The sequence below is a fragment of the Abramis brama genome (assembly GCF_963993115.1).
Source record: "Abramis brama genome assembly, chromosome: 20".
In the NCBI taxonomy this organism is placed as follows: Eukaryota; Metazoa; Chordata; class Actinopteri; order Cypriniformes; family Leuciscidae; genus Abramis; species Abramis brama.
This window is the reverse complement of record NC_139982.1, coordinates 18,924,437-19,056,060: the sequence shown is the minus strand read 5'-3', so window position 1 is coordinate 19,056,060 and position 131,624 is coordinate 18,924,437. Positions and strand designations below refer to the sequence as shown.

General features: G+C 37.7%; 5 protein-coding genes and 1 long non-coding RNA gene across 14 annotated transcripts; 4 read left to right on the top strand and 2 right to left on the bottom strand.

The window, feature by feature from the left end:
• Positions 1–330: 330 nt before the first annotated feature.
• On the top strand, positions 331–16,289 carry hyal6 (hyaluronoglucosaminidase 6). 2 transcript variants are annotated; one of them, XM_084095523.1, is made up of 6 exons: positions 475–512; positions 3,033–3,067; positions 7,160–7,354; positions 7,437–8,201; positions 10,812–10,901; positions 12,027–16,289. In XM_084095523.1, exons 3-6 carry the CDS (start codon positions 7,202–7,204, stop codon positions 12,477–12,479), a joined length of 1,461 nt encoding a protein of 486 aa, XP_083951649.1. In that variant the 5' UTR covers positions 475–512; positions 3,033–3,067; positions 7,160–7,201; the 3' UTR covers positions 12,480–16,289. The 2 variants fall into 2 exon arrangements, with proteins under 2 accessions (XP_083951648.1, XP_083951649.1); XM_084095522.1 differs by lacking the exon at positions 3,033–3,067 and having other exon boundaries at positions 331–512.
• Positions 16,290–23,478: 7,189 nt separating this feature from the next.
• Positions 23,479–33,916, top strand: hyal4 (hyaluronidase 4). 3 transcript variants are annotated; one of them, XM_084095152.1, is made up of 5 exons: positions 23,481–23,692; positions 28,107–28,159; positions 29,114–30,105; positions 30,491–30,580; positions 31,048–33,916. In XM_084095152.1, the coding sequence occupies exons 3-5, from the start codon at positions 29,152–29,154 to the stop codon at positions 31,516–31,518; spliced, it is 1,515 nt and encodes a 504-aa protein (XP_083951278.1). In that variant the 5' UTR covers positions 23,481–23,692; positions 28,107–28,159; positions 29,114–29,151; the 3' UTR covers positions 31,519–33,916. The 3 variants fall into 3 exon arrangements, with proteins under 3 accessions (XP_083951277.1, XP_083951278.1, XP_083951279.1); XM_084095153.1 differs by having other exon boundaries at positions 23,592–23,692; positions 28,107–28,235; XM_084095151.1 differs by lacking the exon at positions 28,107–28,159 and having other exon boundaries at positions 23,479–23,692.
• Positions 33,917–34,443: 527 nt separating this feature from the next.
• spam1 (sperm adhesion molecule 1) lies at positions 34,444–40,005 on the top strand. 4 transcript variants are annotated; one of them, XM_084095154.1, is made up of 5 exons: positions 34,458–34,569; positions 35,886–35,930; positions 36,872–37,792; positions 38,325–38,414; positions 39,538–40,005. In XM_084095154.1, exons 1-5 carry the CDS (start codon positions 34,567–34,569, stop codon positions 39,841–39,843), a joined length of 1,365 nt encoding a protein of 454 aa, XP_083951280.1. In that variant the 5' UTR covers positions 34,458–34,566; the 3' UTR covers positions 39,844–40,005. The 4 variants fall into 4 exon arrangements, with proteins under 4 accessions (XP_083951281.1, XP_083951283.1, XP_083951280.1 ...); XM_084095155.1 differs by lacking the exon at positions 35,886–35,930 and having other exon boundaries at positions 34,444–34,569; XM_084095156.1 differs by lacking the exon at positions 38,325–38,414 and having other exon boundaries at positions 34,550–34,569.
• A 14,317-nt stretch (positions 40,006–54,322) lies between these two features.
• On the bottom strand, positions 54,323–59,438 carry gpr37a (G protein-coupled receptor 37a). The gene is made up of 2 exons (XM_084094530.1): positions 58,243–59,438; positions 54,323–55,809 (listed from the first exon to the last, which is right to left on the bottom strand). Exons 1-2 carry the CDS (start codon positions 59,080–59,082, stop codon positions 54,985–54,987), a joined length of 1,665 nt encoding a protein of 554 aa, XP_083950656.1. The 5' UTR covers positions 59,083–59,438; the 3' UTR covers positions 54,323–54,984.
• A 530-nt stretch (positions 59,439–59,968) lies between these two features.
• pot1 (protection of telomeres 1 homolog) lies at positions 59,969–109,143 on the bottom strand. Of its 3 annotated transcripts, XM_084094527.1 has the most exons (22): positions 109,080–109,143; positions 107,203–107,256; positions 92,925–93,046; positions 91,637–91,715; positions 91,107–91,204; positions 83,282–83,389; positions 83,117–83,161; positions 82,476–82,581; positions 81,247–81,377; positions 80,362–80,655; positions 80,115–80,270; positions 66,003–66,172; positions 65,579–65,670; positions 65,463–65,486; positions 65,255–65,287; positions 64,712–64,868; positions 62,597–62,787; positions 62,382–62,517; positions 62,149–62,231; positions 60,679–60,773; positions 60,312–60,417; positions 59,969–60,218 (listed from the first exon to the last, which is right to left on the bottom strand). In XM_084094527.1, the coding sequence occupies exons 3-22, from the start codon at positions 93,042–93,044 to the stop codon at positions 60,112–60,114; spliced, it is 2,331 nt and encodes a 776-aa protein (XP_083950653.1). In that variant the 5' UTR covers positions 93,045–93,046; positions 107,203–107,256; positions 109,080–109,143; the 3' UTR covers positions 59,969–60,111. The 3 variants fall into 3 exon arrangements, with proteins under 3 accessions (XP_083950653.1, XP_083950654.1, XP_083950655.1); XM_084094528.1 differs by lacking the exon at positions 107,203–107,256 and having other exon boundaries at positions 109,080–109,135; XM_084094529.1 differs by lacking the exon at positions 65,463–65,486 and having other exon boundaries at positions 109,080–109,133.
• On the top strand, positions 88,098–89,422 carry LOC311070589. The gene is made up of 4 exons (XR_014603693.1): positions 88,098–88,178; positions 88,659–88,715; positions 89,236–89,315; positions 89,406–89,422. It is a non-coding gene; the product is annotated as an uncharacterized lncRNA (long non-coding RNA).
• Positions 109,144–131,624: the final 22,481 nt, after the last annotated feature.

Genomic DNA, 131,624 nt, shown 5'->3' with positions numbered 1-131,624 from the left:
ATGGTTACACTACATTTTAGAGTTGCTTGGTTGAAATGTTTCTTGAAAAATGTTTTTCAAAACTACATGAAAGCAACATCTAACAACTTGACGCATTTCAAAACCCTCCTCATCTTTTATTGACACTGACCTATTTTATCAGGCCTTCAAGTCTCAAAGCAACAAAAGCAAAGGCATTTTATTATAATCAGGCAACAAATCTTCAGTCCTGGATTGTCACGGACTGCTTTGGCATGTTGGCCATCACTAATTGCTGTTGATTTCATTTGGGAGCTTGATGAGGAGGAGCCAAATCAATTAACAAAGCAAGAGAGCGTCAATGCTGGTGCCATTCACTTACACAACAAACCGCACAGCAAATCCAGATAAACTGTGATATCTCTGAGCACATATAGCACAACAAAACAAAGCGCCTCAGCTGGATATTCAGTACAAAGACGAGATAATTACACCGGATGTGCTGAGCGGTGCAGGAACTGAGGAAGTTCTGTCTTTAAAAACAGGCTCGAGAGGTTAGTGCAAAGTATTTATCCGAATCAAAAAGTCTTTATCATGTCTTCAATGAAGTTTTCAAAGCTTAAAGGGATAGTTCACCCAAAAATAAAAATTCTGTTATCATTTACTCACCCTCAAGTTGTTCCAAACCTGAATTTCTGTTGATGGGCCCCATTGACTTCCATAGTTTTTTTGTCAAGTCAATGGGACCCACGTACTGTTTGGTTACCCATATTCTTCAAAATATCTTCTTTTGTGTTCAGTAGAGGAAAGAAATTCATACAGGTTTAGAACAACATGAGGGTGAGTAAATGATGATAGATTTTTCATTTTTGGGTGAACTATCCCTAGTATTCAAAGCCACATAACAGAAAATGTAGCGGATATCAAGACAAGTTTTATATAAGCTGAAACTTTCAGACCCTTTGCACCAAAGTCATGGAGATGGAGATTATCTCCAACTGACCATATTCAAAATGGCAGATAATTATTATTAATTCAGATGAAAAGTAGTTATTTTTACTAATTCTGCCATATTTGGTGCATTTTTATACAACAATGTTCATGAATATGCATGGTCCCTATCAAATAAACCAATAAATAAATAAATTGTAAAACCCTAAAATCACTCTAAATTAATTAAATAAATCATTTTAAATGCTACAAGTTAATTTAGGCATCACAGCATTGTAAATTACAGTAAAAATGGATATGCATTTTGAGATTTGGTAAAGATTACATTCAACAGTGGTATTAAATGTAAGTGTTTTTAAAGTTTAACTCGAAGTGAGCGTTATAGATGACGGCAAAACTGTGGAAACGAGTATACAATTACATTTTTTAAAAATCTCAAATTTTGATGATATACATGGGTATAAAGCAAGTAATTATCTAAGTAATTAATTACTGTAATTTTATTCCTTTTTCCTTGAAAAAGTAATGTAAGGGATTACTCTTGATGTAATTACAGTTACTTCTGATGTAATTGCATTAAACACTTTATAAACTAAAGAACAATTCTTTATAAAAACAATAATGGATTTAACATCAAAATGTAACGTCTAATGCTAAAATGTATGTTTTTAATACAATCTCCCTTTAAATACTTTGGTCAGTTCAAGAATAATTTATGCGATTTTATATTTATTTGAAAAAATTAAAAGAGCCGTTTCATGTCTATCCTTGTATTGTTTAACTGGTCGAGATTGATATGGGATTTAGAAAGTAATGCAATACTTTTTTAGAGAGAGTAATTACTACAGTAATCTAATTACTCTGTTGAAGATGTAATTAGTTACTAGTAAATAATTACTTTCTTAGAGTAACTTAACCAACACTGTATGCACATACAATGCACATATAGGATGTTACGTATATATATCAACAAATGAATCACTGCGAAAGGAATTGATCTGCCGTGTGTTACCAATGAAATACATTTTTTTGTTGTGGACTAAATGACTATTAAAATCTGTTACATGGAAACGGAGCAGAAATACATGTTCAAGGCAAGTGAAAAGAGCTTTCTGGTGGTAAAGTGTGTGTGTAGACTAGAGCAAGTTCCTCCTAATTAGGACTGGACTCTGGAGGCTTTCAATAGCAGCTTCCCTCAGCAACACCAGTGCATTCATTGTTGTGAGGACAACCTGCTTCATGGGAACCATCCGACTGTACAGCGACAGCACATAAACAAACACCCACTGGCATAGTATGTCCAGACCAAGCACATAAAGTGCTGTGAATATCTGTGGGACACTGCGGGTCATTCAGACATGAGCCATGGGAACATATTTACAACACAAAGACACAAACACATTACAAAAAAGTCTTGAAATACCTTGAGGAGAAAATTTACCTTTTTTCCTCAATAAAACTGTATTTTGCATTATTTTGTTATTATTAATACCAGGCTAGGGATGTTCCTTATAAAATGTGACCTATTGTTAACTATACTCTGCTTTACTCGCCAATTCTTACCATTTTCTTTTTGGTGCTTGTGGATGTTAATGTCCCGACCTTCAAGCCCTTTTCCTTAAGGTATACGGGACCAACAGCAGTTATAAACACATTTTTTTCCACATACGGACTCCAGCAGGCAAAAGACTCATACTGACTCATTTCTTTTTCCTTGCTGAGGCAAAGCGAGGCAGCTGTACGTTCTTACCCCCATGTAACGTATCCCACATCAGCCATGAGCCATATGCAAATTGTATTTATTAGCACATTACCACATACACTTCTGTTTAAACAGGCTGTAAATATCCAAATCATAGGCCACATGGGCCAATGTTTTGTAGGTAGAGCACTATGACTTTTCATCATTGAATTTCATGCAAAAGCTTGTGTTTAGAGGAATGCTAGGGTTTGTTACTGTCAAGACTGTTTGGTCGCAAACTTTACGAGAATAATCTTGGCGAATCTCTATGAAAATGACAATCTTTTCCCAATTATCAGATGCAGCATGATGTTTCCGTGCTTAAAGGCTTTGCACAGGCCTGGTTTTACATTTATTTTTTGCTCTGTCTCCATTTTTCCAGATTACTTTTCAAGTTTGGGAACACAAGTTTTGGAGGTATGCAACACGAGCCCTTCTGATTACAGCTGACCACTGTATTTTTTCCAGCTGCATGCTGGTTACAATATGAAGTTAATGTTTTGGTTTGATCATAGAGTATAAAAGAGAAGAGTTTTTGCAAGCCATGTTCCTATTGAAGAGGGTTACTATGGAAGCCTGTGTCCGCATCAGAGTAAAAAAAGAAAAATAGGCTGTTGTGAGAAGAAAGAAATACACTTTGTGCCACATATAAAGCCACAAGAGATATAAAGTCACAATTACGAGAAATAAAGTAGTGATTTTGAGATGTAGTCACTTGAGTTAATTCAAATTTTAGATAAAATTGTTTTTAGAAAAACAATTATGAGAAGCAAATTCAGAATTTTGAGACATGAAGCTACATTGCGAGATATAAAGTTTGGAGGTATAATATCACAGTTTGGAGGTATTGCAATTGCGAGACATAGTAGCGATTGAGAGATGTAGTCATTATGAGATAAGACAAATTTTAAGATAAAATTCTGAATTTGTTTTTCATAATTATGACTAAATCTCACATTGTGAATGACATGAGGCTACATTGTGAGATATAAAGACAGTTTGGAGGTATAACATTGCAAATGTGAGAATGTGTGATTGAGACTTGTCATTATGAGATAAGTACAATTTTGAGATATAAACTCAACTAGTGTGATTAAAAAGTCAATTATGTGAAAGTCGGAATTGTTAGATATTAAGCTACATTGCGAGACAAAGTGATAGTTTTGAGGTATAAAATTGCAACTGGGAGAAATAAAGCAGCATTTGAGAGATTAAGTCATTATGAGATAAGTCAAATTTTAAGATAAAATTCTGAATTTGTTTTTCATAATTATGACTCTCTCACATTGTGAATTTAAGACATGAAGCTACATTGTGAGATATAAAGAAAGTTTGCCGTTATAAGACTGCAATTGTGAGAAATAGTAGCGATAGAGAGATATAATCATTATGAGATAAGTCACATTTTGAGATACAAAGTCACAATTATGAGAAACACATTAAGAATTGAGATATAAAGCTACATTGGGAGACATAAAGACAGTTTTGAGATATAAAATTGCAATTTGGAGAAATAAAGTAACCACTGAGCGATGTAGTCATAATAAGATAAGTCAAACTTTGAGATATAGCCACAAATATGAGAAACATTCAAATAAACATTCATATAAAAAGTCACAGTTTGGAGGTATAAGATTGCAATTGCGAGACATAGTAGCGATTGAGAGATGTAGTCATTATGAGATAAGACAAATTTTAAGATAAAATTCTGAATTTGTTTTTCATAATTATGACTAAATCTCACATCGTGAATGACATGAGGCTACATTGTGAGATAAAAAGTCAGTTTGGAGGTATAAGATTGCAAATGTGAGAATGTGTGATTGAGACTTGTCATTATGAGATAAGTACAATTTTGAGATATAAACTCAACTAGTGTGATTAAAAAGTCAATTATGTGAAAGTCGCAATTGTGAGATATTAAGCTACATTGCGAGACAAAGGGATAGTTTTGAGGTATAAAATTGCAACTGGGAGAAATAAAGCAGCAATTGAGAGATTAAGTCATTATGAGATAAGTCAAATTTTAAGATAAAATTCTGAATTTGTTTTTCATAATTATGACTCTCTCACATTGTGAATTTAAGACATGAAGCTACATTGTGAGATATAAAGACAGTTTGCCATTATAAGACTGCAATTGTGAGAAATAGTAGCGATAGAGAGATATAATCATTATGAGATAAGTCAAATTTTGAGATACAAAGTCACAATTATGAGAAACACATTAAGAATTGAGATATAAAGCTACATTAGGAGACATAAAGACAGTGTTGAGGTATAAAATTGCAATTTGGAGAAATAAAGTAACCATTGAGCGATGTAGTCATAATGAGATAAGTCAAATTTTGAGATATAGCCACTAGAGATGCACGGTTGGCGGTTCAACCGCCCGCCACCCGCCTGAATTGAATTAAAATATTATTTTTCGTCACGTCATCCGCCCGATCCGCGGTTTATCCGCGGAGTCCGCGGCTGTAACCACCAACCGTGCATCTCTAGTGGCTATATCTCAAAATTTGACTTATCTCATTATGACTACATCGCTCAATGGTTACTTGAAAATTGGTCAAAACCGTTGGTGCGGATGGATGGCGGACGGATGATGAGTTTTGTGATGCGGTTGCGGATGAAATAATAGCCCATCCGCGCATCTCTAATAGCCACAATTATGAGAAAAATTCAAATAAACATTCATATAAAAAGTCACAGTTAGGAGATATAAGATTGCAATTGTGAAAAATAAAGTCACAGTTGTGAAATATAATTTGCAATTTCAGTGTTTTTTTTTAATCTTCTATAGGTTTTAGGACATGGATAAAAGCATAACTGATTAAAAAAAATCTTGCATAAAGGATAAATCTTAAACATTATTGTTTTACATTTTTCAGAACCCTATAAACTTTATTTCCAGATTTAAGTGAATAAAAGAAAAAAGTTCAGTGCAAAACATGATGTGTACCTCCTTAGTCATCTGGATTCAATCAGTCCATTTTGTAAAGAGAGAAATAAAAAAGCAGTTGGTTCTCATGTCCCTCGAGCACTGTCTGTCTGAGGAAAAAGCCAGTGCCAGTATGTCTCAGACGGGTTTTTTGGGGGGTCTTTTTTGTGGTTGGGCACTGTAGATGGTTGTGGTTTATGAAAAGACTTGGTGACTTCACCACACTGTTGCTCTTGGGTTAGGTCGACAAGTTTCACTGCCATCTCACTGGAAGAGGAAATGCAGATCTTCCCCATGTCCCGTAAGCTACATCATCCCTTTTATTTTATCTGACAGACTCCCACAAACCCACGAGAAGGAGATGCTATCCATTCAAAATATCTGAAGAGAAAAGCCCTTCAGATGGTGAATTGACATAATTGTTTTCTTTGTCCTAATTTTCTCTATGAACTAAACGTGTCAGCCTTAATTCAAGAGAATTATTTGAAAAATAAACAGGCAGAGCGGGCACGTTCAGGGCTGATTTCATTAACAAGCGCCCCTTTGGGTACACAATCACACTTGTAACCATGAGAGGAATTTGACAGAGATTAGCAAGGAATTTTAATGTAATGCACATGTCATTTTCAAATCGAGAGAGGAGGAAAAGCAAGATAAAATTGAAGCATTCCAAAAATCCAGTAAATTATCGAAATATTGCTATAAAAACTTTACGACATGTAACTTAACATGCTATCCAACCCAAAACAGCAAAATAGATTGCAAATATTCAAGGGTCTATTTAAGAGTCTATAGAAGCCCTGTAATTCTATTGTCATCAGTTGTTTAGTGGTTGGGTAAAACTACTCCTCTGGACAGCACGCCAAATACACATAATCTTTACTCTGTTTAATATGATGTAAGTGTGAACTCGTGAAATCTACTATGTGTGTATATGCGAAGAAACAGACAACTTTTTGCATTTGAGATGACTGTCTAAAAGTGTCCCAATATATCATAATTTTGCATGGAAGAATGGCCAAAAATATGAATGAGGTGTAAAAGACTGTAAAATAATATGTTAAGAAACACCTGTTTATTTTTTAACTCATATTTTTTTCCATCACCATGTCCCTTTTGACAAACTTTAAGCCATGTAAAATGACTAAAACTGAAAAAAAAGAAAGAAAGCTAAATAGAAAGTAAATATATATATATATATATATATATATATATATATATATATATATATATATATATATATATATAAATGACAGCAATATAAAAAAAATAAAAATAAAAGCCAATTCTAATGATATTAATAAATACTATAATAATATACAGCATACTTAAATAAACACTGCTGCTAGATTACGGTTACATAATCAAGTCCTGTATGCATGAATTACTTGAGTTAATTGGATGCAGTACAGAGAATCATTGTGCAGTGGAATCTAGAGCGCCACTGCTCGCTGACCCTCGCTTGTCTGTCACTCAAACATGTCTTTGATTATCCTTGCCAAATTACCCTTATGATGTAATCATTTCTTCAACATAGATGTGATTTTTCATATTTTATTTCTCTTCAGGTTGTGGCATGTGTGTTGATTGATCTATGAGGGTATTTGGGGATGGCGCTGATTGGCTTTCTGGCGATGGCAGTGTGTGGGTCGCTGGTTGCTTGGGCCGATCAGTTGAAGCAGGCCCGAACGCCTTTGTTACACCATCGTCCGTTTGTGGTGGTGTGGAACGCACCCACCGAATCCTGTCGTCTTCGATTCAAGGTTGAACATGTGTCAATGATCTAGCAAATGCTCTGTGTGGTCCAAATGATGGGAATAACATCTTGTCTGTTTCTTTTTCAAGGTGGATTTGGACCTTAGTGTCTTCGACATCATTGCAAACCACAACGAGACTTTGAGCGGCCCCAACGTAACAATCTTTTACCACAGTCACCTGGGTTACTACCCTTACTACACCAGTTCTGAGATTCCCATCAATGGAGGTCTTCCTCAGAACCAAAGCCTGAGCAAACACCTCAGCAAAGCTCGAGCTGACATCGACAAGCTCATTCCCTTCAAGGACTTTCACGGGCTTGGTGTCATCGACTGGGAAAACTGGCGTCCGCAGTGGGTGCGCAACTGGGGCTCGAAGGACATCTACCGAAACAAATCCAAGGAACTTATAAGGAAGCTGCATCCTGGTTGGCCACAAAGTAAGGTGGAGAATGAAGCAAAGGAACTCTTTGAGAGGGCCGGACAAGTATTCATGAACTCGACGCTCTTGCTGGCCGAGAGTCGACGACCGCATGGTCTTTGGGGGTATTACCTCTTCCCTGACTGTTACAACTATGGTTATAAGCAGCATCCGTTGCGTTACACAGGAGAGTGTCCTAATATAGAGCATGTACGCAACGACCACCTGATGTGGCTGTGGAAGGAGAGTACGGCCCTCTATCCTTCCATCTATCTCGACTATGAGCTCAAGTCTTCGGCCAACACGGTCAAATTTGTGCACTACCGTGTCAAGGAGGCCATGCGGATCGCCTCGATTGCCAGGAATGACTATACGCTGCCTGTTTTCGTCTACTCCAGACCTTTCTACGCCTACACATTTGTTGTCCTATCAGAGGTGAGTGGAATATTAGGTAAAAAGTTAATAATTAAGTCCGAATCGTGGCATAGCAGTTAGAAAATGTGCTCTGATATGCTGAAATGTGATGCTTATGCTGGAAAAACTAATTTAAGGCCATTTCTATGCCTATAAATATATCTATTTTTTTTAAAGATGTAAAATAAAACAAAGATATTAACTCTTTCCCCGCCATTTATGGAATTTTCCATCATTTCTGAGACAACACTTCCCCGGTATAGACGGACATTTTAGGGGCGCTATTACACGTCTTCTGAAAGAGAAAAATATTCTTTGTTGTTGTTTTAAAGCAGAGGGTCTGTTCTTTTTTTGATATAAAGTACACTGCATATTCAGATATTCATACAACAAAATATTCTGGCGGCCATGAAACTTTAGTGAAAATGATTAAAAAAAATGCTGGTGCTGGCTGGAAACTTTTTTCAAAAATACTGGCAGGGAAAGAGTCAAAAATAAAGTTTGTAATATCTACACTACTACTGTCCACAAACAGAATAGCAAAGTAATTCAAACAGGATTCTTTAAACACTCCCCTTATTTGTCATTGGTCGGTTAAACAGATAGCCCCGCCTCCCCCACATGTCATTGGTTAAACCAGTGTTGCTATGCTGGTCAGGATTCTCAAACAAACAGCAATGTTTTGAAAACACCACAGAGCCACAATGTTTATAGCCTAGTTTTTAGGTAAATCAACTTACGAATGACTAAAGGCCGATTCAAAACCAAGGACGATAGTGAAGTCCACACCACAACCACACCGATAACATCACAGAAGAATTATATAATTCTGAAATTACTTTCAGAACGATTTTTTTCCAGCTGATGAATGATAAAAACCTTGTTGCCAGCCAATCAGAATCCATCCAACTCAAGCTTGAGCATTTAAACTGGCAGATGACTACAGATAGCACTAATAATAAACACAGCATTATTGTCTGCTGGTGTGAATATATTAAAGGGGTGGTATAATGCCCTTTTCACAAGATGTAAAATAAGTCTTTGATGTCCCCAGAGTGTGTATGTGAGGTTTTAGCTCAAAATACCCCACAGATATTTTTATATAGCATGTTAAAATTGTCACTTTTTGAGGGGAGCTTCAAGAGCTTGCACTCACGCAGACATGCACTGAAAATTTCAAAAACTTTTAGCCTTTTATGTTTAAACCGGATTCAGACGATAATGGAGAGACTCAAGAAGAAGTGACAACATGTAGAATGCAACAGGACATTTCTGAATGGTTAGTTGATGAATTTATGTAGCTTATAATGTGTAGTTATCTTCTAGTCATTGATTAGCATATTCTGTCTTGATAATTTATAAATTGCGTTCCCAGGGCGGGGTTTATGTAAATTTTAGGGTTGGTGATGTCACTAACCCAAGAGGAATGTTGTGTAGTCCCAACCAGCCGTTTCTTGTAGTCCTTAAAAAGCGATTTCTGTAAAAGCAAATATCTCCCTTTGCTTTGAACTTTGAGCATTGTAACTTTGCAGATGTTGTTTATGCTCAAACAGCAACATTACACTAGCCATAACCAAACTTTATGTGATTGGCTTACGGGTAACCAATGATTTTAAACCTCCGACAAGCGCCCCCCCGCGAGAAAGAAAACGCTTTTCAATTATGATATGCCAGACTCTGTCTACGAAGCAAAGCGAAGTAGCAGAGTTTGGTATTACCAGGCTAACATTACACACTAACTAAAGTTAAAAAAGTGAAATCATAATCAACCACCCCTTTAATGTGGTTGAGGAGATTCCCCCTTCCATATGTAAAGCGCTTTGAGTACCTAGAAAAGCACTATATAAATGTAACGAATTATTATTATTGTTATTATTATTATTATTATAGTTATCGTTAGTTCTTGGTGTGAACAGGCATTTAAACTCTAGAGTCTGTCTTAAGTTTTTTTACATCTTAAGTATATATATTTTTAAGGATTTTAATAATATTACAGCACTGAATTGTGTTTGCGCACTGAATACTTTACGCATTTTCCAGCCGTCTAAAGGGACCTGTCAAACACACATTGTTTTAATCACTCGTCAAATACTTGAGTGACAGACCCACTCCCTAAATCACCCTCCTCCCTGGCACCTTAAACGCCAGAGATATGCTTAAACACTCATCTGTCACCTCATTATGAGAGGAATGTTCCAAATCAAACTCTGCAGTAGGTCTGCAGGCGTGTTTTCAGTTTGATGGGACCACCCGCCTTTCTAGACAGTGAGGTACATCAAGGTAATGTACTTATTATGACTAGTTTAGGTTACAACCGATAGCTTCCATATGTTCATTGTGATACAGGCTCCAGACCATACATTACACGTACAGGTCTACTGTATTGTTTTACTTACCACCAAGCAAAAATCAAATGTGCGATTACACACCTCTCCTCGGTAAGCCACATGATTTAAGGTATCATTCATGTCTGAGTTACAAACCCTATATGAGCAATGGTAATAGGGATGTTTGTGTTATTCAATAGTAACAAATTTATTTTCCAGGCCTATTACTAAAAAATATATGATATGATCTGTTGCTTTTCTGGTTTGAATTGCATTAACATAAATAAATATTTATCTTGAACAGAGTGACCTGGTCCACACTATAGGAGAGAGTGCAGCACTGGGGGCCGCTGGGGTGGTCCTGTGGGGGTCATCTGAATATGCAAGATCTCAGGTACGCATTATACACACTATCGCTCTAAAGTTTGACTGAACGGTAGTGTACATCAGATACAGACCACGTTAACAAAATGAATCCAACAATAAATCTTCTTGACTGGATTGGATGCATTTTTAGGTGAAATGGCTAATATTAGAATCCATAACCAACAGCATTCAGAACCACACGGGGATCAGCTTGAGCTGATGGCATTAAAATATTTAATATGTTTGAAGCTCAGGGAACAATCTGTCCGCAGTTTCTCTTAAAGGGACACCTCGAAGATGATAAAGCAAAATAGAAGACAAAATAAAGCAATGTTAGTGTCATCATAGCTTCTGTATCTGGTGATTTATACAGTATCACACATGTGCTCCTGAAGGACACATGCTCGTTTTGTGAGTGCGTCCCATATCCTGTTTACAAAAAGCACAAGGAAGAGTATACATTGAAGCTGGTGGAAAGAGTTAACAAACCGTTAATGTGTTTTTCTGTTGTGTGACATCATGGTAATTTTGTTTATTTATCTTGCATGTGAATGAACTTAAACATTTTAATTGACTTGGGGGAAATTTCCGACGAGTAGTATCATGTACAGTGATTGGTAGTATTTAACAGAAACACTTTTTTAAAAGAACATTCTTCTTCTCATATTTTTACAATTTCAAATAATTGTTTTCTATTAGAATATATTTTAAAATGTAATTTATTCCTGTGATGCAAAGCTGAATTTTCAGCATCATTACAGCATCTTCAGTGTCACATGATCCTTCAGAAATCATTCTAATATGCTGATTTTATATATATATATATATATATATACATACACATATATACATATATACAATCAGCTAATACTAAACTAAAACCAAAATGAAAATCAATAAAAACTGTATAAACATTTTTAAAAAAGAAACTAATACAATTTTTAAAACAATTACTAAACTGAAAATGGAAAATATTAAAATAAAAACTATATTATTCATGAAAGCAAGTTTTTCATCTAATATTTATATTTTATTTCAGCCTTATTTTAATTCATTAAAATGATTTTTACTTCAAAATAACATCACTGATATTGACCAATATTACTTTAAAAAAAATGCCCTAATATCTTTAATATGTGTTTGTCTTGGCCAGAGAAACTGCATGACAGTCAAGAAATACATTGACGGTCCTCTGGGTCACTATGTGATCAACGTGACCTCAGCCGCTAAACTGTGCAGCAAAGCCTTGTGCAAGAAGAACGGCAAATGCGTCCGCAAGAGCCTGGACTCTGGGGCTTACCTGCACCTCAACCCTCGCTTCTTCAACATCCGCCTCAACCAAGGCATCCGTGGGCCGCGTTTCCACGTCAGCGGCCACCTCAACAACCACGATATCCTGGACATGAAGCAAAAGTTCACCTGTCAGTGTTACCAGGGCTGGACGGGCATCTACTGTGAGATGCCCCAGATAGCACAGCCTCTCCCACCCCACCCGAGAGACAGTATCCTGGGAGAACTACTGCTGGTCCTGTCCCTTCATTTCTCCTGTCTGTCTATCATCATGTTATTGGGTCTGTGTCTCATTATTAAGTGTCTGATACTGTAAAGCACAGTGTAGATGGTACTTTAGACTGTGTCTGTTAAAGCTGCAGTCCGTAACTTTTTTGGGTAAAAAAATTATCCAAAATAAATGTTTGAGCAAGTACATAACCAGCCAGTGTTCAAAACTATTTGTTTGAATTCCAGTGGTACTGGTGGATTTCCGCGGGAAATTCGAGCATGTCTTTGCGTCATTACGTCACATCTGTACACATAAAGAAGAGTCTCGGCTAGTAGCCTATATTGCGTGTGAGGATGTTGGAGGTGGAGATTTATAGCCTTTTCTCACAGCACTTGATAGAATTAAACTTGTCAATTTGATGGCGGATCCAGAAAGGTTCAAACGACAATCACCAGTGACAACTGGAGATTCACCCGTTGTAAAATGCAAAACACTTCGGAGTGGCTACAGAAAAAAAGAGACTGCAACCGGCCCATGCGAAAACAAGGATAATATCAGAAGGGCATTAAATGTAGTCACGCAATGCTGATGTTGTTAACATTTACAATTTGAAAACAAAGTATAATTTGCACGGTTTGACGTGATATGATAAGCAATCGTTAGATTTGATCAGCGCGATTTATAGCAATGCTTTTTTTTCCCTTAGTTAGAACAAAAGTGGATGTTACTTGTTCAGATTACATTTTCCGGTGAAAATTCTTATGTTGGTCATACTTCCAAAAAGTAGAATCTGTGATTGCGAATGACAGGATCCACACTGGCGTACATTCTCCTCAAAACATTGGATTCATCCGCGCTGTGCTGTGCCGACGCACAACCCACGTAAAGTTGATAATTCCGCGAATAACTGCAATTGCAGATTTCTAACAGAGGTGGCGACAAAGAAGAAAAACTACAGACTGCAGCTTTAAAGAAAAAGGAAATAAATGAAATTTAGAGTAGGTGAAGCTGAAGCTATATCTAGCTGCAAGGTTTTGAGTCAAAAGTTTTTCACCACAATAACAGACCGGCGTGCAATTCATTCAAGAACATCATGCAAATTTACTGCAACAATGGCGCCACAAACTTCACATACTATTGAAAATCCATGCAGCATTTCATTGATCCAGATAAGCACTCATTGTCACGGTTGTAAACAAGAAGGCTTTCATCTTCCATGAGGGGGTTTGACTTTGTTTTCAGGCGGACCGTTAAAGAACGTGACACACACGTCTCCTGGAAATCCTGGAGAATACAACCAATCAGATGACGACTTCAAACTCCCGAAGTTTTTCCCGTTTTGTGTGCCATATTCATCAGACGTTCAGCCAATGGTCTATGGGCTTGATATCTGAGGCTAATACTACACAAAAACTGATACTTAAAGGATCGATCTGATCAGACATTCACGAACAAAGGCCTTTTGTAAATCAAATATTTTTAGTGATTCAAAAGCACAAAATAGCGAGAGTAGTTTGATTGAACAAGTCACTCTTTTGAACTGGTTCTTCTTAGAGAATCAAAAATATTTTCACATACTATCCATCCTAAATTGTTTTCGAAATTAGAATTAGTGCGTCCCAAATCATTGTATGTTGATTGTTGAAATGAGTATTCCCACCCGGAAGGTCTACTTTTCCTGGTTAGAATCCAAAGTGCAGATCCGTGCACACTCTAATGGCTAATATTGCCCACAACCCATTGTGCGTTGGATGAGGATTCGATTAGATTAGAATGAGGATTGTAGTTCGATTAGAACTACAAACACAAGTAGAAAGTGTAAAAAACTACAAACATGGTGGATGTGCGAGACAACGGTTAAGTAGATAAAGGGGTTTGAGTGATTAATAATAGTTTCTAACCTGACAAAAAGCCGTTATCCACATATTTCATCTGCATTGTGAAGATATGTTTGGTCATTAACTTTTGAAAACATGAGGAGAGTAACTACTTACAAGAGCATTATGAAATAGGTTCAAATGAACTAGAATCTAATCAAATCACATTTAAATCAGAATCTAATTAAATTGGGATTTTTTTTTATCAATGCCCAGCTTATTCAAACACTCCCATACAGACCATACACATTGTCCATAGTTTGGGTCATGAAGAAATTGACAAATGACTCTTGAGTCAAATCTTTTAAAGAATAATTTAATTATCAATAAATATGCTCAATAATTATCAGTGAATATGCTCAAATTAACAGGAATCTAATCAAATAAAATTTAAATCAGAATCTGAATTCAGTATCAGTACTCAGCCTATTGAAAACCCCATTAAACGTCTTACGTATCACACACTAAATATGCATTCAGATAAGAGTATTTTTTTGTAACTGTTCAATGACTTTCAATAATAAACCACCTTGAGAATTTTCACTGGAGTAAAAATAGTTTGATAAGTAGCCCCAATCTCCTCTACAAGTGTATATACAGTACAGGTACAGAAGTGACAAGTTTTACTCTATATTTACATCCATCATAAGTAATGAAGATAGTATGTCCTGCACTCATCTTGTCATCTGAGTGTTCATAGTCTCATTTCTAATCTTCAGTGTTCAGTATAATAAGCACAAATGCATCATAATTCATTCAAAAGGACACCAAATGCTCTTTCCCCACCAAAACCGAGGTGAATATTCTCAACTATTTACCCAGAAATTAGACATAACAGCATGGTGTAATAAGACAAAGTTGGTTGACCAACATGTCTCAGTGTAGACTGAGGCTCCGTAGATTGTGATTCAGCTTGGCAGCCAAAAACTGTCAATAAATTACCAAGCCTGGGAAAACAGCAACTCCTGATTATTTTAAGCTAAATTACATCTTCTTTTGCAGCAACCATCATCTGTTAAGGGATTTGAGGTTCAGTTGTTGGAGATAAAAACCTTTTGTCCATTTTTTGGCCAAGACATTACATAAAAACTGGTTTTTGCAAACAATAAGTGGTGCATTGTTGATTTGGTCATGGGTAAAATGAGTCACAAAAATGGGAAGAGAAGGTTTTGTGCTATGCACACAAGCTAAACATTCAGTAAAGATATGTTTTTTTTTTTTTTTTTGCCCAAGCTTGTCTGTTATTGATGGAACTTGGCATGTTAATTTAATCTTATCTCAATATTTACCGGGAAAAAAAAACATGCTCCCACTCAAAGACTAGAAAACACTCTCTGCATCTCACATCAAACATATGGTTGGATTTTCATATTTATATGCATTCATGTTATTTGTTGAACCTGGATCGCTGTTCATGTAAGAAGCAGGAATGTGAGGAAAGGTTTTCGGCTACCAAAGTCATGCATAACTGAGACACACCTCACAGCTGTTGGTCCGAGCCCAGGATACACTCGCAAACACAGACCTGGAACCTGATCTAGAGATGGAGGAATTCCTGAAGTTTTGGGTGGGACAGACAAATCCAACACAAGCACCTCCAGACCCCTTGCCGGGAAGTTAAGAGGAAAAAAGTCCAGTATATATTGGAGAGTGGGGTCATTCGGTGCATTTCCAAAGTTTTTTGCTCTATGTGGACCACATCAAAGCAGTACAGTATGTGTGTTTAGGTGGGTGGGTGGGTATTTGTGTCCTTTGCAATAAAGAGCAGTACCGTATGAAGTACAGAAGTACATTTCTAAATACAACATCAACAAGAATTAATGTGGTTAAACTAATGGACCAATGAATCATACGTTTGTACCTTAGATTCTACAATTTCCCTCTGTGATTTATGTACGCTGAACCATTCATTAAGAAGTTTTCCTTGATTTCCAGGCTTATTGTCAAAGGGACAGTTCACCCAAAAATCACCCTCAAGTTGTTCCAAACCTGTACGAGTTTCTTTATTCTGTTGAACACAAAAGAAAATATTTTAAAGAATGTCGGTAACCAGACAGTTGACAACAGCTATTTACTTGCATAGTATTTTTTTTCCTACTATGGAAGTCAATGGCTACCGTCAACTGTGAGGTTACACACATTCTTTAAAATATATATATTTTTTGTATTCAATATAGGAAAGAAACTCATACAGGTTTGGAACAACTTGCAGGTAAGAAAATTATGACAAAATTTTCATTTTTGGGTGAACTATCCCTTTAAGCTCAGCATTTCTTAAGCACACAAATGCAGAGGCTTTTTGAAATCAATCCCGCATTTTTGTGGTGCAGAATTTGACATGGAAAAATGAATAACATTTTAGCAAAATCATATGTTTGTTTTTAAAGTTTGTACAATGAAACTGCAATGTAACACATAAAAGGAACAAACACTACCATATTAATACAAACAACCATATTATTTTTGGACACTGACCACATACTGCCATGTTTTTTGTTATGTTTTTTTTGGACATGGATTAAAAAAAGAAAAAAAGTGGGTTGGATTGATACCAGGTTCTGGGATGCTAATGTCCAGAAAACATGTTTTAGATATACTATGATACTTATCTTGGTATTTTTGAAAATATCTTGCAGTACACTACTATGTAAATACCATGGTTGAAATATTTGTATGCACATAAACGACTGATCGTTTAATTCCTCACTGTCTTCATGTCAGGAGTGAGTCTAAAGTCCAGTTATTGTCAGGAGCTCTTTAGCTCAGAACTGAAGAGAAAGGAAGGTCTCACTGGTGATGTCGTCTTTCCCTTCCATAATTTCTCCACAAACTACCAGTTTACATTACCCCACTCTCTCACCACTAATAACAGGTTATGGGTTGCTAAAATGTGCCACACGTCCATTTATCTTACCCACTGACAGGTATTACATTAAATATTGGTTGCCACTGCCACTGTATATGTCTTAGTTTAGAGTAAAAATGGGTCAATGTTAATTTAATGACTCTAAATGTATTTTTTTCTGTAGTATTTTGAAACAGCCACCCAGATTAGATAGATAGATAGATAGATAGATAGATAGATAGATAGATAGATAGATAGATAGATAGATAGATAGATAGATAGATAGATAGATAGATAGATAGATAGATCGTCCGATCAACTGCCGAATACAGAACAAACAGTCCGGCACAGGCCTGATATGTACAATGTTGATGTTTCAGTGTGTCAATCCACGACTAACAAGTGCCACAGACTGGTAGAAAATCTTTTAAAATGTGCAGCATCTGTTAAAATACTACTTTGCTACAAGTCAAAGGTTCATTTGTTATGACCTATGGTTAAAAATACGAGCTCAGTCATTGTCTGGACATGTTCCTCAGAATGGAGTGTGAATAGCTTTGACATTGTTCTTCTAGAGCTAACTATAGGAGGCCATTAAAATGCTCTATTAATGGGCCGCAGTGGAGAATTACCTGCTATGCCAAATGTTCCTCTCCTCACAGATCACATTCTCTTGTGCATCGACCAACACCTTCTATCAAACATCTTGTATCACCTCATTCACTTGCCACGACCCCCGTTGCTTCTGCTGCTGGTAAGTCTCTGACTGACCCACTGCTTGTTTGTTTTTCTATGGGACTTAAAGCTGAAGTGTGTAATTTTTGTATGTCAAAATAATATATCCCAGCTTAATATTCCATTATTCCATTTGTTTCTGCAGCCCAACATGGCAACACTGGCTCAACCAATATTGTGAGCTTGGGGCGGGGCTATCTGTTTGTTCAACCAATGGCAGATGAGGAGTTTTCGGGAAACCTGTTTGAAAACAGTTTTTGAAATTTTGTTTGGTCGCACTAGTGGTGGAGAAATTATACGCTTCAGCTTTAGCAATTCTGAAAAATGTAATCAAAATCACTCAAGCTGACATGCGGAAAGTTGTTTAAAAAGCCAAATGCTGCTGAGGCTGCACTTTCAGATGACTCATGTGTAAATTGTAAAACCAAAATGAAAAGTCACAGCAATAAACATATTTTGGTATTCTGTTTTTAAAGATTAATTTTAAATTAGCATTACAGTACACTCTCAGAATTTGTTTTACAAAAAGCTGTAACTGGGGCATCTTTTCAAAAGATGTCGTAGAGTTACCCTTAAAATTGTCTTATGTAAAGACCCCATTAGCAGCACCTGCAAAGATATTAAATATTTGTGCTATCTATATAAAATAATTTGTACAAATTTTCCAGTAATCATCAAGTGCATTCGAAGGACATCCCCATAAATGATTCATAACTTGTACTCAAAACCTGGTTTACATTAATGCTGTTTTTGAAGTACAAGAAGCAAATATTTCCATACAATTCTGCTATAATTCATTTGTGCCAAAATCTACTCGGGTGAGGAACATTGAGAACATTGGAAGAATCTTTATTTTCACTGCGGAGGTTCAGATCACATGCCAGCCTGCTTGCCCTTAAAACGGGCAGTTCAAACAACACTTCATACTCAGCAAGACATGCCCCATCTGAACAAGCAAACCAAACACTAGATTCACGATACAACAAACTTTAAAGTGCTGCTAAATCAACAGTAGTGTCGCATTTCCTAAGCTGAGGTTTAATAAAACAGACCTCCCAGTTTGTATGATGAAAAGTGGTTTTGTACCAAAGGAAATGTGGAGTTCAATGTCCACAAAAATCACACTCCAATCATCATATAAATCCAATCATAACATAAATATATGACAACATGGAGGTTATTGGTGCAAAACTAAAGCTTTTTCCGCTTAATTTTTTGGGGCTTCCTTTATATAACTGGACAGTTTTGACAAAGGAGAAAGAACTTGAGTGGGATTAAAACATGATGCAGTTCAGGTTCGAACCCGCAATCTCTTGAACGTGCACAATCCACTATGTCACATCTCCAACTAAAACCATTGCCTATTTTTTTCACATAAGCCCATACACACTTCCACTGCTAGCATAAGCGTGACTCTTGAAGAGCGTGGGGTGTGTCACACACACTCACACAGTCATTGCTAATTGTTGCTATAGTTGACCAGGAGACAGGAAGTCTGTAATTTACTAACTGTCTGAATAAACCTCTTCGAAAGGCTTGAAAAAAAAAAAAAACCCTCATCTTCATTACACAGTCCATTTGTTAGCATGTTTCACAGCCCAATCTTGAATGCTATATAACCAAAATGACTAAAACACCACTGTTGTCACTGTGTCACCCCTTCTGCAATGTAACAAGTCAATGTCAGTTTCACTGCCCTGATATTATGTTCTCTCACTGTAATCTTCTAAGGATTATACTCTGAAATTTAAACCATTCAGCTATTCCCAGAGGAACATTTTACTGCTTAAAGTTAAAGTTTGCACTTTCAGAGCTCAGGTCATGAACTTGTTTAAATGGGCTTTAAAGTCAGCATGAAATGAAAATTCTATCCGTCTATATTTTTCTTTCAATTTGTTTTAGTATAAATCTCTCAACCCAATCGTCAATCGCCTCTGGTAACATATGCCAGACTTCTCCAATCCTTTCGCCCACTTAAAACCCGCACCTTTCTTACAATTGATTACAAGCTTGCATTCAGATCTGCCTCCAACCAACCAATCAACAACCACTGGATAGAACCAAGACCCCACATACATTTAGTTTGTTTCACTCGGATGTACGTCTCAATTCGGATAAGAAAACTAATGCTACTTCTGTTTGATTTTGTTTGGACAAAGACAATAATACATATTTTTAATGTTATGCAAGCACTAGTCTGAAATTGCATCTTAGATAATAGACTTTTAGTGTACTTCTGATGAAACGAGACACACAGTTTTTCATGTTTATTACGGTAAAGCTACTTGATTTTGTGCAATCTATTGTGTAAAATGATATATAAATAGACGTGACATGACTTTACTATAGTGCCGAGAGCTCATGCAAACATATCCACGTTGCTATGATGATCAGATATAATACAAAATATGTAACTTTATGGTACTAATATGCACCCTTTAGGGGTAAAAAGTTCATAATCATACTCCCTCAGTGACAGCTTTTATACCTTTTTTTTGTGTAGGAGAAACACATGAGATATTAAGACCTAATTTGCGAGTTTTCTTTCTTATTTGGATAGAGAAAGTGTGTGAGGGAGAGTCTTGAAGCGTATGTTCCTGAATGGTACAATGCCAGAAAAACGGCTCCCTGACCACTTGGCCTGGCACGTCGCCCTGAGGTCTGGAATCTGATGACTGTGCTCAACTAGACCTCACTGGTTTCTCCACAGTTCTGCCGATCCCACTCATTTAGCATCGATATTAATGCTGCTTTTCAGTTCTCATTCAGAATCTACAAAATCATAATTTGATCTTTTATTTTATTAGCTAGACATCTAGATCCAAATCAGGCCCATCAGGTTAATCCAATAGCTACATGTATTAAATCAACGTTAACACACCTCACAGGGTTTACCATATAAAGAGGTTAATAAATTAAAACCAGAACAGAACAAGAAGAAGGGAATGTGTACATGCAGAAAGTTTCACCTTAGAGTTTCAGTTAGGCCGGATAGTTGTGAAAAAAGTTGCAGCATGGACTTGTGCAGTTACAATGGAGTTTTTTGTTGTTGTTGTTTTTGCTTGGTCGAGCTACACTTCATATGACTCTTCACCAGTCCAACTATACTTGACAAAATGGGTAATTGAACATTTGAAGCATTAAATACATCGCACATCGCCATGCACACATCAGTGAGGCCAAAGGGATTAACATGTAAACCTGTCGAACAATGCCGTGCTACAATTGCATTACATTCTGTGGGTGTGTTAGTCCAATTTCACAAAAACAGACCGGTAACTAAATCAGTTGAACTTAACCAACCTTCCACTTGTACACTAGGAATAGATCTGCTTTTTTTCTGAAGGCACAATAGGTCAGGGAAGTTTCAAGCAATGATCCACAGTGCTGGCCCAACAGGACCTTCTCAGTCCCTCAACTGTGGGAATGTGGTTTTCTATTGAAGCACGCCAACCTTTTCAGCCGTCCACCACCTCATCTCCCGCCGCTGAATAAACTCCTCTTGAATAAATTAATTTCCACTTTGACTGCACTATGAGGGGGCTAGAGAGCAGCCAGAAGTCAGAACCAGGCATCCGGAAACCAGTGGATCTATAGTAGCTTTTCTTGATGTGTTGGTGGTCCTGGTTAGTTATGATGACATTTTATTTCCCTGAATAAGTAGGTTTTCCCACATGAAGACCAGGTCAAACCATTTTGTGCTGCCGTTTTCCGTCCAATCTAATGATAAAATAAAACAACTTCAAAGATCTAGAGCTCTTGTTAATTGGGTTAATGCTTCTCTTAAAATGCCAGATAATCATTTGGCCTTTTTATAACAAGGTAAGGTTCCTACAGTTTTCAAAACGTCATATGATGCGACTCGAATGTAATGACTGGCTCATGTGTTTCTAGATCCTTTTCTTTACCTTATACATCAATGACCCAATTGTTGACTGCTTGTTGTGGTTTTTGCTTGGTATCTTTTTCATGAAGCCATATACAACTAAAGAACCATGCACAAGCAGAACAACAGCACAAGGCCTTTAGTTTGAAAATTGTGTCCACCAAGACAACATGCCTCCACTACCCCTACGCACTGACCTAGACCCTATCATTATACTGAACGCCTTACACAGCAGATGACTTGGTGACTGTTGGCTGTCAACAAGCTCTATTCAGCTAACTTCCTCATGCTTAGATAATGACATAACATTGCTACAAGATCTAGCAAGTTTCTATCAAGTATCATGTTTCCAAATGCCAACAGTGTCAAAAATGAAATGATTAATAAGTTATGACAACATGTTTTTACATTGCTTTAACAAGATTATTTTGTGTCAGTTTAAAGTAATTTAAGTTGAAATGGCTTAAACATCCAAGTTGACTGTACCTAAAAATGTAAGGCAGCAACTTTTTTATATATATTGTTTTACAATGAACTGAATAGTCACATTTATTTAAGAAGGACAAGTACTATTGCATTCAGACATTGTGCAATGGTTTCGGTGAGAATTGAGACTTTGTTTGAGGAAGAGAATCAGCATTCCTTGTGTTTATCTCCGTTTCAACCCCGGCATCTTAAGGAACCCCATAAAATAAAGAGACAGCTGCACCACAGGACTCATGCACTGTCTTTAAATTAGAGTTGGAGGGAGTGTTTTTTATGAAAAATGTGCTAACAAAGTTTGGTGACTATAACACTATTCACATGGTAATTTAGCACGGTTTGCCATAGGAATGCAACTAATGCTTCCAGAGATCCCACCATGGACATTTGCAATTAGATTATTTGGAAACAAAAAACAAACCAAAAAATATTCTAACCAAAACTGGGGTCATGTGTGTGTTTTGGCATGGAAAAATGTAACTGTGCAAACATAAATACATAATTCTTGTCAAAATCACAAAACAATACTGTACATAATACAATAATGTTGCTGGAAAACAGTCAAAATATATTATTATAGAATATATATATATATATATATATATATATATATATATATACACAAACACACACACACTCTGTTTAGCAAATGTATTTGCCAAAGATGCACCATTATTAAAATTCAGGCTGATATTAAAATTCTAATATAAGATTTAAGACACTAATCCCAGTCATGTTATATGCTAAAATGTGAATTTAGGCATCACAATTTTGCACATTTAATTTAGCACGTTAATAAATTATTAGTGTTTTTTATATGAACTTAAATTGAGCAGATGACGACAAAGAATCTGAATATAAACATAGGAGAATTGAGCATACACAATTTTGAATCTAAATGCATTTTTTTTTTTTTTCTCTTTTGCTTGTTTTAGGTCTCGTTTAGACAGTGACTGTCAAAAGACAGCCACAAAAGACAGTGACTAAGAGACAAAAACAAGACTGCCACATGGGACAGTAAATCGAGCAGGAAAAACGCTCCCGGAGCTTCAACAAGGCTTGATTGTGTCTGTAGTGTATTAAAACCTCTTGTGAACTCACAGCCAGGTGATTGGAGGATGCTAAACTCGGCTAATGCTGAGTGATGTGGATGAGCGTAAGACTGTCTGGAGGATCAAATGTGCACACACTCACATTCACACACATGTACTTTCACATGCACACTCAGTCAATGGGATTTAGACTGGAGTCCTCCCTCCCTCCTTCTCTACTCTAATCGCAGTGTTGTGGTTTTCTCGCTGTGGCTCTGTGGTTGTTTTCTCCTCCCTCTCAGGAAACTCTGTCTCTCTCTCTTCGCTGTGTATATAAGTAAGATGTGGGTAGGCTTTTCAGCAGACAGAGAAAAACTATGCTAGTGTATTGTAGATGTAGAGAGGTGTGTGTAGTGTATCATCAGCCGTATGTGACAGAGGCAGCGGCGTGGGATCTACAGGTGAGTGACTTCTAATTACTGACTCAATTTATTATACACACATTTAACATTACCCTGTTGACATCAGCATGCTCTCTAAATAAAGCGCATGACGAAAGTAGGCACATTCCATCTTCTTATAGCGTTTCTAAAATTGTTGTCTGTGTTGTTCTCAGTCAGCTATACTCTATAATTCATTGTGTTTTCATTTCTGCACATACTTTGTATCCAGAGTTCAGTAAATGTTTTTGAATGACTGTAGTCACATGATTTGTGTTAACCTGTGAAGCAATATGAATTTTTTGTAAAGTGTCTTGGCAACATACCAAAGCTGTCAAAGAGCAATGTTTGCCCTTTTCACATAGTCACCTAGAGGCAAAGATGTTTACACGTGGTTTCAAAGAACTTTAAATAGGGACGCACAATAAATGGGTGATATTAGAGATTTTTTACATTTATCTGTATTGAATTTTTAATTGTGCATGCTCATTTTCTGTGTTTAGATTACCTTCGCCGTCATCTAATGCTCACTTAAATGTAAATAATTAAAAACTAACAATTTAATGATATTATTAAATGTAATCGTCAGCAAATCTCAAAATTAATATCCATTTTGCGTACTGTATGTTAGAATGTTGTGATGCATAAATTCACTCGTAGAAAACAATATAAACCATACACGTTTTAATATAGCACAAATACATTTAAAACCCCCAGTGGTGAAAATCCAGTTTTTAATGTTGTTTATATCTGTCTATGTGGTGTTTTTAATATGCTTTAAGACAAACCATGTGCAAATTCATAAGTCGACGCCATTTCTGAGTATTTTCTCCTTAAAACTGCAGTGAACCAAAGACGTTCTCAAAAACGCGGTTTGAAATCGCTGGCGTTTCTGACCTCATAAACTACCTTGTAATCAATCACGTCAACTAGTGGATCTCTAAGATTGTGTGAGTGAGTGGAGGCGGGGCTAATTTGCATATTCATAGAACCGTGTATACTAAATTAGGCAAGAGTGTAGAGTTACATTCAAGATTTTCAAGGAAAAATCGTTTTAACGTAATTTTGGTGATCAAAGATGAGTTTTAAGGGCTAAAATTATTGACTACAGGGGGACTTTAATATAAAAATTTTATATAAAAAAAAGTTGCAAAAATTCCAACATCCATCTGAAAATAATTATCAGCCAGAATTTTAATATCGATGCAACCTAAATATATCACTGTAAATATATATTTGAGAGTGTTGTGACATTTTTTTTTATGTAAAAGTGACAGGGCAAGACCTCTCCGCAAAGGAAATCAAGTGAAAGAAAACCTAATTAGCCCATTCCAAATATATGTGTTCCTCAAAGGGCTTAATTTAAAGTTTACTGTCAGGAAATGTGCCGTGGCACCACTGAGGTCTTTGAACAGTGGCTCTGTAAATATTTTGAAGTGAGTTAATCAGAGGGAAGGGTTTACAGATGAGATTACGTACTTCCGGATGAAGAGTTTCTCTTGGGCGACGGCTAGTGATGCTGGAGAAACTGACAGCCTCTATCATCAAAGTTTCCCAGGAACCCATGATCATTGTGAAGACATCTTGTGGTATAAGGTGAAATTGAAAACATTGTGTCAGTATACCATTTCACCGTCAACTTTACTTAAAAGTAGCTTATTGTGTCAGCGGTGCCCAAAATAGGATTCTTTGATCTTCAAGAGATCACTCATCCTTAAACAATCCACCTCAAAGCAAAACACGTCCTCAGATTAACCTGACGTATTACTCTGTTTGGGTTCCACCGTGATTAAAATTCCCTTTTTAAGGTTTTATTTACCATTCGAGCATCAAATGCAGCAATAAATAACCCAATTAAGCCTCTTAACTGTGTTCTTGGTGTGTGATATTTGGATTCCAATGACTTTGCAGATATTTTCCATTTGATCTTGCCTCAATGACACAAAGCTACGGATGTCACAGAACATCAACTCATTTAATTTGAGGCAATCAAACGATTAAATGGGAAGACTCATCGTCCTCAGAGCCACAGATATTACACCACACATCTTCTGAGGAGCCCAGAGGTTTCTTTATGGCGATTCAAGAAACCTCTGTCTCCTGTTGTAAATCTAGCTTGGTCATATTTATGTTTCCAATTTGGATCAAATTCACATTTGGATGGGACCGAATGAAGTCGCATCGAAATCCTAGCATCAGGTCGACTCCATGCCTTTTGTGGCTTCTCTGAAGCCGTCGCCTGAAAGGTTTCTGTAAAAACCACTCTCACTAAGCCACATGTATCTTAATTACTGCCAGAGAGGGCTGAGGGTTTGAGGAAGCTTGAAGATAAATAAATCTATCTGAAATACAGGCACAATCACTTCAATTCTCCATACCCCAGTGTTTTCATTGATGGCTAACCGTAAAGCTCCATGGAAAGTTTTATTCATTCCCGCCACTTGAATCTTCACGCATACTTCATCGCATAATCATATGTGAAAAACCTTTGTCACAAGCCTGTTTTGGATTACAGTATTTTAAGTAAAGCCTTTAATAAGTCATCAATGTGTGAAGGTATTCCATGTGCAAATACCATGAAGATCATCTGTGAAGCTCAGTGCAAGCAGAGGTCTTATTATGCAGGAAGTGGTTTAATTCTTCCCCCTCATGGCATGGGCCCGCCGCCAGTCCTAGGGGAAAAAGGAGCTACAGCACTCTCAGTCAGGCTCTTTCCACTCAATAACAACCACCACGGGGCTCCACAATTTGCCTTTATCCGCAACATTCCATGCCATACCCCATTTTTCAACCTCTGATTTAGCACATGACTGCCATTAATAACCTTTCAATGCATGCGTTACTGCCGTAAGTTACTAGTGATTGGTTCCATGCCTTGCTCAGAGAAATCAGAGACTCCTGATTATCTGGTACCAAATAACATAATGTAACATCTTTAAACAAACTTGGAGACTGTTAACCATAATTTATTTTATTTTATACTATCCACACTGTAATAACGAAAGCCAGATGAGAGGTTTCGGATACTGTACTTTACATTAAGTGGTCCTACATTTTTTTTTTTACACTTGAGGTACTCTTTGAAATAAATAAATGTCATTGTTTGATATGCCAAAATATCAAATTGTGTGGCATTTGTTGTAGACAACTCAAGCACATTTTAAAATGGCTTTTGTGTTTTAAATTTTATAGAGCAATTTACATACTGTTAAAAAATTATCACACAAAAGCAACTGGGCACTTGTGCCTCTTAAACATTAGTGGAACAAGTTCATAATTAATGTGATGAACTAAACCTGGTTACTCTGCTAGATCCTGGTCTTAGACTGGTTCAGATCCAGGAATACTACTGTATATTACACTGGGTACCTACTTTCAGGCGTTATGTCATTTCTTGTGGTGTTCCTCAAGGCTCAATTTTGGGTCCTCTATTATTTAACATATACATGCTTTCTTTAGCTGGTGTAATTAATCAATATAATATTTCATTTCACCAGTATGAAATGACACACAAATCTATCTTTCACTTGCACCAGATGCCCACAATTCAATTTCCACCCTACTAGACTGCTTAGTGAGCATAACACAGTGGATGTCACAGAACTGTCTACAGCTAAACAAAGATAAGACAGAGGTACTTGTTTTCGGTTATTATTATGATGCACAGAGAACATCTATTGCTCCATATCTTGACTCTCTATCACTAAAAGCCTGTAATAAGGTCAATATCTTAGGAATCATGTTTAACAGTGACCTTAGTTTTAAAAAAAACTTATCAGCAATGTTACTAAAACAGCATATTATCACCTCAGAAACATCACCAAAGTATGTGATATTCGCTCCCCTGCTGACACTGAGAAACTTGTTCATGCATTTGCTACATCTAGACTTGACTACTGCATTAGCGTTTTTGCTGGGTTACCAAATAGAGCACTATTAAACACATACAAGGACACTCAGATCATTTCACTGGTTGCCTGTATCAATCAGAATTGAATTCAAGATCCTATTATAAGTTTTAAAATGTTTTAAATTGATGGTTCTAATATACCTTTCTAATTTGTTGAATAAATATACTAGAGCAAGATCGCTCCAAACATCCAATAGTAACTTATACCAAAAGCACAGTTAAAAATTGGCAATACAGCCTTCAGTCATTTCGGTCTAGATACCTAATTAGATTAACTAGATTAATTTGAGGGTATCTGACTTCACACATACATATACATATATACAGTATATATATATATATATATATTAAAATCCACATTGACACAGGCTGGTTAAAAGTCATTGCATGGCACAAAAAAGTAAAGTTAGTTGTTAGAAAAGTTTTATAGTTTTTTTTTCAGATGCCACTTGGTTTCACATTTGTTTACATCTAATGCCATGAAATTCATACCTTTTTCTTTTTCTTTAATGCTCTATCATGCAGACAGGGCATCTGGCGAGGGCAGCTATGATTATGGCTATGTGGGCGCCACACTGGTGAGAGTATGTGGCTGGATTTGGCCATTACCCTTGTGGTTAACTGCTGGTTTGACTGATGACTGCAACCCCCAAAGTAACATTTGACTCATATTCAAACCAAGCTGAAGCACAAAATGTTATGTTTACGCTTGACCTCTCCCTACTTTGCCCATTTAACTTGGCTCAAGACTTAGGGCATCAGATCCATCTTAAACATGAACACCTTAGCCATTTTAGCCATAATCTACTGTGTCAGTAGCAAACCCAGTGCTTTATTTCTTGACTGTCTATACACAGTCATTCAGTAGCAAAATCTTCACAATTTTCAGCTACTGAATTTTAGCCATATTTTACTTTACAATCAGTCATAATTGCTTTTTCCTTGCCAAAAAAATATATTCAAAGTTTGCACCATTGAATTTAGATGCATTCTAATGCTAATTTTAAGTTTTAAACTAAGAGAGCATTTAAAACATGAACATGAAATCAAAACTGACGTACTTCCTTAATACTCTTATTGCAAATGATTCATCAGTGCATGTTATTCTTAAGAAAAACAATCATCTCTGTAATCTTTACTCAAAATGTAAGAACTTGCTCTGCCTCTAAAATGACTTGTCCAATAAAATCATCCCAGAAGCACAGTCTAATGTTAACCAAAAAGCTATTTAGGAATTGTTTTAGAAATCTCGCATTCAGGTTTGGATCAGTTCTGGTATGCAACACCCAATTTTCATGATGTAAACCATTTCAAATAGATCAAATCTGGTTGTGAATGCCATTTCATATTGATAGTAGGTCATGACACAAGCAACGACAAGTTCAAAGTTTCAATTCCTGCTTGACCTGATAAATTGAATGCAATGAAAGTGGCCTTGCATAAAAGCATATGCTAAATGTAAATGTAGCAGTTATGGTGTAAAAATGGCATAACTCTGTTAGCTTACCACAGACTTTTTTTGTCCCCCACAGGATGATTGACAGTTGCCTGTGCTGAGTCACGTAGCAGAATGCCCGGTGTGCCCTGCGGGGCCTTGCAACACCACACTGTGCCCGTAGCCTGTGCCATCATCTGTTCCTGGCTGTTGATCCTGGTCCATTCTGCCTTTTGCCAGAAACCTGCAAAGCTGCCTCTGGTGGGCCGCAAGCCTTTCCTGGCAGCCTGGAATGCTCCGCTGGATATGTGTACATTGAAGTACAATATCAATGTCAGCCTTGATATTTTCCACATCAGCGGCAGTCCACGAGCCGTCCACACGGGCCAGAATGTCACCATCTTTTATGCCAACCGCCTGGGTTACTACCCTTTCTACAATGAGCAAGGGGTTCCCATCAACGGAGGCCTACCTCAGAACAACAGTCTTGAAGCACATTTTCACAAAGCCCGAAAAGACATAGCGCACTTCATCCCTTCGGAAGACTTCCATGGACTGGCCGTGATCGACTGGGAGTTCTGGAGGCCACAGTGGAATCGTAACTGGCACAAGAAAGACATTTACCGACAGCAATCCCGCGAGCTGATCAAACAGGCCTACCTTAATGTGACCGACGAACAGGTGGAGGAACTGGCACGCTTGCGCTTCGAGAAGAGCGCCATGGAGTTCATGCAGGGCACGCTACAGCTCGCTACACAAACTCGTCCGCATGGTCTTTGGGGTTTGTATCTCTACCCTGACTGTCACAATTACAATGTACATGCACACAACTACAGCGGCACATGCCCCCTACAAGAGACCCTCCGTAATGACGAGCTGTTTTGGCTGTGGAACAGCAGCACTGCCCTTTTCCCAGCCCTCGCTATACGCAAGAGCCACACAGACAGCATTCGCAACCTGCACTTCTCGCAGAACAGGGTACTGGAGTCACTGCGACTGGCCTCCCTTACCTCATTGCCCTATGAACTGCCTACATACGTATACACACGCCTGGGGTATCGAGACGAGGCCATGGCTTTTCTGACTCAGGTAAGTGCATGTGTTCAATGAGAAATGTAAAATGTACTTTGGGAATCATAGCCAAGTTCTTGGGTATACCCAAGGGAATCATACATAAGTTCTTAATACAATTTTACCTTACAGTAAACATCCCATTTTGCTAGTCTCTATACTCACAAACCATTATGGAGTCTGAAATCAAGAGCTCCCTCTTGTGGTCCAACAGAATAAATAGAGAATATTAAAAAGGATGTTTGAACGCTGGGTTTGACTATCACACCTATCTCAATGACAAAATTTAAACGTATTATAATAATTTCAGTAAAACTATTTATGTTTTAAGAAACTGTGGCAGTGAACTAACATTCTAATGATGTTATGTACATATACACACCAACTTATTTTCATTTTACAGAATGACTTGATACATACGATAGGAGAAAGCGCTGCTTTGGGAGCTGCAGGATTTGTCATTTGGGGGGATCTTAACCTCACTTCCTCAAGGGTAAGATTTTTAACAGTTTCATATACCTATATCTTCAAAGATTTGTTAACATCAGAAGATTCTTACACATTGGTCAAGACTGCTGTTTATCAGTTACAAATCTGCTTCAAGAAGTCAATTCCTTACAGAATTTACCATTTTGATTATGCTTTGTATTAAAGACTGCAATTATGAGATTAATTACAATTATGTTTATTCTATTTATTGAACTGTTTTCATGCCTCTCTTTAAGTTTAATTTGTCAAATTTGGGGGTCCGTGGCATCAAAAAGTTTGAAAATGCCTGCACTAAATATTTTCTGCCACACTTTTACGCATGCGTGCAATACAATATGGCATTCACATTGATTTCCTGTTCAATAGAGAATGCATTAATACACCTATATACTTGCCAGCTAACTTTACACCAAGTTCCCTGCAGTTTAATGCCACAGTTTTAACTTCCTGAAAATTCCTTTGTCCCCTCAGCACAACTGTTCCAAAGTGAAGGCATTTCTGAACTACAGACTGGGTCAGTACATTACTAACGTAACCCGGGCAGCAGAAGTCTGTAGCGACTTCCTGTGTCAGTCCAACGGTCGCTGTGTCCGTCGAGACCCACAGGCACCACACTACCTGCACCTGAGCCGCGGCAGCTATCGGATCCTGTCCAACCGGAACGGCACCTTCACCGTGACCGGATGGCACTCTCAGCACGAGCTCCAGCTGCTCGCCGACAGGTTCCAATGTCACTGTTATCAGGGGTACGAGGGAGACCGCTGCGATAACATAGAGCCCGAGGAGACCGAAGAGGACAACATGATAAAAGAGGACGTGGACGAGGAGAATAAGAACGAACCAGAGGAGGTCCACAAAGACATAAGGGATACTGCTGTGCCTTTACAAAATGCCTTCATCCTCACTGCTCTACTCCTTTTGTTGAACTTTAGTTTTATTTAGAGGTGAAGTGTGTAATTTGTGCACCACCAGCATCATTAGGAGGTGGAACAATAATCATGTTTAAATGTTTCCCCAAACACTCCCCCTGTGTGTGATTGGTCAATCAAACAGATAGCCCCGCCCCAAACTCACACACCATTGGTTAAGTCAGTTACTGTTTGAACAATTTTGAACTTGAACCAATATGAATTTTTGATGGGCAATGACAATTTCTTAAGCCCCTTTCACACAGAGATTCTAGAAAATACACTGATAATGTGACCCGGGATAATTTGATTTTGGTTGATTCACACTGCCAGTGGTTTTCTGGAATCTGTGCGTGCGTTCACACAAATCCCGTAAAGACACGTAACGTTCAGGTTCCTGACGTGTTAACATTGTTTCGTCCTTCCTTTGTTCCTTGACAAACAAACTTTCCTCTTTGTTAATGTGCAACGTGAAGTCGTGAACATTGATCTGCATTTAAAACGGGCGGTCAAAGAGTCGCAAGATAACTACATCATTGCAACGACACATGCGCCATCCCCACGACACACCCCTTACGACATTGGAACTGCCTTTTGTTCACACAAGATGCGTTCCGGGACTGATCCCAGCAATGTTACTAGGTCCCCATCCCGGAATCGATCCCGGGACGTGTTTGCGTTCACACAAAAAGGCACTCTAGCAATTCTATGGCAATTTTCTGGGATCAACGCTCTGTGTGAAAGGGGCTATAGAGAGCAGAATGGCTACTAAATTATATATATCATCAGTGATAAAGATACTAAATAACATGTTACATAATATTTACAAAATTAGAAATTAATAATTTGAAAAAAATCAATATGAAAAAAAAATTGACTATAAAAATGTGACATTTTTATATTAGAAAAAAAACGTTATATATAAAAGACACTTCACCTTTAAGAAAAAGTGGTCAAAGCGTCACTTGTTGGCACATCATGACTTAGGTTTTAATATTTGTGATTTTGAATTATTGAAAAATGTTAATTGTTACAATGGTGCTGTGTGATAATGTAGATAAGATGCAAGCCTTGTTTGCACAAACTTCAGGCTGAATAGATTCTAATTACTGTTCTGGATGAATGCTCAATGATTATGTTAATTTGTCAATGTTTTCTAACAGGAAAGGTCAAATCTATGCTGTTTTTACAAAGCACTGACACCAAGATGCTTCCCGTGACGTATATTAGCAAGCTTATCTCGCACTTCAAAGTCAGGGAACGCTGGGTATTCAAATATTACTTAAAATTAGGTAAGATCCACACATGATATACGTGTCATGCTTTATAATCTAAACTGGCCAAATAGTATATATGTCAAAATAGCTACATACCAAATCGTTCAACATAATATAATTACAGACTATATTACTGACTTGTGCTAATGGAGAAAAATAATCCTTAGCCTATTGGATACAGTCATAAAATATTATGTGCCTCAATTTATAATATCCATATGTATAAAAAGGAAAAATGGATAGAATACACAAAATCATGTTCAGATGTTACTGTTCTCATCAAATACAGTACAAACGCAACACATGACTGATGTCATTACCATTATACGAAAATTAATCATTATATCATTCGTCATATTTTAAGCTTTTAACAATATTGCACAATAGAATAAATCATTGCACTCGTCAGATTAATGATGAGAAAACTCAGTGGACACAACCAGAATTGAAGCTAGTTAAATTTCATTACAAAAAAGTAAAAAATCTCTCATGTTATTATTATTTTTTTGTCCCTCAAATTCCTGAAATGTGTGTTTAACCAAAGATTATAAAGATGTATGCGTTTACACATGTAAGTTTGCATTTGATAAACTACAGAATGCTGTGGTGGGTGAAAACACATTATGATTGTATGTTAAACTGTGCTTGTCTTTTTTTGTTCTTGTCTAAATGAAGCCAGAATGATTGATACTGAAAACAAAGAAAGGTATATACCTCAGAACTTTTCAGTATTTTGAATACTTTCGATTAGCAGAATCTGCAAATTTTTAGAAACCGTTTTAGATGTCTACAGATTGTATTACATGTCCAGTTTCAGGTTGAAGGATAATTGGACCGTGTTTAATCCCTATTGTCTGACCCATTTTGATTCAAGATATACGTTTTTCTCAAATACTGCATTTTGTAGCATGTAGACAGTAGTTAATATGGGACAATTATTATCAGAGCCTTCAATATCTGTCAAAGTGTCTTTTTTTTACCTCAGTGCTAAACTTTGCCAGTGTCCAAATATATTTCCATAGAGCTCTTTTTTCATCTCAAAGTCTTATATGCAATGTGTAATTTTTTTTACATTAAGCAATACAATTAACCAAATACTCGAAGACAAATGTTGCTTGACTCTTGATGCACTGCAAATAAACGATTGTAACCTGGTCTTGATTTTCATTGTCAACATTTTCTTTGAATGCACAGGAATTGCGACTAAGTTAACTGTACATTAATTTACAAACAAAATCTGCTTACATTTTCATGCCTTCATCAAATACACTGTGTAAACATTCAAAGTGCAGGGTGGAGAATGCATGTGACTTAAATAGTAGAGCCTCCCTCTTTGAGTCATTGTCAGGATTTTTAACCAACTTCTGTTGAGCTTCAACTGCCAGACAGACAGAAGAATAAAGATCCAACACGAAGTTTAATGATAAATATCCAAAAGGCAAGCAAAAAGGCAGGGCAACACACTTAAAGGGGTCATATAATGCCATTTTTGTACAAGCTAATATGATTCTTTAGGGTCTAAATTAAAAGTTTGTAATATACTTTAATTAAAAATTCTCATTAGTATTGTAAGAAAACACTCATTTTACCTGGTCAAAAACAGCTCTGTTTTCAGCACGCCATTTAAGTGCATGTGTCTTTAAATGATAATGAGCTTTGCTCACCCCGCCCTTCTGTTCTGTGGGCATTTTGCCTTGACAACAGTTGAGGTAACGTTATATTTTGAAGAATGGCAGTGGGAGTCTTTGAGGACACTGTGCAACCGTATCAATTTGAACTGGAGTTGGAAAACAGGACGTTTCTGAATGGTTGGTTAACATAATGTCACTTTGATCTATCTTTGTATGTACTGGCAGGGTAGAGTAGTGAGATACGAATGCTATGTGTTTACTGATGTATAACTTAGTTCATTGACAGATTGATGTTACATGCTAATGGTCATGAAAAACTTTTTTTCGGTAAATGTAGGCTTTTCAGTGATGCGTAACGTTATCTATGCAGTGTTAGGTACAACTGTCAGGGCTGAAGCACTAAAATTTTACTGATCTGTTTAAAAAATAACCAGTCTGTGAGACTATGACAGTCATTAGGCACATAAACAACACATACTCAGACAGGAGCTAATACCTTTTTCAGTGTTCTCGTTTATAAAGCAGTCTGGTGAAATGATTCGCGCAAACATAAAAGCATTGCTGTTGATCGTGGGGAATATTCCCTTCGAAAACAAAACTCAGCCACTGCGTCTTCAGCGGTTCGGATTTAGGAACATCAAAATGACTGCTCTGTTCCTTATTACACCCAAGAACAGAACACCACAATCGCTTAGACGCCATTCAGCTCATAGACAGTGCTCCAGCGTATCAACAATGACTGCGCCGGTCCGCGGACTATGATTGACAGCTCGCTCACGAGCGAGGGCGGGTCTGTGTTGAAACGCTGCTGTCAATCAACAATTGTGGGAGGGGCGTCCGACCGTGTGACGTCACACGGTCGAACGGCTTGATTTGAGAGAGGGGAAAACATATAATTAGATTTAAAAAAACCACTGGATGGATTTTTATCATTTTATGATGGTTGTGTACAGGCACTGCCAACACACATTTCAGTACAATCAACTTGTAAAAGTGCATGTACCATTATATGACCCCTTTAAGGTAATGGTGATCGGACAGAGAATGAATATGAGGGACCAACTTATATAACAAGCACAAATGAGGATGATCAATAGAACACAGCTGACACATATTAACTAATAATGAGGAGCGGGAAAACTAAGTAAAAGTCCATGATAATGAAACTAACTGAGCATAATGTGACAGCGGCATACATTTTCCTGCAAAACCATTAATTTTGCCATTGATAGCAAGCTGTCCATGGCGGGCCCTGAGGCAGCAAAGCAGCCCCAAAGACCCCTCCACCATACTGTACATTACAGTTGGGATGAGGTTGTGATGTGCTTCAAAAATCCAGATAAATAAAAAAAATGTATCACCCAGAGTCTCAAAGCGATTTCCATTTTTTGTAGCCCAAGAACATATTGAACGTTTACACTAATCCTTTTCCAGTTACATATATGCATAGTCTTGTGTTTTTTTAAACATTGACCCCGGTTAATATTTAACAGGAACCTGAACAAGCTACATTTTCTCCTTGCTACCCATTTCACTCGGTAAGACACCCATTATTTCTAAATCTCAAACAAAACCACCATTTAAAAACATGCATTTTATTTTAATAATAAAGGCATCTCCTGGAATTTTAAAAATGCACCCAGTTTGCCATGTTGTTCTAGCAAAGATAGTTTGGTAAAATTAATTTGTAGCACCTTATTTTCCAGTCCTGTTTTGCATGTGCATACTATCTACTTATTGTAGTACTGACACTAAATAGGTAATAACTAGGTACTAACCCTGAACCTACCCCTAAACCTAACCTTAACAAACCTTACATTACTCAGTATTTTCGTCAGTAAGTACACTGTAAGTACATTGAAAGTGCACGTACTGTAAAATACAGTACGACCATGAATTTATTTCTGCAACATTATATTTCCAGTATTGTGCCAAAACAATCTTATAAGCTACTGAGAGATTCTATAATTGGAGATGCATTTTGCTTTTCAAAAAGTTAAGGAAAAAACTGTTCACTAACTTAAATTCTTTCCAGTATCTTATTGAAAGTTTCTTCCATTGTCTACTTTTAACGAAAAACTGATTTTTTTATAGCATTGTTTGTTAACTCTGTTACTGTCAATTCTGTTACATACTGTCAAAATTGTTACTCTACCTTGGTAGAGTAACTTTTTAGCCAAAAACTCCACTTGCTAGCATAAATGCTAAGAGCACATGGCACTAATGAAATCATGATTAAAAGACTTTTAAACAACTTACTGTGTGATCAGTGATAAATTCTGTTTTCCCTTTGAGTAACGAGTAACAAATAATTAAAATAATTTAAAAATATAACCATTTGAAAAAAGCAGAAAAAAATAATGATTTTGGACACCAAATGTACCTGCAATTCTAGAATCACCCTACCACAGCACAAACTTTTCACTCATTTCAAAACATCATTAAAACTGACATTTTTGTTCTCAATCAATGTACACAGATGGAAGACCAAAGGAAGCAATGGTTACCATTCTACACTATTCTCTTCATGACATTCGGGCATCTTAACACATCGTCTCCTCTACCAACAGCAGCGCCTCTCTTTCATAAGTCTTTTGTGCTGTTATGGAATGCTCCTATTTCCAAATGCCAACAAATGAAGATCCCTCTAGATTTATCGATGTTCCAGGTGGTCACCACACCTTCCAGGGTACGCAATCAATCCCTGACGCTGTTCTACAAAAATCGACTTGGGCTTTACCCCTATGTAGACCTCCACTCCTTGAAGGAGAATAACGGTGGCATCCCGCAAAGGGGCAACCTGTCTGCTAGTTTGGAGAAAGCTAAGGAAGAGTTTACCCAATACATTCCGGACTCAACTGCTGGTCTCGCTGTCATGGATTGGGAAGAGTGGCTTCCATTGTTTGACCAGAATTTGGATGTCAGGGAGATATATAAAGAACTGTCCATCAACTACACCCTGGAGCAGAACGCTTCTCTCGACCTGCAACAAGCAAGCAGCGAAGCCAAGCGACAATTCCAGAAGGAAGCCAGATGTTTCATGGAGGAAACTCTGAAGATAGGAATCTATCATCGACCTTGGTACCTGTGGGGCTACTACTTGTACCCAGACTGCTATAACTATGACTTTGAAGAGTCAAACTATACAGGTACTTGTTCAGAGAAGACAAAACAGTTGAACAATGAGCTGCTGTGGCTGTGGGAGGTTAGCACTGCCCTTTACCCCTCAGCATACCTGCCGGTCTCCGTGAGTGGAAGCAGGAGTGCTGCACTGTTCGTTCGTCACCAGGTGCAAGAGGCAATGAGAGTGGCAGCCCTGCCAAAACACCACCACACTGCACCGGTCTACGTCTACCTACGGCCTCTCTTAAGAGACCAAAAGGAGCTTTACATGAATGAGGTACAGTATCGAGACTACTGGTTATTATAGGCCAGGGGTGGCCAAACGCGGTCCTGGAGGACCATAAGGAAATAATTCCTTATTTTCTTTGTTACTTTCACTTAACTTAGTTAAGTAGAGTTTACTTAATTCCATATGTGAAATTTACTTAAAAAATATATGTGCAAAACTTGCCAAAGAAAAATTAAGTAAATTTGGTGGCAGATGAGTTTTAATCAGGGTTGGAGAATCAGAGCTAAACTCTGCAGGACAGTGACCCTCCAGGACTGAAGTTGCCCATCCCTTGTCTAGGACAAGGGTGTCAAAACCTATTCCTGGAGGGCCAATGGCTTGCAGAGTTTAGTTCCAAATTACTCCAACGCTCCTGCTTAGAAGTTTCTTGTAAGCCTGAAGACCTTGATTGTGGTTCAGGTGTGCATAATTGGGGTTGCAGCAAAACTCTGCAGGATAGTAACTCTCAGGAGTAGAATGGGACACCCTTATCTAGGCCACATTGGTTACTTGCAGTAATAGGCTGTCTGTTTCTCTCTAGTTTGACTTGATCAGCAGTATTGGTGAGAGTGCAGCTCTGGGGGCTTCTGGGGCTGTGCTGTGGGGGGCTAGTGCTGATTACAACGACAAGGTAATTTTTCTCTAAAATGGACAGTTCACCCAAAAATGGTTGTTCTATGTCGGGGGTGTCCAAACTCAGTCCTGGAGGTCCACTGTCCTGCAGAGTTTAGCTCCAACTTGCCTCAACACACCTGCCAGGAAGTTTCTAGTATGCCTAGTAAGACTTTGATTAGCTGGTTCAGGTGTGTTTAATTGGAGCAAAACTCTGCAAGAAAGTGGGAAATCCCTCCAAGAGCAGAATTGGGCATCCCTATTCTATGTTGTTCCAAAGCCATATTATTTTCTTTCTTCAGTAATACAAAATATGATGTTCTGTGGAATATTCTTGCTGCCGATGCTGTTGAGCTCAAAAATGCTCTCGCATCGCAATCATGTTTAGGCCTACATCTATTTTTTAAATAAGGCAAATCAAGATGCTCAATGGCAGGTCTGACAACGATGACAATTGGTAGGGGTGTAACAGTACACAAAAATTATGGTTTTGTACATACCTCGGTTTATGCAAAATATTCGAGCAAAATGTATACTTTATTTAGACTTATTGTTCTCCCATTCTATTGTGTCTGTTTGACACGTTTGTGTGCATTGGCCATTGTTCAGTGAAGTCTGTGAAGTTAAATGGAGCAGACTTTCTTTAAACTCTATGCATAGGAGTTAACTGAAGGACTTAATACAAAACAGGTCTAAAAGTTGAGGACTCTGATTGTGTATTTTTAATCGGAGCTGACTCTGAATCATCCGCTATCGCATTTCAATATAAATGGTATTGTCCCACCCAACATCTCAATTGGAAATATATTGATATACCTTACAAAGTCGATATACTGCCCAGCCCTAACGATTGGTCACAAAATCCATGATGTTTCCATGTTTCCATGAAATCCATGATCCATTGATGTTTTTTTTACTTGAAACGTGACATAAGTTGTCGAAGCACATAAATCTATTGTATGGATTCAGAAGACTTGGAATATGTAAGTTTTATGGACCACTTTTTATGGTACTATAATGTCATTTCTAGAGCAATGATCCACGGTAGAAAGAAAATAGTAAGTTTGTGGAACAACATGAGCATGAATAATTTTTAACATTGTGTGAAATTTCATATTTTTAACGCTTCTTATTCCTTTCAGACCTCTTGTGAAGCCTTGTCTACATACCTGTCTGACACTTTAAACCCCTATATCGCCAATGTCACCTCTGCAGCCCATTTATGCAGCAAGAGTCTCTGTCAAGGCAATGGACGTTGTGTCCGCAAAAACTACAACTCGGACGATTACCTCCACCTTAGTTCAGAAAGCCACCAAATCCGTAGGAAAGATGGGAAATATGTGGTCACAGGTAGCCCTTCCCCAAGTGATCTCACTTACTGGGAAAATAAATTTACCTGTCAGTGCTATGAAAACAGAAAGTGCACAGCTACGATACCTTCTTTCTAACAGAAAATGTTTTAGAATAAGCAGACAAATTTAGTGTATTTGAAAAGTTACTTTATAATTTGGCAGATAAGACATGAGCATACAGTATGCCAGAAGCTGTCTTTACTAAAAAGTAACTGAATATAACATGCAATAAATACATTTGCTCTTGCAAGTAAAAAATGCTCTGTTCTTGTAGGATATCAGTTGCAGCTACATTAACATTTTTAATAATTTGCTTTGAGACGACAGAAACTCAAGAAGATCTGACTTCAACATGACTGCTACAATGTAACGTGACCAAATTATGCAACAATTTAACAGATATATGAACAGTTGTAGACTTCATAGTGTCTGGATGTCTGGATAATAACAACATGTTAATTTTTTTTTTTTTTTTACCACTAATGATATTTCCAGAGCACATGAATTTGTCATTCTGCAGTCTATTAAAATTGTCTAATGATGTCACAAAATGTCAAACCATCACGATTTTAAACAACTTTTGATAACACTGTATATACACACACATGCGAGTTGTGTCATTACAATGCAACGGTCAATCATCATCGTCAAGTTACTTTACATCTAAAAATTATAGCACATCTGAAATGACAAACCTGCAACTTTTTCAAACTGCCCTGTTTCTTCTCATCACTTGTCATGTCAGACACCAGGCAGACTTTTCCTGGTGTCACAGTAATGTCCCAAGCTTCTTCTGAACGTTGCAGACCTCACATAAATATGTTCCACACATGTACAGTAAGCCATGTATTTCTCACAACATTGAGAGACAAAGAAAACCTCCTAAGCTAGTCTAGTCTACTACTTCATCCCCTTAGGAAGTGTTTTACCCAAGAGGTTGCCGATTTCTGTAACAACCACTAGGCGTCGCTGTCTCGACATTGAATAGACACTTATTTTTAAACTAGGCCTACGTATATCTGTAGAATACGAACCCAATGGGCAAATATTTAATCTCCAAGAGCAAAGGTGGCTTTACACAGTTGGTAAAACTATTAATTTGAAAGAAAATATTGGACTTCTAAGTACATTCTACAACTTGCATAATCAATGTAGGCTAAGTCCTTAGCATCTGGCATCCTTGTGGCTGTCTTTTTTTCTCAATTTAATTCAACATAACATACAATACATACATTGGAATTATTGACATTATAATCTTTCCGATCACCCAACATGTCAATATAGTGTCAATATCCTAATCAATATATTTATGTATTTTTAAATCACAGCGTATATTAGGCTACTGAACTATAACCAATATAAACATTGGTAATGTAAATATAATACCAATATAAACACCAGCAGCTTGATGACGTACTTAAGTGATACTGAAAAACCTGATTGGCTTTTGTCCTCTTTGATAATGATTGCTTATTGATGTTAATGAGGCAAATCTCTTTTTAAATTTCAATTTCATTTCAATTGACCTGAATTCACCCTAATACTTAATATTTTATAAATATTGAATAGCCTAGCATGCATAGGCTACATAAACTCATGTTTAGGCTATTGCTATGTGTTACTTATCCCTGACTGTAGATGGCAGTGTGGTTACGTCACAGCTAGTCCATTCCTAATATTCACATTAATACTGATCTTAGTGAATCTAAATTTTTATTTTGAATCTGAGGTTCCCAAAAGTTACTAAATTGTATTCCTATTTTACAGAACACATCTCTAATGGCAGACCACCACCAGTTGTTTGTTTCCAATTCACTCAACAAATCTCGAAGAAGATTTAGAAATACCCCCACCCCAAAAAATGCATCTGTAAAGTGTGTGCCATATAGTAAGACCAGACGTATGTTTTGAGTTGAAAATGCAACATCAACATGATCAACAAAAGAGCCTGCAGTGACCGCCTGTGACAGGCATAGTGTTCTGCCTCTGAAGGGGGGGTCCGCGCTTCTACAGGGTGACATGACGCAAATGTCCCAGGACAGACAAAAGACAGCTTTTACTATTGAGTATCCAAACAGAGACTGGCTGCAACAGTGACTCTATAAAATGAAGGAAAACATGCAGCTAAAAGGCACGGGTGAGAAAATGAAAGTCAGCTGTTGGGAAATGTGTGGGCACACATTAACATGAAAATTATAACCTACAAATATCGATTGTAATGCAATAAATGCGTGCAAAACACATTTACAAAAATAACACAATGTCAATAAATTTTTCGTATGATAGGCTACTTTTTATGGAAGCTTGTTTCTGCCAAAAAATAAAATAAAATAAAAAGGTAGTCTAATTGCAATTTTTTTTATCTTACAATTCAGAAGTTTTTTTCTCAGAATTGCTAGCCAAAACTCACATCTCACCATTATGTCTCAATTCTGAGGGGAATATTGTAGGATATAAACGTGCAATTCCGACTTTATTTGCATTCACATGATTGTGGATTTCACAGAAGGTTGCCTGCAAATATGTCGATGCCTCGGGTCAAAATGCGGGCTGTCATTGCTCTAACAAGGATTTGCAGTGTTTATGACTCCCCTTTACGTCGACCTACTGACATAGATTCTGAACCATGCCTTTGAGGCCATCTGTCAGACTCACTCTAGTTATAACCTCCCCAAAACACATGCGAATTCCCAAAAGACTATGTGCATCTTACAACATTAAAGGGATAGCCTAGTTCACCTAAAAATGAAAATTCTGTAATCCTACTCACCCTCATGTCGTTCCAAACCTGTATGATTTCTTCCGTGAAACACAAAAAGATAATTTTACAGAAAATACTGGTCATTTAGGCTGCAGTAGCCTATCGTAAAAGTAAGTCTTCTGATGTCATAGTTTTGTGTGAGGAACAGACCAAAACTCATTAATCAATGTTTTCCTGGCACGCCCATGAGTGAAAAATGTCCGATTCGTTGTCGAATGTCGATGTCGAATCAATCTTTTGAACGAAATCTTTTCCTTGAATCGGTTCACAAATGGTCTGAATACGTGTGTCCAAAAATCGTTTCATTCTCTATATATTCGGATGCTTTATATTCACTTGTGAATCTGATTTATCTGTTTCTGGAGTTCAACTAAGTGATCCGGTTTGTTAAAGAAATAGTTTGCCAAAAAAATAAATACAAATACTGTCATCAATTACTCACCCCCAAGTCTTTTCAAACCCATACGTTTTTTTTAGGGCTGTGAAAAGATTAATCGCGATTAATCGCATCCAAAATAAAAGTTTGTGTCTACATGATATATGTGTGTGTACTGTGTATAATTATTTTGTATATATAAATACACACTTGCATGTATATATTTAAGAAATATTTGTTATTTATATATAAAATATTTAAAGTTATATATAATATAAATTATATATAAATATATACAGTATATACATGCAAATATTTCTTAAATATATACATGCATATGTGTGTGTATTTATATATACAAAATAATTATACACAGTACACACACATATATCATGTAGACACAAACTTTTATTTTGGATGCGATTAATCGCGATTAATCTTTTCACAGCCCTAGTTTTTTTGTTTATCTTTGAAACACAGATTAATATATTTGAAATGAAATCTGAGAGATTTCTGTCCCTCCACAGAAAGTCTTTCCACGAGAACAAACCTCATTGGCTCTCGCACATCAAGCAAGCATGCCTGAGCTTCCATTTACCAAATTTGATTGCTGATTAATATTTATATGTAAATAAAAGCCTGTGATGACATGAAGGTGAGTAACTGATGACAGAATTACAATTTTTTGGGTGAACTAACCTTTCAACATCAAGGAAAAGATGAGTTCTTTATGTTTTTCGCACAAATATATCGTATGACTTAACTCTAACGAGAAGAGTTAATCAGTTGTGTGGAGTACATAAAGAATAAATGGTATATTTATGGTAATAAATGGTAATTGTATAAATGGCTTTTGCACTAATCTTGAATATTTTCATGTGAATTATTTATACGGCAATTGTAGAAATAATAGACATACTACATCAAAGGTGACTTACCCCCAAGCACCCTAAGGGTGTCCTTGATCTACGTGGACCAAAACATGGTAGCAAATGAAGAGACATGAAAATTTATTTCCAGAAAAAAATATTTACCTCTTTCTAATTTATGAAAAGGGTCAGCGTTATGAGGTATGGGGGTATTTATTAAAGGAATAAAGTACTGGTCTGTGATGGCCTGAAATGATTTTTGTAAAATTAATTTTACTCTATGCTCTAACATACAAATGAATGATGACACATGGTCAGTGTTTTGCCCTTGAGTTATATGATTCATAATGCCTGTTAAACAAATGTCTGAGGACTTCAGTGGACTAAAACACCTCAGACTAATCACACAAGGGGAACGTTGACCTACTTTTAGGACGTTCCAGTTTGATGTTCTCTCAGTTCCATTTGAAAAGTACACATTTGATTTTCTTTCTCAGATGTCTTTATATGTCGTGGTTAGTTGTTTCTTCTCTTAAAGGGATAGTTCACCAAAAAATGAAAATTGTCATCATTTATTCACCCTCAAAATGTTCCAAACATATAGGAGTTTCTTTCTTCTGCTGAACACAAAATAATATATTTTGAAGAATGTTGGTAACCAGACAGTTGACGGTAGCCATTGACTTCCATAGTATTTTTTTTTTCTACTATGGAAGTCAGCTGTGTGGTTACCAACATTCTTTAAATATCTTCTTTTGTGTCAGCAGAAGAAAGAAACTCATACAGGGTTGGAACAACATGAAGGTGAGTAAATGATGACAAAAGTTTTTTTTTTTTGGGGGGGGTGAACAAGTTGTTCCAAACCTTTACAAATTTCTTTGTTCTGCTGAACACAAAATATATTTTGAAGAATATGTGTAAAGAGACAGCTGACGGTAGCCACTGACTTCCATATAGAAATAATACTATGAGAGTCAATGGGGTCCATCAACTGTCTGGTTACTGACATTCTTCAAAATATCTTCTTTTGTGTCCAGCAGAAGAAAGAAACTAATACAGGTTTGGAACAACTTGAGGGCGAGTAAATGATGACAGAATTTTCATTAATGGGTGAAGTATGTTGTGCGCACAATATAATATATAGTTGTAACGTTTCTGGGCTTTAGAGAGCGCACAACGAAGGATATATGCAGAAAAACAAAGTATTTAATAGTAAACTCGGGAGTAACATACATGTTCACACCAACAATAACCGACCAGGGATAGAACATGGCCACGTTGTACTAATTTGTTCCCTTGTTTTGATTCAAGTAAAACATGGCCACGATTTAGTAAAACGAGGGAATTAATGATTATATTGTGAGCACAATTCATGCATGTCATGTGCGGGGCTCCGTATCATTTAGTGTTTCTTTTACCAGAACACTGTAGTCAAACGGTATTGAAGATAAATATTATTTGATAAGGATGACAGTCATGTCATTACTCTTTTGATTTATAGCATATAGGTCAGCCACATGGAGCATCTGAGGACTAATAGCTTGTCAGCATTCCCATAGATCAACTCATTCAGCTCTATGTAAAGGGTTCTGATCATGGGCTGAACCCTTTTATTTACAGTCTATGGGTGAACAAGAGGCTCGCCAGCACCAATCAGTGACTATTGTCAAGTCAAGTCACCTTCATTTATATAGCGCTTTTAACAATATAGATTGTTTCAAAGCAGCTTTACAGTGATAATAGGAAATTAAAGTAACAGAGATTGTTTTGGCTTTACAGCAGCTCTAGAATAAAGTTACTGTCCAGCTAAAGTTAGTTTTGATTGACTCACTTCTGTTGCAAAGATCATTAATTATTAACTTGGGGTCGCTTACACAACACCATTCTAACAGAAAACCCTTAAGTGCTCTGGCCTGCTCATTCGCACAACAACAGTGGCTCGAGAACGCGAACCTTAAAAATAGGTTCCAAGGTGCAAGCGTTGAATTTAACCAAAAAAACTTCAAAAACACGAATCTGTGAAAACGCTGATGGCGTGCACATGCGTATTAAGTGTTTAGTCTAAAGGTATGCGCGTCTGAATATGTGCGCAAGCGTGTAGTCTTTCTTTACAAATTGACCTCAACAAATTACTTGTCTGGCCTTAAAAAATCATAATACAGATTTTTTTGTCTCTTCCGCGTATCCATGTGAACTGGAATCATTTTGACAACGTTTTATCTGTACAGAGGTAAAGGGAAGGGAAGGAGGCCTTCACAGGGGAGAGACTATTTAACACTTCAGGACTGCATTGTCGTCGTGTCCAGGCGCAGGTCCTTCATCAGATCTGGATACGGCCTGGATCCTGCGGTAAACCTTGGGATAAACAGAGAGACTATTATTAGCGTAGACACCATTCTTCTTATGATGTAATGAGTACATCAGGATTTATGGGAAGTGTTCCCGGTTCCGGCTGACCTAATCTATGCAGCCTAACACTGAATTATAGAAGTCTATAATGTGTTATGTGTATGCTAGGTCAAAGAGATGTGTTTTTAGTCTAGCTTTGAACTGACAGAGTGTGTCTGCTTCCCGGACAATGTTAGGAAGACTGTTACAAAGGTTTAGTGCTAAATAGGAAAAGGATCTACCGCCAGCAGTCGATTTTGATATTCTAGGTATTATCAACTGGCCACAATTTTGAGATCGCAATAGACGTGAAGGACTATAATGCGTTAAGAGCTCGCTCAAGTACTGGGGAGCTAAACCATTTAGTGCTTTGTAAGTAATCAGCAATATTTTAAAATTTATACGATGTTTAATAGGGAGCCAATGCAGTGTTGATAGAACCGGGCTAATATGGTCACACTTCCTGGTTCTGGTAAGAACTCGAGCTGCTGCGTTTTGGAACAACTGTAGTTTGTTTATTAAGCGTGCAGGGCAACCACCCATTATATCATTACAATAATCTAGCCTTGAGGTCATGAACGCGTGAACTAATTGTTCCGCATTTGACATTGAAAGCATATGTTGTAATTTAGATATATTTGGTGCTGAAGAATGGAAGAATGCTGTTTTACAGATGCTAGAAACATGACTTTCAAATTAAAGATTGGTATCAAAGAGCACACCCAGGTTCCTAACCGACGACGAAGACTTGACAGCATCAAGTGTTCGACAGTATTCTAGGTTATTACGTGTGGGAGGTTTTTTTGTCCAATAATTAGAATCTCTTTTTTTTTCTTAATTAAGTAGTAGAAAATTACTCGTCATCCAGTTTTTTATATCAGCTATGCATTCCGTTAATTTTGTGAATTGGTAAGTTTCGTCAGGGCATGAAGAAATATAGAGCTGAGTATCATCAGCATAACAGTGAAAACTAATATGCCATGCTTCCCAATGATATCTCCTAAGGGTAGCATGTACAGAGTGAACAGCAACGGTCCTAGTACTGAGCCTAGTACTGTACTAGTACCTAGTACTGACTATTGGATTGAACCCTGACACCACCTATGTGTCATTACACCACAAAAGTCACCCCAACCTGCAACCTTTCAAACATCAGGCAAAATGGTAATACTTAATTTCGATGGTCCACTTTAGACATTCTGCTGACTATAACCTGTGGACTAACTCTCATTAGTAGACTGTCTGCTTAATATCTGCTAATACCTTATTTTAATGGTCCCCCAAATGACATTCTACTGACTATAAGTAACTTTGAAACTACATGTCAACTTATTCTACTAACCCAAACCCTAACTTAATAGTCTACTAATACTCTAATGAGAGTTAGTTGACGTAGTTGCAAAGTTACTTATTAGAATGTCTAAAGTGGACATAACCAGCATATGTTAATGAATAAGTTCAAATGAATGTTCATTAAGGACATCTTGCTCATCTATACACATACACATAATTGAACTCCCATCATGCATAAGGAGAGATTTGCTCGGGGATCAAGAAGTCTCATTAACACAGGCCTGGCACGTTCAACATACTCAATTCACTTGTCAGCTACGGGGCCAGAAGTAATGCATCGCCGTTCCTGTGCACAGATGGGCAATATCCAACATCACCCTCTCTCCACTTTCTTCTCTTCTTTCCCTCTTTTTCATCCTCCTGTGACTTTCTGCTGATGGAGTGAGAAACAGCTGTCTTTCCTCCATCTACTACCACACAGGTCAGAGAAAGTGGAATCACAGTTTGACTTAGTGTATTAAAGAGCATGAGGTGATAAAATGGCATTCTATATTGCACAATTTTGGGGTTATTTATAAATGTGCTAGAACTCATTTATAGAACAAAATATAATTTTGGATATTTACATTTATTCATTTAGCTGCCTTTTTTTTCCAAAGCGACTTACAATTGCTATATATGTCAGAGGTCGCACGCCTCTGGAGCAACTAGGGGTTAAGTGTCTTGCTCAGGGACACATTGGTGTCTCACAGTGGATTCAAACCCGGGTCTCTCACACCAAAGGCATGTGTCTTTATCCATTGCGCCACAACCACCCCTTTGTGCCCAACATATAGCTTTATTTGAAAAATAGACATAATTTTGAGTTACACAAAATTCTCAGGGGAAAATTTTAATTTTATGGCGACCTTTCCTTCCTTGCATTCTGGGAAAGAAGTGACAAGACAACCACATCAAATTGACAAGACTATTATATGCAGGATTGCCTTTGAATTCTTTCCATGACAGCTCTCTCTGGAAACCCCTCAGCACAAGTTGCCCGGTCTTTCGCGCAAAGCATGTGAGGTCTGCTATGGAAAAAGGTGACCTTCTGGCATTCTCAAGCTTTTCATCCACTGAATTGTGCAGAGACACTTCTGATTGTATCAATTTGATGGATTTTGACAGCAGAGCAGCCATGATGTTTTTAAAGTAGAGTTTTGCATCAAAAAGGAACAAAAAAAAAAAAAAAAAAACCTTAAAGCAAGCAAAACTAAGTAGGATATTTGCAAAATTTAGATGGATTCACCTTAGTAGATAAGGTGGCTATAATTTTGGATATCAATGCATGTCACTTAATAGTTCACTGGCCCTTCGAATACTTAAAATGAATTGTAACACCTCGGTGTCCCTTGCGGTCCTTTTGTTTGTGACCACTGAGTCGCAGGCCAGTAATGCCCTTTTGGCTTTCTCCCACATGCCATAAAACATCCACACAGGGCAGTGATTGTTTCCTTTCGACCCCGAATGCCACAGTGACGCAAACAGTTTCCTTTGTCCAAATGAAAACTCTACAAATTTCATTTTTTGTCTATTTAGCTAAAAGGTCCATGTCAGAATGTGTTATGATATGCCGAGACAAAGAGTTTTAGCTCCTCGGTGAGACACACATACTGTACAAGAAAAGAAAGTGAATCAAAATGAAGAATCACTTCATGAAAAAGACTTTCTGTATTTGCAAATGTAGATAAAAACAGAACTGAGCTGCCTTAACCTTACATGTGAATACTAAAGAACTGAGATGGTTGAAAAAGGATGTTTTCTCTATTTCAGAGAGAGAAGGAGGGAGGAAGACAATGCAGAGATTGTTTATATACACCCAGGAAAGCATTATTATGCCAGTGGATGTAGATGCACATTTGACCCTCCTCCAAACAAATACAACTGGGTCCAAACATCTGGGACAACTAGAGGAATGTGTTGGATTTTACTCATTTTTCAGCTGTATCAATTTCCTTTAAAAGCACTGACTGTTTTTTTCTGGTTCATGAAATGCTTGTTTATGCACACACACAGCATTAGCATAAATGCTACATAGCTAAACGCCTCAAGAACAATATTTTTGTCTGGTGGTTGTTTTTAACTGTGACTCAGAATGCTGATTAACATCTATTCAGGGTGCATGTTCAGTCTTGTGGACCACTAATATGCTTCGGCACATTTTCTATTTAATCTGACATTCTATTTAAAGTGAACTGGATTTTTCAGATAAGACCATAATACAGGTCTAAAAGCCTTCAGTTATGTGGAGCTGAGGTTGAACTGCAAGCGTAAAGAGAGCAAAGAATCTTTATTTTCAGAGGTGGACAGTAACAAAGTACATTTACTTGAGTACTGTACTTAAGTACACTTTTTGAGTATCTGTACTTTACTTGAGTATTATCTTTTCTGGAAACTTTTTACTTTAACTTCACTACATTTGAAAGACAAATATCGTACTTTTTACTCCACTACATTTCTGTCAAGGTCCTTGAGTAGAAAGTAGTAACGGCAGTCAGGGGATGATTTTGGTTTGGAAATGAAAGTCGGGTTGACGTCAAAACCCGACGTCAGATTTACGTCAGAACCCGACGTCGGATTTTGGTTAGAAATGAAAGTCGGGTTGACGTCAAAGCCAAAAAACTAAGCCAAGGGCACTATTTGAGGAAACAGCCATTTGGATGTTATTGAGTGCACTTATTGTCATATTCAATCCCACTACTGGAACTGTGTTCTAGAAATAAATGTGATATTGATATAAGTGCAGGCATAGATTCAGAGGCATAAGGTACTGTAAGTAATACATTCAACAATGCAACAATAATAAAACAATGCATTGAAATTTACTTTTTACTTTTGATACTCAAGTACTTTTAAAAACGAGTACTTCTGTACTTTTACTTAAGTAAAAATAGGTCTTTACAACTTTTACTTGTAACGGAGTAATATTTGACCAGTAGTATCTGTACTTTCACTCAAGTAAGGAAGTTGTGTACTTTGTCCACCTCTGTTTATTTTTAAGCACTGAGGCGAAATAAAAGATGAAATTAGAATACTTTCTAAATTAATTACCTAATTTTGTCAGCGCCGATGGCATTCTGTTTAGCGCCGCTGCACTTCGGGCGACCCGATGTCGAGTCCTGGCGTTGTGCCAAATTATTACCCCAATAGTTTTGGTAGGTTTAGGATTAGTTGTGGGGGAGGGGTTAGGCAATCAGGTACTTCAACGAGGGGGGAATTAATTTGGGTGGCAGTCGAAATTTGGCACAACACCGGCAGAGGTGGGAAAGGTTCATTGAGTGAGAACAACAGAACATGAATTTAGCAATTCTCCTGAAAGTAGGTGTTTACAGGGCAATAAAATATTCTATTAGCATCTTATTAGCCTTCCCTTTAAACTCACATGAACATGGTCTTAGAAAATGCTTCATAAAATGCATAATTTTAGAGATATCGTCCTCAGATTTAAAATGAAGCATGTTGTTATACCACATACAAACAAAACTTTTATACATTTAAAAATATATTCTTAATATATTTTATTTTATTTTTATGTGAGCTTATATATCTCCAAGAGTCTGAGTAATTCTGAGTCTTGAACTGTAAACTCTCAAGTGTTGGCTTTCAACATATATGTTGTGTCTATTCAGAATGACTTATGAGCAGCAACCTTTTTTATTTTGGGTATGTCATTTATGCCCCACTTGCCAAAATGGGGGTGTCTAATAAGGGGTTAAATATTGATACAAATATATATTTTCTTGCATCACACTGTTTTTGCTGTAGTTCTTGAATGAATTAAAATGGGGTAAATCAAGTAATAGCATGGTAAAAACATGGTAACATTCAAAACTTTTGTGCATTCACTCATTAATGAGAAATTACTGATTAGATACAATATGGTTTTAGTTTAAAATAATAATAATTATGACTGTTTTATAAGCTTAATACAAAAGGTATAGTTTAGGGGGTTAAAAATAAAGGTTCCAGAAGAAGGTTCTCGCTGCAATGCCTTAGAAGAACCATCGTTGGTTCCCAAAAAAAACGTTTTTCCTAGTTTGCAAAAGAACATTTTAATAATCTATAAGAACTTTTTCCACTATAAAGAACCTTTTGTGTAATAAAAGAGGTTTCCATGGATGTTAAAGGTTCTTCATTTGACCATCAATGCCAATAAAGAACCTTTATTTTTAAGAGTGCAGTGGTCACAGGCTTTAGTACCACTCTGTATAAATTCTAAATTATATATGCAAATAGCAATTACAAAGTAATAGCCCATAAATCCCTATAAATATTAATAGTACTTTAATTAAAGCATTTGTTACTGGGAAAATGACTTTGCCAAGTCGAGATAAAAGGAATTTAATAATTAATGAGACACTCATTATGTAATGAGCAGAGGTCATTTCCCGTACATTGTCATGTGGTGCACAATTCCACAATCCCACAGGTTTGAGAACCCTTTTTTTTTTTTTTCAAGGATAATCTTCCAGTTTAGAGCAGGGAATAAAATGTAAAAATCTGTTCATTTTAATTTGCTCATTCTCAAAATGACATTAAAATGGCTGAGCATATTAAAGTAATGTAGAGTGTCAAACAAAATTGCTGTGATTTCTCTGAGTACCAAATCAAAGGTTTGGGATAATGCTGATGACGGGGCAACAGGAGGGAATGTGGGCGCTTCCGTTGTGTGAACATCAGAACAGCTCAATTATGCTTTTCAAAAGGGACCTTTAAACAAACTTGAAGGTTCTCCTACAACAAACAGCAATTTGGCAATGCCAACAATCCCATAATTCCCCTTCACAAGGCCGCCGAGGAGGGGGACTGCAAATAGTACATACAGTGTGTGTGTGACAAAAGACGAGAGCCGCTCACACACAGGGAAGAGTTCACAGGGAACTCATTAACGCATTCAAGCGTTCATCACAGGCGGTGACCTAGAAATAAGGGACAATTCCACAAAAGGAAAAACAAGACAATAAAGCCCTTCTTTTCCGTGAACGCCATCCACTCAATCAGATGGATCCAATTAGAAAAGACGCAAAAAAGCAGACAGTCTTTATAAGTATGGGTACCATTGTGTCCTATACACCTAAAACTGTTCCCATCAGCGTAAACAAGATAGTGTGCATAACCAGACAAGGCAAAATGAACAAATGCTATAGTAAACCTTGGTTATAGTATAAGAAATTATGACATATAAGATGCCCTAATAAGAAGCGATAAGAGTTAGTAAGAACAAACAAAAATCAGACAATAAAATAAATTTAGTCCTTGCAGGACCCAACAACGTAGTGGCATGAAGCACTCATCGTTCATGAAATATTAATATGACATGCCGTTCAAAAGAATGACTGTTTGTTGGTGCCTATGAATAATTTATTTGGCCAAAGTGTGGGTCTGAATGATGCAATCTATTTAAATATGCATGAGAATGTCATCACTGAACACGAGTGCCTTCAAATAAAATACGAGCTTCTTTATGATAGAAACAGATATTGATTAGATAAGTCAAGCTAGGGACAATTGAAAACTATACAGAAAAGATGGAGACAGTGCTGCCAATTACAATATTTTTGTATTGTTCCAAACCTGTATGACTTTCTTTCTTCTGTGCGATACAAAATATTGAAAAACGTTGTTTCAAATGTTTTTGTCCATACTTTAAAATCAATGGGGTTCAAAAAAGGTCACAGTAGAAAGTGTCATACTGTAGATTTGGATGACATGAGGGTAAATGTCTAAATGATGACAGAACTACACTACCGTTAAAAAGTTTGGGGTTGGTACGTTTGTTTAAATGTTTATACTGTAAAAGAGGTCTCATGCTCACCAAGGTTACATTTATTTGATCAAAATACTGTAAAAACGGTTCTATTGTGGAACATTGCCACTTATAATAATTTTTTTTTCTTTCTATTTTAAGTTCATTTATTACTGTGACGGCAAAGAGCATCACATAGTCCTCAAGAAATCATTCTAATATCATGATTTGCTACTCAAGAAACATTTATTATTATTATCAATGTTGAAAACAGTTGTGCTGCTTAATATTTTGATTCATTTTTTTTTCAGGATTCTTGATGAATAGAAAGTTCAAATAAACAGCATTTATTTGATATAGAAATCTTTTCTAACAACGTAAAATTCTTTACTGTTAATTTAATGCATCCTTGCTGAATAAAAGTATAAATTTTAAATCTTGAATTCTTTCTGACCCCAAGAGATTTTGAACTGTAGTGTATTCTTTTAAGATATCATATCATCAGGGTCTTGATGTGAATGCCGTTCCAAACAGTATAAAACACCTTCTAGGATACTCTGTGTTGGACAAACTTTTAATTGCATGTATCTGAATTCAAGCTATACCTCAACCAAGGTGTTGTATCTCTTGTGTAGCAAGTAGACAGCAAGGCAGCGCACTATGTTTTGGAGATGATCTTAAATGTGTAGTAAAAGAGATGAGATTGTTCCTCAAGCAGTGCAAAAGTCCAATTTTCCCTTTGATACTAAATGGCCAATAAACAACCAGACCACAATAACGAAACTCCAGCTGTCTTGTTAAGCCAAACAGGCTTCATACATCTTTCCCTACACTCCCAATCCAGTCCGCACTTCTATCCGTGAGGTCATGGAATCCGCTGCAGCATGAATGCCTAATGCTGAACTGGCCATTGCCTTAAACAAAAGCCTCTGTGTACTAGAGTACTGTATGGCATTGATGACCCAGAGGCCTGTGAACCAACACCATCAAGAATGAACCAGCCATTGGAGAAGAATTGATTGGTAAAGGATATACTGATCGGTTAGATCACATAATCTGAATAAATAGAAAACACCATGTCCAGTTTCAGTATAACACTCAAGTTTTACCTGTAAGACATTTCAATGTTTTTTTTAATTATTATTCAAAAGTGACATGTCTTGGCTAAAACAACAGCGTCTTCAGTGCTTTTCAGTGGCTGAAGTGCATCACAAGTATTTCTGCTAGCAAATACAGAGTGAATTTAATACTTACATAGCAAGGGAGCTAGGCTTAACGTTAAATCGATTCACAAGAATCGCCAATTTCCACAACACCAAAACATACTATGAACAGCCATTTTCTATATATTACCTTCCGTACAGTAAGTCTCAGAGATACTTTGAACAAAAATACAAATACACCAAATAAAAAAAAAAAAAAAAAAGATACTGGGGTAAGAAAATTGTGCAAATATAACAAATGCATGTGAGTTAATCCATAATCCTTCTAGACTTCCAAGAAACTACATATGGTACTCATGTCTTCTGTAAACATCAATAGGCAGTTGCATCTCTAAGACAATGTGTAATAAACATGTGGATGGTCTTTGTCCCTATTTTCACAAGTTAAAATATCCAGTTTGTGGGCGTCTCTCCCAAAACAAAGCATAGTAAAATCAGAAACTGCACAAAACTGTGCACCCTGTGAAAACAACATCTCTGGACTGGTTTATTCCGTATGTCTAAGCCCTTGGTAATGTGCACCCCTTAGGTAAGGTACAACCTTAGCAGTGAGTTCCCGCTATTGGGAAGGTTGATGGATCCCTGCGGCCTACAGTGCTGTAGGGGGAAAGCTCCAGCTCGGTGGTGCCGTCCTGATCGTTGTCGTCACTGTTGGGCTCGGAGGACTTCGGTGGGCCGCACTCCTCAAAGCAGCAGCAGCAGCAGTCCAGAAAGGCTTTGCTGAAGGGCCGACACAGAGCCAGAAGCAGCACCGGTGTAACCGCGGACTTACAGAACAGCATCATCTGACTCACCAGATGCAGGATATCCAGCGTGCGACGCGGCACACCTGTAGCCATGTACACCGATACGATGTTGCTGATGTTCTCCGGAATGATGCAAAATCCGTATAGGATAGCCAGAGCAACAACAATGCAGTTCATTTGGCTCTCCAATTGGATCTGCTTGCGGTTGCCTCGGACGCTGGCGCGTTCGGCCTTGCGGATCTTGCGTGCGGTCACCACTGAGCTGATGATGGTGAAGAGAGTGGGAAGGCAGAAGTAGCAGCCGAAGTACCACCAGAGACGAGCGCTGTTGTAGGTGAGTCCGAGGACGTAAAGCGTGTCCGGGAGAGCCGTGGAGATTCGGACCACGCAGTGTTCGCAAGGCGTCACTTCCGGAGGCTCACGGTCCTCTCTCACCAGCTGCCGGATTAGAAGCTCGGGCAGGGCGAGGAGAAGAGCGCCGATCCAAATCACCATTAGCTTGGCTGCAGTAGAGGTGCAGTTCTCGATCATCTCGTAGTACATCTGGACGTTGCTCGCGGCACGGAAACGGTCAATGCACAAAGCACAAAGAGTGAAGGTAGTTACTCCTAAAGACGCCACCTGCAAGGTAAAGGGGATGTGTGGTCATTACTAATAAACTTTTAAAAAACCCTTCCACTGACAAACCTGGAAACAGCGTTGGGATCCTAAAGGAACATTGCGGGTGAAATTAAAGCTAAGCCTAATTGACAGCATTTATAGCATAAAGGTCGACTTTTTTTTTTTTTTTTACAGCAGCAAAAATCTGGGTTACATTGAGGCACTTGCAATGGAAGTGAATGAGGCTAATTTGTAAGCATTAAAATACTCACCGTTTCAATAGTATAGCCTCAAGACGTAAATAATTTGAGTCGACGTAACACCTTAAGCTACTGTAAAAAGGATAAGAACTTCACAGTTCATAGAATACAGAAGTTTTGACATAAGTGCTTTAGATTTCTGCTTTTAAAATGTTCAAAAATAGTCACTTTTCACTTAAATTGTAAGTGCCTTATCACGTAACCTTGAATTTCTGATTCATTTATTTATTTCAGGAAAAAGGAGGAATGAGTCTGAAAGCATTTGTGGCATAATTTTGACCATAACAAATAAAATAGATTGAGCGCAACTTGAATTGAACTTCTGAGTCTGTGGAACAATAAGGAAATTCAATCCCACAGCTTTTCCATTTAGGGCCATAGACTTCATTGTTAGGTTGAAACATTGTGATCAAGTTAGCGGGTTGATCTGAATCAAGGGTGTAGGCATTTGCGCTCTGTAGTGTGTCAGGAGATTAAAGCCAGAACCATGACACCACTCAGGTCAATTCCTCAGAAAACACATGATACAATCTGAACGCTGCCTCAGGGCAATACCACTATCTCTTTGTGTCAGCAGAGGAGACACTCCCCCTTACTCAAGTAGACAAAACACAAGAAAGATGTCTGTCCTGACCTACACTGTAACATTTCCATTGAATTTCTGACTAGACACTTTCACACAGCCTTCTCGTTAATTTAACAGCATATTTCATTTAGATAATTTTTCAAGCATAATCTAAATTAAAATGCTAACAAATCAGCTCTGGAAATTTGTTACTGAAGAATGTTGCAAGAACACTTTAATCTGCATGTTATGAGATAACAATAGCCATAAGATTATTGGTTTGATCATGTACAATACGCAGATAGGGCGCTTTGATGCAAGAAGTCTTCGGAATTACAAAGTTAAGCAGCGGACGAAATTGCAAAAAAAAAATAAAAAAATCAAAAATTGTTATTATCTTGTGTTGTGGAATTGGACAGACGCTGAATGGTGTAGCTTTTTACGCAAATATGTAAATTAAAGCGGTGCTATGCAGTTTTGGCAATTTCTTCGCTGTTTTCTCGCGGGTTTCTCTATAGAGCTCCCCCTAGCTTCAGAATAGATATTTGACAACACTGTCATCAAAACTCGATGGCGACTCTCCCCCCTCCCATCTTCTCCCTCTGGTGATGTACATTTGTTTTCAAAGAAGCCGGCGAACACATGTCCACTGAGGTATGTATGATACACAGAAGGCTAGCATATAAATGTTTAGATAGTGTATATGTGCAGTGCCGTAAAGCAATACATTACATCACGAGACCTGGTATCACAAGATACTTCTTTACGCCCAAAGTTGCAAGGGTGGTTTTTCCGCTCACAGGCGCTAGGGGGGGTTCGTGAAGACCACCATTCAACCCCCCAAAAAAGTCATATATAACCATTCCAATGACCCCAAAGCTGTTTTTTAGTTAAGGTAAATTAAGCTAAAAAAACCCTGCATAGTTCCCCTTTAATAACGCAAATGAAAGTATTTTGCAATTTCATCGTTGCCACAAAAAGTGCTAGCTGTTAATGGCGTTTCACTTTCATGTCAGTAAATTCTCTTGGCTGAGAAACAGAAGCAAAAATCTTGCTAAGCAAGTTTAAGTCAATATACAGTAACTTACTTACCCGACTCAGTGACCTAAATAAGGTACGGTTTAGTAGCGCAGACATTTTAAGGAAACTAACACCTTCCTTGAGCACTAAGCAATTAATAAATACGTACAAAATGATGAAAGCATTTACATGTGAATCCCATGTGAATTTACAAGAAAGGATAAACCAGCAATTAAACCAGTTTCAGGTGTAAAAGTAGCTAACTGTACGTCATGAGTCTAGCCCACCCTTAATCTTATTGCTCACCTTATATCAGAGAGGATCTAGGACTAGACACTTGACACACATAAAAAACATATGTTAAACAGATGCAATGGAAAAATACATAGAATGTGTGATGTGATCAGGTAGCCTATAGCCCTCATTAACTTATCCAAACAGACCATCTTATTTTACTGATTCTTTTTAGAAGTCTTGCCCCATGTAGCTACCATAAACATATTTTTCAAATATTAACCAATTTGACACATTATAACAGAAATAACTGCATTTCAATCACCCATTGAAAGTGACCAACCACAGTTCTCTTAAATCCAATATGGAGTTTACCTCAATGTATGGAATGATTTTACAGGAGAATTCCCCAAGGAGCCAATCCTTAGTGAGTTCGTGGAATATAACAAGTGGCAAGCAGAAAAAGAGGATGACAAAATCCCACAGGGCGAGGTTGGCCAGCAAGGAGTTTGAAATGCTTCTCATGTAGTAATTGTGGCACACTATGCACATGATTGCTATATTCCCAACAATCCCCACAGTGAAAATGACGATGGAGATGCACATGACAGCATATGCACCATACGATTCACCTGTCACGGGGAAAAACGGATTCTTCACCCCTGGGGTTTTTGATCGTGTGTTAAAGGGAATGAACGGAGTGAAGACTTCCTCAAAGTCTTCCACAGGTGAGGTGCCCCATTCAGGAATAGACGAGACATCAGTAGGGAAGTCTGAAGGCTGGATCTGTGCTGCGGGCTTCGGCAGTGACTCCACGCGCTCAAGTTCATTCTCCGGAGACTCGATGCCTTCATTTCCCGCCGTCGCTCTTTCTCGTCGACGATGAATTCCACTTGTTATTTCCCTCAGAAATGATTTTGTGTTGCTATATTTGTCCATTACATAAGTTTTTTCGTACTTCTGTCTGGAAGATGCACTCACCATTAAATGTTGTGTAGTATCGGCCGATGAAATCACATCTGTAGTTTCCTTACCCGTTTCATAACTGATTTTATTTAACGTCACACGACGTCGGTCATGGCTGTTTGTGTTAATTTTACGCACTTTATAGGAAACTATTTTTGACTTTAAATCAGTCGTTTTGTTGCTACTCGCGAGTACTGAGAGTTCACAACTAATGAGCAAACAAAATACAGTTAAAAATTGCATTTCCATTGCGTTTTCCAGTAAATAGTATATCCCTTGAAAATATCCAAACCTGATAAATCCAGTATTTTAAGGCGTACTTGTAGAATTAACATTAAGCTTCGTCCCACTCGCTGGTCTCTCGTTTAGATGAACATCGCTAGTTTCCATTTTTTTAAATCAATAGTTTTGTAACAGCAGGTCAAACAGGTGTTCAGCCAAACAAAACAAAGCTAGTTGAAGCCCTTGAACCGCAGAGATATTTCCAAGCGTTTCGTACAAGAGGGAAAATAGACGTCAAGGAACGAGCATCCAGCATCTCGATAAAGTGAAAGTCCTTGAGAGCAGTTTATGATCTCCTGATGGATCTCTGAATATGAAGCTCTGCCAGGGAGGCGCCGCTTTCAGATACAACACAGTGAACGCGCCACCTAGTGGACTGAGACAGAACGACATTTTGTTTCCAGCATCAACCACATGCTGTCAATGCTCATCAGTTTCACTCCAGATGGCTTGTTAAATAAAGCCACACACAGGTCCAAGCAGAATAAGTAGTTATGCATTCTAAATAGAAATATACTTTATTTTATAGATACATTAATTGATTGTGTTTGACCATAAAACATATTTACATTTCTTAAAGTGATAGTTCACCCAAAAATGAACATTTTGTCATCATTTACTGACTCTTAAGTTGTTCCAAACATGTATGAGTTTCTTTCTTCTGTTGCACACAAAATAAGATATTTTGAAGATTGTCGGTAACCAGACGGTTGACGGCACCCATAATATTATTTTCCAACTATGGAAGTCAATGGGTGCCGTCAACTGTGTGGTTACCGACATTCTTCAAAATATCTTATATTGTGTTCAACTGAAGAAAGAAACTCATACAGGTTTGGAACAACTTGAGGGTGAATAAGTAATGACAAAATTGTCATTAATGGGTGACCTATTCCTTTAACACAAAACATTTCTAGTAACTCATTTTTTCTTGTTCTTTGCAAGTGGCCATCTATGATATTCACTTTGAATCAAACTGTCTGTAACTTAACTTCTTTATTCCTCTCTGATTTCTGAGTTAGTGATCTGGTAGCAAACTTTATTTCGGTCATTGTCCTTTACATTGTAGACAGAGAGGCAAAGATCCAGCCATGGACGTTCTTCTGCAAAGAAAATACAGAAAAAAAAGACATTATCTAACTCTAAATACTGAAGGAATGTAAAGAAAAAAAAATTGTTAGGAATGAAATCTTTACCCAAACTGCTTTGTGGTGGCTGAACTGTGTCCATGATGGTCTGAATCTTGTCCTGCAAATCCTGACTGCCTGAAGCATCGACAGCAGAAACATGGAAGAACTTCTCCTGCAAAGAATAAGACAGAGAGACAACCACTAAAGCCCATTTCAAAAGAGAAAATAGCGCCCTCTGCTGATCAGGTAATGTACAGCATTTGTACCCTTTTGAGAGGCTACTTGGCAAGATTTCAGAAACTAAATGTTCACTTAAAATGTTTTGTAAAAAAATGTTTTGGTGTGTTTTACAACTAAAAATGAAGTCATTCTATACTAAGGACAAATGTGCACTTTTTCCAGATATTGAATGAAATGGCATTGATATACTCACAGCGTTCTCCCACAGCAGAGCCTCTAATGTGTCCGTCCCGTCGTCCAGTTCAAACTGGATTAACAATCCGTACTGCATCATCTGAACTCCCAGAGCTGTGTGACAGAAACACAGATGAACTACCGAAATATACATGTGGCGGAAGTGTCCAAATTCTCTTTAGGACAACAGTGTAATTCAGAATTACACAACAGAATAATTTTCAATATTCAAATTAAATATAACTCATCTTTATTAAGTAACACAGGTCCTATACCCAAGACTATATTTTGCCTCTTTACTACATTTGGTTTCTATTATTTAATTACTTGTGTCCAATTTTGTCTTAACATTTTACAAGTGTTAAAACATTTTTGTATAATGTGCTTTAAATACGCCACAGCTTCTCCAGCATCCTAAAGAGGACTGATTATATTTAGATGATATTTCCCTCTTTTCATTAGGGTTGCGCCATTCAGAACTGAACTGAGAATGTAATTTTAAATGTTTGAATTTGAATTGAGGTTGCAAACATGAAACTAAATTTTAATTTTAATTTTAATATGAAGGCAAAGGTAGGTAATTTTTTTTACATATTATAAAGTCTATTTAAAAAATGTGATTAAATAATACACAACATTTTTCTATATGAATGAGTCATTAAGAAATGTTAGAATTAAGAAAAGAAACTGACATTATAAATCAGTGTTTCATGTGGCACCTATAGAAATTTGTTCTTAGTTTATATACATTTTCTTATACTTGGTAAATTAGCAATTTATTTTATTATATAACCGTTAAACATTTTGATGTCAATTTGAATTTTGAAACTATGGTGCATATTTAGTGTTTTTATGGCTGTATTAATTATTTTGACAGTACAGAAGTTACAGAAGTAAATGTTTAATCATAAAAATATTCTATACAGTCAAACCAAAAATTATTCAGACACCAGATATCATTTTTTATATTTTTTTACTAGTTGGTGTAGTATAGTTTATTTATGTAAGTGACGATAGCAAAATAAAAAACTGTGACATATCATAACCAAAAATTCTTCATACAGTGGACTACCAGTAAAAGTTTGTAGACACTTTGACCTGACCATGTTCTGCTGAAGTGTTTTTTTCTTTAATAGCTAATGCAACCTTTTTACACCAGACTGAATAAAATTAAGCATTGCTTGGTAATTGGTTGACCTAAATTGGTATTATCTAATTGTGTTCTTAAATTTAACAGCTGACAGCTTCAACCTAATTCATTTGTGAGAGAGTCTAACAGAAGGATGGCCAAAACCAGTGAAATAACAACTGATCTGATAACTGAGTTCTTGTCATATTTTATTACCATTTTCTAAACTATAGCGAATAACCTGATATAATGTGAGAAATGTTGAAGGTGTCTGAATACATTTTGGTTTGAATGTAGGTAATAAATAGGCATAATCAGTCCAAAATGATGATCCAGTTATTAATTTTTTTGAGGAAGTACCTTCAGCAACCGCCTGTCCATCATAGGTCTCCACTCCAGTAAACACATGGTTTTCAAACGTGTTCAGAGAGCACCGCTTACACCTGAGACACGCACACAAATACCCAATTAACTAAACACAGACGTGATCGTATCGTTCCCTGGGGTTTGTTAAGCAGTGTTTACATGATAAGATATGTACACACTGAATACCAGGGGAGTTTAAAATGAAGTATGTAGGCCTGTCTTCTTACCCATAATATCTTTTGTCTCCAGAGAACAGGAAGGGAGCTGTGAGATCCATCAGGGCCATCCTGCCGTTCTCTGATCTCACGGGAACCAGGTTTTTGTAATCGCGTGATAACACACAGATCTCATCCAGCGTCGTTCCTGTAGATACAAAGCTATATTTTTAAACTAATGTCACAAATATATATTAAAAAAAGCTTTTCTATGTAGTTGGACGCACCCTCAACGAATATCAGCTGCATGTGAGTGCTTTGCCCCACCATGTCTCTGGATATGTGCATTGAGATGGTTCTGCCGGCTTCTCTAGAGCTCGCTGATGAAGTGGCGGCCCACTGCTCATCGCAAGGCTGGTTCTCTCTCGCAGACTCCCGGAAGACTTTAGCAACAGCGCCGTCATCGGGGACGTCTTTCCTGTCACATATAAACAAACAAAATGTACACTACCATTTTCAAAAGTTTGGGGATGGTAAGATTTTGAATGTTTTTGAAAGTCTCCTATGCTCACTAAAGCTGCATTTATTTGATTAAAAATACAGTAATATTGTGAAATATTATTACAGTTTAAAATAACTGTTTTCTATTTTAATATATTTTAAAATCTAATTTATTCCTGTGATGACTTTTGCAGTTTTGTTCTGCTTAATAGCCACCAGGTGGCAAACAAGACAGAACAAAAAGGTTCAAGAAATACAGATAAAGATAAAGATGCCAATGAACCAGTACAAATCACACTAATTTAATTTTATTCAAATGTTTATTTTGTGATATTTACATGAGTAAATTCTGTACACTGTTATAAAACACAGCAATGTTTTGATCAAAAAAGATATTCACCAGGCAATGTTGTTCAGATTGAAATGCTGTTTAAAGGGAATACTGAATGGTCTACTCTGCTCTGATTGGTCAGATGGTCTAGTCTGTTGTGATTGGTCTACTCTCCTCTGATTGGTCAGATGGCCCAGTCTGTTGATATTAGCCTACTCTGCTCTGATTGGTCAGAGGGCCCAGTCTGTTGTGATTGGTCTACTGTGCTCTGATTGGTCAGAGGGCCCAGTCTGTTGTGATTGGTCTACTCTGCTCTGATTGGTCAGATGGCCCAGTCTGTTGTGATTGGTCTACTCTGCTCTGATTGGTCAGATGGCCCAGTCTGTTGTAATTGGTCTACTCTGGTCTGATTGGTCAGATGGCCCAGTCTGTTGTGATTGGTCTACTCTGCTCTGATTGGTCAGAGGGCCCAGTCTGTTGTGATTGGTCTACTCTGCTCTGATTGGTCAGAGGGCCCAGTCTGTTGTGATTGGTCTACTCTGCTCTGATTGGTCAGATGGCCCAGTCTGTTGTGATTGGTCTACTCTGCTCTGATTGGTCAGATGGCCCAGTCTGTTGTAATTGGTCTACTCTGCTCTGATTGGTCAGATGGCCCAGTCTGTTGTGATTGGTCTACTCTGCTGATTGGTCAGATGGCCCAGTCTGTTGTGATTGGTCTACTCTGCTCTGATTGGTCAGATGGCCCAGTCTGTTGTGATTGGTCTACTCTGCTCTGATTGGTCAGATGGCCCAGTCTGTTGTAATTGGTCTACTGATTACAGCGCGAGTCTGAAAAGAAATCAAAGTGGACTTACTTTGGCAGTGCAGAAAACAGCGTCTTCTCGACATGTTGACAACATGAATCAAACTCTTCCAGTCTCAGCTACAACTACAGTGTTTGAGGGTCAAAGCAGACGTTGTTCACGAGCTGCCAGTGAAGACCATAGTTGGCCATTATGTAAATTTACAAACCTAAATAGGTTCAAGCTCGAAGTAAGACTGAAATTACTGACAAATCATTTCAGGCAGTTCAGAATCGGTTCTTTCTTTTGGGAGGAAATAACTCCATTTATAACTTTGCAGACCATTTACATTCACAAACAGCTACATTACCTTTCTTGCGGTTTGTAATACTCGAAAAAGCACAATAGGGGCACTTTAAACAACTACAATTAAGTATATATTCAACCTTCTCAGTATTCTTTTCATGGATGCGAGTTAGGAGCAAGTTGCAGTGAGTGTCAAGTCAAGTCAAGTCAAGTGTATTTATATAGCGCTTTTCACAATACAGATTGCATCAAAGCAGCTTCACAGCATTAAACCAAAATAACACAACAAAGTTGTTTCTAGTGTAAATTTATTGATTGATAAAATTAAATTAATATCCCCAAAATATCCCCAACTGAGCAAGCCAAAGGCAACAGTGGCAAGGAACCGAAAACTCCATCAAGTGACCTAATGGTGTCCTGAAACTCCATCAGGTGACCCAATGGAGAAAAAAAACCTTGGGAGAACCCAGTGTCAGACTCACATTGTTTTACACTTGGAGCAGAAGAGCTTCAGGCACTGGTATAACTGCTGGGGATGGTACTTCTTCACCCGGGCTCGGACATGACATGGCAGCGGCGGTGTGGAGTGTTTCACCCGGGCCAGTGTGAGCTGCTGCGTGTTGTGCTCACATGTCCGCACTGAACAATCACATGTTCAAATATTAGTAATTATAATAGAAACAGTTTGTCAGAGCTGTGGCTTAGTGGTTAGAGTCACCATTAAATGGAAGATGCAATAGTCATTTATTCTCTATTGTTATGTATATTTGAGTGAAAAGGCTTGTCAAAAAAAGAAAAATAGTAGGGCGGGACTCGATTTTGTCCATCGGGAATAGTATAAAAGTATAAAAATCATTGTGTGCACGGATAAATCATTCATAATAAATATTGACATGTGATGCGACATATCGAGCTGTGGTGAAGGTGATGTACAGTAGGTTTGAATCTGGCTCTTAACATTTATCCTAATATTAATTCAACGTTGTGGGTTAATATGAGCAGGACGTGACTGTTTTTTTTTTTACCTGTATAAGAAAGTCCTGTATCTGCTTCTCCATCTGAAAAGAAAACAAAACACATTTAAACATTAACATTTTATTTATTATTTTGATATGATTTGATATATATATATATTATTTATAATCATTTTTTTCATCTGTGGTGGATAAAAAGCTTTGAGAAGTCACATATTAGAGTCATATATAAACCTAGTAGTATATAATATATCTATACCTGGTTCTTCATCATTTGGCAAGACTAGAAGGAAACATAAGCATATACAAATGAAGGCCAGCTGAGCATGACATAAAACTGGATATAAATTGGAAAGCAAAAGAGGCACCACCAACCTACAGCCTCTGGTGGTGTGTACCAAATCTCCAGTAACGTGCCATCATTCACTTCATCATACTCATCCAGATCGACATGATTCTCTAGCACACTGAATATTGATCAGTAGAGAGAGAGAAGAAAAGAAAGAGACAGACGTTATTTTATAATGGAAAAGATTTTGACTTAGTCAGCCTAATTTATTTTGCCATCAAAATACTCATGACTTCAGCAATTTCTTATTTATCCAGACTGTGTGTGTATACAGTATATATACATACAGAAGTACAAAATAACATTATGAGTCAAAATAAGGAATATTTAAGATGCTGCACCATTTTTACATCACTAATGAAATTTGTTATGCTGGTAATATATTTCTTGTAATGGAAAAATGATTTAAAAATATACAAAACAGGCATTTTCAGTGGTCTTCAGACTCGCCTCTTGAGGGACTGTAGATCAGGGCTCTCTGCAGGGAGGCTGCGTAAACCTCGTCCATACGTCGTCCCCCCGTGCAGGTGGAAACTGAGATGTTCAGCTTGATCCGGCTGCTGGTCCGGAGCTCGCTGAAGGAGTGAACGGAGATTGTAGAACCGCAGGAACGTGCCAGGCTGAACGCAAACAGAAGAATGTTTTCATTACAACATCAGATTCCTTAATTCTAAAGGCTGATGAATATGGAATTTCTTCAAGTACGAGCCGCTCTTTTCAGGTCCTGCCACAATATCTTTACAGGATTCAAGTCGAGACTTTGATTACACCACTCTTAAATTTTCAGCCATTGAGACAAAGAAAACGGCTTTGCAACCTTTTCCGAACTGCTATACCTCAACTTTACCCTCAGCTGTTTTGGAAAATGTCTTAAATGCAACATTTTGTACCTATATAAGTTTTAAAGAGGCCACTTCTCTCTCTATATAAAGCCTGTTTGTGTTCATTCTCCTAAAACTAATCACCAACCAAAAATGTTGCTGTTTCCTTCGTTTCAAGCCTAAGGGGCCAATTCATTTCACTTGGGTTTCTGTTAAATAAATTAAATAATGACTTCAAAACTATGCTTTGTTTTCTCAGGTTAAAACTACTAACTAACTAGCTAACGGTCCAAAGTTTGTAATAATTTGGATTATTTTGTTATCCATTAAGTCCATTATGCTCACAAAGGCTACATTTATTGGATAAAAAATACAGTAAAAACAGTACTATTGTGAAATATTATCACAATTGAAACTGTTGAACTGAAATTGTTGAAAACTGTTGAAATTGAAAATTGAACAAACAATTTTCTACTTATACTTTAAATTTACTCCAGTCTTCAGTGTCACATGATCCTTCAGAAATCATTCTGCTGATTTGCTGCTCAAGAAACAATTTTTTCAGGATTTTTTGATGAATAGAAAGTCTAAAAGTACAGCATTTATTTGAAATATCAATTTTTCTAAGATTATAAATGTTTTTACTGTCACTTGAGCAATTTAAAAATTCTTGCTGAATAAAACTATTAATTTCTTTAGAAACATTTATTTGAAATAAAAATGTTATTACACCTTTTGACCTGCATTATAAATATATAACTTAAAAATAAAAAAAAAAAAAAAAAAATTCTTCCTATATTTTTACCTTTTTTAAAAATCTCTATTCTAGTAGATAAATAAATAAATGTAATTATCAGTCCAGCAGGGGGAGCTACGGCACTAGAGTTGAGCAACAGAGTCTCAACATTACAGTAAGATGGAAAGAAAAGATATGTTGGTCCCCTGAGATCACTATGAGCAACATGAAGACAGAGAGAGACCGAGAATCACTTAATGAACTCTTGTGCAACAAGATTGTCTTCATATTATGGACTTTAGACAAGAAGTGGATATGATATCAAAACACCTCTAAACAAAATGGTGTCAGATTATAATCAGGTTCTGGGAGCCCTCCTATAGCTGTACAATTCTGACGTCATATATGGGGTTTCTGGCGAAAGCCATCTCTTTGTTTACCCAATTTTACCTCCAAGTCTTTGTTTGTACAGAGATTTGAAGTAAGCCATAGTGCTGGCATTCACAAGAACTGGTTGGATGCAATACAGCCCCTAGGCAGTGCTTCTAAACAGCCTAAAAAGGCATTATGACAGAGCCAACCAAAATAATTGAATAAACTGAATGGTGGCATCAATTATTCGGCATCAATATTTGATTGAAACAGACTTATTCCATAAACGGAACAAAGTAAGGTAACCATATCCAAGAGTGCAAATTTGATTCAGCTCATTACCATCTTGATAAGCTGACAACTGAAAACTGGGGTGTGAGATTGGAGCTAAAAAGAGAACTTGGAGTGTGGCTTGATAAAGTTGGCCTTGAAGAAACATGGCTGGATCTATTGAGAGAAGCAAATGTTTTTCATCATATCCAACAGCAAAAACAGACAATACAGTCTCACTAAACTCAGTGCTTTCTTCTTCTGGACAGACAAGACAAAAATTGATCATAATGTTAGTCTGTTCCACCATTATTTACAAAAAATCTTGAGATATGAGTGATACACTGTAGTCTGTTCAAGAAAAGAAATAAATGGATATGCTGTACTATTTTATTACAACCATTATCATCATCACTTTCTGATTTTGAATACACTAAATAAAGTAATAAAGCTTCAAAAATAGGGGGAGTTTTTAAGCGACGTCATAGAGAACCATTTTTGGTTCCCCAAAGAACCTTTCAGTGAACATTTAGCCATTTATTTTCTTAGTCTCACTCTGAGGAAACATTTTAATAATTGAAAGAACCTTTTTCGCTGTAAAGAACCTTTAGTGCAGCGGAAAGATTCCAAGGATGTTAAACGTTCTACATGGAACCAGAAATGCCAATAAATAACCTTTATTTTTAAGAGTGTATTAAAGGAATGGTAAAAAATAAAAATAAAAATCAGCCCATTTACTCACCATCATGCCATTCCAAACTAATGATCGATATATATCAGTTTTACCATTAAATCAGTGACGATAGTTGCATTACCGAAATGCTGGTTACTGTAAAAAATCTATTCGAAAAAAAAAAAAAAAAAAAAAAACATTTTTTATATATATATATATATATATATATATATATATATATATATATATATATATATATATATATATATACCTCAGATACATTTTCAACCAGTTTTATTCGTACAAGTTCAGAATGTTGTGTTATTTGGAATGTTCAAGTAATTTTGTATGTACCTATTAAAATGTATTTTATTATCTGTTTATTATCTCTATTTTAGTTATACACTAATTACAAAACTTTTTCATGGATACAGATATTTTCACTGTTTTACTTTAATTAAATGAAAACTTTAAACTCATTGATTTTAAAATCTATTGAACATTTTCCCACCTTCCCAACAAAATCCACTTTACAATCTGATTTCCCCCATTGGAAGACAAAGGTGATTGTTTAAAAGAAAAATCAATATAAAAAAACTTAAACCTGACAAAATAAAAAACTTTTTGCTAAATAAATATTTAAAAAGGTACACTGTGTAACTTTTTTTTATTTTTTACAAAATTAACAACATTTAAATGAGTCAATACATCATCAGTCCTTCTCCAAAACATGTTTTTGTCTTACCCTTATTTCACTATTAGCCTGAAGATCCAGACCCAAATCTGAAAGATTAATGGTCTGGCATCGACTAATGAAAATCGCCCAGCTCGAGGGACGGCACCAAGCATGTATTTGAAAATCTCACTGCACGCAATTGGATAACACTACGACCAATCACAACAAGCCCCATACGCTTAGCTACCAGCGGAGCTAACTGGTAGATTATGGCTCGTTTCCACTGAGCAGTACAGTACGGTACGGTACAGTACGGTACGGTTCGGGTCTGTTAACCATGATCTGGCTAGCGTTTCCACTGCCAACAGTACCCTTACTTGATAGGCGTGGTGTTTCGATCGACGTAATTTTCGCGCGAAGAAGAACATAGTAAACTACAATGGATGACATACAGCAGATCTTGTTCTTGCTCCTCGACATGTTTGTCACAAGAAGACAAGCGCCGACATTAGGCTTTTCTCAATATTAAGTACGCAAAGTTTGTACTTGCCATGTGCGACTCCTACATGCAAATGGTACAGCGCGTTCTTAAAAGCGTCACTCAGCTCGCTCTGCTACTCCGGTTATCTCTGTTACTCTGTATGTACAAATTTAAGCAACAATAAAACGAAATATGTTATAAAACACTACTCTGCCTCTTTTCGTTTTCATTTAAATAAATTAAACATTATAGGGACACAAATGTGGTTCATGCGCAACGCATATTGATTATTCACTGCACGTTATACGTTATTCTATTTATAACAAAACGATTTAAAACACAACCCTAACGTTACCTCTTTTCGTTTAAATAATAAAAAAAATTACACATTACAGGCAATATATGCATTTGTACAAATGTTGCAATAAACATCAGTGATAATCTTGTAAAAAGAAAATGACAAGAAACCATATTTCTTTTTGTAAAATTTCAGTTTTATCAATAATAGCCAATATAAAAGTTTAAGTAAAAGGTACAAGAAGCTATACAATAAGAAATAAAGCAAACAATTCAGTCAAATGTCCAAATGCTGCGCTAGTCTAACATTACAACAGTAAAGTTAAATACAAATAGCCTATAATATGAAACTAAACTTAGCCCTCAGTCAAAACGATTGACAGGGAACGCATTATATATTCACGAGACCAAAGATCGCCCGTTAGGTCTGCACAAGACGAATTATATCTCATGTTTAACCACTTCCGTCGGAGTCATCGGCGAACGTCAGAAGAACTAACTTAGCCGAGGAAAGGCTCATCCAGCCGGGAAACATGAGCGCCGAGCGCCCGCTGATCGCATGGATCTCACAACCGGGGAAAAACAAATCATCTTTATAAATATACCACAGATTAGAGCTTTAAACAACTACATTCTCGCCTGAAAAACTCTTAAAATTACATTTCGTGACACAGTAACAGTATATTATATTAAACTGTATATAAAAAAATGGCGCTTCTTATGTTGTCATTCCCCTCGTAGCACGCGCAAGTGACGATTCTCTGTCAACCAATCAACGTCCTGCAGTGAGTCTAGCTCCACCTTTTAGTACCGTACCACTGTGCTAGGTACCCCAACGGAAGGGTACCCAAAAAGTGGTACGGTACGGTTCGGCTTTTTGGTACCATTCTCAACTTTTGGCAGTGGAAACGCAAATAAAAGGGTACCGACCCGTACCGTACCGTACCGTACCGCTCGGTGGAAACGCGCCATTAGACTCTTGCCATATCCGGTCGGCAAAACAGCAAAAACGTCCTTCTTGCAAAGGAACTATTCGAGCGGCGTCTTCTGTTCCTCTTTTAGATAAAAAGCCAAGTCTAACTCGTTCATTGTAGCGGCCAAAGCCGTTTCAAACAACTGGTGTTCATCCATAGCCATCTTGCAATGTTTACTAATGACTTTGACGTCACAGCACTGTCGTCATCTTTAGCTCGCCTCTGGCCCGCCTATATCAGATAACCCGATGTGATTGGTGCAGCTCGGATACAAGGGCATATTTAATGAGCATCATTACTCGACACCAGAGTAAACTCGCTGAGCAAATTCAACTTGTTCTCTCGCGAGAACTATGGATTTCCAGGGTAATTCACTGTGGTAAGCCTATAAGAAGTCCTTATTTTAAAAGGTCCCATGACATGAAATTTCCACTTTCTGAGGTTTTTTAACATTAATATGAGTTCCCCTAGCCTGTATATGGTCCCAAAGTTTCTAGAAATTTTAATCAGTGTAAATCGAGCTTTTGCTATTTTTCTCTGCCTTTGAGAAAATGGAAGCTCAACCGGGCTGATCTTGAATCTCCTCCTTATGACGTTATAAGGAGAAATGTAGACATGTGCCGGTATTCGGTAATGCGATAAATCGCGGTAATGAATATGCACGATATTGTTATCGCGGGCACTTCAAAATACCGTGAAAAATAATAGATCAGAATTTATATTTATAGAACGCGCATTAGCTTATTTTCCATCAACCGCTTAAACAAACACTGCGTATATGCTGCGCGAAACACGTGCGCACTCTGATGTAAACAATCCCCACATGAAGCACTGTGTGCATGCGGCGCAGTGCGCACTCTAGTTAATGTAAACAATCCTCACATGGAGAAGAAGCGTATACAGTAACGTTACAACTTACAGGAAAGGTATTTAGCGGAAGGAGGAACGCTGCTGACGATTTATCCCCCTTCTAAAAGCAGGGCTGCCAACTCTACGCATTCAGCGTGAGACCACGCAATCGACACTTTTCACACGCTCTCGCGCCACACATCCATTTTCTCACGCAGAGAAAAATCACGGAGCAAAGAGGACACTGACACCGACAGACTAGACAGAGCAGGTTACTTTTGATATGAAAAAAAATCTCAGCTCTCATGTTCTGTCCATTTTATTACGAAATTCAGACAATAAATACCGTTTTGGCGCTTGTAAATGTGACATGACCGATCGCTGTAGCGCCTCAAGTAAACCGATCCTCTGTTACTTTTTATTTAAAGATACAGTAACGTTACAACTTACAGGAAAGGTATTTATGCCTCATACATAATATCGATCAATCAGTGTTTTTCAACCACGGAAAGAGGTCAATAAAACTGCAGGTGAACAATTATGTCACAGAACGTTACATTTACCTCAGCAAAGCCATTTAATGACCAAACACATTAGTTGACTAGAAAAAATAGCTATAGAGAGGAGTATTTTGCTAAATATGTGCACTATATTGCATTTGTATTATATTTTTACTTGTGTCATAATTTATTATAATGAAAACCAAATTGTATTTAATTTAATTTGTTAATTTTTAACCTTTAATAATTATAGCAATTAAAATATCGTGATAATACCGTATACCGTGATAAAAGCTCAATCAATTAATCGCAGCATGAAAATTTGATACCGGCACATGCCTAGAGAAATGTTACCTCCCCTTTCTCTGCTTTGCCCGCCCAGAGAATATTTCTCGCCCATGAGAAAATGAGCTAGGAAGTAGAACGCGCGCGATTTTAGTTTGTCCACGAGAGATATCATGGCTTTTGAGCGAGCGAAGCATAATAATTGCTCAATAATTGGATGTACAAATGAACACCGAAGGGTACACACAGCTACACACCTCTGACAAGTAAGTCAACAAATGATATATAAGTGTGTTGCTTTACTGTTTATGGTTACCAAGCTTCTTACACGTAGAATGTGGCTGTCACATTAGCTGTGCAACTATACAGTTACTTGCGCTAATGTAAAGGTAGACAGCATCAAGTTACACACACTGTAACGCGAGTGTTGTACATTTCTTTGTTATTTGGATAACCGTTTTCCTGTTGGTTATATGGCGCCCGCGATATCCGCATTTCAAGATCGCAAAGCTTGATGTAATTGTAATAAGATAAATTACAGACGTTACAGATCTCTCATGAAAAGGCAACAGTAGGTTCGCGTTAGCTACATGATAATAACTGTAAACCATCCGAATAAAGTACCGTATCCAGACATAATATTTTAAACTAACCATTCGGAAACGTCCTGCTGGAGCCGCTGAGTTGCAACTTCTTCATCCGTTGCTTCTCCATCTGGATCAGATTCTGGGTCAAACTGAAATGCTTGAATGACTGCGTGTCTTCGTGCCATTGCAATAGGCTATATCCAACATAAACAAACATGCATGGTACCGTTGCGCAAGATGGTCAAGGCCACACCCACCCTCCACCTTGCGCCGCCGTTCTCCTCCTCATTAGTATTTAAAGCTACAGACACCGAAACGGCCCGTCTGAAGGAAGCTCATTCTGGGACTGGCTTGTAGTGGCTATAATTCTGCACCGAGGCTGAATTTTTGGAAAGAGATTTCAGATACAGTACTAAGGACCACTAAGGCCTATATTAAAGCCTACAAAAAGTAGCATGTCATGGGACCTTTAAATAGTCCATATTTTAGATCTGTTGGGATGGTTTGAGGGAAATTGCGAACATACATCACTCGCCTCAGTCACCCGTGCGTGTCTCATCATATCCATAAATGGAGAAAAATAGCTCCAGGAATGGCATAGGTTTCTTGTTACAATGAGCGAGAAAGTTGGAGCAAATAAATCTCAAACCTCCAGGGAACAACAAATGAGAATCAACATTGATTTTTGGAGATGTTGAGAACTGAGGGATTTGAAATGTCAATGTAAAAGCGGTGATGGCGTTTTTGTAACTCAACAGGTGAGTAAGGCATTTTATTGAACAGGTAAATTTCCATATGTAGCTCTCTTACAGAGTTTATTGTAAGCATTATCTATTTTGTGAATGGTCACTACATTATGGTTGTTGTGCAACAATTTATTTTCAAGTGTCTATTAATGGGTATAGCGACAGTAACGTCTTCAGCTAGTCAGCTTGTCAGCTTGAGATCCTTTCCATCTAAACTGGTTATATCTGATTAAGCCTAGTAGTGAATATTTTATGAGCAGTAGGATCACCATATTCATCCGTGTAGTCACGCAGAGCCAAAGCACAACCATAATGTTCTTCTGCAAAATGCATGTAGTTCTCAAATGCATCTGTTTTAGAGTGCCAAAAGTTACATAGTGTACCTTTAAACAGTTATTCTATTCATTCGTTATTGATGTCAATGGCGATTGGTCAGTACATTCGTTTCTCTCAGACAAAGCTCTTGTACGGCCTCAGAAGACTTGGAACATAGCACACAAAGTTGCATGAACCACTTTTATGATGCATTTCTGTTACTTGCAAACCTCAGTCCCAAGTCACTTATATGAAAAAGGAGCTTCTATGAGCATCTATAGCTTTGCAGAAAATGACATGAGAATGAGTATATGATGACAATTTAAATCCCATCCTATCAGGCTTGCAACATTTTCCTTGAGAAATGACTGAACATAAAGCCAATGGTAGAGACAAATCTACATATACTTTGTATTCTCCTACTCGAGCTCACTGCACGGTTGGTTACGCACAGCAGGGGAAGGAGCCGGGCTGCTCGGCACAGGTGTGCACTAGCTGGCGTGAAGCTCTTCTGGCGGTGCTGGCAAAAGCAGCAGAAAAACGCCAACGTTCCTCAACTCTCACATCCTACATGGAAAATTCAATTACCCCCAGCTTTGTTGATGTGTGTGGCTGGATAGCACAAACCTTGTCCGGACCCTCATCTATATGGAAAAAAACGAATGGGGCTGGGAAAGCACGCTCCGTAAACAAGAAAAGATGGTATTCCTGCAAACAAACCAATTTCCGTAACACGCACTGGTGAAAATGAACAAATAGAGGCAAAGCGCACTCTTGAGAAAGTATTTTGTGAAGACATCAAACAATAATTCAAAACCCACGAGGTTACACCCTAAGGTACATGTATAAATATAATAGATATTAAAGGTAACTCACTGAAAAACATATGGCGCTGACCAGATGGGTGAAAAAAAGCTTCGTTTAGCAACATAATGAAGTGTTTCATGACCAGACGAACATACACTTGGATCATTCATCAATATGGATATGACGTAGCACACAATAAATAACAAAAAGGCCAATGCAACACCCACAAACTTGCAGGAAATTCCCGGTTCAATATAAGTTAAGCTCTATGGACAGCATGTATCACATAAAATCATTTTAAACTTCAGTATGATAGTTATGAATTTACAATAGAAGTCAACATGGTACGAATATATTAATTATATAAAAAATTATTTTATATGGTAATTGATTGAAAAGCACAAGTTTTTGGGTGCATTTATATTTAAAAAAATGCCCTAACCATATAAAGTAATTTTATATAATACATATGTCATGCAATAAAATGCAAATTAATTATTTAAAAATCATACAATGTGATTTTCTGGATTTTTGTTTTAGATTCCGTCTCTCACAGTTGAAGTGTACCCATGATAAAAATTACAGACCTCTACATGCTTTGTAAGTAGGAAAACCTGCAAAATCGGCAGTGTATCAAATACTTGTTCTCCCCACTGTATATACCAAATTATTTTTGAGAACAACATGAAGGGGAGCAAAAATAATTGTAATTTTCAAACTATTGCTTTAATGTGTGATTATGATCCATTCATAATCCCTTGTACTTCCATAATGTGACTACTTTAGATGCAGAGCAAGTTACTATATTTTGAAAACTAAAAAAACAACAACTAATATTTAGAATAATAATATGGAATAATGTGTACTACGAATGTAAAAGGGGTGTTCACTTTAACCTCAAATGTTCCTTTAAGACTAGATACTGCATCATAAAAGCATTGTGTTTTTATTTTTCTAGTCCAGGCTAGAATATGGGCTGCCAAGCCTTGAAAAAAAAAAAAAAAAAACTAGCTGTGCAGATTTCTGAAAGTCTGTAACTCTGCATCTATTCTCTCTGCTCTCGCTTCTCTTTTCAAAGACCCGCTGCATTTTTTGTCAGCAAATACTGTGCTTAAGACAGACCCTCCATTGTCTGACAGCTGACAATTCCTGAAGTGCCTTACCACATGCTTGCACAAGTCATATTTAATAAGAGTGCTTAGAATATAATTTATTATTTTTTTAAATCAGTGTAGAATAATTTTAAGATTAATTTTTTTTTAAATTATTATTATTTCTAGACGAGTGCGAGAATGCCTGCTGACAGTATGCTGTGCTTGAATCGTTAGACAGTTAAAAATAGAGATCATATTAAAATCCTGGCCCATTAACAATAATTATTTTTATGTTCTGACAGGTAATCAATAAACAGGCAAAATTTAAATAAATCTATTTTGTATAAATAAATGAAAAATAAAACACTAAACTAAAATTACAAATTTTAAATGCTACAAATTAATTTATGCATAACATTATAATGTACAGTATGAAAAAAAGGATATTCATTTTTAGATTTGCAAAAGATTAAACAGTGTAAATTATTAGAGTTTTAAAGATTGACTCTAAATGAGTATTATATGAAAGCAAATGTAATTATCTGTAAAAAGAGAAATGAGCAAAAATGCAGGATTTTGATTGATTGTATATTTGTGCACATCTGTATTTTTAAAGATCTCAGACAATTGCAGAACAAATGTCCTATGATGCCAAACAAAGCCATAAAATGTCATTCACATCCTCACACACACACACACACACACACACACACACACACACACTCTCTCAATGGATAAGTGTCATATGCAGGCTGTCTGAAGCGATTACAGTCTGGGTGTTAAGTTAACCCAGGTGCTTGATTTCTCTCTCACTATGAATAATTGATAGTCACATGTGTATAGAGGCAGGATGTCACAGTATACTGCATCAGCCCTAGTCATGCTGCAGGTGCTCGTATTCATTTAGGATGTTTTAAGCAGATCGGACACCCTTTCCTTGAAATCCAAGTGGCCAGAGGAGTTGCATTTGAGATGCATATTACAACCTGGTGTAAACAGCAACGTGTCTTGCCTCACCAAAATGCAAAATCTTAATACCAGGCTATCATGGGAGCCTATGATAATCTGGTCCCATGGCTCAGGTCTCTCATCCCATGTAATTCTGTGATTTATTCATTTTTATTTTATAATTCGTTAACATCTCTTAGAAATGTAATATCTCACCTCTCTTAAACAAGCCACACAATTTGAGGTATCATGCATGCCTGTATGCCCTGAATTGTAATACTTATGGTGAATAGTTATGTCCTGAATTGTAATACTTAGGATTAGGGGAGTTGAACAAATCTGAAGTAAAAGTAGTAGTAAAAGTGTTTCTTGCCCTTCATATTGTGCACATGCAGGCGTCTGGCACTACTTTAATCTCTATTATTATTGTATGAGGCATCCATTCTCAGTTTATAATAGAGATGACAAGGGCATTTGGCAACTGGCCTGGGACTCAGATGATGCAAATGGAACAAAAAGCATGCAACAGAGACAATTTCACAAGACAGACAGGGAAAACCATTAGGTGAAAGATCTGGTGTGTCCTCAGAGATTCCTCAAGAAGATCCAGTGGAGAAAAAAACCCCACAATAGTAATTCTAACTCCGACTAAAATAGGCCTTTACATGCTTGATGCCACAAAGAATTTTGAACAAAAAGTCAAAATAGTAATAATTAATTGCCATTAAAGTGGAACATTCCAGGTGATTTGTAATAAAACAGAATCATATACTGAATGTCTCCTTTAATGTGTGCCACACTAGACTTATATGATATTTGGAGGGTGAGTGATTTATGTTGTAAGTCGAAGTCAAGAAAGTGTGTGCGACTGTGCGCGCAAACCCCCACAATGAAGGCCCCCATTCAATATGACAGCCGTATTGATTTGGCCTTCTCTCTCCTCTCTCATAAAGCTATCTCTCTCAGACCACTTAATCCTAATGGCTGGCTTTATTCGCCTTTTCTCCCTTCTCAACACTGAGCTCAAGCAATTTCACACAATATTAGAGACGATTTCGCCCAGGATATTGATAATGGTGGGGAAATATTCTGACTCAATGCAGTCTTTAGTGGTTAAAATTGCATTTTGGATCATTGGGGATTAAGTTACCAAAAAAAAAAACGTAATTATCTTTAACATTTTCATCAGTGTATTTTACTGATACTTTGATTATTAAATACCCTAATGCATTGTTCATCAATTTCCAATTTGAAACAACCTGTTTGATGCTTTGCATGTTGGTCAGACATGTGCCAGTGGTTCTTAGCAAGAATAAAGCTGCTGTCATCATTGCTCAGCGAAATTTTGCAGGCGAAATCCAGTCATTACAATAGGAATAAGCATAATTGGGATTTTTGTGTGAGGGCAAAAAAGTTCCCATGCAGATTTCCTTCAAGTTGATCACGTGAATTTGCGGCACTGACCAACAGAAAGCTGCTTGGTTTGAAAGTGACTTCTGTGTGAGCAGAGCTTCATACATCTCAACACTGACAATGGACCTGTTTTTGCAAGTAAAATTTTGCTAATATGACCACACTTTAAGTTGCAAAGTGGACCAGACATTAGGCTAACATGAACTATGAACCATCCCAAAAAGCAAAGCTCAAGCAAGACTGTCCATAATGTAATATGGCGCTGTTCCATGATGACATTCAAGTGGTCTTACAGGGACTGTACAAAAACACATAGGGTGTCCCTCTGTGGCCTTTTGCAAAGCCTGCATTGATACAGGCTCAGACAGAGGACTACAACAGTTGAGGAAGTAATTCGATCAATTACATATGTATTCTAATTAAAAATACAATGAAGAAATTCAGTAGGTCATGGCTGAATAGAAGCTCTAACATCAAGAACTTGAATAGTCAGAAACTCGCTGTTTCTTCTTTTGAACACTCTGTTCACTCCACCCACCTTTGTTCATAACTCACACAGTGCATATCCAAAAGAACCACTATGCTGAGAGCAAAAGGAAAATGCTGTACTGCTTAAAACAAAAACCCAAATCACCATCCTCTTCGAAATATTGCAATAATGAACCAAAAAATGTACAATAACAAAAAGAAAAGTAACAATCTGGAGCTCCAAAAAGTAGCATTTTCAGCCCTGCTCCTGTTTAAATCTTTATAGAAAATGTAGCCAGTAGTTCTGGAGACTATGCATTTCAGAAGCCGTTATAAAGACAATCAATTGGAGAGGACATTTTGATGGGTTTTTACAATGGAAACAGGCAGGGCAGGATTGAAGTGAGCAGCAAACACAATCAGTAGACTGAAGCGGAATGAACGCCTCCCAAATAAAACATGAGAAGATGTGCCCAAGTGTCCTACCTGACAACTAATTCATCATTAAAAGTGCTGGAGTAGGTGCGTGGGTCTCCTGCGCTGGATGGTTCAAACAGGCATTAATAGTAACAGTATCATAAGGGACGCTCATGTGGTAGAGGTTGTAGGCTGATCAAATGAGATTACTGCTTCTGTAGAATAGGCTTTCTTGCAGGAAGTGCACTTAAGTTGTTCCCCATTGAAGCTTGACAACATTTGTCCTTATAAACATGTTTTCAAACCAACAGGCAACATAATCTTGCATATCTATAGAACAAGGGTGTCGAATCCTGCTCCTGGAAGACCTTTCTACAAAGGTCAGCTCCAACACACCTGCTCAGAAAGTTTCTAGGGTTGCGTCTGAAATCTCAAACTGTCGAGGTACTTATTTTGAATAAGTACTTACTTAGTGAGCATTAAAAAGTATGGTTCTATACAGTATGACTGTGTAGTATGAATGTAATCCGGACGTACTACATTCGACATGTTGTCATGTGACCTACCAGCATCAGTTGTGTAGCTTCACTGTCATTCACAAATTCTCTCCCATGGCCTCATGGGACAGTAAAGTCTCCATCAAATGCACTACCGGAAAAAGTAGGTAATCCGTGAAGTATGCGATTTCCGACACATCCTAGTACATTCTAGTACTCCTGAAGACCTTTCTTAGCTGGTTCAGATGCGTTTAGTTAATGCTGGATTGCGACCTCCACAAGCAGGATTGGACACTCCTGCTATCGAACCACTGCAAGATCAATAGAAAAACTCACCTTTAAGTCTTGAGCTGCCTCCATGTGATTGTCATAGACCAGAACATTGGCTGTCAGGTTCATCCTGTCTTTAGCAACAGTGGATTCTCCTTCTAATGCGTCGGATGCAACTGCAACGTTCAATAGGGAGTGTTCACACTTGGTCCCATCCCACACCTGATCAAATTGGGAAACTGTTAGTTGTACAAATTGTATTTAAGATTCAGATTTTGAAGATTCAGATTCAAGGTAAAATAGCAGAAAGCACCTTCAGTAGGATACAACGACTATCCATGACAGCCTTGGCCAGCAACTGGCAGGTAAGATCAAAGTACATCCCGGGATGTACCGAGGACAGCGAGACATTGGGGTCATTGGATATCAGTGACTGGCTGGCAGCCCATTGGCGAAGCTCCTGCACTGTATTTTTATCAGATTCTCCAAAGTGAAATGATTTGCTGGAGGTACGAGGGGCTACTGGGCTGTCAATTATTCCATCGAATGTGACTGCAGACCAACCATAAGTGTTCAAGAGTGTCATGGAGTCATTGAACATTTCTGCCTGGGAGGAAATGGGAAAAGATACACTTAGCCTTAAAGTCTGAATGACTTGAAAGTAGAGATACTCCAGAAACTCATCTTGATACATGTCGCCAAGACATTTATTTGGGTTTTAGAACTACATTTGAAGATTTAGGGTGAATTTACACTGACAGATCTTTAGTTGTTGGGAGGTCGGCAAACTACTGTGCTATTGCACGCTAGTAGCGGTTCCTACTCAACTGCAGTTCATGTAGGACACATTATTCCGCTCTACACAAATGAGATGCTTCACTTAAAACATGAGGCTTTCCAGAGACTCTTTCACAAATATCTTGGCGATGCATGTGTGATTTCAGGGAATATGTGGTACTGCTAGATTGCTTTAAGTCAGGGGTGTCAATTTCTGCTATTGGAGGGCTGCACTCCAGCAGAATTTAGATGCAACTTGCTCCAATGCAACTGTCTGGAAGTTTCTAGTAGTCAGGTGTGTTGAATTACAGCAAAAGTATCCCTCCAAGACCAGAACTGGACAACTCTACTTAAACCACAAGTGGGTTTAGGCCCACTTTCAATATTCTGAAGAATGAATAAACAGGTCAAACCTCCTCACCTTGAATCTGTGGAGTCGGATAATGTCCCCAACTCTGAAGATGACTGGGTGATCCTCCAGTTTTTTAGAGAAGATGTTGCAGCTCACTTTAACATCTGATTGATCTGTGATCTTTAGTGCAGAGCAGTAATCTAGTGACAAATAATGAGGTACTGACTAAAAAAACTCTAGCTTGAGGTTTATGCTGTTGTGACTATGCCAAATGACCAAATGTAGTTAAGGCTTAAAGTACCGTTTGTACTGTTAAAGACATAAGTAGCCACACTTATGCATCAACATTTTATAAACACTTAAGAGTGTTTTGATTACATAAAATGAATGAAAACAGTTTACCACATTTTGCAATTTTCTTTAATTTGATGATGATTTTGCTTGCACAAACATCACTTCTGCGTTTGCCCAAGCATTTCAAAACTGAGAAAATGCATTGACCCAGGATCAATTGGTCACCTTTTGGAGATAATGCACAATTCCCTCCACTGATTACACTTAATGGGTGCATACATTCTCTTCACTTATCAAAAAAATATTACTTCAACAAGCCAATTGAGTGTGACAGAGACTGATTTCTGGCATTTTACCACAGCGTACATGTTACAATCCAAGCCATGATCAATGAACTAAAATGTATTGATTATGAAAATTGCATGAAGGTAGTATAGTGGTTTGACAATAATTGGTTTGCATCAGCTTTTCTTGAGATGTAGTCTGTGACTTGATGGTATAAATTATCTTATTCAAACACTGCAGAGAGCAAACCTCATTGTTCACGATCAGCAGTACAAGCCAAGGTCACAGTTTTGTTTGGGCTGTCTTTGAAACATTATTTGATCACTGGAGTGCAAAGAATAATGTACAAACTAAAAATTAATTTGTCCTTGGTAACACTTTATTTTACAGTGTCCTTGTTACACGTTAAATGTAGTTAATGTAGTAATAACTATAAATTATACATAATTACATGCTACTAACCTTAAACCAAACACTAATCCTAACCCTATAGTAAGTACATGTAGTTAATTATTATTACTCTGTACTTAAATGTATAATTACACTGTTACACAGACACCTTAAATAAAGTCTCTTTTCTCTGTTTTGATGGATATTTTGTAAGTGGCCATAAAAGTCATTTAGAAAGCCATTTTTCCTTTGGACTCACTCTCCAGAGAGCTCAAATAACAATGGGAGAGCCTATTACAGCCTTGCTGGGATGAAGGAAATCCACTGACCTGAACCTTTAGAGGGGAAAGGCGGTTTGAAGAAGGTCACCACGCCATAGACGTTCACCACTGTCTTGTGCTTCAAATTGTTTAGAGGAACATAAGTGTATTTGGCCTTCACAGAAACAGGGAATATTGCCATTAAAAGAATGTTCTGGGTTCAATACATTCAATAAAGTTGAGCCCTATAATGTCATTTATGGCCTAATGTTGATTGCCACAAACAGAAAACTGAAATATTTTACCATAATATAACATGGTTACAATAATGCACAAATAATTATATCAGATATCAATTGTCAATGTCAACAAATCCAATGGAGGCAAGAAAACGAACACTGAGCAAGTTTCCCTGAATTTCTTCATTTAGTCTAGACTGAAAGTGCCTGGAGGCATGTAGTGTTAAATCACTTGATCTGGCTCAAGCAAATGTAAAAGAGGTTGGCAAATTAAAAGGGACGCTGAACTCAAGTGAAGAAACAGCCAATCACACAATCATACAGAGACAAGCTGACAGAGACAGTAGACACGAGCCAATTTAAATAAAGAATCTCCTTGATCTCTGGTGGATAAACTGCATATATGGTATTAGGACAAATTGGAAAGGATTTTTTTTCTTATATCTACATGAAAAGAAATGCATACTGCACCTCTGAACAGGAGGGACCTTGAGAGGGGGCAGCCGAGGGACATACCTATCAAACAAGCAATTGAAAAAAATATTAGAAAAAGTTGTCATAGTAAGAAATATGGTTTTCATGATGTTTAAGAATAGGATGGTGGGGATTTTAAAAATGCAAGCACATAACACTCACATAGACACAGGCATCATTGCCATCCATCTCTAGCTGACAAGGATGTAGTTTGTCTCTGAGAAAAGATGGAGACTTTCTGATAGTGAAGTCTGCCAATAGGACAACATCCTAAAAAAAATAAAAAATAAAAAAATAAATAAAATAAATTGTTGTAATGCATTTCATGATGTATTATGCCGAATTCGTACGATTTTCAGAAACCCCAGTGACAGATAGGTTCAGGGACGGGTCATTTGTACGAATTCATATGAATTAGCCACCTCGTAAAATACATCTGAAATGCCGTGAGATCAGGTTGGATATTCATATGCAGTTTTTAAATATGCAGACTGCTATATCATTTTTAACTTCATTATATACTGTGTGTATAAATATAAATAAATATTAAATATTATTAATAACCTGCTTCCTTTGGTAGTCGAAAACAAGAGTTTCAATGTCAAAGAATGAATTCATCAAAAAAAAAAACAAGAAAAAAAAAAAGCCTGTTGTATCATGTGTCATAAAAAGCAAGGATTTTTTTTCCTCCTATTTTGCCTAAAGATTTTTCTGGCTATTACATTTCCTTTTTTGTTCCTTGTCCTGTATATGGGATTTTCTATGCCTGCTTTATCACCCACCAGGAAAAAAGTCATAAATTTGATGGCTTAGAAACAACGTCTGCACAACAAGCCACATGATTTGAGGTATCATTCATGTGTATAGCTCAAACGGGTTTATTCAAGTCCCCAAAGCCAAGTATGAGCAATAATAGAGATTCTTGCTTTGGCAAACACCACTAACAATGACCTTGAGTGGAAAGGACTACCAAACAAATGGCGTCTCATCCCTTAATCTTTAGGATCAAATTCAAACTTGTGATTATTTTTAGACTTCAGCATCTGGATAAATTAAGCTGACTTACAGAACGTATCTAAGAGTTTAATCCTTGCTCACAGGTATTCATAGATTAGACCAATAATGTTTAGCTCTATCATTATATAGGAGCTGCCAAGTATCATGATAGCTCATCAATTCAAAGCTTTATCTTATGCCACTGTTTTAAGAATCGCTGTTACCCATGCCAAATGGCAGTTTTATAATCTGTCTTCCAAAAAGCTCCTGGCAACAACAAAGAAAATTGGAGGTTGTTTGTCAAAAACTTGTTTTCTACACTGCACTTCATAAATTACTTCTTTCTTTTTTTTATTGCTGTCATACAATGAAACGCTAATGACGACTAACCATTGCATTTCACAATGTTCAACCTCCAACTTTGAGAATAGGAGGTTTTAGAGCCAAAGTTTAGACCCTTCCGGGAAATATAAGTGGTGACATGGCATGTTTTTTTCCAGTAAGTAACAGATAATTTTGAGAGTGACACAAAGGAGGATCCTTGGGGAATAAACGGCAGAGTTTTGACTGAAGGCACGTCTCTCAAGGCCGATTTTCTCTCTTAAAGCCATTGTCTGTCAGTGGGGAGCTGATCTGAGCTGTGACCAGAAAAATACTGGCTATGCAACTGCAGTGCTTTGCACCTTCTCAAACCATCTTCACACAAATTAGGTTACATCAGATGACCTGTTTTCAAAGTAAGTGAACTCAGGCAGAAATATTTGCCACATAGATATGGCAGGGCTTTTATGTAGTTAGATTCTTTATACTGCTGCTTTAGCATTCAAACTAATCTACTTCTAGAAACATATATTGACATTCCCAACATAGCAACATTATGAGAACATTTAATATTTTTACCATAAATTACGTTTTAAACTGGTTATTCATTTAGAAGATGCTTCTAGTGATTTGTTCAAGTGCACAATTGTTGTTCTTGAATTGGACCTTCTGGGACACAAACCACTTGCATTTTGTCTTAACCAGGTGCGCATAAGATTTCAAGATTATGGACCAACAACGCTTTACTGTGGGTAGGGCTACTCAACGCGATGTGACAAAAATAGAAACCAAACAACTGACAAAATGTCTTGTCATGCATCAATTGTCACAGTTCTCACACTTGTTAGGACAAAATCTCCTATTAAAACAGACGAGATGTGATTTGCCACACCAGACTTGGACAAAACAGTTAAAGTGCAGATCTTTAATCACTAGAGGTGTAACTATCAATTATTTTGTTTATTGATAAATCTGTTGATTATTTCTAGGATTAAACAATTAATCGGATTGAAAAAATGACAAATTAAAAGTTCTTTTTTTTTTTTTTAAACCATTTTTCCATTGTGTATAAAACAGTCGCAAATGCCATTTGTGACAGTCAGTTAATATGTAGTTAACTAAAAGTTGAATTCATGATTATTTTGATTATGATGATATTAATGCACTTTTTATTTGGCTATTGAGTTTTATTAGAGTAATTTAGCAATCTTTGTCTTGAGAGCATTAGGACAGTGATTTAATATTTAATAAATATTTATTAAATATTAATATAATCATTTAATATTCCCGAATCAAAACTCTTTTTGAGTAGGAGTCTTTCTGAAGCATTTGTCATGCATTAAAATGCTCAAAATATATATACAGTATCTCACAAAAGTGAGTACACCTCTCACATTTCAGCAAACATTTTAATATATCTTCTCAGGGGACAATTCTGGTGAAATGAAACTTGGATAGATTTTAGAGTAGTCATTGTGCTGCTTGTATAGCAATATACTGAAAATAACTCATCATACAGCCATTATTGTCAAAATAGCTGGCAACAATAGTGAGTACATCCTAAGTGAACATGTCAAAACTGTGTCCACAGAGTCAATATTTTGTGTGAGCACCATTGTTATCTAGCACTGCCTTAATCCTCCTGGCCATGGAGTTCACCAGAGCTGCACATGTTGTTGCTGGGATCCTCTTCCACTCCATTATGATGTCGCCACACATGCTGGACACCATCTGAGCCAAACAAGTTTATCTTAAGCCGCGTTTCCACCGGAGGAACTTTCCCCAGGAACTAGGAACTTTGGGGTGGTACTCTGTGCAGTTACACCGCAGGAAGCAGGGTCTAAATTAAGTTACGGGTAAATATTTCCCCCTCTGAAAGTCCCTGCTCGTGAGGTAGTACTTTTTCAAAGTTCAGGAACTTTCAGGGGTGGGACTTAGGCGCTGAACATGCTGATTGGTTGAGTTCATACCGCATTTTGATTGGTTGACTCCATGCAGCATTTTATTCAACCACCATCTGTTGCGGTGCGTGCAGCAACAGTCGTCTGCTATTCAAATCAACAATGGAGTTTAAAAAAATACGACCGATGGACTGACGACGAGGTTCAGGCTTTATTAAGCTTAAATTCAGAGGATGAAATCCAGTGGGAACTGTAAAGTCGCACGCAGTCCTACATAACTGGACTATTTGCCTAATCTTCACGGTACTTTAGACCGCGGTGGAAACGCAGCTAACAACAGGTCTGGGGAAAAAAGTTTCTGGGACAAATTGTTCCGGGTAATTTCGGTGGAAACGCGGCTTTAGTCTCATCAGGCCACAGGACATGGTTCCAGTAATTAATGTTCTTGGACAGGCTGCTTTCAGCAAACTGTTTGTGGGCTTTCTTGTGAGCCAGCTTCAGAAGAGGCTTCCTTCTGGGACGACAGCCATGCAAACCGACTTGTTGCAGTGTGCGGCGTATGGTCTCAGCACTGACAAGCTGATCTTCCGCTAAATCAATGCTGGCAGCACTCATGCGTCTGTTTTTTGAAGCCAGTTCTGCACCTGACGCACAGCACGAGGACTCAACTTCTTTGAAAACTTCGTCTTGGAAAACCTCTGCAAGACCCTTGCCCGTACTGTACCAATCTTCTTATAGGTCTTTGTGGAGAGCAACAATTCTAATAATCAAATCCTTAGAGAGTTCTTTGCCATGAGGTGCCATGTTGAAGTGGTCAGTATGAGAGAATTGTACTCAAGCACAAATTTTAACTGCTCTAATACAAGATACAAAATTTTGTATGGTCCTGTCAAGCAGACAAAAACATGAACATGATGAGACATGTGGCTTTGCATGGTTAAACGACGTACAGCTATTATCACTTAGGGTGTACTCACTTTTGTCGCCAGCTATTTTGACAATAATGGCTGTACACTGTAAAAACTAAAGGAGCCTCAAATATCCTGTTGGATACTCAAGGAACTTCAAAATGTAATTTAGGTGCCTCTAAGATCTTTCTCCTATAGTAGGGTTACTGGAGGAGCATTGACAATCTTTGAGGTTCTTGCTGGAACTTATGGGATCCTTTAAGCACTTTGTATTTAGTTCAGAGGTTCTGGAGTCACCTTTTCATTACCATGAGACCTCGAAGTGCTTTGGGGGAAAATAGAGGAACCTGAATGCGATAAAAGGGTTATTGCAAGATCTTTTAACATTTAAGTGGTTCCTGGAAGATCTCTTATGTTAAAGCCAGCATCTGGAGGAACCCAATGGTTCAGTGAGGCCAGAATAAGATTATTATTATCCTATTATTATTATTATAGGCTACTTAAGTTTGATTCAGTATACATACCCAGGTGAAAAAGACGTACTATTAAATGTATTAAAAATGTACTTGAGTGTGTTTTTAGTAGACCTACTACAATACAAATATACTTTAATGCATTTTTAATACATTTAACAGTAGCCTACGTCTTTTTCACTTGGGTTACATATATTTAGTATAGGCCTAGGCTATTTTATTAAGTAATTTAAACCTTAAACAACAACACTAAATAATAATAATATTAATAATATGAAGAAGAAGAACCAGGAGGAGAAAAGTTGTATTCTGTCACGAAACTGCTGCTATTCCTCTGCTGTCGTCACTTCAGTGACGCTCGCGCTGCTCGCGCGTATCCACTGACGTCATCGGGTTTGAAAGTAACGGCTCCAGTCCTCTCATCAAAGCTTCCGCCGTTTGTTCGGCTCTCCGTTACAAGGTTTGTAAACTCGCAAATAAATACAGAGTCTACTCACTATATATTCAAACACACATATATATAAATTAAATTTATTATACATTATTACGTTTTTACAGTGTTTACCACTCGTTTATTGCACAGTAGGCCTATCTGGTATGAAGGTTTTAGCCGCGATGCTAACTAACTTTACGTTGATCTAATGTAATGAACAAATGGAAATGATTGACTTATTGTCTTAGATTGATTTAGTCATTCAATTCAACATATTCTGTACAACTGTGTCGTCAAATTTATGATATAGCCTATAATTTAGCTGATTCCTGATGTCATTGGCGTTTGTTATGAATAACAAAAGCAGGTTAATATAGTTTGGTCTGTTTTTGTTTAACCTAACTTTACTTACTACATGTGCCCTCATTCTCTCAAATAATTTTAAAGCCATTTACTGGTCAATAAATATGTTAAGAATAATCAGCTTTTTTTCTTTTGTATCCCCAGAACAACCATTACATTTCTAAAATAATCTGAACATTTCAGTGGCAACATTGAATTACAGTAAGTTACCTGCACCACATGCAAGTACTTTATTACTATGAACTTTCTCTGTGTGAAATTGTATTGTTTGACTGTGTACTTGTGTTTTTTTAATCAGTTATTCTCTGAAAATCTTCCCTCATGATCTCAAATCTCATTCATGTAACTCAGAAAAATAATATTAGGTTTGGTTCACAAATAATGCTATGCATTTTTTTCTTAGATCTTTATCATTTGCATTTGAATATATTGAATATATTTGAATATAGGCTACATTTTAACTCTGAATTATAACTTCAAGTTTAGTCTTTTTCGACAAAAAAAAAAAAAGGAAAAAGTTATTATATGGCTTCAGAAGACTTATAACACAACCCATAACACATGAGTTGTGAACTCATTGATTATTTTTAGGATCTTTTCTGGGACATTTTGAGCTTAACCATTTTTACATAAATTGTTGCATTGAATTGAACTAGACAAGTGTACATAAGAATGGTTTCCTGAATGATTTACACAATTTTTTTCTGCTTGTTTCATGCAGTGATCGGTAAGCGATCGGTGACTGGGGTTGCATTATGCCTGAGATCTGCTTTTGGGTTCCACAGACAGAAAGTCAAACAGGTTTGGAACTTCACAAGGCTGAGGAAATTATTTAAATTTCACAACTATCACTTTAATAACCTTACTAACAGTAAATTTTGTACTTTGCAGGGATCTCGGTAAGCTGAAATACAAGAATTTTGAACATGTTTGAACAAGAATAAAAATCCTCTTGTAGACCTGAAAATCACTGAAGTGCCTGGACCATCCACCAGAAAAGAGGAAAAATACACGGAAATCGAAGCTTCGGCACCTCTTCACTTTTCTAACTCTTTAAGTACCTCACACCAACTTGGTCCCATAGTGACATTTTTGACCACAAACGAAATTGCTGACCATGTAAATTCTTACTGAAATGACTGGAATTCACCAGTGAACATTCACAGAACAACAGATAATTTTACTGCACCTTAACTCTGTTATAATGGAAAATGTTTTCTGCTTGTTGTGACATAAGGAATACTGTTTCCGGGTCGAAGCCTCTACTTTACTTCCTCTATCTTGTTTCATGAGAATACTCAACCATTTATGAACACTGTTGATTCAAGTCACACATTTAAGCTTTTCAAAAGCCATAGTGTACATTACAGTGTCCAGTCTCACGGCAGCCCAGACTTCAACATTTTATGATTCAAAATAGCTGAATAACTAACCATCTAAGATTTCGGTATAGAGATAAAGGTTGGGATCATAATTTTCAGGAATATTACAGCACAATGCGTGTATATTAGCACCGTTCGTTTGTTTTTGGCATCTGATAGAGCTTTTGGACTTGGAAACAGTGATGACAGACTTGTTTTAAAGTTAAGTAAAGATGGACATTTTTAATTAATCAAAATGTAATTTTTTTACATTGATTTATTTCGTGGAACATATGCGTTTCCATGCATTTTGTTGAGATGTCTTTTCTTGTATAGCCTATTGTATATACATGGTTGATTATTCATGTTGCTTATGTATTATATTATTTTTGTGTATTCATTGATATTAATCTATAGTTAGCTTTTTTTCCGATGTGCATGGAAGTGTATGTATAAAAATGAATATCAAATATGTAATAAACAATTCTTATTTTGTATTTGGTTCAATTTGTTTATTATAATAGAAGTCAAAGGTAACCATAGTAACAACATGAAATAAAAAAAATAAAAAAATAAAAAAATGAAATTTGGTTCCTGGAGGCACCCACAGTGGTTCCACACAGTGCCTAATATAAGAGTTCCTCAGGAAACTTGTGTGGTTCCTCAGAGAACCACCCCTTTTTAAAGGGTGCCTAGAGGATCTACAGACGGTTCCGCCGGTGTGGCAAAGTGAAGAACCCCAAAAGGTTCCTCCAGGCACCTTTTATTTTTACAGTGTATGTTGAGTTATTTTCAGAGGACAATAAATATATACTGCTATACAATATTATTGTCCCTTGAGTAAATATACTAAAATGTTTGCTAAAATGTGAGGACTGTACTCACTTTTGTGAGATACTGATAAATACTGACATGAATAAAAAGCATGAAACCATGCCTTGCTAATTTTACCTAAATATTCACTGAATTTTGCTTCTTGCATTAAACATTCTGAATCTTTTGGGTATAATGACTATTTGGTCAAAATGCTGAAAAAACAAACAAACACAAGTGAGCCTTTATAGAGCAAATACACAAACACTGAGATGAAAACCATCAAGATCTACTTTAGCTATATGACTCTCTCCTCCTCCTCCCCCCTTTTTATATCTTGGCAGCCTGAAAAATATGTACATTTCCATATATTTTCCAAATACTCCTATGAATATTTTAAAGTTTTATAGAAGCCTACCCCTTGTCTGACAGACTGGGAGAAGTCCTTGGCCAATGTGCCAAAGAAAATGACGTTGATTGATGCATGTTCAGTGGTACTCTGAGGGAGGTCCTCCTCTGAGAAAGAGAGAGAAAACAGCAAGGACAGAATGAGACTGGCTACGCTTTCATTTCAAGACTCAAAATCTGCAGGGCTGAGAGCTAAAAATTATAGACATGAGTAAGTCTGAAGCATGCTTTGAAGAAGCCACTCCAGGCAATCAAATTGGCCTCATATTGTGCCTCTTTTCTCTAGATACATCACAGCATAAAACCCAGTGGCAGTATATTAGTTAACATTTTAATGGAGCAAAGCCATGCAGTCTGGACGGCAGATTTTTCTATACAAATCTTTTAAAACCCAAAGCGCCAGAGCAGCTTTAAACAGGATGCGAGGTGTGAATGCGAGACAGATTGAGTGTCACTGCTGACAAAACAGATCAGCTTGATATATCTCAAGCTTGTTCATGATCTTTGTCTTTGAATTGAAATTCAAATGGGGAAACTCACCTCTGATCTCAGCTCTAAGCATTTCGATGCCATCTTTCTGTGCGCAGGATATAACAGGACCTTTGTGAACCACTCTAGCCTATCCAGAGGAAATAACTCCAATAAGCACTTGAAGAACTGAATAGCAACAGTTATGAAGTATTAATCCACTTCCTCATCATATAACCTTAAATCAAATGCACAAAGAAAACTCTAAATTACATTTCAATTAAAGATCTGTGAGGATTGCTAAGTTTTGTTAAATGTATGATGTACTAGTAGTTCATGCAAAAGCAGTTGCACACTTAAAGTGAACATTGGCAGACCATCAATACAGACCAGACAATAAATAGAGGCATCCAATAATTGGTTTAACCAACATTTCTTACTGATATTAACAGCAGTTTTTATTCACAACATTTGGTGGGTCTCTAAGGAACATCACCCAGCAACGGTATTTACAGGAAATGCATCATATATAATATATATATATATATATATATATATATATATATATATATATATATATATATATATATATCTTTTTTTTTAATTTTAATTTTTTTTTTTATAATATTCATAAATTCTCAAAAATATGTACGGTAGTAGCCTAACAATTAGAAAGTGGCCAAAACAATTGAACATTTGATATTTTTAATATTTGTCTATATGAATTTTAATATATATATGTTATACTTTTGTGACCATTCAGATCTCAAAACAATATGGTAAATCATTATTATTATTAATTATGATATTTTAAATAATAATAATTATTAATAATAATAATAATAATAATAGAAATCCATTTTTGTTTACAAGTTAATAATAAATAATAAAAATATATAATTAAATAATAATAAACAATGCATTTTTAACAATTGTAACAAATTATTTCCTTATAACTCATAATATAACTCGTTATATAACTGCATATAATATTGGTATTGTTAAATGCCTAATAACAGATTGTTGTTGTTATTAATAAAATTATATATATTAAAAAATAATAATACATTCTTGTTTTTTTATGATCATTTGTATTCATTATTGTGTCAAAAAAAAGTAAACACCATCATTAAAATTTCCTTATCATTCATATAAGTTATTTAACTGCATATAATAATAATAATCTGCATTGTCATCAGTAATAAAGCAACATGGATTAAAAGTACAAATGATGTCTTGCTCTAATCAAAATGAATGCACAAAGTCAGTAAATACTACGTTTTGTTGTAATTCAGTGTATAAAGATCAGAGGATGTCTGCGGTTGTTAAAACAGAAACCACTGAAAGAGCGGCATCAAACCTTAACACATCTGTGCGAGGGGTCAGAGGTCACTGTGAGGCCTGTTATAGATGTGCGCTGGAGATGAGCAGGGACCTTGGCGTCTAGGTCAGATGAATCATTGACTTTTTGTACTGGCATGTCTGTAACAATAAGAAAAATAACTGCGTATGTTTCCAAGCAAAAGTAAAAATGCGTCATGAGAACTAAAGCAACATACTGTGCCAAAGTCACATGGCAGACCTCTCAGAAACAATTAAGTCCATGTGGCATCGAGCCACAAAAATAGACGTTTGAATAATTGAGAATGAAGAATTGCATGTACATGCGTGTGTCCTTGTGTTTGAACTGATAAACATCTACCTAAAAGCATCTTGAGAAAACGGTGTGGATCACAAATTATACTAATTAATTCTGAAAAGGCTACCGGTGCAGTTCGCCTTCAATCAGCGGAAGCAAACCTGAAATGAAAAACCTCTCGAGCGGCTCCACTGAAACACAAGCATGCACAACAGCCTATCCAGAGGAAACGAAGTTTCATTCTATGGACTGGATGAGCTTCTTGAAGACCTGAACATCTGGGAGAGCGTTCCATCGAGGGTCTTGATCTTTTATAGACCTTCTGGCCTTTACCGTCCTCGAGCACTGTAGAGTCTCGAATCTCGACCCCTCGTAAACAACATCTGCTGGACGCACGTGCAAAAGGGCTCTGATTTAATCTCTGATGAATCAAATCATAAAACAGGACGGGAGGTGTAAAAATTCATTTATATAATAAAAAAGTTCAATGCATTGATCACAGAATTTAATGATTGATTATAGTGCTGTAGCGGTGCGTCGATGACGTCGACGCGACGTCATATTTTTTGTGTCGACGCTTCTTTATTATTTAAAAATAAAATAAAAAATTGTACCATTCCCGGAGGTACAGCTCGCCACACACACCGCCCGCCGTGTTATTCTGTCATGTTTTCTCCCTTTCTTTCCAAACCGCGACAAACGCCAATCTCCTTTCTCTGCAGAATGTGATAAATCCGCTCAACCAATCACAGCGCACCATTCCACGCATTGTAAACAGTAACGGTGGCGCTTTGAATACACCCGGCATCCTAGTTTTCCTTATCTACTTTGCACTTTTTGATCAACAAACAAACAAAAAAATGAATACATTTGACGGCATTGATGAACCTGTGGTGGATTCTGCTGTAGGGAAGAAACGTAAGCCATCGAAATCTAATCATTTACGTGAGGAGATTAACAAGATGAGGCACGCGGGAGGAAGAGAAATGCCGACTGTTGCTTGTTCTCAGACGACAGCGTCAAACTTATGTCGAATGCTGACACGTTAACCCCAGGGGATCTTTTAAAAAACTTTCAATTCTTGTACTCAGTCAACGAAAACCGAGCAGGACCGAGCCATTTTACATCTGATCGCCGTCAAAAAATATCAGAAGGTATTTCTTAGCGATGGCTGATTGAATGTAGCCTATGTTTAGTCCAGTAACTTACGTGCTAAATATAAGATTAGTATTGACCGAGTTCAGAGGCTGTCATGTGGGTCAACTTACTTTGTTGTGTATTTTCAACAGTTTCAATATGAAAAATAACTTTTATATTGATTCAATGGATTAATTGCATTTAAAAAAAAACGTGTCATGAATTTAATGCATTTTTGGGAAAAAATAATCTGTTTTTATAATAAATCTTTGAAAATCAAAATCTGGATTTGAATTATTTATGTTATTATAACCTAAAGATGCTATGTGAAAGTTTGAAACAGAAAATAGTGGTTTTCATCTTGCCACTTTCTTGGTAAAGAAAATAATTTTTTTACTCAAATTAATCAAAATGGATTTATCACGTTTATACTATATTATTCAGAAGTAAACATTGTAGCTGACAGTGTGTTTATGTCAGAATGTTTATTTTTTAAACCACAACCTTCTAAGTGCTTCTTTTACTGATATATTTAACAATATCTTTTGCATTTCTCATCCAAACAACGTCAAACTTGGCACTGCACTTACTCGTGCCCAGACAGCTGTCGAGTTTGAAATCCATCGGAGTAACGGTTCGAGAGATATGCGAATAACAGACAGGATAATTAATTCAAATTAGTCGTTAGATTAGTCGACTAATCGATAAAATAATCGCCCGACTAATCGTTTAATAAATAATCGTTTACCCCAGCCCTAATTGATTATCATGCAATCTTAGATTCTATGAATCAGCTTGATTTAAAGATGGTCTTTATGCCCTATACATAATGTGGTTGTCAGAAAGTCCGTCCCGGAACGGAAAATATGCAGTGATTCATGACGGACTGATTTAAGAGTTGCTACTTCCTTCCAGCAGACTGATGCAATAGTCAGATCCAGCCGTGCTTCCTGATATTGTTCAATGTTGTGCGTTCATGCAACAAATGTGAGTAGTTATTTAAGCATTGTTTAGTCAACGCTTTGTATTTGTTATATTTGTCAGATGTTTAGCAAATGGCGATTGAGATATGCAAATGACGATCGCAGCGCGATCGCGGATAGCCGCTAATCATATGATCAGACACCTGCTGTTGTCATTATATGCTGCTTTATGCTGTATATTGGAGTTTATCGTATAATTTAATGTTTATTGTTATCTGACAGTTGAGTATTCAATTATGATGACTGTTTAGTCATCTGTAGATACTTGGTGAGGTAATTTGTGTACAGTTACATTGTATTCATAATTATATTCCTGTATTTATGTATTTACAGACCACAACACAACGTGATAGTCACTTACTGCCTGACAAGTTATTAAAGAGAAGTTTATGAAGATACTTTCCCTGTCCTTGATTCTCTTACCGGAATCACTGTCCATAATTGTCCGCCTACCGAACTGTAAATTACAAAAGGTTGCCAGAGGTGCGACTCTGCAACAGATTGGTCCTTCGAGCCGGATGTGGCAACAGTAAACAGTATGGACACAGCAGCTAGCGATGCATCAGAGACAGTGGATAGACCCAAGAGACAGAGTAAACTGCCTTCTCATCTGGGTGACTATGAGGTTGGCTATATACCTCCTGTGGACCCTCCTCCAACCGCTTCTTCTTGCTGTCACAGCCAACATAAGAGCCAATCGAGGAAGACGTCCCATAGTAAAGCCAGTTCTCGTTCCAGATCCAGTTGTTATTCTATTGTCTCTGGTGTGAAAGCTACATCTGCACTCACAAGCAGCCAGGCAGCCATAGTGGAGGAGAAAATAAAACAGCGGCAGTACAATGACCTACTTCAACAGATGGAGGAGGACACACTGGCAGAAATAGAGTACCAGAGACTACAAACCCAAGCTAAAGAGGCTCAACGTGCTCAGGAAGAGGCTCTCATGGCGAAGGAGGCCTTATCTAACCAGTTAGAACGACGACGCAAGCTGAAAAAGGCAGAAGCAGATCTGGAAGTGGCCAAGCTGGTGAGTTCCCTGCTCAGCCAAGACAAAAGTTTGACGGATTCAGAGCCTCAAGTATCACCAGACACAACTGGGCCACCATCACAGTTCCATCCTGCCAGCTCAGCCCACTCACCTGTATTGCAACAGTCCTCCTGCTCCCCATCTTCCATGCAGGTCACACAGCCAGTTCCAGAGGCACAGAGCACATTAAGGGACATACGCACAGTTCAGTCTACACCCAAGCTACCTCATTTGGCACTACAAGCGACTATGCCTGCACAAGTTCCAGCTCTCACAGCGCAGTTGTCTTCATGTGTAGTTACTCAATTCCAAGGGAGACCACCCATCGCATATTCTGGGGAAAACATGTCACCTGTCCCACAGGAGCTCAGCCCAGTCTCAATGCCACTACCTCAATGCAACCACATGCAAGCAGCAGCCACCCGATTTGTGACACCACACACAGATAGTGTTCTGATATCACAGCCTGTACTTCCTGTTGCAACCATTGTATCAACCTCAAATGTGAATACTCCGTTGGTAAGCCAGGTAGCCCCACCTATTAATCAGAATCAGATTTTTCCTGCCTCACAGCAGCGAGTGACAGTCTCATCTAACACACCCATCGGCCCTCAGCCTCATCCACATCCATCTGTTCCCCAAACTGGTTACTTACCTCAACCCGGAACAGAGCTTCTCATGGCAGCAGCCTATGGTATCCCTCGGCCCACACTACCAGTGTTTGAGAGTGGCACAGAAAGTGACTTTGCTTTGTTGAAATTGGCCTTAGACAATTTATTGAGTCACCATACTCACATCAGCGAGCAGTACAAATACCAAGTGTTACTGAGCCACCTTAAGTTTGCTAGTGCTCAGCAGTTGGCTAAGGCATATATGCACCACCCACAACCATACACGGCAGCCTTGCAAGCTTTGCAAGAGAAGTATGGTCAGCCCAGACAGCTTGTGCAATCAGAATTAGGTGCTATCATGAGTACTCCACCGCTCAGAATGGGTGATACCAATGCCTTTGATTCGTTTGCCTTATCTGTGCAATCCCTAGTGGGCATGCTGAGAACGCTGGAGGGACAGTACGGATATGAGCTGATGTGTGGTTCTCATGTGGACCGACTTTTGGGAAAGATGCCACCCGCTTACCGAGACAGCTTTGTAGAATACTGTTTGAGCCGTGGTATCCTTCAAACTGGTACAGATCGAACCTACTCTTCCTGACTTAGCGACTTGGTTACAAACGAAGTCACAAGCGAAGCGCATCTCAAGCCGAGCTGCTGCCATGTTTCAGTTTGACACAACAAAGTCATCTGTGAGGAGTAAAGGAACTCCATATCATCGAGAGCGCTCAACACCTGTACTTCTGACATCCGAGAAAGTTGCCAAGCCCTCTGAACTGGCCCAGACTAAAGCCATTTCCAAGCCAAAGCCTTACTGTCCTCATTGCGACAACCAAGATCACTTTCTTAACTCCTGTGATAAATTCAAGAGGTTGACCACCACCCAGATTGTCACCTGGATCACAGAGGGTAAACGTTGTTGGAAATGTGGTCGAAATCATCCAGTGGACTCCTGCAATCTCAAGCGGCCCTGTAAAGTCTGCAAAGAACTGCACCTCACTGTCCTACATGATTCTGTCAAAGATACTTCCAGAGCAGTGCTTATGGTGAGTTTGCCATCCACACAAATCTATCTTGACAGACCCAATCGCTCACAGAAAGTTATGCTTAAGGTTGTCAAAGTCCTCTTGCACAGTGGTGGCCAAACAATAGAAGCCCATGCTGTTCTAGATGACGGCTCAGAAAGAACAATAATTCTTCCTCCAGTAATTCAGCAGCTTAGGCCAGGTGAAACCCTTACTCCTCATAGGGTCTGATATGCCACACCTCCTGACTCCTATTCAGCCAGTACGTAGAGGAGCTGAAGGTGGCCCTGTTGCCATATGTACCAAGCTTGGTTGGGTATTGCAAGGCCCAATGTGTCCGATTCAGCCCCCTAGAGGCCAGCAACAATGCCTGCATCTAATGGCAGCCCCAGCACGTGATGAGCTGTATCAACATGTGGAGCGCTTGTGGCAAATTGACACCTTGCCATACAATGAAAAGCTGATCACAAGATCAAAGCAAGATCAACACTCCTACAACTTACTGCAATCTTCTACGGTCAGAGTAGAAGTAAATGGTGTCCAGCGGTATGCTACTCCGCTACTAAGGCGTACTCCTATCACCTTGCTCTGTGCAGGCAAGGAGGCTGGGCTCCCCAGTCTCAGAAACACTGAGAGAAAACTGGCCAAGAATCCTGAGCAAGCTCAAACATACTGCTCTGAAATTCGGAAGCTTGAATCTGGAGGCTACATTTCCAAGATAACACCAGAGGAGGCAGAACAGTCCACAGAGTCGTGGTTCATTCCGCACCACATGGTGCATCATAATGGGAAGGACCGAATAGTCTTCAACTGTTCCTTCCAGTACAATGGGCAAAGCTTGAATGAACAACTCCTTCCGGGGCCAACACTGGGACCGTCTTTGCTAGGTGTTATACTGCGGTTCAGACAGCATGCAGTTGCAGTGAGTGGGGACATAAAAGGCATGTTCCACCAAGTACGTTTGTTACCTGGTGACAAGTCGTTGCTGCGATTCATCTGGAGGAACATGGATAGGGAGGCTGACCCAGACATTTACGAGTGGCAGGTACTGCCCTTTGGTACGACCTGCAGTCCGTGTTGCGCCATTTATGCCCTTCAGTTTCATGCCCAGGAACACCAAGACACCATGGCTGGTTTAGCTGACATTGTGGAGAACTCATTCTATGTCGACAACTGTCTTCACAGCACTCCCCACCAAGGTGAGGCCAGGGCCATAATAGATGGGTTGCGTCAGTCCTTGTTAAAGGGAGGCTTTGAGATCAGACAATGGGCGTGCAATATACCATCAGTTCTCAAACACCTCCCATCGGAAGCCAGATCAGCTAGTAGCGAGTGCTGGTTGTCTCAGAGTAGCACTGACATGCAAGAACCTACTCTCGGCTTACAATGGAATTGCCTTGATGACACCCTCGGGTATAAGAATCGAATAGCAGAGCCTGTCCAGCCCACCATGAGGAATCTATACAAGACGTTGGCAAGCCAATTCGACCCCCTGGGTTTTATAGTCCCATTCACCGCAAGGGCTAAGACTCTTATCCAGGATCTCTGGAAGCACAACCTTAGCTGGGATGACCCTATCGAACCCCTACACCTGCGTGAGATATGGTCCAAGTGGGTTGCAGAGCTTTCCAGTATCACCAAAATACAATTCCCTCGAACTTATGCGTCTGGCGGTGCTGACACTCCTTCCACGGTTCGGGAACTCCATGTCTTTTGTGATGCCTCAGAGAGGATATATGGATCCGTGGCCTACCTTCGGATTACAGACGACTGTGAGAAAGTCCATGTCACCTTTGTACTAGCTCGATCTAGAGTGGCTCCTCGTAAATCTATATCTATGCCCCGCTTAGAGTTGTGTGCTGCACTTTCTGGAGCTCAGATGGCCAAAGTGATACAGACTGAACTGACTATTCCCATACACCACGTCACATATTGGGCTGATTCAACTACGGTGCTGCATTGGTTAAAATCAGAATCCTGCCGATACAAGGTCTTTGTGGGGTCTAGAGTAGCAGAGATTCAGACTTTGACAGATGTTTCCAGATGGAGGTATGTTGACTCTGCTCGAAACCCAGCTGACCATATTACTAGAGGTCTTACCTTGGCCGAAATAGCAGGTCCTCACCAATGGAGATCTGGGCCATCCTTCCTGACCGAACCACAGGATATGTGGCCGTTGACACCCAGTACGGAGTCAGCACCTGACCTGAGCGAGTTGAGAAAAGCATCCTTTGTTGGAGCAGTCACTGTCACTCCCAGTCCAGTGCCTTCAGACCTCAGTCAATTCAAAACCTGGAACGAGCTAGTTCAAGCTACTGTTGAGTCCTGTAATGGGGCGGCCAACATCACCGCCTTTGAAGCCACAATGTATATACAGGCTGAAAAGCTCCTCCTAGCACAGTCACAGTTTGATTCATTCCCGGAGGAATTCAGAGCTTTGAAAGCTGGAAAACCTATCCCAACAGACAGCCGATTGGGTTCTCTCGCCCCAGAGTACGACGAAAATACTGGTCTAATCAGAGTGGGTGGACGACTTCGTCGTGTTGAAACCCTGCCTTCTGATATCATTCACCCGATCGTCCTAGATCCTCAACATCAGGTCACAAAGCTACTCATCCAAGACATAGATCAGCAACTCCATCATCCAGGTGCAGAGCGAGTGCTAGCAGAGCTACGTCGTAGATACTGGGTGCTTAGAGGCCGTGAAGCTGTGCGCAAACACCAGCATTCCTGTCAAAATTGCCAGCTTTGGCGCGCCAAGCCACAGTATCCACAGATGGCCGACCTTCCACCATGTAGGCTACGTCTGTTCAAGCCACCATTTTACTCCACTGGCGTAGACTGCTTCGGGCCTTTTCGGGTGAAGATAGGCCGGCGCCAGGAAAAGAGATGGGGAATCTTATATAAGTGCTTGACAACCAGATGTTTACATCTCGACCTCCTTGAACACCTGGACACAGACGCCTTCCTCCTTTCTTTACGACGATTTGTAGCCCGTAGAGGAAAGCCTTTCGAGATTCTATGTGACAATGGCACTAACTTTACTGGAGGCGATCATGAGTTAAAGGACTCCTTTCGTCGAATGGCTCCTGAGCTGCAGGAACAACTGGCTAAACAGCAGATGCATTTTCGCTATAACCCACCAAGTGCCCCCCACTTCGGCGGAACATGGGAGCGAGAGGTGAAATCAATTAAGACTGCCTTGCGAGTCATTCTACGGGAACAATCCGTGCCCGAATCTGTACTGCAAACATTGCTAGTGGAAGTTGAGGGCATACTCAATTCCAAGCCCCTTGGCTATGTCTCATCAGACATTGCAGACCTGGATCCTGTCACTCCGAACCTGTTACTCATGGGACGTCATGATGCTTCATTGCCACAAGTCCTTTACGACTCAGACGAACTCTTGGGTAAACGCAGGTGGAGACACAGTCAAGTATTGGCCGATCAGTTCTGGACTGCTTTCATTCGTTGTTACTTACCAGAACTACAGGGTAGACAGAAATGGAGATCAGATGGTAAAGAAATTGCAGTGGGACAAGTGGTACTCCTAATCGACCATCAACTCCCACAAGCACTCTGGCCTGTGGGTACCGTGACAGAAACCTATGCCGGGGCTGACGGGAGGATTCGGACAGCCAAAGTTCAAGTCAAAGGCAAGATGTACACACGCCCTGTCGTGAAGCTGATTCCACTCCCTCCAATGAGGGATGATGATACAGACCCTTCTGACGGCCTTTCTTAAGGAATACAATTATCCTGACTGATAATTGGGGGCGGCTATGTCAGAAAGTCCGTCCCGGAACGGAAAATATGCAGTGATTCATGACGGACTGATTTAAGAGTTGCTACTTCCTTCCAGCAGACTGATGCAATAGTCAGATCCAGCCGTGCTTCCTGATATTGTTCAATGTTGTGCGTTCATGCAACAAATGTGAGTAGTTTTTTAAGCATTGTTTAGTCAACGCTTTGTATTTGTTATATTTGTCAGATGTTTAGCAAATGGCGATTGAGATATGCAAATGACGATCGCGGCGCGATCGCGGATAGCCGCTAATCATATGATCAGACACCTGCTGTTGTCATTATATGCTGCTTTATGCTGTATATTGGAGTTTATCGTATAATTTAATGTTTATTGTTATCTGACAGTTGAGTATTCAATTATGATGACTGTTTAGTCATCTGTAGATACTTGGTGAGGTAATTTGTGTACAGTTACATTGTATTCATAATTATATTCCTGTATTTATGTATTTACAGACCACAACACAACGTGATAGTCACTTACTGCCTGACAAGTTATTAAAGAGAAGTTTATGAAGATACTTTCCCTGTCCTTGATTCTCTTACCGGAATCACTGTCCATAATTGTCCGCCTACCGAACTGTAAATTACAAAAGGTTGCCAGAGGTGCGACTCTGCAACAGTGGTTCAGGATTTTTTTTGTTATATGATACAAATCTATAATGCATATTTAACAGTTTACTTAATGTCTATTTAGTTTGAGTTAGTTGTGTTTTGTTCAGTTAGTTTGCCAACATTAAATAATTTGTATTATATCAATAATATAATGCAATAATCATTTATATAATCTTTTTTTGTTAATATAAAGCCTGATTATTTTTGCCAATGTCTCACTATAGTGCACAATTACCCTTGTGGAAAAATAAGTAAATTTTAGCCTACAAACTACAGAGACCGTAATGAGACACTGTGATGGAAAAAAATATGAGATGGAACAAAAAAAAAATGTTTCAATAATTTTGCGTTCTATTGCTAATGTTTTGTGTTCCTCAGAGAAACTTTCCGTTTGCTTGCAAAATATTTGAGTTCTTTGGGAGCAAAAGCAAAGATTCTTGGGAGGGAACACAAACATGTTGCGTTTTGAAATATATCTTTTTTTTTCTCCCATTTCATATTTTTTCCACCACCATGTCCCTTTAGCGGCTTCGTAACTTTAAACATATTTTAAAAGGAATATACTTTAGCGCAAACTGAATGTTATGTTTTCAGATACTTCATTTCATGTTAAATTGCAATTAATGATAATTATAGTTTAATCAGAGTTCATTCATAATCATTATAGTTTAAATTTAAGCTCATAAAGATGTACTTAAGTTAAGGTAATTTCATAATTCAATCGTCTTTGAAATATGATTCAAGTTTACTGTCAAATGTAACGAGAAGCATTTATGGTATATACTTTTAAAATATACTATCATGACATTACTATTGAAACATATAGGTCATGATTTTAAATATATTACACATTTGTAATGAAGACATATTTGCAATTTTAGTTCATCTAAAATATATTAACTTTAAATGCAATGTCGAATAACAATATAGTTAAAATTATAATCAAGTACTTTACATGTGCTTTAGTATGTTAGTCAATACATCAAAATGTACTTCTTTAAAACATGAATAAAAATTAGAGATGCACCGAAATATCACCGAAAATTTTCGGTTTCGAGTCGAAATCAGTGACCGAAACAAACGTTTAACTAGCGCTTCTCGGATAGCATGTTTTGACTGTGCTCAGTGTCAATTTCGTGCACACAACGTGGATAAGCTGCAACAGTTAAACATGTCAGTTTTGTGGACACTAGCTCTGGATTGACAATATTAGTTTCTTGATTTTAATCGGTAATGACATGTTTTGTTGTGTTATGTTATGTCTAAAAAAATCTTTTAGTTTGTTCCGTTTTCCGTTGAAGCGTTAACAAAACTTCACTAAACATTTGTAGCTCGCCAGCCTCGCCTGCCATCAAATAATTGCAAAAAGCTTTGTGCTTTGTTACTTTATTATGAAATTCAAACAATAAATGGAAAATGGCAGCACAGATCAAGCGCACATGAACCAACATTAATTTAGTGATCAAATGTAGCACTCTTATGGAAATATGATAATATTTTGAGTGTTTATTATTAAACAAGTTTGATTAATTAATTGATTATAATTTATCATTTATTTTCCGTTTCAGTTTTCAGCCTAATGCATCCTGAATTTTAAGTTTCGGCTCAGAATTTTCATTTTAGTGCATCCCTCAAAAAAAAACAATTATTTAAAATATACTTTAAAGAAAAACTTTTAATTTGACATTATTACAAAGTGCACTTTTTAAGTGTGTGCGTTTTCGGTAATTATGAATCAATCAAAACTGATCGGATTTTTGCCCAATTTCTGATTTCACAATGCATTGCATAGTACGTTTGCAACCAAAATCACATGTCAGAACAAATATTTACACCTCTAAACAGACCATAAAGAGCAACAGAGCAAGCTGGAAGTGGAACCAATGGACTTCAAACCTGCCGGCTAAGCCTCAACTCTCTTGGCAACACTGAGTAATTCGGGACTCGATTTGGATGAATCTTTTGAAAACACCACCTGACTGGTGGCCCCCTGTTAATTTGAGTTAGAGGCCCCTGGGTAAAAGTGTGTTAAACTGAGTGGGCTTATGGGTAAGACAGTCTCCATTTTCACTGACCTTGAAGAGTGTTTTTAAATACACCCAAAATAAAGCTTCCGGGTGAAAGAAAGTCCACCTCTGACAGGACATCTCTTCGGATCGAAAAGCCGATAAATCCAACAATTTACACTTCACTGAAAGCACACTGAATGATTCTTAGAGTTGTTTAAAAGGGTTGGAATTAATCATGTCTCCTCACCTCAATTCAAAACTGAAGAACCATGACATTAAACAGTGATAGAACTAATGTTTGCATTCCCAGTTTCAAATATGTCCCTGAAAAAAACCTTATTTAGATGTCTTGGCACTGCAGATATATTACACTGCACATTTTGATCCAGTTGTGCTATTCGCCCCAAGACTGCGTACAGAAGACATCATTACACAGGGCATCAGGATGAACCGTAGTGATGTTGTTTATGTAGCGCTTATGAATATTCCTACGCATTTCTCCCAGGCACTCCAAAAAGGAAATTGAAACCTCCGAAGTGGAACGGAAAGGAACTAAGCCTGCACAAAGTGAATCAGGCTTTACTGTTAAAAGCACAGAATTCAGGAAAAGACAGAAAAATCAATACATTGTGTGTCTAATTAATTCCTGAAGGGATTTCTCAACTCCAAACAAGAATTAATTAACCTAGACCGGATATTTTTTTTCCTCCTTTTTCCAAAATCATAACCTAAAAACACTATGATTCAAAGTAAATACACCATTTTACACCACAAACATCACAGCAACACACAAACAGTTGCATCTTGAACAATCTGAACATGCTTGATGGACAACAGTAGAAAAAATCATTTTTAAAATTCACTGAAACTACTCTAGTTCTAGTGATTTCTGTTAAAGGTGCCATAGAATGGATTATTTTATTATTTTATAATGTTTCCTGGGGTGCCCTTATAATGTTAGTATGTTTTTTAGATCAAAATTTGTTATAATTTAGAAATAAAAGGCATATTTCCTAGCCTGATTTCATCCATTGATTTGAACACTCTGTTTGAAGGGGCGTGTCTGCTGTGAGACTTCAGTGTTGTTGCCCACTGCTGTGATTGGCTGACATGCTTGCATATGAAATATCTGGCATTACATGTAGAGCTATCTGGAAAACTTTTACTATTACAGCTTTTATATGTTTTTACTATTACAGCTATCGGGATTAACGAATCATGATAAGTTTTTTTTTAAGTATTTAGATCTATTCCCATCACATAAAAGGTTTCAGTGATGAGCACTGAGCAGATGACAGCCTGTTGATCGCGTGAATGAAGATCTTATCACTGCAACGCGATATACTGATGCATAAACAGTGTTGAACGACTTTGAAAGAAAGATTATCTGTCTGAATTTGAACAATTACACATCAGAAATTCACATAACCCACTGGTTCTCCAGAGGCTCGGATGAAGGAGCAAAAAAATATTTTTGTGTTCATTTGTACAACCAAACACTGAGCAACTGCCATGCTTCGTTCGCTCGTTTGCAAGCCATGATGTCTCTCGAGGAAAAAACAATATCGCGCTGGATCTAGATAACACAATGTAAATTATCGTTAATAAAATCCCTACTTGCCGCTTGCGGGAATATAACGTTAGTTGAAATTGCCCCCTTCGTCCGTTTGAGACGCCGAGAGAAGCCTGGCTGCTTGATATTGTTGTAACAGTCCGTGGTGAAATGGGCAGAGCAACTAAACAACTTCGAATTAAACTGTAGCGGTATCCGATTATAGATAGATAGATTATAGATAGATCTGCCATTTTCCCTATGATCCTCCTCCTGCTTGTTTCTTCACCTGCAGAACTTCTGATGATTCGGCTGTGCAGTTTCGCCTGGCACTGAGCATGGGCTGGCATATGCAAATTTTTAGAGGCGTACATATTAATGATCCCATCGGTTTCGTCACAGTTGGTGTTATGTGGAGATTCGCCCGTTTTTCAGGGGTGTTTTTCAAAAACGAGATTTAAATAAGAAAGAGAAAACTATGGTGTTTGAGACTCACTGTATGTCATGTCCATGTACTGAACTCTTGTTATTTAACTATGCCAAGATAAATTCAATTTCACATTCTATGGCACCTTTAAGTCTGGCCAAGAACCACCAACTTAGGGTGTTCACACTTGTAGTTCAGTTCTCTTGGTTCGGACCAAAAAAAGAGAATTATACATTTAGTCCTGGTTCGCTTAGCATTCACAGTGTCATTTTTAACACCAGACCTTAAGATACAAAACATAACGAATGAGGATAAGGTCATAACCTGATTGGACAGATTTTATGACGTATATTTGAGATGAAACTTACCTAACATCTAAACAGCTTGATGGTGTTTTTAGCCCCCAATGGCTCCTTCCAGGCAGCTAACCCTAACCTCAACCTTAAACCTACCCATCCCCTCGCTGCCTGGAAGGCGCCGTTGGGGGCTAAAAACACCAAACACCATCTAAACAATGCTGTGTTCTGGGCTAAATGTGCATTTGTATACGGTGGTATTTTTAACAGCTGAGAACTCAGCTGTTTTAAACACACCCTTAAGGCCTTTCACACTGACAGACGCAAATGTATGTTGTGATGACACTCTTGAATCGAAACAATAGATCCGTATGGTGCCATTCTCACCGGGCGCGATCAATCACAGCGTGATAAAGCGAGATTTTTTTTCCAATGAGTGTGTGATATCCCCCCCCCGTCACCCCCGTCACCCCGCAAAGAAACAAGCCGTCAAATTAGATTTGAGCTTACCCGAGCCTCTGCTGTTGCACAAAAGTGTGAGAGTTGAGGCGCTGTTTTGAAAACCTGTGTGAACACAGAAGAAAAATATTCCAGAAGAGAATGGGTGTTGAGTGTTATCACTGGTGCCTGAGAACAGATTTATTCTTAAATGTTCTTTACATATCATTTCTAGAAATGCTGAGCAGGTGTAGCGTTCAGTTTATTATAAAACACTACAAATAATGCGTGTATGCCCATTATTTAATTAAATTCCCAATATTTATCTTAATTTATGCTGTGGTTAAAGCCAAATGGGAAAACCTACGAGATACATACATGAGGAAAAATGTATTCTCGGTCAGCGCCACCAATCGTGAAGGCGTGAATTAGCTAAAGGCAATCAATCGCTTTGCGTTCACTGTGAAAAGGGTCTTAAGTTAAGCCGAGCCATCAGACCAATATGCAAAGCAACAAACTGTAGCCTAGTTCATTTTTGAGGTTGACCGATTGATCGGCACCGATAACAGATTGCTGGAACAATCGATTATCGGCAAAAATCCATACCGATTGTCGGGTTGCGTCCGTTGCTGGAGCGGCTGAGAGGGGTCATTATACAGTTCGAGAGCGGTCTCTGGCGAAATAAAAGCCATCACTGATGCCTCCTGGAGTTTGTTTTGACACATGTGCTGCACATATCGGGACACTTCAGATACGGATAATAAAAAAGTATACAGTACACTACCATACATGTTTTCATATCATTATAAAGTAATACATTTGTTGACTAGATGCTGCATTAGTGAAGAACAGCAGTATGTTTGCCATTGAGGCTAAGAGGATTCTAACTTTAGTAGTACCTCAATAATTTTGCCATTTGTCTCACAATTACGTCTTCATATGTCATAATTATGACTTAGTTTGTCATAATTTCAACTTTTTTATGTCATAGTTTTGACTTTTTGTCATAGTTTTGACTTTTTATGTCATAGTTTTGATTTTTTATGTCATAAATAAGATTTACTAAAGCATATTTTTTCTTACGTTTTAGAAATGGGCAACCATATAATTCAGTCTTGTACAAAAAGGACTTTTATGCGTGATACAATGGTTGTAGACTTAAGCATATAGTGCTTATGTAAAAATGCCCAATTTACAGAAATGGACACTGCATAACTATAATTTGTTTAGACTGGAAGAGCAAACCCTTTCACACATGCATGGCCCTGTGCTGTGTTTAAATGGATATATTAGAGTGTAAAAATAGCAGAGCGCTTCAGGAACATGGTAATGTGACCCTATGAGCTCCTGTTAACAAAACGCTTCAGTAATAATGCCAACATCTCAACAGCTAACGTTAATGTTAGAGGAAACAGCTCCTCAGGCACAGTTACCACAGACACAGACACACGCTAAACGATAATGACAATGGGGGAGAAAGAGATATGGTCCACTTTATCTGGCGAGGTAAATGTTGCTTAGCTGCAATAACTGCTGGCCTTTATGTAATTGAGTTTATACATTGACGTTTATGCAGAAGAGCGGCTGTCAATGGTAACGTTAGCGATATTACACGAGCCATCAACATGAAACAATATCGCTCGCGTTTAACTTTCACATTAATCACAATTAATAAAATCTAAAATCTTTATATTAGGACTTTCTAGACTGCAAGAGTATAAGACGTTTCATTGCAGTATGCATTTCTTAATGCCAAGCAAATGGAGCCGCTGTAGAAGCAGCATAAATGTAAAACACTTGCACTTCTGAGGTAAACAACAGTTACCTTCTGCTCTAGCTAACTGCTGCTTAAGTTACTCAATGCAAGCTGTCTGGCATATTCATTCCGCATATATAATTTCTTTCTGACAGCTGAAAACTACTGCATACAGCTGAAATGTCAAACTCACTGTGTTCTCATGCACCGCACGCTGTTTCAGCTTCCTCCTCCTCCTGAAGGTTTGAATGGACGGCGGGCGCTTAATGTACCGGATATTACGTCACTAAACCTTGCATTAAAAACCCGCGGAAATCATATCGCTTGGGAGCATAACTGTAAAAAAAGGGAGCAATACATTATTTATAGCCTTATTAGCCTACGTAAATATTTGCTTTAATACAGTGGTATTTATTTACACTGAATACCTTTGCTAACTTATGAAATACGAAAGCAAAACATTATTCCACAACATGGGTTATATTTGAAATGTATGTTGTTTTTGTGTAAGCTAATATAAACTGTGAACCAATTATGAAATCGTAAATAATGGAAAAGTTAACATAAAAAGCAAACATTGGATTTGGACAACAGATATGGTGAATGATGAATTTATGAATAAATAATTAGGAACATAATGTGATCAGGTTAAGAAATTAACCAGGGCTTGGTAGCAAAAAAATATCAGTAAAGATATATAGCTTTTTTAATATAAGCAAATGTCCCATGATGAATTCTTTTTTTTTTTTCTTCTTTTTTTCTGATAGCCTATATTTCACTGTAAATTTTTTTTTTATTATTATTATTTTTTAAATACAATCAACATGGATGTCAGACAAATGAAAATTGCTTAACTTATTTTGATGAGTTATAGCAATGTAAAAACATGTTGTCATACCTTATTGACCATGTAATTTTTACAGTGTTATTAATATTGTATGTGTAGCTGCATATATCTGTTTTTACTGTCTTTTGCTTACATAGCCATACAGTATGTAAAGTTTTTTTTTTTTTTTTTTTACTTATCCCGTACTACGGAGTACGGAGCCCCTGAAGGGACCTTTGCAAAAATAAGAAATATACAGACTTTCGCGTGCTCACGCGTTACAATTTCCGGTTTGCGTTATAGTGTCATTACTACAAATGTGGGAATATGGATGAGATGAGAGTGTGCTTGGAGCATGCCTCCAGAGATTTGTCTTATTATAGGGAGATGAGAGGGTCTGTGTCTCTTACCATCGGAGAAAGTGTAACTGCTTACTTGGATCACACCAGAGCCGTTGAACGGGATCACACCAGGCACCTCAGTGGGTGGCAGTGACGTCAGTGCACGCAGTTCAAAGTTTTATGACAGTCAGTTTCTTGTGGAATATTAGCGCGTTGGTCTTGTGAATAAATGTTCTATATTTGGTGTTATATCGCTAGTAAAGGTACAGTAGGACTGCATTGTTTGTGGACTGTGCTTTACTGTGGGAAAAAAAGCATGCATATCTATTAGCTGTAAAGTACTAGTCATCGCAGGCCGCAAAAAAACTACATTTAAGATTACACTAAAAACTTAATTGTGATTTAATACATATTTAATTCATTCAAAATGTTTTTATACCATCATTCATGACAAAGCGTTATATCATCATTATTAAGCACACAGCAGTTGACACAACACTTCATGTTTTATTTCAATTAAACAACATACAAATATTTATCATTAAATTCATGTTGTCTTTATTCATTAAAATGCGTAATATCAGCGTCATACATGCAGTTACAATTTAAGTCTTATCATAACTGGTAAAACCTGAAAGTCAAAGAAAGAAAACATCTGTATTTTATACTTTCTTCAAACCATATACAATATCACTCAATATTACTATTAAATACTATAATGTCGCAAATGGATCCTACCTGTCGCGACATTCCCTTCTTTGCATTCTCTCATAAAATAACCTTTTTATCATAGTAAAATCTACATAGCCTATCATTCCCAACAAAAGTAAGTTTCTCGTGAGCACGCAATAGTTTTCTCATGCGCAAAAGTTTCTGGTGCACACACGAAAGTCTGTAGATTTTTGCACAGGTCCCTTCAGGGGCTCCGTACTACGCTGTAGGTCCATGAACAGTAAAGTAGTAGCCTATCAGTTCTTTAGATTAATAAGGCTGACATGTATATATTGCTCCTGAAAATGTTTGATTATTTGGAATTTATTATATAAGGTTCATCTGTTCTCCATTTAACCATGTTTCAACGCATTTCTGGCACATAACCGTGGATAATTGAGTCCTGTGCTAAGCTGGTCTCTGTCTGATAGGATGTCGCCTCTGGCTACTTTCTTGGCATTGCTGCATTGAAACTCAAAGACACTGTGAAATCATATAAAATGTCAGCCAGGATGCGCCTGCCCTCCAGCGTCCCACCTGCTTGATACTGAATCAGGTTCCTCTCTGTATCCCATAGGATTCTATGACAGGATCCCTGTATGAGTGAGCCAGGATTCTCAAAGATCTTACTCAAGGATGTCTGCCTGCTCAATACTAGATTAAGATTATGCAAGCACATGCTATAAGATTCTTGGCTGGCTGTTTGACTGACTCAAGACCATGATCCTGTTAGATTTTGGACACAAGGGGCTGCCATTAATGAGGCACAAATAATGTGTAAACCAGACACTTTTCCATATAGCACTAATCCGATTTTTCCATCAGATGTGTTTGTAATTTACACCTTTTCGTGATCAGGCATGTTAAATGAAAAAAGCAACAAAAAAATATATGTAAATTGGTCATTTGCAGTGGCATTCACAAGAGAATGTTATCTAAACTCTAAAATCGTCATGAAACGGAAGTTGCAATAGTCTTTTCTTCCATATTGTCTCATGAGAGAAACTGCTTCTCAAACAAGAACAAATGTAGGGCAGGATTTTGTCTATCGGTGATTGATTGAATGGTTCGTGGTTTGCTATTGCTGTGGTTTATAGACAACCTCATGAATCGTGAATGAATGACTTGACATGATCATTTTGGTGCACAATATATCTTATGGCAATACATCGTTTCTAGATCTTTCTTTGTATTAAAAAACCAAAACAATATTGACTAAGTAAACCATAAAGCACACTGTGATGAGAGAAATAGTATCCGTCTGAAGTTTGTGCTGTGTTTAGTTCGTGACAAACAAGTGAAGACAGGTTTTGGCTCATTTCACACTTATAGTCTTGTAGAACCTATTCACACATTCTCACAATCCCCAAGCTGAGACACTGGGGATATGACTGTATTTCATGGGTATCACATTTTTATTTGTCTCTCCTCAACAAACTTTTCCAGGTCAAAAAGTACTGAAGATGACAGCCAATTGTAAGGCTTTAAGCTGGCCAATTAGGTGATGCAGCATTCTCTCAGAAGTCTGCTTGCTTTCGATTTTTGGTTCTTGTTATGTAAAATGTAAAAATTATCTGTGAAAAAGTATAAAAAAGACTAGTAAAAAAGTAGCAAAGATAATATGCTATGATAAATAACAGATTAATTAAACGCTATTGTTTTTTATTAAATGGAAAAAAATTTTTTTACAGTTGCAATACTGTAAATGCTTGCAGCTTCTTCTGATTGGTCCACGGTTTTAAAAACTGACATTGACAATTCTTATTTTTATATGGAATATTGCAGTACGTACTACATATTGCAGAACTTCATAATCTTTAATCAAAATAACGTCCCCTCCATTTTGCAGTGACATCTCTTCTCTTCTCTTCTCTTCTCTTCTCTGATGATGGGGTTACTGGCGTAAACCACAACCATCAAACCATCCAATCAATTCCCCATGGATTTATTATAGTCAAATCAAGTCCCGCCCAACATTTTTTCTTGTCTGAGAAAGCCGTTTCACTGCATTAAAAACGCAGTACTCATGTGCGAAATGCTGAATGGTCAAAGATGTCCATCTAGCACGTTTACATAAAAACAATTAAAAAGCATGCAGCGCAATACGAAAACGCCTTCTCTATGAAGTAAACCCTATTTCTGTCAGGACAAAAATATGATTGACAATTAGCATACAGTTTGGATTGGCGGTATGGTTCCGTTCTGGGCGAGAACTCCCTGCGCATCCATGCAGCCTAGCATGGATAAGAGCAGGGAGAGCAGCAATAATCCCCCTTGGGGTAAACAGAACAGAACCAACATGAAAATTTGCAAATATATTTAATTCAAGATTTTAAAGTACAACATTATTCGATAATTATTCTGATTCAAGGGGAATCAGAATGTCAAATCCTGACTGGGCGAGAGGAGGAGCTGGGGATGGAGGAGGGTAATTAGCTCCTGAGAAACGCGATAGCTGCTGATAATACTGAAGGAGCTTATATATGTATATGGTGATAGGCGTCATATTCCTATAGGTAGATGTGGATCAGCTGAGGGTCAGCTGATGCAAGCTTGACTAACGTGACCTGCCAGAACTAACGCTACGCTTGATTTATCCCACTTAAAAGGCAAGTATTAAAACGCACAGGAAACAGACTTTGTTTTCAACAGATGTCAGCATTTCACCTTGTCTGATTCTGTTGCAAACATGCTTTCAGTCCCAGCGATGTACAGAAGATGAAGATGATCCATTTAAATAGCGCTATTTGCGGTGTGCAGAATGGAGACCGCAAAATTATCCATTTACAAGGAATTTCCATGCAAGCGATTTTTTTGATTCAATAACAATTGTCAAGTGAATGTTGATGATGGGGTGTTGAGGGTCCATTTTCAGGAAAGGAATCAACCTGTATGTTTTTGTGGAGTCAATTAGCATAAGGAAGAATCTCTCTCAGGCTGAATAACTCCAAAGCATACAAATAACTTGCCACTTACATTAGTATACCTGACAGACCTCGGGTCCTATAGTCGAAATCAATACAAATGGAGTTTGTCATTTTGGGGTCATCACATGACTGCATGCAGGTCTTGGGGTTCCTCAGAGCATCAACACCAGAGCCTCGGAGACCTATTATGAGCAGCCCCTGGACAGAGGTTTTGCTTCCAGCACTTTTCTGATGAAATGCCGCATGTTTATGGATAGTAACTCTGTGGTGGACACATAATGAGCCCATGGAGAACACAGGCATCTGTCAGCGCTGGGCTTGTGTGTGTGTCCATATGTGACAAATATGAAAGAGAGACTAAAGAGACGGAGACTGAATGAGACATTCCAAGAGACCAAGACTCTTGTGGACAGCAAATTCAACAGTCAAATGGACACACACTACACCTATAGGGAAATTCTTGGCTTTGTGAAAAAAAATAATATGCAGATTGTACTGCCCTGTTTGTTACTATGAAAGCTTGTTTCCGTCACAGAATAAAAAAATGTAAAAATATTTTTTTTACATCTCGCAATTCTGACTTTATTTTTCAGAAATGCGAGATATAAAGTCAGAATTACGTGATATAAAGTCGCAATTGCGTGTTATAAAGTCAGTATTGCGAGATATAAACTCGCAATTGTGAGTTTATATACCGCAATTCTGACCTATAGGCCTAACACGCAATTGCGAGTTTATATAGGCTATCACAATTCTGACTTTATAACACGCAATTGCGAGTTTATAGAAGCTATCGCAATTCTGACTATAGGCTATAACATGCAATTGCGAGTTAATATAATACAATTTTGACTTTATAACTCAATTGTGAGAGAAACCCCCCCCCAGAATTCTGAGATAAAAAGTCGCTTTTTTTATTTTTCATTCTGTGGTGGAAACAAGCTTCCATATCATATGGACCATACCGCAACCCAGTCTCACGGCAGTTTGTGACATCACGAAATGTAATCTATTGATTTGTGTTCGTGAACACGGATTTCCCCTTTTTTTCGTGTCACTCAGCACGACTTTCAATCTAATGTTTTTCAATAGGAAGTATGTCGTGTCTGCATCACGTTTTTCTTTCTGCCAATCTGGAGCATTGTTTTTTCTCATTTGTCATTAATTTTTTAAAGTGCTACATTACTCAACATTTAATCAGACATTTTTTGTTGTCCTTGTTTTTATTGCTTTATATTCTGTAGGCTTCTCACCATTGTAAACCATCGTCCGTGGTTCCTTCCAGTCAAAATATAGTAAATATAGGCTATTCAATTAAAGCAGCACTATGCAGCTTTGCTGATTTCTTCGCTGTTTTCTCGCTTTTTGCTCGCGGGTTTCTCTATAGAGCTCCCCCTAGCTTCAGAATAGATATCTGACAACACTGTCGTCAAAACTCGTTGGTGACTCTCCCCCCTCCCATCTTCTCCCGCTGGTCATGTGCATTTGTTGACATGCGAACGCACAGAGCCATGTCCACTGAGGTATGTATGATACACAGAAGGCTAGCATATAAATGTTTAGATAGTGTATGTGTGCAGTGCCGTAAAGCAATACGTTACATCGCGAGACCTGATAACACGCGATACTTCCTGACACTGAGGCCGCCGGCCCAAAGTTGCAAGGGTGGTTTTTCGGCTCACAGGCGCTTGGGGGGTGCGAGAAGACCACCATTCAACCCGAAAAAAGTCATATAACTATTCCAATGACTCCGAAGCTGTTCGGTTAAGGTAAAAAAGTTACTTAGTTCACCTTTAACGAGACTGCAGAGTTTAAACAATTTAAATGGTTTCTCCTTCAGTTGTGAGAACGGGGGATTAGTTTTGGATATTAATTTAATTAAAATCAAATAAATTAATATAATTTAATTAATTAGTTGACGCCAGCATTACCCATGAACCTCAGCATCCGTTGCTGTGGAGACGGAGCCAGTCCGCTTTGCGATTGGGTGATTTCTTCAGCGATTTCTCATTGCGCTCAAACCACTGTCCAGGTAAGTTATGAGGTTCATAATTAATGATCACGTTTTGCTTAAATGTTATAATTGATGCCTTTCTTTGTCATTAGACTAGATGGTTTACATGTTAGGGCAACGAATTAAAGCCCGACCAATGGTTTCCTTGTTATCAGCAAAAAAACAAACAAAAAAACAAAAAAAAACTCTTGTGAAATATAGGCTTGCTAAATGGTTAGCTAACTTCAACATAAGCTAACTCTCATTATCTAGATGTAATTTTCTCTCGAACATCATTGTAATGTGTCAGTAGGCTAATAACAATATCACTCGGCCTAACGTCACTGCACATACATCTTTTAAATCATTATTTTTCTATTCATTTATCTTAAGTATTTATAAGGAAATGGTAATCTCTCACTATTGGGGTACACTTTTTAAAACTTATATCAACTTAGCTAGCCAACATTTCTGTTCTCCCTGCAGATTCTGTCAAACTTCACCTTTTCGAACCAAGCTACACCTGATTTTCAACACCCAAAGGCATTTTTGAGAGCCAACCTCTTTCTATCTCTGTCTATCTCTCGCAAACTATCTGTCCATCTATCTCACTATCTGTATTTCTATCCATCTCTCCAATCAATATCTATATCTTTATCTGTCTCAGTCTTTATCTATTTCCTTAATCTTTCCTTTCTGTCTGTCTTATCCGTCTTTGTCAGTCAGTCTGTACCTGTATATGTCTGCGTGTGTTGCTATGGCCACCAAACATAGCCTTGACTCAGAGGATCCCCACTACCAAGAGGGGAGACGCATGGCTCTTGAAATGAAACATAACCACATTCTAGCTGAAGCCAGGGTTCGAGTTTTTATATATCTCAATCATTTTGAACAAACGGATGGGGGACAAATTAAAGTAAAAACTGTGATGAATGTGGAAGAAGGATGAGCGCAGAATATTTCATACAGGTATATTGCGTGATTCAATTAAACAATTAACATCATATCATGCTCTGTGGCGTGTGTAAATGAGGGAATATATTTTGGAAGAATGGAGCTTTCCACCCCGAGTTACAGACTTGGAAAATCTATGCCAAGGCTCATTTAATCCGTTCAACACCTTAATAACACAATATGTTGTGTTTTCCTTTCACTAGTTACCTGTCTTTTATTTCCAGTACCTTTAACAACATCAGTCTTACAAGAAATATTCACTACACAGAGAGCAGCTGTGGAGAGGAAACGTGCACGCTCTGGAGGAGACCCTCCACAGACCTTTAAAAAGGACTTTGTTGGACGTGGCAAGCTACAGGTTATATCTGACATCTGTAGGAATTTAGAACACTGTAATTTATTGTTGAGAGTTTAAAATTCAGTGGCACTATAGTAGAAGACATTACCAAGCACTTAACAAAAATATATTTCATAAATTGTTCAGTATATAGGTTGAAAAAAAAAAAGAACATGAATGCAGTGGATGCCTAACCTGTTCTTATTCTTCTATGTACTGTTTTACAGTCACACACCCTCCGGTTGAGGGCTCTCTGTCATCCAGTGGAGGTTCCACTTACTGTACACTCAGCAAAACTAAATCCTCAAGAGGAATTTGGTAAATAACAGTGATTAATTTAAGTACAAATCCCCTTAGACTAAACTGACAGGGTAATAGATAAAGAACACAATTTAGTAAAGATTTGGTCAAGTTTGATACTACAGTTTTTCTCAATCGATTTGGTACATTTCTCCAAACTAAGGTAACTGCTCTCAAAACATTTAACACAGTGATCTGTACACTTTGTAATTGTCCTAAACAGATAGTAAATTCTCCTTAATTTCAAATCAAAAGCATAATTTTCTCAAAACACTGTGCACAAAATTCCCTAATGTTATCACAGCAGTTCCTACAGCCAACCAAATCTTTAATATATCAGGAAAAACATTTGCATCTTTTTCATTGGTCTTCACAAAGATCACAAGCATTTTTTTTAGCATTTAACCCCAAATTGATATCTGATGAGTTAGTAATCCACTCAACACAGAAAAGGCCAATTTCCTAATTGTTCACACAGCTGTCTTAATTACAACAACTACAAAAGGGGAAGAGAAAAACAACAAAGAAGACGAATGAGGAGAAAAGACAATAAAAAGAAGAATGAGCAGTGGAAAAGGAAGAGGTGTAAGAGTGAGAGGTGGTGGACAGGGTAGAGGGAGAAGAAGAGGAAGAGGGGATGGAGAAGGAGCAAGAAGAGCTGAAGATGTAGGAGCAAGAGAAAGAAGAGCAGAAGATGTAGGAGAAGGAGCAAGAAGAGCTGAAGATGTAGGAGAAAGAGAAAGAAGAGCTGAGGATGTAGGAAGAGCAGAAGATAGAGTAGAGGGAGAAGAGATGGATAGATTGGAGGGCAATGGTATAGTGGAAAGAGAAAGAGTAGAAAATATAAGAAGAGATGGACAGAGAGGAAGAGGAGGACAAGGTGTAAGAGGAGCGCAAGGTGTAAGAGGAGGGAGGAGAGGTAGAAGGATAGGGTACACACGTGTTTCAAATGAAATCAGAGCCACGCTTATTGACCATGTCATAAATCATGGTCTCTCACTGAGAGAAGCTGGGCAGAGAGTTCAGCCCAATGTAAATGATCCACAGTGGCTTCAATTATCCGCACATTTCAGAGGGAAAACCGGTAAGTAACTATATCATTCTACTTCTACAATGAGAGTCCATGTAGTCTTGTTTGACATAGGTCTAGATTTCTACAGTAAATGTTCCTGCTTGTCCAAACATTTTTCAGAATTGAAGTTAGAGAACATTCAGGTGGACGAACAAGACTTCTTTCAATTGAACAAGAGCATGCCATTGTTGACATGGTGGTCCAGAACAACACCCTCCGCCTCAAAGAAATTCAGCAAAGAATAACACAGGACAATCAACTGTTCCACAATATCCACCAATGCAGTCTCTCCACAATTGATCGTGTTCTAAGGAGAAATGCAATCCGAATGAAGCAAGTATACAAAGTGCCCTTTGAGAGGAACTCCGTTAGAGTGAAGGAGTTGCGATTCCAGTTTGTTCAAGTATGTGCAACCCAATTATTGCACTTTTACTGTCAACACAAAGATATTTTTCCTGAATTTTAAGTATGTATCCATAAACTATTCCATGCTACTGTAAGTGAAAAGATTTAGGCATATCTATGTATACTGCTGCTTCAAAGTGTAAACTCAAACTTCAGCAGCAGTTTCACAGTAGTATTGACTGCAATCAATGCCTTGTGTTCTTTTTACTCTAGAGAATCTTGGAGTTGGATAGCAGTGCAACTCATTATGAGTACCTGTATATTGATGAAGCAGGCTTCAATCTCCACAAAAAAAGGAGAAGAGGGAGAAATGTGATTGGCCATCGTGCTACAGTCAATGTCCCTGGACAACGAGGAGGCAACATCACTCTCTGTGCCACAATTTCTACAATTGGTGTTGTGGCACACAATGCTGTCTTGGGACCATACAACACAGCAAGGCTCCTACACTTTTTAAACCTCCTCAATGAAATCCTCTTTCCGCAGGGTGATCAGGAGCAAATGGTGTGAAATTTTGTAGTTGTTTGGGACAATGTCCAATTCCACCATTCAGCACTAGTACGAGAGTGGTTTGAGAATCACCCACATTTCAGGATGGTGTTCCTTCCACCATATTCTCCTTTCCTGAATCCAATTGAGGAATTCTTCTCCTCTTGGAGATGGAAAGTACATGATCGCAACCCTTACAACCAAGTAAGTCTTCAAGCGATGGAAGAGGCCTGTGGAGATATTGGGGCACAAGCATGTCAAGGATGGATACAGCATTCAAGGCGTTTTTTCCCACGATGCATGACTCATGAAAATATTTGCTGTGTTGATGAAATTCTCTGGCCAGATGTTATTGAGAGGCATGATCAATAAATTAACTGATTCTATGAATGCAGTATTTATTTTTTTATTTTTTTATTTTACTTTTTTATCCATGTACTTTTTTTTTTTTTTTTTGGGGTGACAACTCATTGTTATATACCTGAACTCCTCATTAAAGAACTTAATGAAAAACATGTATTTTCATTTATTTCTTTGTGCATCTTCAGCTGAATTTATCAAATCAATAGAGAACACACTTTTAGTTTTGATGTTAATATTGAATTTGAATAAATGCATTACTAGAATAAAATGCTGTGTTTCATTGTGCAGTGAATACTTAACTGTTTCGCCAACATAAGTGTGTGTTTAGATTGCTGTGTTAACTGTTTTGAGAGCTGTTACCTGAGTTTGGAGAAATGTACCAAATCGATTGAGAAAAACTGTAAATCATGAAATGGTGTTTTTATTCTAAATATGGATTAGTTGACTTTTAATTGGTCCTCATCTAAATTGTCCCTTACAGCTTTATTTCATATTTCATTTTTTATATTACCGCTAGCATTAGTAAAGGTCATTCATGGAGAAACTATAGATTATTGATCTGAGGTGATTTTTTTCCCTCCTGTATTTTAACCTCTTGAAGGTTTAAAGTCTGACACGAAGCATTTTTTGAAAACTTTAAAAGAGAAAATGGTATTATAGCCTGCATTTCCCTAAAAACATATACATGAAACTGTGTGAAACTTACCGCCACAGTAGAGCATCATTAAGTGATTGCTAAGGTGTTTTTAAAATTCTTTGTTATGTGGTTGATGTAAGAATTTCTTACAACGTGTCCTAACCAGATGGGATTCTAGAGACAAAAATATCAATCACAAATCACTGCCAATCAGAAGAGCATTGCACTCAAAATGAAATGGATAAGTACATAACCAATAAGGCTGTAAGCTCTACAGATCAATCCCTTACTTACAATCTGTAAGTGGCTGACCTGGAGGATTCCCAGGGCAAACATCCTGGAGACGGTGATGAAAGGAAAATGATCTTTAGTGATCTTTTGCCTACATTTAAAGGGATAGTTCAGCCAAAATGAAAATTCACACGCACACACACACACACACACACACAAACCTTTTGTTTAAAACAAAATTGTCCCCTTGTCCGATATGTAATAAAATGGGCTTTTAACAGTCCAAATTCAAATCCCTGTGAAACCATAATTAAACTATGAAATTACATGTTCTGCTCATGGTTTGTTCCCCATGGCACTAATTAGACCTTCCTATTTAATGGCACAATGAAAGCAGAGAGTTGCATTTGTAATATTTATTTGGTCTGTCAAATTTATTCGAATCAATGTGTTATTATCTACTGCGTCAGAGCAATTTTGGAAAGAAGGTGTGACAATGACCCGTTTCAGACAGACTAGTCTTTTGTGTGGCTGCAGTATTTTTAGTCATATCAAGGGAATTATTTCGCTTGGCTGTTTTAATACCCCACAGCTATTTTTGTAAAACATATAATTTGTGTAACTTACAATATATTTGGTAAATGTTTAGGTTCACAAAATAAGATGTAGTCCGGATGACTAATGAACATGCACAAGATCATAAAGGTAATAATGGGCTGGAGTGTAAAAAAAACACACAAAAAAACAATACTACAATACTACACAGATGCAAACGGGACTAGTAACAATGTTAATTCTGACCGGCTTCCATATAATGCATGCTAACTAGCAAGAACTAATAAAATGTAGTGAACTTTAGTTAAAGGTCCCGTATTATGCCCCTTTTCACAAGATGTAAAATAAGTCTCTGATGTCCCCAGAGTGTGTATGTGAAGTTTCAGCTCAAAATACCCAACAGATCATTTTTTACAGCATGTTTAAATTGTCATTTTTTGGGGCTCAGAAAAACGCGCTTTTTTAGTGTGTGCCCTTTAAATGCAAATAAGCTGCTGCTGGAGGACCCAGGGGGCGGAGCTTCATGAGCTTGCGCTCAGTCTCTCAGGACAATTTCATCGCACACAATGATGATAATATCAGAAACTCTAAGGCCCCGTTTACATGTACATGGTTATTTTGAAAAACGGAGACATTTCCCTTCGTTTGCACCCTTCGTTTACACGCAAACGGAGGATTCGCCAATGAAACCGATTCTTTCTAAAAACTCCGGCCAGAGTGGAGATTTTGAAAATCTTCGTTTGCACGTTTGCATGTAAACAGAGAAAAACGGAGTTTTAGGCAGCGACGTCACAGAATGTGACTATTTTCATGATTCTGATTGGCTAAGGTGGGCTTGAGCTTCTCGTTACACTGCCACCTACAGGTTTGGCATGCTCTTGACAGCATATACACAGGTTCGTGTGCACGATGTTATTTTTGAAAACGAAGAGGGGAGAAATGTCCGTTTATGAAAATAGCCATCCACGTGTAAACGTAGCCTAAGTAACAGTGTTCATTTTGAGTCGGACAATAATGCCTACAGAGTCAGAGTGCTGTATAGAGATGGAACAGGTATAGTTTAGTAGTTTAATTACGGTTATTATAACGTATTTGTCATCTGCTTGTATGTATCCATTATTTATTAATAGCCTACAAGTCTGCTGTCTGAATGATGATCAAACATATACTGATGAGTTTAATAAAGTTTATTGTACATCACACAAAATATGAAGCGTCAGTTTTACTTCAGAAAATCACTGTAAGAGCTGAGTAAACACAGTAAGTTATAAGAAGTGGGCAAGTACATAAACGAATTTCGGTAGAGTTGAGGGAGCATTCCTGTGGGCGGAGGTTAGTCAAAAAACGGTTCTAGTGACGTCATTAAAGAAGGAAGTAGAGGGATGTAGTCCAAACAGGCCGTTCGATGTAGGCGACTTCTGTTAAATAAAATATCTCGCTTGGCATTGAACTTTGAGCTTTGTAATTTTACAGATATTATTTATGCTCTAACAGCAACATTACACACTAACTAAAGTTTGAAGCATGGGATCACGAAGAACGGGACCTTTAAACAATGAAGTTTGAGGGTGTTTAATCAGCCACACTTGCACACAAACGTGGTTGAGAAAGGTGGAAGAACTCATTTGAATGGTTTGCTGTCATTGAGAGCATGTGAAGTCCACATAGTTCTTGTGTTCAATTCTTTGATAATTATATACAATTAGGCAGAGAATAATTAAATCCATCATTATCTCAAGTACAATGCACTAAAAAGAGAGCAGAACGAGAAAATGTTTGATTATGATAATTACTGAAATTTTCACATGAAGACATCACGTCATATTTCAGGAATACTTCATTCCCAACCAAGGCCTTGAAACATTAAAAAGTAATCAAAGTTAGTGAACAGGTAAAGAAAACAGCATTTAAAAACATTCATTTTTATTCACCTATCAGAATCAGTGTTAGAGAGATGGAACTGGAAACAAATTATCCAATGCTTTAATGTGCAGTGGATCTTATTTATTTATTTTTAATTTCTGACTCTTAAACTTTATGTGGATTTATTAGTGTGCTTGCTTCTTTCATTAAATGGCTAAGTTTTTAGCAAACATTTTTTTCAGTGATTTGATCTTTTTCAATATTACAGTTTTTTCCGATTGCTAAACGACAGTGAGCACAACTGGAGCTACATGTGCAAAACTCTAACTACAGTCTGCACTACCAACAGTCACCTGAGCTAAATGGTTCACATCACCTGCAAAACTCATTCCAAGCAACACAACTCTTAACACATGGCTCAAAACAGGCTCAGTGCAGCCACAACCCTCACTGAGATAACACACACTGTCACTCAGAACACACTGAGAGTAAAAACACTAGCATCAAACACCAATACAGAATATACAAACTTTTCATCTTTACAGTTTGAACAATTTCATTGACTTCATACAAAGTAATATTTTCTTCAAAGAAAAGAGTGACATTCTTTCACATGATTTATTTAAATTTTTAGAACATAATTCTTTAAGGTAAATGAAAATTAGCAGTTTGCTTCAATAGTCTGTACTCTGTAGTAATTTACGGAATTACAGTAATGAGAAAAAAAAGGTAGAAACTAAAAGTACATACTGTAATTCGAACAAATACAGTTTTTCTCGATTGTTTACACACATTTTCTGGTACTTGAGACACAATGACCACAACATGTAACTAATTCACCAACCCCCTGAACCAATTCTGCTAAACTACAAGCACAATTCCTGCTTTACACTCAAATTGCACTTCTAAAACACACTTTTTTCAAAACACTACACACAATTCTCTGCTTTTGGCACAATTTTCATGCAGAAAATCTCATGCCATTCAAATATGCACACTGACTCATCACATGGGCAAACACCCGTCACACAGTTTTACAATTAGCAATCAGAGCTTTAGCATAAAAGGGCAACAGGTGAGCTCTTCAATGAGCAATGGATGCCAACATTGGATTTTTTTTTTTTTTTTTACTGTAACTGTATACAGTAAATTCTTCTGTTGTTTTGTATGTAGACCACTGTATGTACAACTTTGTGTTGGTTGGGATGTACACTGTGTACATTGTTTTTGTGGGAAAAATAAAATATATTTGTTACCGTGTATTTGTGTGTTCTGAGTATAAAAACAATATTCTCAAATATTTTACAACACACTTATGTATGTACTGTCTGTAGTAAGTGTAACACTGAACAAAAAAAATGGCCTAAGTCATTATGATGAATGGAGAAGAAGTGTTTTCCATTCATCATAGTGTTTTACATTGAGCACATTAGTGTTCAACGGGTTCTTATAAATGTCTATTCATATGATGCTTTGTGTGTGTCATTTGAAAACAAAATACCATTTTGAGAAGAAATAACATTGTTTTGAATGTAAAGTTTCATTTTGCAGGGGAATTGAGGGGTTTTGCCCATTGTGTGTGTGTTTTTTTATTTGTGTGTAGAGTTCTGAGAATACGAGGCATGCTTTCAGAAAATGTGTGTAAACAATCGAGAAAAACTGTAATTGAGGGGCTGATCCTGCCTCTCTCTAGCATCAGGCCACAATCAGCAGTGTTTGAAAGGCAAAAGGCTGAAATCTATAGTGCTTTGAATGTGTGGTTCACAGTTTTGACAGCAGTGTGTTAGCATTTGAACAAAGTGCTGTAAATCCACAGTGTTGTGCAGGTTGTGGTTAAAGTCATGGGATAAGTGTGTAGAGTTTTGAAAACTGTGTTCAAGCAATGAAAAACGAACTAGGTCCACATGAACTGCTGCTGTGCAGACTGTAGTTAGAGTTTTGCACATGTGACTCCAGTTGTGCCCACTATCGTTTAGCAATCGAAAAAACTGTATTCAATATTTTGTTTCTCTAGGATTTCTTTTTTATATGTTGAAATATTGGTACTCTGATTGGGGAAATATTACTTAATTATTATTTAATGTTTAACAGATCATTAATTATTTTAACACTAACATTCAAATTGATAGAGTTCATAAAACTGTTGATATTCAATTATTTTCATATACAGTTTGGACTAGGAAACTTGGGATAAAATCAATCAATCAATCAATCAATCAATCAATCAATCAATCAATCAATCAATCAATCAGTCAATCAATCAATCAATCAATCAATCAATCAATCAATCAATCAATCAGTCAATCAATCAGTCAATCAATCAATCAATCAGTCTGTCTGTCTGTCTATCCTTCTATAGCCCCTTTCACACATGGATTCCGGAAAATACACTGATAATGTGTCCCGGGATCGTTTGATTTTGGTTAATTCACACTGCCAGTGATTTTCCAGAATCTGTGAGTGCGAGATAGATAGTGATCTATCTATCTATCTATCTATCTATCTATCTATCTATCTATCTATCTATCTATCTATCTATCTATCTATCTATCTATCTATCTATCTATCTATCTATCTATCTATCTATCTAGACTAAACCCCCATGAGCTTCCCCACAAGCACAACAGCTGGTACGTGTTAATCATTATACTGTCATTTCTGTTAATTATGTTGTACTATAGGTAAAGTTCTACAGGCTACAGAAACGATTCCCCAGTCCTTTTGTCAAGTGTAATTGATAGGCATCCCCTTACCAGAGGCACTCAAGAGATCTCCAAAAATCCTTTATAAGCCAAGCCCTAAAATACAACTTCATTCATATTTTATTCAAGCTAAAAGTTAAACCACTGCAAAATGTATAATTCTTCACCCCGTTCAAATGAATTATTGATGTTACTTAAGCCTGCAGGCAAACGCATCATCACATTGACAACAATGTATTCTGTTGTTATGTCCTTCACATCGTAACCTGGTTTTCTCAGAACACTATAATCAATCCATTGAGATATTTTTAACCATATTTAAACAGAGCAGGCAAAGCAGTAAGACGTTTATCTTCACAGCACTTGCAAGTCAGCAATGTTTTGATATTCTTCAAACGCTCTGGTCAAAGTTTGTTCAAAACCCCAAACCGCAAGTATTAAACATAGTCAATTATTTAGCCTGAGCCTCTTAACATGGTGAATAAGCCTTCCAGGATTGGCTTAAAACTCACATCACGACTACTATATGAGTATTTCATTTACACAGAACCAAAGCATAAAACCTACACTTACAGTACCAGTCAAAAGTTTGGAAACACTACTATTTTTAATGCTTTTGAAAGAAGTCTCTTATGCTCATCAAGCCTGCAGTTAAAAAAAAACAAAACAAAAAAAACAGTAATATTATGAAATATTATTACAATTTAAAATAATGGTTCTCTTTTTTAATATACTTTAAAATGTAATTTATTTTTGTGATGCAAAGCTGAATTTTCATCAGCAAGTACTCCAGTCTTTGGTGTCTTATGATCCTTCAGAAATCATTCTAATATGCTGATTTATGATCAATGTTGGAAACAGTTGTGCTGCTTAATATTTTTTTATAACCTGAGATACTTTTTTCAGGATTATTTGATGAATAAAAAGTTAAAAAGAACTGTATTTATTTAGAATAGAAATCTTTTGTAACAATATACACTACCGTTCAAAAGTTTGGGAACAATAACTATTTTTTTTTAAAGAAATTAGTACTTTAATTCAACAAGAATGCGTTAAATTGATAAAAGGTGATGGTAACGATTTATATTGTTAGAAATGTTTTTATTTTGAATAAATGCTGTTTTTATGAATAAATGCTGTTAACGTTTTACTCATCAATGAATCCTGAAAAAAGTATTCCAAAAAAATATATTAAACAGCACAACTGTTTCCATCATTGATAATAACTGAGTATCAAATTATCATATTAGAATGATTTCTGAAGGATCATAAGACACCAAAGACTGGAGTACTTGCTGATGAAAATTCAGCTTTGCATCACAAAAATAAATTACATTTTAAAGTATATTAAAAAAGAGAACCATTATTTTAAATTGTAATAATATTTCAGAATATTACTGTTTTTTTTTAACTGCAGGCTTGATGAGCATAAGAGACTTCTTGCAAAAGCATTAAAAATAGTAGTGTTTCCAAACTTTTGACTGGTACTGTACATTGAATTTGTAACACAGTTTGTTGTTCAGGGAAGGAAGTGGGAACTGGCGAACGTTTAAACACTTTAATAATCACAAAACACAAAACGAATATAAGAACGGCAGCCCCTCATGGGCGACTACTGCACACACATAAATAAAACATAATATAAAAGTTCAGGTCTGGTCCTCTCTTGTCCTTCACTGTTGTTGCACCTCCTTTTATGCTTCCGTAGCTCCTCTGTGAGATATACGAGGCGGTGTGCAGCGCTTGTGACGCTCATTATCAATCACTCCATCGGCCTTGCACCGCTCTCACAGCTCTCTGCCTCATCCTGCTTGCCACATACCCCCATCGCAGGCTGGGGAATACCCACAAGACTGCGCTCTACTGCGCTCAACAGCCCCTGACCAGAGTCCAGTGATAGCGCTCCTGAGTCAGTCCCTGAGCCCGCTAGTGCAGCACAGGAGGTCACTCCCAAGACAAGTCCAGTGCCTGTCTCTGCAGGCCTTGAGGGCACCCCAGAGTCAAGTCCAGTGTATATCCTTGCAGCTATGGAGGACATTTCTGAGCCAGTGTCTAGGACTGTTCATTAAACTCCTGAACCCATTCCCCTGACAAGCACCCTTCCTGCCAGGTCAATCATGGCCCCCAAGTCCTTCCCCAATCAAGAATTTATCCCAAAGACTGTTTCTGACACCAAGGCCATTTTCAAGCCCCGACCATTGGAGCAAGCCCATGTCCTAGGAAGACCACTAATTTTGTCCCTACCCCTCCCATCCCGCCCACTGTGTTACCTGGTCATTACGTGTTTCCAAGGCCGGCACCTTCCTGGTCAGCCCCAAACTACTCCCCTGGATTATGTTCTCCCTCCCTGTGTTTCCTGGATGCCCTGGAACTCCAAGTTTTGTTCCCCACCATCCTCCCAGTTGGTACCTCCTTGGACTCCTTTGCTAAGTGTGGATGCCGGGAGGCGTCCATTGGAGGGTGGGGTCCTGTCTTATCTGTCTTGTCTCTGTTCAATGCTTCTTTGTTTGCCTAGTGTCTGAACACATGGCTCTGTCTTTGATTGTGTTAGTCATGTGCTCTTCTAGTCCCTCCTCCTTGTTTCCCATTACCACGCCCCCTTGTTTAGTCCTTGGCTGTGTCCGAAAACGAGGCAGCTGACTTGTTGCCTCGCTGCCCTATCAGGCAATGCTATCATAAGCTAGGCTTATGTGCAGGCAGCGTCTGCGCACGAAGGTTCCTCACGAAACTGATTTCGGACAGACTTGAGGCAGCATAACGGTTTAATGACCTACAGCAAAACAGAGCAAGCTTTGGTGAAAAGTAAGTGAATATTTAATGACTACAATAGTCATTTACAATAGTAATAGTAAAAAAACACAAACTGACCACCAGCCGCAACTTTCAGATGCCATCTTTATTTTTCTAGCTCAACTGGCACAGAATGGAAAGCATAGGATTGTGGGATATCAAAGGCAGCGAAGGATAGATCTATGCTGCTATTTGATCGATCAAATGAAGGTATCTCAGGAGACAGGAAGTGAAACTAACATTTCATTCGGACTTGCCTTGATGCCTTAAAGGGGTCATATAATGGTACATGTACTTTTACAAGTTGATTGTACTGAAATGTGTGTTGGCAGTGCCTGTACACAACCATCATTTTTTTAATCTTCTTATATGTTTTCCCGTCTCAAATCAAGCCGTTCGATTTTGTGACGTCACAAAATCGACACCCCTCCCACGATTGTTGATTGACAGCAGCGTTTCAACACAGATCCGCCCTCGCTCGTGAGTGAGCTGTCTGTCATCATAGTCCGCACATCATTGTTGATACGCTGGAGCACTGTCTATGAGTAGAATGGCTTCTAAGCGATTGTGGTGTTCTGTTCTTGGGTGTAATAACGAACACAGCAGTCATTTTGATGTTCCTAAATCCGAACCGCTGAAGACGCAGTGGCTGAGTTTTGTTTTCGAAGGGAATATTCCCCACGATCAACGTCAATGCTTTCATATTTGCCGAATCATTTCACACACCAGACTGCTTTATAAACGAGGGTCAGTATAAAGCTGGTTTTGCTAAGAAGCTGCTCCTGAAAAAAGGATCGGTACCAACTATTCGTGTTCCTGCTGCACCTCCAGAATAACTGAAGTGAGTGTAATGTTTTATTAAACTTTATATTAATATTTATATTAATCTTTGCAAATCGCTTGCATGCTTCACGATGAATGCTGCTGTTTACACTCAGGGTACATTACACACTATGTACGACGTTCTCAATATAATTCATAATCCCACGTTTATAATGAACAACGCTTTATGTTTATTGTGTTACAAATGGTGTACGCACAGAACAGAGGGGCGGGGTGAGCAAAGCTTTATATACATTATATGACCCCTTTAATTCCGACCTTGGAATGTGTCCTCCGAAGGCAGCATTTATCAGTTTTCGGACACAGTCCTCGTCTAGTCCTCGTTTGCTTGATTGTGTTCACCTGATCCTTATGTGCTCTGCTCTCTTTATGTTGGGCTCCTTTCCCTCACGTCTTTGTTAGTTTGTCGCATTCGTTGTGTGCATGTGTTTCTCGCAGATCTTGTCAGTCAATGCTAGATTTTGTGTTCTCTGTCAGTTTTAGCATTGTATTTATTTCATTTAGATTGTTTTCAGTTTTTTCTTTGCTCCTGATTTTTATTCTAGTCAAGTTCCAATCTTTATTTTGCTCTAGTTCTCCCAAGCTTTGTTTTTGGTTTATCTCTTGTTTTTGATTAGATTGTTAACTAATCTTTTATTTATTTTCTCTCTAGTTCCCTGCAAGGTTTTCTTTTTTGCAAGTTTTTAGACTTTTGCAAGGTTTTAGACTATTTAGACTTTTTTCTTTTGTTTGTTTACTTGTTTCTTTTGCTAGATCCTGTTATTAGAGGATTTAGTTTCTTTATTTGATGGTTGTCAGTTTTATTTTGCTTTTATATCTTGTTGTCTTTCTTGTTGTCTTGGCTTGTTGGGTCTTGTCTTGTGTGTTGGTTCCTGCCTGGATCCTGTTGCACCCTGGTTGTCGACTCTCCTGGTCTGGCAGCTAGTCTGGTGCTACATCTAGTCTCATCACCAACTGTTAAGCCTCTGGCTCCCTGAGCCGCTGCCTTGGATGGAGAATCTTTGTCCATCACATCTTTGCTGTCTCATCCCCGACCAACCTGTTCTCCAGTTGTGTGCCCTGCCCTATTGTTTGGACTGTGTTCCTACCTCACCCATCTTGTGCTGTTACTTTGTTGTCATTAAATAACAACCCTTTCTTATTCTGCCTCTGGATCCTCCCTCAGAATTCGTGACTTCCAGTCCTCCACCAACTGGGGGAATTCCTCTGCAATGCTTGGCGGTGGTGCTGGATAGCCCTCGGTGAACTGCACTCTGACTCTCACTCTGACTCTGGCAACTCCCGGTTTGGGTAGCCAGCAGCCGTCATCTCTCCTTCTCTCTCTTTCTAAAAAAAACATTTTAAGCCAGGTTACCACCTCGGGTGTGCATTTTGTCAATAATTCATCAGGTATTCTTAATGCATGCACTATGCATGGCTCACAAGCTATCTTTCTTTTGCTCTAACCTATTTGAGATACAATTAAACAATTAAATGACCACAGCGCAGACTGATACTGATTTACTGCCGTTCACCCTTATTAGTCTTCAGAGGATTTGGAAACTTCAAACGAGTGCACACTGAACAAAAAGAAAGGGAAATACTCATTTACCCTTTCATTTCCAAAAGGAAAGCCGTTTCACAGAATGCCCCCGGGCACGCGTTCACTCACCTTTGCTCCCACGCCAAAGTGAATCTGAAAAATCTACAGATATAGTGCCTTATATTTAGTTTGATGTTGATGGCTCAAAAGGTTCTTGTTTTTCTCGTTTTCTTTGTCCTTGTCTTTTTCACTTTGTAGCTTTTGCTTTATAGTCCTGTTTTGACATATTTCATTGGCCTTAGCTAGTGGGGCAGAAAAGAATTCAACCTTGCAATTCCTTTTTCATATCTATCTTTTGTTATTGTTATTTTTTGTAAAATCTCTCTCTTGGTGTTGGTGGACTTACTAACCAAGGGCCCGTATATAATGGAACTCCATTCATCCAGATAAAAAGAATGTTGTTTCCACAGCAACAAGAGCCCATTAGACAGACACAATATGAAGCATCACTCACAGAGACATAAGATCTCTGACTATTTCATTATTCCACACTTTACAAGGAAAATTAACTCACATTTTCAATGAGATGTTGTCGGGATTTAATGACATTCAGTGTCTGTAAAACTGTTTTATCAAAATATGTTGAAGACATCATTAAGATATTTGACTATAGTAATCATGGATATGAGGTCTGCAGTATGCCTAATACCACTCAAACAAGAAATCAATATACACACATGCTTGGTCTTACTGTGAATTTCTAAGAGCTGTCTTTTATCAAAATCAAATCACTTGCTCTGCCTCTAAAATGACTTTTCTTTTCAGCTGACATCACCATCAGTATTGCTTGCCCGATTGGGTAAAACCCGCCCTCTCC

Excerpts from the sequence above, each read along its gene's own strand:
- hyal6 (XM_084095522.1), top strand. The coding sequence starts at position 7,202 with ATGGCGCTGATTGGCTTTCTGGCGATGGCAGTGTGTGGGTCGCTGGTT. Across the intron at positions 8,202-10,811 it reads CATTTGTTGTCCTATCAGAG|AGTGACCTGGTCCACACTAT; the intron begins GTGAGTGGAATA and ends TATCTTGAACAG. Across the intron at positions 10,902-12,026 it reads CTGAATATGCAAGATCTCAG|AGAAACTGCATGACAGTCAA; the intron begins GTACGCATTATA and ends TGTCTTGGCCAG.
- hyal4 (XM_084095151.1), top strand. The coding sequence starts at position 29,152 with ATGCCCGGTGTGCCCTGCGGGGCCTTGCAACACCACACTGTGCCCGTA. Across the intron at positions 30,106-30,490 it reads CCATGGCTTTTCTGACTCAG|AATGACTTGATACATACGAT; the intron begins GTAAGTGCATGT and ends TTCATTTTACAG. Across the intron at positions 30,581-31,047 it reads TTAACCTCACTTCCTCAAGG|CACAACTGTTCCAAAGTGAA; the intron begins GTAAGATTTTTA and ends TTGTCCCCTCAG.
- spam1 (XM_084095154.1), top strand. Across the intron at positions 35,931-36,871 it reads CTTGCTACCCATTTCACTCG|ATGGAAGACCAAAGGAAGCA; the intron begins GTAAGACACCCA and ends CAATGTACACAG. Across the intron at positions 37,793-38,324 it reads AGGAGCTTTACATGAATGAG|TTTGACTTGATCAGCAGTAT; the intron begins GTACAGTATCGA and ends GTTTCTCTCTAG.
- gpr37a (XM_084094530.1), bottom strand. The coding sequence starts at position 59,082 with ATGGAAATGCAATTTTTAACTGTATTTTGTTTGCTCATTAGTTGTGAA. Across the intron at positions 55,810-58,242 it reads AAATCATTCCATACATTGAG|GTGGCGTCTTTAGGAGTAAC; the intron begins GTAAACTCCATA and ends TTTACCTTGCAG.
- pot1 (XM_084094527.1), bottom strand. The coding sequence starts at position 93,044 with ATGCCAGTACAAAAAGTCAATGATTCATCTGACCTAGACGCCAAGGTC. Across the intron at positions 82,582-83,116 it reads AAGGTCCCTCCTGTTCAGAG|GCCAAATACACTTATGTTCC; the intron begins GTGCAGTATGCA and ends GTTTCTGTGAAG. Across the intron at positions 80,656-81,246 it reads TCCGACTCCACAGATTCAAG|GCAGAAATGTTCAATGACTC; the intron begins GTGAGGAGGTTT and ends ATTTCCTCCCAG.